At 40.5% G+C, this 144,179-nt stretch overlaps 2 long non-coding RNA genes and 1 other non-coding gene across 3 annotated transcripts; all 3 read left to right on the top strand.

Moving 5' to 3' along the window:
- The first annotated feature begins 17,467 nt into the window (after positions 1-17,467).
- On the top strand, positions 17,468-21,197 carry LOC137850227 (uncharacterized). The gene is made up of 3 exons (XR_011092385.1): positions 17,468-19,211; positions 19,580-19,998; positions 21,098-21,197. It is a non-coding gene; the product is annotated as an uncharacterized lncRNA (long non-coding RNA).
- Positions 21,198-81,934: 60,737 nt separating this feature from the next.
- Positions 81,935-142,635, top strand: LOC137862543 (uncharacterized). Its single transcript, XR_011100388.1, has 3 exons — positions 81,935-82,947; positions 124,595-124,667; positions 141,448-142,635. It is a non-coding gene; the product is annotated as an uncharacterized lncRNA (long non-coding RNA).
- Positions 110,702-110,775, top strand: TRNAI-AAU (transfer RNA isoleucine (anticodon AAU)). Its single transcript has one exon. It is a non-coding gene; the product is annotated as a tRNA-Ile (tRNA).
- Positions 142,636-144,179: the final 1,544 nt, after the last annotated feature.

Here is a 144,179-nt window from a genome sequence, read left to right as displayed (position 1 = left end):
TTCTCAAACCTACCAAGAAGTCACATAGAAATAGGTGGAGATCTCAACTCAAAGCTCTTTTTTTTTTTTCCTGGCATACAATTAGGATGCAGCATATCAGATGACATTTCATTTTTATTTGTAAATTATTTCTTTTACAGCCAGGAGTGGTAAAGCAATTAATTAAAAATGATGAGTAATTGAATGACTGGAATCTGCAGCAAGTTGTGCATCCAACAAAAAAGTCACAAAATATGTAGTTCTCATATAAATTAAAAAGAAATAACTATGAAACCTGTTTAAAGTGTCAATATTTTGAAAAAAAATGGAATGACCTGTTAAAAATATTTTTTTCAGCAAATTGGTAATGTGAAAAAATGTCTCATTTGTAACATTTTATTGTAAAAATATCAAAAGATTTCTTTTCAGTGTTGAACTTTTTCATTTTAAAAGGGAAGTATCACTTCAAAGTTGAAAGCCATTCCAAACATAAAACTGAAATGTTCTATGAAAAATGTCATTACTCTAAATGTTTCTAAATGTGCTCTAAACAAAAATTTTGTAAAGCTCGTGACTTCATAGAATGTTTTATTGTGCTCAGTCCTTCAGTGCAAGGCAAGTTAATAGAGAAAATGAAATGTATAATAGAACAGCTTCCTACCTAAAATCTTCAGTAACCCATGATGATGGTCATTGTTGTTTTGACACTTTTCAACCAATGCCCCTCACATTTTATGCACTTTGGAGTTTCTTCCTTACCTTGTGAGGTTTTGCTTTGGCAAAAGGATTTCTTACTACACAGTAATGCCAGATCACAGTTTCATGCCTGGTTAAGGAGGCACTTTTGGGTTTCTGGCATACATGGGCTTGTTTCCGCTCTGTTCTGGTCACAAGGAGAGGGTGCTGCTTCTAGCCCCAACTGCCCTTCCCCGCCTGGTGGTCCCTCAAGGCAACCCCACCTTTGTGTCCCGCAGGGATTCCCATCTGCCCCAGTGAGCTCAGGGTCTCTAGTGTCTCTGATCATCCTGCCCCCCCTCTGACTGCCCCGCATCTCCCAGCAGGGCCCCAGTTTATCCCACGTCTGGTGCCTCTAGGCCTCGGTGGAGGAGGACAGCTGACAGAGGCAAACAGCCGCTATGTGCCCTCATCTGTTGGGCAGACAGGGCCACAGGTAATGGAATCTGTGCAGGCCTAATGTGGCCTCAGAGCATGTTGAGGGCTCTATTTCTCCTTCCGAGATGAAGGAAGAATGGTTGCAGGCAATTTGGCAGGAACTAGATGGCGATTAATTGAGCAGCTATGTCAACCATTATGAGACTGGCCTGTGGGTGTATTGATGGCTGAGTGAGTGATGCCTCCCGGGCTGCAGGTAAATGTGGTTCCTGGAGCTAGGGTCAGGCTGGCCGAAAGAGTCAGTGATTGCAGGGGCTTCTGCTAGAAAAAGAGTTTTTTTTTTTTTTTTTTTTTTTTTTTTTTTTTTAATGGAAGTAACAGTGATATATAGGTATATGTAATATTACCTATAGCTTGGTGTGCTTCTCAATTTTAATAGGAAACAGGCCAGTTCAGACCTAGGCAAGCAGAAGCGGCAGAGCTAACTTAGAGCTATCTGGCTGTTGATTTTGCTTACGTTGCTAAAGGCAGCCTATATTGGAAACGTATGACTTTCCCCTTTCCATGCTGTAGTTACCGAATCTGGAAATGGCTGTCAATGAGGATGACATGCGAATTGAGACTTCTGGGGAGGACCAAAGAGGGCAGCATCTCCTTTTGCTATGTTGGGCATCCCTGCACCTCAGGGCTCCTTTGCTGCCTTGCTTCTGAAGTGGGGGTGGGTCCTCCAGAAAGAGAAAGACCCCCAGGCATGGAAAAGCAGGCTGCAGCATTTGAGAAGGCTGCCAGGGTACGCTGCTGTGCTTGTCCTCTGAGGCAGTGTGGGATTTGTTCAGCTGTCAGTGCTTGTGCCTCTCCAGTCGTGTTGCAAGCCTGAGGGGGGGGAAACATACACCGAAGCAGACGATGAACATTATTCATTATCCTGATTTTGTGGGAGGGCTTAGCAGTTCAAGTGCTGTGAGGGAGTAATTGAAGTCCTAAAAACAAAGAGCTTGCTTGTCACGGTGCTTGAGAGAGGAACGAGAAAAAAAAAAAAAAAAAGAGGTGGAGAAGGGAGTTCAAGTGTGTGGGAGAATGATGGTGGCTGAAATTTCAACCAGCTTGAGAAATCGCCTCTCTTCTTGTATTGCCATCTTAGCCGTAGCTTTGTGGGGGTGCTGCAGCTAACTTTCAAGCTGGATGAAGTCAACAGAAGCAGAAGAAAGAGTTTTGCTTGCTGCTGCCCCAATGTCTGAAGGGAGGGAACGTGGGAGGTGTTGCTTGTACAGGACACGCAAGGTTTCCTACTGCCTCTGGGAGCACTTGTACTCCTCCCTCAGCATGCAGTGACAGAAGCTGTTCATTGTAGCCTCATAATCCCTGGAATTCATCTCAGTCCTTTCTTCACCAGGTCAAGATACAGTGATTTTGGCATCAATCGGTAAAACCCACTTGTTCTCCAGCCCTCTCTGACGATGAGAGTTCACAGGGCACCACAATGTATGGTACTTGGGTTAACGTTCCCACTGGTGGAAAACATAAAATGGTATGTTATTCATCTCTCACATGAGATTTAAATCCTAAATCCTTGATAATCCTTGTATCTACAGCACAAACCCATACAAATAACAAGACATGCAGAGCTGCAGCTCATTAAGAAGAGGCGGTTATCTAGCCAACTGCAGCACTGTTGTGGGCACTGTTGGGTAAAACTCAGATGTTTAATTTGGTGTGGGAAAAATGAGGTTCACAACTTGTATTGTCTAATTCCCAAATTTACAAGCATGCCAAATGTATCAGAGTACAGCTAGAATGAATGAGTTCTGTTTCTAGCCAGAATAGATGGTCTCTGTGTTAGTGTAGCCCTTTCACTTCCACTCCTGGGTAGGTTTCAGGTGAGGCAAAAGAGTATCTTAAGATCAGCTGGAAAAACGATAGCAGGAAGAGGAGGAAATTGCATCATCTGTTCTGGTTTCATAAAATAGCCAGTTCCAGATATGGCTATGGGCATAATCTAATTCCCATATTGCTGTTTCCTCCTAATTTCTCAATGTCACAAAACATTTCAGTAAGGCAAATGGCCGTACAGGATTGGATGTGAAAGATTAAGCACAGTAGGAGAGCAAAGAAAGCTTGATACATTCAAAGTATTCAGAGTATCTTTCATGGTTTCAGAAGCCTAAATCTATCCCTCTTCCTCCTGTTACTGATGGCTGCAGCCTCTCTGGTAAATGGACACATACTAGTACACAGAGCGTGTTTTGAGTGAATCCTGAAAGATTTTAACTCATCCATCAATTGATTAGATTGTCATTGCTACATAAGATTATTCAGCATGGAACGTCTATTACTGGGGCTCTGACTGAAACATCGCCCTTGTTGTGAACAACTATTTAACTTTGTCTGTTTCAAATGAAAAGTGAAATGTTTCTTATCTTGCAAAAAGACAGATTTATTCCCAGCCTCTTGAAAAATGGGTACATGAGCCTGGAAAAAATTAATTTAGCAGATACACCTACAGGTGTTGCATTTTGCACCAGCGAGGATTCATTCAGCTCTGGTGAAAACATTGTGCTACGGAGTCAGGTGCAACAGCGAGAAGTGAACACGTGCGTCCTTCCCCCGTGAAACTTCCCACCTCGGGGCTTGCACGAGCGTGCCTGAGGGCTATATGGAATAAGGCTGAGTGTGTGTACAGACCTGTATGTGTACCTGCATATACACGATCCTCTCCAGCTGACAGTGACCGTGGGCGCGGTGGCAGCACAACCTGTGCGCGCCGGGGCTGGCGTTCGGCGGCGCGCCGCTGGGTGACAGTGCAGTCCCGGCGTACACGAGCAGCTGCTCCTCTCCCTCGCTCTCTGCAGCTTATCCCCAGTTGCTTTTCCCCCTTTTCCTGCTGCTTTTCTTTCCCCACTCTTCTCCTTTCCTCTTTTTTTTTTTTTCCCTCTTTTATTTTATTTTTTATTTTTTTGATTTTTTCTTCCCCTCCCTTGCCCCATTTAAATGCCAGCAACTTCTGGGCAAGCCCTACGGCTCCCTGCCCAGCCTCTGTGGCAGGGGCTGAAGGCTTTCACCTGTGTGTTCAGGTTAAAGCAAGGATGAGGCAGAGCAAGCAGGAAAGATACTAAGCCTGTGTATCTGCTTCCGCGGATGGATGCCTTGGCAGTCTCCAAATCTGGCTCTTTGCTTTGGCTTTGACCTGGAAAGAGGGGAAAGGGAAAGTAGGACTGGCACCCGGAAGGGAAAACTGTGCCCCTGTGGGTCTCAGTGAAGCAGCTGCTCTTCTCCAAGCCAGGGTGCATTACTAACGCCCTAGCAAAAAGCAGCCAGTGCTGAGGGAAGTTTAGCTGTCCTGCATGGGGGCTCCTCGCTTCCCGCTGCAAAGCTCCCGCAGCTGGAGGCAGTGGAGGCTGGGGACATGCCTGAAAGGCATGAATTTGGTGAGGAGGAAGGGATTTAAGCTTTCCAAGCAACTTGGAGCTGTGGCTGTGGGACTGCGCTGTTACTCTTTGGCAGTGCTAAGTGCTTGTGGCTGATTTAGTCCAACACCTTTGGTTTCAGCAGAGGGAGGGTGAGGAAACGCCTTCCTGAGAACCAGCTCCCTTTAGGTTGTTTCGGGTTGGACAGTTCAAAATCAATTGTATATATCAAAAGACAAAATTAGGCTGGGAGACTGCAGATAAGTGTTCCTAGAGAGACTGTGAATCTAGTAAGGGCAATTTATTACTTCTGCAGCACTTTTCACCCAGAAACTTCACAGCCACTGCATCTGTCTGAGGCAGAAAAGTAGTCTTCAACTCCAAAATAAAAGTAAATGAGCTACTGATGAATAAACTGTCCTTCTCAAGAAACACCAGGAAGTGAAAGCAGAACAGGAAAGAGGGCAGAACCCCCAAATCCTGCATGCCACTGTCTCCGTGGAGCAAACATAAACTTAATTGTTACCACATCCATGTCAAGGTCTTCAGTCTGGTGTTTAATGTGAGGTGGTCTTCAGAAAGTTATTGCCTCTAGCCATTGCTCTGATACACCCACAGAAAGGGATCATGGAACATTTTCCTCCATCAGATACCATATTTATTATTTTGTTTTAACCAAATCATGCAGACAGAACAGAGAACAGCACTGTTGCCTTTCTTCTGCAGACTCAGAGCTGTGAGCGATGGGTACCAGTTGGACGTAGATTTAAGAAACGACTGGAAATTCCTCTTAGTGGTGCCTGTGTGACAGAAAGAGGAGAAATCATGCACATGCCTGACAGTGTGAAGTCATCTCCTCTGTCTCATGGATATCCTGCTCTAATGAGTGAAGGCAAGTGGTGGAAGGGGAAAGGGTGAGTGGGCAAAACTGAAGCTTAGGCACAGCTCCCCAGGTGGTGTCCTTTCCATAAGGCCACAGGGGAGGGTGTGTGCGGACAAAGGGCATTGTTGCAGACCTGGTCTGTCAAGCCTCAAGTTTTGGCCCTTTTCTGGAATAAACAAACCGTGTTCAGTCACCTTGGTCTAATGAGATGCTCTCCATTTTCCTTGCTCCGCTGTTAAGCCTTTGCACTGACAGCAGTGCTCTCTTTGCCTCTCTGAGGCTTGAGCCTGTTTTAAGCTCTCCCTTTTCTAGTCCTGCCCCAGTCTGTTCCTCATATCCTTTTCCAAGAAAAGCCATGCTTGCTTAGTGTTTAAAAGCATTGCTTTTCTTCTAGTTAGTGTCCAAACAGCCTACTTCTATTTCCCTGCATCACCTCTGTTGGCCCTGTTGATTACGAAGACTCGTGTAAATGCAGACATTCTTCCCTTTTTATCATCCCAGGTCCCTCAGCGATGCTGCAATCCAGTGACCTCACCATTCACCACCAGTGATGGTGTTGCCAATATTAAAGCAGGAGGTAGTGGCTGCCTGATTCAGGAGCAGAAAGTAGAGACTTGTACCCTCCCTCTGGCAGACAGGGGCTTGCCACCCCTATTTCCTACTAAAAAATCTAGTCTGAATGCCTGCCTGGAGCCCTGTGTCCATATCCTTGAGGCCCAGAGGCTGTGCTGGGCCTGGGGCAGCGTTTATTATATTTGATAATAGTTCTGATTATGAGCACTAACCCCAGGAGCATTTGATGCCTTTTAGCAAAGCTTAGAGTCAAAATCAACCTTTTTGTTTTAAGTGGCAGTTCATAGTAAATCAGCCTTTAGTGTTTGTGAAGAGGGAACAACTGAAAAAGTTTTTTTTGCTGGTGCTTGCCGCATCACACCTTGCATTCTGCTTATCCACTGTGTCAGATCCTGCCTGCTCCTGGACCATAGCGCAGAGGGGATGGACAAACAGAGGGGACAGACAAAAGCCAGAGTAAGGGCATTCTTGCAATGTCAGGTTTCCAATAGAGATGTGAAGATATTAGCTATATTTGTGGATATGAAAGACATTATTGCCTAGTGCCTCTTAAAACCAGACTATTTATTTATATTCTTTGTGGGTTAGATATCTATTGCTGAGATTTATGGCAAACATCTGATCTAAAGGTACTTGTAGGCTTGACAACAAAAGTGATAAAGAAGCTGTGGAGGGCAATGAAAATTGATGGGGAAAGAGAGTGATGAACAGCGAAAGTGCCATTACGGTCAAGTGATGGGGTAGAAGGTGGAAGGGAAAGAGAAATGGGCTGTTTGCAGTAATTTGGGTACCTTCACACTGCCGTGTTCAGCTGCCTGTGAACATCGCTTACTTTATTTACTGTTGCACTTGGTAATGTCACCATAGTTGAACAAAACATCTTCCATATACGTACTCATGTTTTTTTTTGTTGTTTGTTTGGGAGATTGAATTTCTATTTTTTTTTCTGATTTTCCCAAGGAGAAGAGAAAAACAACCCCACTGTAAACAAAGCAGGACTGCTAGGGTAGCAGGACCATAACTGCTAAGGTAAAGAGCTAACAATGCAGGTTTTTTTTTTTTTTTTTTTTTTTTTTGAACTGCAGAAATACTCTTGCTTTATTGAGCAGGGACGGCCAATGTGCAAAAAAGGGATCTTGTTTTTACTTGTTTTTATGGACAGGAGGGGGGAACAGTTTTTTGAGTGTATGTGGATGGTTCAATGGGTGCAGTTTTTCTACTGGGAGCAAAGTTCACAGGCAGGGCATTTTTTTTTTTTTTTACACCAGAAGCGTGTAGGTGAATGGCTTTGCCATGAAGTTTACAGAAAAGCAGTAGATGTTGTAGTTGTTTTACATACATAGTGCTTTTACCTGTGGCTGCTCTGATGATGAGGCACTTACTTTATTTATGGCGGCAGCTGGTCTTCGTCAGGCATAATGAAATCAAAATCCAGCCACTAATGAAAATGAAAGAAATAGGGAAGAAAATAAAATTTAGCAGCTTGTCGTTATTACTAGAAAAGTTTTGATGACTTAAAATGTCAGAAATATTGGTGGAGCATTTAGGGAGCTTTTTAAAGGACATTTTTTAAAAGCTTTTTGTTCGCTGTAGTTTCTGTGATCCTGACGCTGCTGTCTAGTGTTGGTGGTTATAATAAAAATTCCAAGTGTGTTCTGTTTGCTTTAACCAGGTTAAAATATGGAAAGGACGTTAAAATACACTATGCTGGAAAGCAAATTAGAGAAATCTCAAAACAGGAAAGGAAAAATAGAACTAAGGTATGCTATTAAATTTGGGAAATTCTGCTAGCCTAAATTCTGTTAAGTTCAGAGCTCTGGGTAGCACTAGAAGAAAACTCTCCTTTTTTTGCTCCTTTCCCATTTTATCTTCTTTGATTTAAAAATTGCCAGAGAGGTAGGAGGTGGACAGATGCGCTCTGTCAGACGTAGCAGGAGTGGGTTATGAAACCTATGCGAGTGCTCCTTGTCTGCCTCAGCGTAAAGTCAGCCAGCAAATTGAAATCTCCTCCAACAAGGATTTAAATTAAATTGACTGCCTTTGTATTGGGGCAAACCAGGAGCATTCATATAATCAATTAATGTGGCTCAGCTTTGGGGACAGCAGTCTCCAGTTGAGACAATAATGAGCAGATGGGGCTCATAGCTTATTAAATTGCTACAGTGGCATCTGTGCCATGGACTAAAATGCAGGTGGGGTCAAGTTTTGCATAAATGTGTTGACTAACCTTGGGAAAGTCTTTCAGTTGCTCTATGCCTCAGTTTCCCTTCTCCAAGAATGTTTTTAAAGCAGCACCTCTTCAGAGTGTATTTAAGATTGTTTCTCTCCCAGTGGCTCAGACTTACATTTGGAGTTGCTGACAGTAAAATAATGTTGTTTAGATGAGCTATTTTAATAAAGCTTTCATGCTGATATATAGCCCTACTTTAGATGCACCTATATAGGCAGAAAAGTGCAGTTTTCTGCTGGTTATCTGAACTCTTTTTTTGGAAAGCAGCATTTTTCTGTGGCAATGAGGGAGAGGTATTGCCTACATGATGTGCTTGCTTGAGACCAAATGTCAACTTGCTCTGCCTTAAGTTCTGAAATGGCCCAAATTGAAGCAGGTATTATACATGTGTGTATATATATATATATATATATATATATATATATATATGAGCACCTCAGGAAGCCTGAGGCAATGGGTATTGCCAAGAGAAAGGGTGCACCAGCTGAAGTTTGGCTCTGGGGCCATTTGGTTTATAGACAGGTGGCTGGCTGGCTGAGCTGCTGTCTGTGCCATCTACCACTGGGAGATGTACCTCAGGTCCCGGGCATAAGGGTTTGCCCATATAATCATGCTTTCCTAGCACAGAGTGGTCCTAAGCTGCTCTCCAGCCGTGGCTGCAATTCTTTCCCAATCTCACTTGTCTTTTAACCGCTATAACGTAATTGCTGTTATTCATAAGAAATTGATAGGCTCTTTAAATATTTGCTGGGCTGACGGACTGGTAAAGGCTGGAAGCCTCAAAGTGTGCCCAGCAGCAGGAGGGAGGAGAGGGGCTGCATTCCTGTGTCTCAGACGGGGTATCACTGGAGGGCTGGCAGCCCTGGTTGGCCTGAGCCCAGCCTGGTTTGCCCCAGCTCCCAGGGACTCTGGTGCCCTTCTCTGCTAATGCTTCTCCATTTATGAAGTATCTGGAGGCATGAGAAGGTAGGGAAAAGCTTGTCTTCTGGTACGCGATTGTGAAGGGATAAGCAGGGATGTCCCCACTGGCTGTGGGCTGATGATGGAAGGATCCAACTCAATGTCCCAAATGTTGCACGTCCACAGCTGCCCTTCAAGGCAAGGGCCTTTGTTATGTGTTTGTGTTGGTTACGCCTATTTTCTCCCTCTGGGAGCATCTGGAAAGGGGACAAAAACAGAAGAGTCAGCAAAGACACAGGTAGGAGCAGAATGGGAAGGTAAGGGCACCCATGCTTTAACACACTGCAGGTCTCTCTTGGGCAAATCCTACCCACTCAAGAAGACTATCACATTGGAGAAAAACAAATAAATAAATATAGATGAGACATTGTCTCCAAGGTTGGGACCTACAGTCCCACTTTCAAGGCTTCAGTGGAGGCTAGTCATTCTCCCCCCACCATTGCGAGATGTAACCTGCTTCTGCAGACAGAGTTTTGTCATAGGAAGAGCGGCAGCACCAGCATGTAGGTGTAGCTCTCTGATGCTCCCCTGCCAAATGAGGGTGGGAGAATGAGAGCACAAGCCAAGGAGAGGTGCCTGGCAGGGATATAAGCCATAAAACAAATCAAGCATTATCTGTGTGTTTTTGAACCAAGAAGTTGAATTATTTTTTGGATGGTCTGGCATGTTTATGCGAGAACAAAATGAGTTTCTAGCCAGTGTGGACATTCGGAGGCATTTCTGAATCCCTTTGAAAGCTTCATTAATATCTGCAATTACAGTCAGCTACAGTGCACTTGACCCAGCATGTGAGTGTCAGCAGGCTAAGCAGAATGAATCAAAAAACTTTTTATCACGGAGTCTGCTGCTGCTTTGGTTACAGATGCAGGAGATGAGGAGAAAAATCACCCACCTGCAACAGTCAGCCCAACCCAGGCAGCAGCACTCTGTGTGTTCTTAAAACCCTTCCTGTTTGCTTATAAACGTCTTTAATATTTAAATGTGATTATGGCATTTCTGCCTTATTTAAAGCGTTAAATAAAATGATGGTTTCCAGTGACGAAGACAATTAAGCGTGCGGGATATAATGAGGCTTGATAGAGCCTCGGCTGCCATCCTCCCCATTAGCATGCGCGGCTGCGCATGTGTGTCGGCTGCCGCAGATTAAAGCAGCAATTAATCCGAGCAGGGTGAACGTGAAACTATTACTTAAGCATGCTGACAGCTCGGCAGCCTCAGTCCCCGACTTTTTTGTTAAGGTCACAACTCCGGTTGCAGCCAGCTATGTAAGTCCGTTCCCTCAAATCCCATGTTTCTAATCAAATCAAAGAGCTGATACTGGTGAGTTACGTCCTGGTGTCATAAATCCACGTTGCCAGAGATTTATGCACCTTGTGTTAACTGACACAGTGATTCATATCTGCTACGATTAAGAGCTGAATGGCTTTATAGATTTTGATGTGGTTTCCAAGGGCTTAGATGACTAAAACAACAAAATGTCAAGTAGTAACATTCAATACTTTTGCTCAAGAACAAGCCTGGTGCATTTGTGCAAGCTCGCTTGCCAGAGTTTGGCACGATCAGTGCTAACAGCTACTGTAGCTGGTGCCAGATGCACTAGCAGAGCTACAGGCTTGCAGGAGCCATGCCTCTTGCAATGCAGACAGAGACTGAGAGGTCCTTTAAACACCCTTGTGCGAGGTCAGGAGGGAACAGGATGTGGAGTTGCCTGCTTATTTTTTTTTTCTTTTTGGAAAATTATATGTTAAAGATGGTGCTATTGATGATCTACAAAATGTACTGACACTCAGAAAGAATGGAGAAAGGCGGTTTATAAATCACCCAATATCCACTTTAGCCTGCTTTTCAATTTTCATTTCTCAGAAACACAAATTGCAGCTGTTCCTTAAGGTGTCTGATCTATCCTCTCGAGAAGCCAATTTCTTTTTTAATTTCCTCTGATGAGCCTCAGAAGATGCTGGATAAAATATGAGGCAAGCTCCTTTATTTATTTATTTCTGAGGCAGGGCTCTGCCTGAAAGGCATTGTGCTTTGTTTGGTTGCTGCCAAGGGAAGTGCTTGTCTCTGAAAGTATTCTTGATGGAAGTGCTGTCACTAAGAGGTGCAAAAGAAAGCAGGCCCTGGCTCTAGCTTGGCTGGAAAAAATATCATCAGTAAGATAGGGTGTGTGTGGGGGAAGGTAATCAAAGGAAGTGCATAACTTGAAGTTAACCAAAAAATCTGAGACAGAAAGGAACAGTAAAAATAAATAAATAAAAAATACGCAGAGCTACAAAGATTCCTGCCAGTGTGCTTATTGTGCTGTGCTAACCTACAGTTAGAGAAGTTCTGTGTCTGGTTCCCAGTGCACTCCATGATAATAAAGGTGTGTTATCAAAGTGTTAGTAACAGGGAAGGAATTTTGCAAAATGTTGTCTAAAAAAAGAAAAAAGCCTTTCTGCATAAATAGGATTACATGGAAGTTTTCAGCATGGTGATTTCATTGGGCTTTTTAATATATATATATATATTTATTATTTTTTTTAATTATTATTTTTTTTTCTTTCCAGTTTCTATGGGACTTTAAAGTCAGGGATGTAAACAAAGGAATCATATTTTTGGAACCAACCACTCCACTGCACACCACCAGCCACTGCTGTCATGCATAACCATCCTGTCCCCAGGAACTAGAAATGCAAAATGAGAAGTCCGTTAGATGGCAAAAAAGGGACATTTCCTAATAGCATAACACAAATAGTAAGGGGGGATCAGAGAAGAATCTGACAGTAGTCTGTATTATTTCCTCCTTTTCTGTGCAGAACTTAATGTATGGTGCTTGGTGTTGATGTTGTCTTATAGGTTAGGAACAGAACTGAATTTACAGAAAGCATGTGTTTGATTTGTGTGTGTATTTTTAATTATCTATACAAATGCTCCTTATTACATACATGTTTACTGAGCAGGTTATGAGGATGCAGTTCTGTTGATGGGCTACCCAGCAACTGTTTGTGCAGACTTGTTGCTGTCCATGTACATTCCTGCTTTTGGCCTAGTGTTCATTGATGAAGCAACCTGCTGCTGTTTCCTCTCTCTGATGAAGTGTTCAGTGTTTCCTTTAACAAAAAGGGTGTTTAAAATGGCAACTCAGACCCTTCCTGGGTAACCCCTTAAAGCATGTTCATGGACTAAGTTGACTCCCTTCCTCCTGTCAGGGACTGCCTTGTGAGTACAGGATAATTCTTTTTGCCTGGAAAAGATGCATAAAGGGTTATGTTAATGCAGAAAGATTGGCTTTGTAGTTGGCCAAATTCAAAACTGCAGAGCTGTGACTTTGTTTTTTCTGAAAGTCTTGTCCTCTCCTAGCTCTGGGTGGAGGGAGAGCCTGTCACAGCCCAGGGTGCAATTATTGTCAGTGAGCCTCTGTAATTTGCACTCTGTGAATTGTTGTTACTGGTCTGTGGTGTCATTTTTTCCATATACAGCATGGTTTTGGCAGCCCGACCAAAGCTTTCTGACTCATTTTCAGAGATGAGTGACCAGTCTTGTTGCACTCAGGCTGAAACACAAAATTTGTTGCTTTGACCTAGTTACCGCACTGACCACAGTCGAGCACAGAGCAGGGGGCAAAAGCGAGGACAAAAATATAAAAGGTGAGGGAAAAGAGCAAAGAGTAAAGGGGGATGAGGAAAAAGCCTCAACTACCAGCCCAGCAGAAGTATACTTCTGAACATCTTTGGTGACGAAAATGAGCCTGTTGTGATTTTTTTTTTTTTTTGTTTTGTTACTACTTCTGGGAAGGCTCCAGAAACTTTATAACGATGGATTCTGTAACACAAGTTATTCCTTCCTGTAAGCTCTTGGAGGGAAACATGTTCTACTTGTTTTAGCACAGATATACATTTTACAGGGCAGCATACATTCACAGAGAGTTGTAGATAACCACAGGAAATAAAGTACTGTTTTATCTAGCTGCTGGTGGTACCTAATCATCCACCCTCATTGCTGTTGTATCTCAACACAATATCTTTTAGAAAGGTTTGCCCTCTGAAGTGCTTGGATTTGACGTATTCTGCAAATGGAGCCTGGAAAGAAAGGGACAAAAGTGAGATGCTTGTTTCCTTGCAATAAGTGGGAATTGTCCATCTTTCCAGAGGAAGTCTGTGGTGTAGCACTTATCCAAAACTGGATTTCCTAGGCTAGCAACTTGACTACAGGACTAGCTACAGCAATACTTATGCCTTTTGGGCTAGCTTGACATAACTCTTCGGTGTTGGCTGTGCCACAAATTCACACAAAGATTCTGAACAAACCTAGCCAGGCCAAATAATTTGATTTTATGGACATGCTATGCAGCCAGCCTTCTAGGGCTTTGGGTTTCCTTTTGTGTTGGTTTTGAGGTGGCAGTAAGTGAAAGTTGTGGAGGTGAGGTTTTGGCTGCAGAATAGATGAAGTTTGACCCTATAAGTCTGTGCTCTATTGAACCGTATGCTTTGGTACATAGTGAAAACAATAAATATATTAAAATACTGCCATGGCAGACTTTAGGCCAGAATGGTCATGAGTTCAGCATGAGTTCAAGCATCTAAAGTTGCAGATAATCAGCCCAGAATATATTTCTGTAGAGTGACTTTCATCCAACATCAATGCTTCGCTGGCTGTAAAACTGGGGGAGAAAAAGAGAGAATGTATTTCAGTGGAGAGTCTGGTTTGCCATACTGAGGTGTGGGGATTTCGATGTGTGTGAGAAGCAAATGAGTTTCAGTGCCCCAAAAGTTGGAGACGCTGCTGCAGAAAGTTTAGTAACAAGTACCACAGGAGACAGGGTACTGCGTCTCCCCGCCTCTCTATTTCCTCGCTTCCCTGCTGGGGCTGCCAATTACATCCAGCTCTGATGGTGGCTTTTTGACACTTCTGCTCACTGGGAAATGGACTTAGACTAGTATTTCATTGCATTTAGGCTTTTAAACAACATCAGAGAGAAATGACTTTCAGCTACTCCGTCTGAACTGGAAGTGAGCCAGCACTCCACACAGAGATGGAGAGATGGTCCTGGTTTGACATGGCCATTCCCTTGTGTGACAGGCTTTCTGCAAACATAGTGGGCACCCTTATTTGCCTATATCAAGTGGGAATGTGTGCACTTTGGATTATTTTAGGTACTGTCTGCACATTTCCAGCATTCACAGAAAAAAACACTAGTAGAGGCCAAAAGGGCAATGAGAGGTGGAAAGGATGGGAAATTTTAAAAGCAAAAAGAGTTTGGCATCCAATTCTTCCTGAAAATCAATTGAGTTCAAAACAATGCCCTTTGCACCTTGTAAATTTGACCTTTGGTCTTCACAAAGATAATGCTGCAATTGAGAGTTTGGGCTCAGTGCCTTTTTCAGACATCAGTTGATTCTTTATGTGCATATACATGTGTAACTATCTATTTGTATCTGCTACAGAGGTTTATGTTTGTTTTACATTGTCTGAACTTTTTGACTGTGGTCGTTGTGAAGCAAACTGTAACCAGACCCAGGGTGGGATGCCCCTTAGGAGGGGTTGTCTCAAAATGACACATTTAGGGTTTTCCATTCATTTACCTTGCTATTTTCCTTGCACACTTCATTTCCACTTGTCTGATCTCCTGTGAGCATAGAGAACAGGTTGTTCCCTTTCTCTTGGCAGCCTTTATGAACTCGAGGACTGCTGTGACCCTGCCTTCCTCTCTCGCCAAGTCTTTTCTTCCTCTGGGAAAGCAGCCCCAGTTCACTCAGCTGGCAACCTGCCATCAGAGGTGGTGACTTTTAGGCCACCCATGGTGCTCTCCTACACTGTGGCAATCTCCTCTGTATTTCTGGATTGCGCTTATAGACCTTGGCGTAACATGTAGCTTTCTCATGCCAGCCAGACACAGTGGACTTGTACTCTGCTTGCGAATGGCATGCGCCCCAGCCTGCACTCTTCTGAGCTGCCTCCCCTAGCTCCTCAGCCAATGTGCTCCTGCCTGATTGTACTGCTTTGCATGGTTGTCCCTGCTGTACCATTCTCTGATTTGGGCTTCTATCTCTCTCTCTTATTCCAGGAGAAAAAAAATAAATAAATTCTGAGTTCAGAGTTCCATGGCTGATTTTTACTTTTTTTTTTTTTTTTTTTTTTTTTTTTTTTTTTTTTTTCAGATGATACATACCTGTGCATGCTCACATCAGTCCTGTAATGTAAAACTTTTGCACTGATATGGAGGCTTGCTAGCTGAGTTTCTGCCAAACTAGGAACCTCTTCTGTTGACAGTGAGTTTCCCTTACTGCCTGGCTTTGTTTCATTGACTAGGATGGTATATTAGTGATTTTTTTTTTTTTTTTTCAAGCTTTCCTTTTTAAATTTACCAGTAGCTAGGATGGAGAAGGTAAACTAAGTGCCAAGAGCACAAGAGGAGTTGAAGGTGTGTGTGAGGAGAAAGGGCTTGGATACAGCTGTCTGTGTGCTGATTAGCAGGGTGTTTGGGACATGGGGAGTGTACCGCTATTTGCTTGGCTTATAAACCAACTTGGTTTACATTTTAATTCCGGGAACTTTTATCACCCTGTTATATAATTTTTGAGTCATTCATCTGTAGCAAATGAAATAAAATGATGCCTGTCATCAAATGGACTTGGTTCCAGCCTAGGCTGAGGTGGGGATGAGCTGGATTTGTTGAAGCATTGCACTTATTGCCTTGATGTATTTAGGGACTAGGTAATCTTCCAAAAGCTTCAGTCTAGATCTGTGTTAGGAATTTTGCTCTATGCCTGTTAAACAAATCTCTGTGCTCTCTGAAGCTGCATATTTTGTGGTTGGCTTAGGAGGTAGCATATTCTTCATGAGTGTATCTATCCTCAGGCATGGGCCATCCAAACCTCCCCACAGCGCTATGGTTCTGGGCCAGGGCTGGCCATTCACCTTTTACAGGTTGGTAAATAGTGTGAAGAAGCTATAGATGCATTATCAGTAGGGCAATTCTTCCAGCTCCCCCATCTCCTGATTGCAGCAACGTCTGAAAACAAGACGTGCACATTCCTAAGGCTCAATTTGGCTCTCACGAGGCTTGGAATAGAATGACAAAGAGCATGCTGCTTTCTTTATTGTTTCAGTTCAAGGACTGTCTACAAAGAGTCATAACCCTGTGCTTAGCATTACATAAAAGTTATTCATTTTCTAGCTCTACAGAAAAGTGGTTGAATCGCAGATGATTTGCATTTGCTGTGTTTTCTTTTCTAATGCTTTCCTGTCCTTTTGTGGCATACCTTGGTAAGTGGCCTCAGAACACTTTGCTTTCAAGGGGACATCTCCCTCGGAAACCTATTATCAAGGCTATTTCAGAAAAGTTGCTCTTGTTTGGTACATCTGGCAGACTGTCTCTGGAAGCCAAACACATCGCTGTGGCAGTGGCTTGACCTCCACTAGTCAATTTATTCCACCTCCCAGCTATATTCAAAGGACTTTTTAAGGAATCCTCTCCAGAGTAAATACAAAGCTCTGCTCTCTGAACAGTTTGTTAGGATAAAGAATCCCCCAACACTTTTCCTTTGGAGCTGCTTTAGTTTCTTATAATCAAGCCTGGCTGCTGCTCTTGATATGCAGCAGTGCAGAAGTTCTAGTACCCATGTTTGGCATTCGGGTACTGTTGCTGGTTATCACCAAAGTGAGATAGACTAGACACACCTAATTGTCATTTAAGCTACTAAATTCTGCTTTGTCTTGTTCTTGGCTTGTTTTAGAGACAGGTATGGAAGTGATTTTGTGTTCAGAGTTTCATTTGGAGCTTGAGGCAAAGACTAACTCAAGGCGTTCAGCTTTGCTGAATTTTAGGAATTTTCTGGTATTTTGCAAATGTTAATTGACTAATCATTGCAGCAGCGAATGTCATCTCATATAAAAGAATAGATTATAGAGCCAGAAGGGACTGTTGTGATCATTTTGTCTGACTTACTGCATGACACAGGCCCTAGGACTTTTTATATGAACTGAAACAGTACTTCAAAGAAGACCAAAAATTCGATCTTGATTTAATCACCAGCTACAGAGAATCAACCAGAACACGGTAAATTTTCCAGTAGCTAATTGCTGCCAGTGTTTAACAAATAATTGCACAGCACTTCATTTCTCTCCTGTCCCCTTTCAAATTGGATTCTTGGGTCCTGTTAGGCTTTAGTCTGATGATTGACAAGCACTTTAATAATGTTGCACTCACTATCTTGGTATCTAAAAACTGTGATCAAGCTTCTCGTTTACTTTCTCTTTCATAGGCTAAACAGTAGACTCCTAAAGTCACAAATCTAAGGTAGGTTATTTTGTCTCTCATTATGGCTTTTTTTCCTCAGCTGTTTGTAGGTGTTCATCCAGACCTGGGCTCCTCAATAAAAGACTGAGACAAAGCTACTGGAAATAATCCAACAAAGGGCTAAGAAGATGATTTGGAACCGGAGCACCTCTACTATGAGAAAAGGCTGAGAGATGTGGGGCTGCTCAGCCTGGAGAAGAGGAGGCTCAAGGGGTATCTCATCAATGTGTACAAATACCTGAAGTGCGGGTGCAAAGAGGATGGAGCCAGGCTCTTTTCAGTGGTGCTCAGTGACAGGACAAATTGATTTAGTTCCTTCTTGAAAGGTGAAAAATAAGTGGCTTTTCATTGCTGAACCTCAAAGCTCAGCTGTGGTTGATGGTTATAGTGTCCATGGATTACCTTTAGAAAAAGTAAGGGAAAAAATATTGCTGTCAGATACGCCTATCCATTCTTGTTAGTCAAGTTTTTCAAGATTACTTCAAGAAGAGAAATGTGCTTTTAGAAAAAGAAAAGGCAAGGTTCATCCATCCTTCCCCACCCATGCAGTAGCAGACTTGCTGAAGAACAAACTCCATTTGTAGAAGTACTTTTGAGTTGGGTCAAAACCAAACTCGATGTGGAAAATTTCTTTCAAACTCCATAGGCAGTGATGGGGAATGAGAGAAAAAAAACAGAAATAATCTTTCATAGGCTTAGGGTTTGCATTTAATTGAGATTATTTTGCTGTGCCTGTCATTTTATTGCACTGCAGGTTACTTTTTAGCTAGGTTGGTGGTTTGTTAGTGTCTAGTCAAATGAGTGGTAAACTTTTGCTCTGAATGCAGTGCTTTAACACAGTTCCCTGGATTTACACTGATATAAACCTCCTGGAAGTTGTGCTTTCTCTGCAGACCTAACAGAGGTTATGAACAGTACTTCTGAAATCAGCATTTAAATAACCTTTCAAAACCACTAGAAACCTCATTATCCTGAATATATATTTTTAGTAGTCATACAAACAGTGAAAATGCGGTGAACCAAAAGTGCAACTTGTAACTGGACAAAAGCAACACCACTGCGTAAATACTGTGCTGATAAACATCTGATTAACCACTAGGTACCCTGACATATCAGTGTGTTTGCTGAAGCTTGGTAAGGTAAGAGCAATTTGGAGGTAAGTATCCTTCTAATGGTATGGGGATTTGCTTTTGAATATGCCACATGTCATGATAAATAGAGCCTTTAACAATACAAGTGAAGTCTCCTTGCAGTTATCCAGGATTATCTAGGAATGTAGAGCAAAATTGGTGACCATCATTAAACGGAATCGCATGCTGTATTTTTCCATTTAAATCTGAAAATGCAGTTCTCAGTCCTTGTAAGACTGGAGTACATGTACTCATGCCCATACTGTTTTCCCAAATTCCCCCTGACCAAAGATATGCCAATCTTCTGGAAAAATAAAAAATAAAAAATTAGGCAAGTGTTTTAAATCACTGCTGTCAAACATTGTTTCCTTATGAAGAAAAGCAGTTTTGAGGGGCTGTAGCCAGATCTGGGGCAGGGAAGGGACTCATAACATCTCTAACCAAAAGCCTTGTTCTTTTCCCAATGTGGGGACGCCCTGAACCATACAATGGAGGTGTGTCTATGCCCTTGCAGAGCCACAGCCTTTTTTTCATCTTCACCATATGATGACATTGTACCAAGACATCTGCAGTCTATGTAACCTGTTTCTGGAAACACAGAGTTTGACTTGGTGGACTCTAATGATGGTGTTTTAAAAAGCACCCTCGCAGCTGCCAGGTACAGATTAAGTGTGGTGGCATAAGATGTGACAAGGCCTGGACTTTGCATGGAGGTTGATAAGGTGTGGGCACATCTACCCTTCTCCCCAGAATGTCTTGAGTAGGTACCAAGTGTCTGGCAGGGGTCATACTTTCTGCAGTGTTCTTGGTCACTGGAAGTACTTTAACTCCAGAGACATCCTGCCCAGCGAGGTGGGGCTCCTCACCTGGGTGAAACCACACCTGCCCGTGTGTAATCACAAACCCTCTGTTTTAGTGAGGTCTCTCTCATATGCACTCCCTATTTCTATGGTAAGGGTTTTGCTCTTTTTATTTACTTATTTATTTGGTAACTGATGTTTTGTTTTCTGTTCTTTTCTTTTTCAGGGCCAGATGGCAACCCATGACTTATCCCTCCTACTTATCCCAGTGACTCTTTGGCATCAGAGGAAAAAACTTCTGCAAGAAGCCTGTCTCTACAGTCACTAAGCTCCCAGAGACTTGGTAGCAGTTTTCATATCTTCTTTGCTGTAGTTTATTTCTTTACCCTCCCTCCTAGGTGTTTTACTAATTCTTTGTTTTTCCTATCTCCTTTACCAGCACTTTCTGTAGGCTGCATTTTTTTTCCTTCTGTGTAAAGCAGTGTGATTCACGGGATATGGCTTTGTAGCTCCTGCTTAGTGACCTCTCCTGGTTCCTCACCTCGTGTTCTCCACTGATCAGAGCCATTGGTGTTTAGATGCTCAGCAGAGGTGATTGCACAGCCTTTGACACCTCACATCCCCTGCTGCCTGGATTTGAAAGAGGTAATCATTTCCAGAGACCTGCCAGTGACCCTTTCCTCGAGCTTTTGTCGTTCACCTTTTACTATCTCTTTTTTTTTAAAGAGCTTGAAGTATCTGGATTCTTCTGCTAGGCATGAAAAGGACACATGCACTGAAATCTTAATGACTTCACCATTCTTTCAGAGTACTTTCACCTGAAACAATATTGCATGGTTACCTCTGTGTCAAATCTTTAATGCCTTTTGGAGTGGAATCTCCAGCTTCTATTCTGGTTCCTTTTCTATTCACTCAAAAACAAGGGGACACTGTGAGATGGAAAGGTTCAATACCTCTCCTTTTTAACTCAGTACATACTCATGCTGCTTGGCAATGATGCCTGCATTGTTACTCCTTCCAGAAGTTGAGCAGAATGTCAAAAGGACCTATGTGCAGGCAAGGAAACTGCTCACAGATTTAGCTGTGAATATTTGAAACAACCAAGAAGTTGAGAAGACCTGAGACAACTTTGGACATCAGGAGAAGACTTTTTTTTCCTCGGGTTTACTATACGGTTTCTTCAACAGAAATGCCTGATGCTCGATGTGATCACTAGACTGCTGTTTGGAGTGGGTCGAACTATTTCTTGCCATGTATTACAGGTGACATCCAGTGCCATAGAGAGTGAGAAAATATTTCTCCACGTTTTTCACGTTTTATGTGAATTCTTATGAGCCATAAAAAAAAAGAAACTAAGACTAAAGAAACAGATTAGTCTTATTTAGATTATTTAAATGACCCTGTTTTGTCCAGAGAGTTAAAATTGTACATCAAAAATCCTAAAGGCTATGTTAAATCAATTGCAAACACAGAGAAAATTGACTTTTAATAGTATAAAAGCAAAAAGTCCTATAACTCCCCTCCAAAGCCCCTTGATATGTCTTTGATGAATCCATCTGAGAAAAGAGCTGAAAATTGATTTCCAAAAGCATAATGTACTTTTTTTTTTTTTTTTTTTTTTTTTCATTTTTGCTTCAATAAATGATACATTTGAAATATTTCCTTTGGGTTCACAGTAAATAGATGAAGTAATGATTTTGTGTTTTTTCTTTCCTTTTTTTTTTTTTTTTATAATGTCTTGCAGTAAAGCAACTTCTGGATTGCTTCAAATGCACTGGCAACATAAATAGCAACAGTTTTCCAGATGAAGAAATCTATGTGGGATATGTTAAATGATAAGCTAAACCTGAGTGATGAGTCTCATGAAAGGTATAAGAAAAGGAAATTCTGCTGCATTGGTGACAATGTAGATGCTTACATTTTAAGTCCAAGGCTGGTTGTGCTATTTTGAATGGATTTAGCCTCTGTTTTTTCTTCTCCTTTTCAAAGTGATTCACAAATTGTGGTATTCATGCCTTCATTCATTACTTGTAATTGTGCAGGGAATCATTTGTCTAAACTGCAGCTGTTAGATTTGCTATAAATCAAATTCAGTGTCCGTTTTCTTTTTTTTTCTTTTTTTCTTTTCTTTTCCCCTTCCTGGTCACCTGAGTTTATGTGGTGCTATTCTTCTCCAGTCAGAAAAAAATGAAAAAAAATAAAAAACTGTGACTAAGTTTAAATACAGATAAATGCTAATATTTGGGGTACAAACTCACATAGATCAGAACAGGTCTAGGGGCAGCTATAAACATGCAGTAGTCTTTGGTCTGTGAAAGAAAATGGGAGTGAGAGTTTCTACAGACATGGTTTTATGTTAAGGTTCCTCCACCTACATTAAGAGCTTCTTGCAACAAGAAGCTTTTCATTATCTAAAAAAATTTTTATCAAATGTGTATATGTAGAGTTCTACTCAGTGTGTGCTGTAAGATAACTCTGCACTTATTAATTAACCACTTAACTCCTTAACTATGTTCTCTTATAAAAATTGCTTTCCGTATTCTAGTAATCATCTGAAATTTAGGCTGGAGGAAGCCAAATTTTGTTTCTCAGAGCTCAGCAGACCAATGCTGTTGTCCTTCCTGGCAGGGAACTAGTGGATGGGCTGAGAGTCCCATGGGAGCAGTATGCCTGCTCAAGACTTCAAGCCAGCTTTTTATTTTCAGCCTGTCTGTATCCTGGGTTTGACTGGTGCAGTGACTCGAAAGTGGGTTATACAAGCTAGCATAATGTTATGCGCAGTGTTGAGAGGAACACTGCTGTGAAATCTCTCTTTTGTAATATCTTGGCACCACCAGTCCTTGGTGAAAAATTGAATAATTGTGTTCAAGTCTAAGGATGGGCAAGAAGAGCCGGTAATAGCCCGGTTCACATATCACAGAGATGCATGCATCCATCTCTGTAACTGGACTACTTTTTGTCTGCTGTAACATTCCTCACCTTGTGGGAAGGTGTCTGCACCCACTGAAGTCTCTCATGGCAGGCTCAGTGATGCTCATAGTGCTGCTGTGAAATCAGATGCAGTTAAGAGGAAGATGCACGCTATGGATGGGTCCATACTCTAGTGATTTATGTACCTAAACTCCATCCTTTTTCTGTTACAAACATTTTGCACAGCTTTTAGCAAGTTGTTTAATCTTTCCACCTGCAGGCTGGGTGTGTGAGCATTTGTGGTCTTCACAGGGGTGTTGTGAAGAAGCATCTCATCAAAAAACAAGTGAAGGCTTTGCGATATTGAGAATGTAGAGATGGTAAAGCCTCCAGCCAAGAAGCAGCAGTGGGATGTAAGAGAGAATAAGGACTTTAATTCTGAGTTGTTTTGTACTCATGGGAAAGTTGGTCTGTAAAATGTCAAGAACAGCTTTTGCTTCTCATGCCCCAGGGTTCATGCTGTTCTCAAATTCAGATAATGTGTGTTGATGGAAAGGGAGAAATGACACTTTTTGTTTAGAGGAAAGGCATGTAATAGTTTCCTCCTTTTGGATTCACAAGTATTTGTTTAGATACTGTGCACCACGTTGTGCTTGCACATAGAAGACCCTTCAACACCTCATTGGTACAATGGACTAGTGGTCTCAGTTTATGCCAGGCTTTTGTAGCTAGTGGTGCAATGAGTACTGAAATCACCAACCAAGTGGTCATTTCTGAGCCACGCAGGAGGCTTTGCAGTCAGGTCCTGCACAACCTCCCTGTCACACAGTACAAGAACCCAGGCAAGATGTGTGTCCTGTTCATTTGACAGCTATCCCAAAAGGAGGAGCAAACCATGTACATCTGTATGGAGCAGCAACAAATTTTGGTGCAAAAGCAGGGCAGAAATTCATATCCACACATCTGAAGACATGGAAAGATGTTCTAATTGCTTTGTCTCATGTTACACAGCATCTGGTTTGTTTTAAGCATGTTGCATGCACACGAAGATGCTGGAGAATAGAGTGGGTACTTTTACACTGAGCTGTTTCCCAGGGGGCTGGAGACCTCACTGGTGTGCTCACGTAGGGGTGCAGAGCTTGGTGTCACCTCATCCTGAGCTGGAGGTGCAAGTGGAGCTGTGTGAGCAGGGTGGGAGGCGTAGCCCACAGCTGGGAGTCACACAACATGGGGTGGTGCTGGGACAGGCGCCCAGTGATGTGTTGTCACAGGAGCTGGGTGATCTGATAATTTGCATGCAACAGAGCACAGACTGAAACAGGGAATTTAAAAAAACAAACAACATGCAATCCTTTCCTTATACAAAGCTTGACTCAGGGTAGATGTGGTGTAGGCCCTCTAGCCAGCTTCAATTAAGGGTTCCTGGACAGTCCCTCACTTCCAAATCATGTAGTGTTATAATAACTGTCTGCTAGCTCACAGAAAGAATATAAAACTACTGCTGTCTTTGAAGTTCACAGCCAGGGAATCATGGTTCCTAAAGACTATTAATTATCTCAGCAGCCAAACTATGCTAGGCAAAACTCCAGTCTAAATGGCAGGCAGCAAGGCTGGTGTTATATTGCAGCTCTTCCTCAGAATAATGTCTGCAAACCAGGAACAGAAATGGTGTGCACACTCTAATCTCATTGAAACAGCCTGCAGAGGTACATGTATAAATCAGGGGTTAAGCAGAAATGTGTTTTTCTGAAGAAAGTGAAGGCACTTTCAGTGTTTAATTAACAGAATGCTAATTGGGTAAATGAGGGAGAATTAAAAGGGAAGCACAAATTGTCTGTAAGAGATTGGCGGTGAAGCTCTTATAGCTGAATATTTGACCTGTGAATAGAAATCATAAGTCAAGAACAAACTCTTAATTTGAGAGTTGTGGTATTGAGCTAAAGATGTTCAGAAAATCTAGATTCTGGAGAGTGAAAATACTTGTAAAAAAGTGCTGTGTTAGCCAAGAATATGTGCATGCTGTATACAGATGGACTTCCTTGCAGTGGTTGCAGTTTTACCTCACAATCCTGTGAGCATTTTTTTTTTCATCATTTGTCCTCCCACATGGCTCTGATACATCAGAGCTGGGAGCAGGGAGGGAGGGAAAGGAGGTCAAAGAATAAGGTTTTGCTCATGGGCACTCATATTATAAGATGCTCAGGAAGGGCTTTATTCATAAGAAATGGGACCACATGATTCACCGTGGTTACAAGGAGTGTAATTTAAAAGCACGCAGCCCTAGGGCACAGCAGGCAGAGGTGTGATAAGTCTGAGCATCCAGCCTGCAGAGAAGGAAAAAGCAGAACCTCTGAGCCTGGGCTCACTTTTGGCACTCTGCTTGTCAGGTGATGCTCCTTGGTGGTTTAAGCCCACTTTTGGGGCAGCAGTGAGAGCATTTTGACGCCTTGTCGCCGTGCTGGGCTCTGAGCACTGCATGCTCAGCGCACCTGCTTTGAGCAAGGCTCATTTGGTAGTGGTGGTAGCGCCGTGCTGGGGGAGAGGCTTTGCAGCCAGAGAAATCTGTCCTGTGGTTGTGTACTGCTCAGTGGCCATAAAACCCAGAAGACCACATCTCTTTTTGTGACGGTGCAGATACAAATGGCTTGAGGCGGTCCAAGCAGGAAAAAAAAAGCCAGTGTTACGAGAGGTCTTCCAAAGCACTCGCAAAGTTAAATAAGCAGTAAATGATTCCATTCATGTGCAAAACTCATTTAGGTTGTAGCTGGAAACAAGGCTCTGTGAAGCACTCCAGTCAGTCTCCTCTTTTACGAGTACGTTATTTTAAGAACTGGAAAGGGGGCAATCTGATAAACACTGAATATAGGTCCTCTTGGTTCTTTAGAAGCAGAAAACAAACCATACATCACAGCTGTGCTTCATCCTAAGATACTGACAGCAGGCTTGAGGTGTGTTTATAGCAGTGCTCTGTGTTTGATATAGACATATATATATGAAAATATATGTCTTTAAAAATATATTCTTCAAAATTAATCTCTCAGCCTATAATTTAGTTTTGGACCATGTATGTTTTATTTTTGTATTCTAGACACTTCTCTGAGTGCTCTGATTCAGTGGGTCTCCAGCATCACAAAACTGATCAGAAACTTCAGGACTGAGCTAATGCCTCCAAAATTAGTGGGCCTTATTTTGAGGGTGGCCCTGGTCAAAATGTGTGCCCTGTGAAGACCAGCAGGCTGAGGAGCACTGGGCTGTAGCCCACGTTTACTTATCTGAGTTTCATTGCTTCAGCCAGCCCCATGACAAAAACAGGTATTGTTTTGTGTAATAATACATTGCTTCTTTTCCTACTACCAGTGACAGTAATTTCTTTTGTTCCCGTGTCAGTCATGACTCTTGGACTAAAAGTGAGCATGTTCCTCAGGTTACAACGAGTGGTCAGAACTGATTAATTGCATTGGCACCTGGTTCATTTGATGAGTCTCAGGGACTTGGATTCATGTATTGTTTTTTTTTCTGAGGCTGAAATTGGTGTTTAGCATATTATTGACCAAATTTTCTCTGATGTGACTTGGGACAAATTAATGTCACCATTTCATTTAGGAGCTTCAAGGGCATGAATAAATAACAAGTTTTGCACGAGAAAACTAAATAGGGTGTGAAACTTCGTTGTGCTTGTGAGCAAGTAATTGTATGTTAGGTTTGGATATGATTGATTGCGGCACCTGTTATGTATCTGTGCTTATCTTGAAAATCTTCACGGAGATTTTATTCTATTGAAAAAAAATTAGTAAGGGATTTTATTTTGAGGTGAATTAAGATTATGAGTTGGTTGAGTTGGCATATTACTGTTTTCACTCTGGAGGTGACTATGATCTTCTTCAGTTGCGGAGGAAAAAGAAGTAACACTATGCTCTTCTCCCTACCTACCCCAAACTCCAAAAGACCTAGATGTGGCATGGTGATATTTTAAAAAGGGATGCAACCAGCCAGTTGTAAATGGAAAAATAATGTTTATCTGAATCAGATATCATGCTTGGTTACTGTGTCCTGCCTTCCACAGTTGACATAATGCTGGTGGGGTGTTTGTGCCTACAGAGAGCTATGTTTCCAAGCACTGTGTGCCACTGTAGTATCCAGATGCTTCTTCAGCAGGCTTGTCTACCCTTAGGGTGAGAGACATCTAAGCTGGCCTTGGCTGAACCCCAGATGGCTCTGTTTGTCACAGCAAAGAAGATCCCCCAAAGTCCCATGAACCATTGTGCAGAGTCACCCAAGAGAGTCTGCAGCCACCAGCCAGGAGCCAAAGCTAATAAGCCTGACTGGGCACAAGCTGATGCCAAGGGAACCTAGAGAGATACTGCTGCACTTTCTTTGGTCCCCATCATTTCCCATTCCAGTTCAGCACGTAAGAAATAGACACTTGGGCTGGCTTTTCCTGGAGCAGCTCCAATTGGGCAAGGTTTCCTGAAACGTTTTCTATGCTTTCTGAGAGTGGGCAGGCTGATTCCAGGGCTGGAGCTTGTCCTCATAAGCATGGTATTAGGCACAAGTTAATGAGCCTTGCTGGGCTCACTCTGGCTTGCACAAGTTAGTCTCTGCATGTATAGCATGGTCCATCCCCATATAGAGATTAAAGGTAGGACTGTGTTATAGTTCCCCCTCATAAAGGAGGGGGAAGGAGAGGGGGACGGGGAGTTGAGGTACAGTGAGAGAAGGCAGGTCCATGCTGGATAGAGGTATGGACAGCACTGCATTCAAGAGGCTTTCACCAGTGTTCAGTGTGGAGAGGAAACATATTTTATGTGGAGCCATTGGGCTCAAGAAAACCACAAATCCATTCATTTTGAAGCAGACTCCTTTCTGCCTTCTGAGCGTCCTTGCTTCTGGAGCTCAGTGAGAACCAGTGGCAGAGCAATCGCATGACCCAGCTCCAGCATGCCTGGTCCGCTGCTGATAACAGCAAAGCCCAGCATTCACACTCAACCATACACAAACACAGCTTTTTGGCTACTTCAGTATTAACAATAGCTATTTAGGACAGTAACTAATAGTTTGGTTTAGATAGAAGAGCTGCTCTTCTGGGTTCACTCCTCAATGTCAGGAGCATTGACAGTATACTGCTAATTACAGCCCTTTTATTAGTAATAATAATAAAAACCTGGGATGAATGTTTTAAAGTATAGCTATAAAAACCTTGCTGGAAAGATTTTTGGTAATCCCTTATGAGTTGGCTTCGGTTTTTGGTTTCTTGCTGTTTTCCCTAAGGTCTAGATTTTCTCGGTAAGTTTCTGACATGTGACAAGCAAATCCTTGCAGACAAATTCAAAAAAATACAGTGCATTTTGAGAAATCTCCTGTGCAGGAGGCCAAGTCATCCAGTTACAAAACACAACTTTGCCTGATATACTGTGGGTGTGAGGAAGCAATGCCCTTGAGCTGAAGTACCAGACCCATTTATTTTGGCTCAGTTTAGATCCGACCTGGGTGAAAGGCATGGGCAAAATTGAGATGCACTGGCTTGCTCTGAAATCAGAGAGATTTGGCATCAGAGTTTTGACTTTCCTTGAATATAGATGCTGTGGAGAAGCTCACATGGCTCTAATTTAAATTAAAATGAAATCTAAAACAACAGCAAGAAGAATCCGAGGATGAGTCAGGTCTACCAGGGCACTTTCCATCTCCCTGAAGTTTTTCCTTTGGGACTGCCACGCTCTTTAGCTGACAGCCCTGGCACTTCTTTAATGTGAAATCTTCCAGGAAAATAATTAGAAAATGGGTCAGAACAGAACTCAAAGAAACCTGAGCAATTACAGAAAAATGTTCAACTTCCTGCAACCCTGACCTTGAATTCGTCAAACCTATGAACGCAGGTCAGGCAGAATAAGCGAGCCACATGAGACCAATTCAATATGCCTTTTGCCAGCATGCTGATTTACCAAAGTCACCAGAAATCCTCCCGGAATGTTTTCCTTCATGGTGATGAGGAGGATCTTGAAATCCAGTGACTGCATTAACACTGCTCTTTCCCTTCCCTTGACTTAGGGAAGTTTCACCTGGGTACAGGCTCACTCAGTTAATGAGATGTGACACTTGCCTTACCGCTAATAAGAAGCAGAAATTGGAAGAAATGTATACACTTCTGAAATATTGCTGCAGGCCCCCTTTCTGTACATCTGGTACATATTTCTAATCTTTTGTTTTTCAGGGTAAGGTGGTGGAAATGTGGAAGTCATCAGCAGTTAGTTCTTTTCATAAAGGAGAAGATGCTGAAAATCTATGTAATTACAGACCCATTTCAATTTTATTCTCTGCAGTTAAATTATTTCCATGTCTTTTTTATAGTCAAAATGAACAAGTTTAGTTTACAAATATTTTACTACCATTAGAGTAACTTGATTTCCATTATCATCATTTTACAACTGTAGTATTATTAAAAGTGACAAATGACTCTGTAGTCAATTGCTCTACTGTGTGTTTGTGCGGTGGTTTATCTCTACTGCCAACCTTTGATCTAATGAGAGGCAGCAGATTTTATTTGGCCTTTTTGTTTTTTTGGCAGGCGACAGCTTTGCCTAAGTGACAGGAAACAATTCATTTTTCAAGTGCGGCAGCTGGAAATTTTTCTGTAATGAAAGATTTGGCATGGCAGCATTTGGGGATCCTGCAACGGTCATCGACAATGGCCTTATCTGCACGTTTATACATTTATAGTAGCCCTTAGCAACAACACAGAGATGCTACAACTTTTGCCTGTTTTCTCCTACAGGTCTGCCAAGCGCTGGCCTGAATGCCTGGGGATTTCTGCACTCCAGTTTTATGGACTCCTGGCTACACACAGGCAGTGACCAAGACTTCCACAGCAGTGCCATCCAGCGAAGGGACCACAGTGACTCCCGTCTTACGTACTCGCCTCCCTGTGTATATCCTGGTTGCCACCTCTGTGGTGTTTTGGGCAGCTCACAATGCTGAAAGCATGCACCCACTGCTCTCCCACATGGGGTGGTGGTGGGACTGGTGATGGTGGCTTCCCTTGCCAGCAGCTCATCTTGCCCCAAGGTTGGCCACATCGGTGCGAGTCAGCCAGGAGTATCCCTCCATAGGGATGAATGTCTCACCCCCGTCTTGTGTCACAGAAGAGAAAGTGTGGACTCTGGCGCTTCTGGCATCTCATTGTTAATATCATCACTCTGTTAATTGTATGGGGCTGACAATTATCTGTGTCCCTGTTGCAAACCCAGCAGGAACGTCCTGAGTCAGGGCTCAAGGGGGTAAAAAGAAACTTAATGGTTTTCTTCATTTTAGTCTTAATCGAAACTGAGTTGAAACTGGACTTGAGGTGGCTGAGTTTGTTTATTTGTGTTGAATGTTTCCCTCAGTTTAAGGACTCGCATGTGCTGGTGACATCTGGGGTTTTTCCGCTCAGTGGGAGCGAGCCTTACCCTGAAGTCACTCCCTGGAGGGTGACACAGCTTAGTTGTCCTCAGTAGGGACATCACTGCATGAACTTGGCATGCCTGAATTGGTGGGACTCGTGTTGCATGCTGTACCTGCCACTTTTTAATATAAACAGAATAAGAGCAAAGCCCAGGGATAACTGTTGTTGTATGTCAGTGTCAGCCAGCACTTAGGCTTTAAGATCATGAGGCCTATGCAGATCTGAAATACCAACAATCATTTTTGGGGGAGAAGTGGTAACGCTTTAATATCTGTTCCTCCAAATAGCTGGAATTGATTACAAGCCTAGCTGAAGGTTGTGTCCTTGTATTGGACAGTTTACAGTTCAGGCTCTTTCCTTATTTATTCCTATAGAAAGGCAGCTATGTTTGCTCATTTCCCCCTTTTCTGAACATTAAGTAGAAAGGGTTAGAACTTTTTTAGTGAAAAGTGTAGGCATTAATTTTCTGAAAATGAACTTATTTGCAGAAATATTTGTTTCTCTTTTTAAAATTTGCCTTTCTTTAAAATATACTGTAAAGGCCACTCAGAAATTTTTGGAGTCAGCAAATATATATTTTTAAATGTTTTAGTTACTGAGCTTGATCTATTCTTGAATTAGTTCATATCATTTGAGATGATGTATTTTTTAAATTTTTGTCTGAAAATTATGTGGCTTAAAAAGAGCTTAAAAAAAAAGCAGAAACACAGTCTTTAGTGGAAAGGGAAAACAGCAGGGTTTGGTGAAGTAGTCCCAGCTATCTGGCCACCATGTGCCATTCATAAAATCATAGAAGGGTTTGGTTTGGAAGAGACCTTAAAGGCCACCTTGTTCCACCCTCCTGCCATGGGCAGGGACACCTTCCACCAGACCATGTTGCCCAAAGCCCCATCCAACTTGGCCTTCAACACCTCCATGGATGGGGCATCCACAGCTTCTCTTGGCAGCCTGTGCCAGGGCCTCACTGCCCTCTGAGTGAAGAATTTCTTCCTAATGTCTAATCTAAATCTACCCTGTTTTAGTTTAAAGCTGTTACCTCTTGTCCTATGTATGGATCAAACTGGAGACAGACATGGCTATGGTGAACTTGCAGTGAGGGCATTTGGGGATACTGCAAAGCCATTCAACATTCCCAATGTGTGTTGTTGGCCCTTGGTGAGCATTTGTGCGGTAGCTGCAGTGGTGGCCAGCTTCAGAGTTGCTGAAATCCCAGGGCAGATGCTTTACAGGGAGAGGTAACGTAAGGAAAGGGGTGGAGGTGGCTGATTTGTGCCTGTCTGGCAGTTGTAGGAGCAGTGCTGCCTCATGAGAGACATTGGTGGCATTAAGAAAGGCAGAAGCAGAGCATCACCAGCCAGAGTTGCATCCTGTGGTACCCAGACATATAGAGCAAGGACAGTCCAGTGGCAGCAATCAAGATCAGCCAAGAGTCCAGACCACTAGATAATTCCACGGTGAGGAGGCAGGCCTGAGGTCAGGCCAGGATGGATGAACATGGTGCATGGCCAGGCATGGGCACAGCTGTGACACGGCTCCAGTGAGGAGCTGTGACAAGCGCCTGAGCTTAAATGAGGTACATAAGCACTGTGAGGAGAAATGCTTACATGTGAGATATTGTGCTTTGAACCAAGCATGAGCAATGTGTGGGTGTCTCTTTTTGATTGAGGATAACAATTTGGGAGTTTGGGCCATTATATCATCATTGCATTATTATTATTTTTTTCAGTAGTACTTTCAGTGAAGTAGTGTTGTTTTTTTTTTTTTTTTTTCTCCTACCTTCCTGAGAACCTCTTGTGAAGGAAATGCTTCATAACAGAGGTTAATTCCTTTGCCTCCTCCTGCCCTCTGCAAACCAAAAGTCATTTTAAAAATGTTTAGAATGGAAATGTGTCTGTTAATATTTACTATTCTGCTGGCATTTCTTTTTCAGTTTCTTGAGGTAAAGATTTTTCTGATTCAGCCTGTAAACCCCTTTGGTATTATGGACGTTTCTCCCCTGTGCTGTGCACTGTGGTTGTATGGCTTCACAGCCACCTTCTGAGTCAGGGCTCCATTCAACCCTCTGCATATCACCGTGGCAATAGACATTGCTGGATGAATAAGGGTTAAAACATTCCATGATAACTTGGGCAGCTTACCTGCTGGGAGAGTGATTTGTGAGTCTAACCACCTTGGTGCCATCCACTCTTGACCCTGTAAACACTGCTCATGTCTCTGCTCCCACAGAGCCTGGTGGGTGTTATGACAATGATTGCACTTCTGCAAGAGCTTGGCTTTGGAGCTGGTTAATTGTATTGCGTTTAAGCATTGACATTTTGGCAGCATTTCCTTTTCTGCCACCAAACAATCGTTCACAAATGTTTCCGTTATTCAGCCATCTGTAATGCATGCCTATCAAAGGAGGAGCAGTCCTAATAATAATTACTGTCAGCCGCGTGCAGTGATGCAGTCACTTTGCAGCATTTACTCTTGGTGTAGTTCCAGTCAAATGGCATATTTCCAATGCCAGCTTGATGCTCCTGTTGTAAAGGGGAATGTTTTACAGGAGAAGAGAGGCTTCTCATAATCCAGGCCTGTGGTCTGATATGATGCAGGGTGGCTGGGAGTTTCAGTTCCACTTTGGTGTTTGCTGGACTTACTATACATTTGTTGTTGTTTTGTTTCAGGTTCCCTGCATGGGTTGGGGTGGTTTTCCCATTTAGGGGGTGAAGGGCGGCCTCCTGGCCAGGGACAAAGCAAGATGCTTCCTCATTGCCATGGCTGGCAGGGAGATCCCTCCTCTGACTGGCATGCTGGAGAAAACGTTTTTCTAGTCCTTGTGGCAGTGAACAGGAAGTCACTCCATAATGAGACACGGTGAGCTGATCCCCTCGATTTTAGGGAGTTGTTCCCATATGCCTGGCAGCACTGAACCTGGCAAAAACTTGTATTTTAGGCGTAGTGATGCTCAAACTTTATGCAAGGTTTTCCATTACCCTGAGCCTCACAGCCCCCCTGAGGAGAGCTGTTACAGCTCAGGGAAGGAGACCTGCTCAGGAAAGATTAAGTGCCATTCTTTGTGCTCCATAGGGGGGCTGTTTTGAGCTGGGATTAGCTCGTACAGACTTCTGAGCCACTTGTCCCATGCTTGGGTTTCCTGTGCTGCATAATTAATGGTGGTTTTGGGGCAGCGCCTGCGGACACCTGTGTTGTTGGTACAGGCAGACACAAGGACCTGTGTGTGCTAAAATAATAGTGATCACAGCTCAGATGTTTGAATGCCAGAGCACTGCTACAATAACTTTTACTTAGGGTATTTTTGGGGTCTGGGATCATCTTTGTGTTTTTCATTTGTTGATTTATATACCTGGTAAATATCCTCCTGTTATATTTCATATCACCCATTTTTTGGTTAACAAAATTTACCTGGTTTTGGATTTGTTTCCCTGAAAATCCTTGATAAAACTCCCTGGCAGAAGGTGTCCTGGCTGCTGTGGAATGAGCCTGAATAACTTTGACAGACCTTGAAATGCATCTGTATGGATCAGATTACCTCAGAAGTAAGAGGAAATTTATATTTATTGGAAGGTACTGGTCCTTTCTCAGTACTTCTGCTAGCTCTGAGAAAAATGTTAAGGGTAGCACTTTGGAAAGTGTATAATTAATATTACAGGGACAGTCTCAGGGCTGAGAGATCACAAAACTGGCATGCTGTAACTTACAGTAAAATCCCACTTTGAGAAATCACCATTAAAAAATGTTCCTACTCAACAGATCTGCTGCTGCTGTGCAGAGCTGTATCTGCTGACTACAGTCACAAAACAAGTTCTTTGATTTTTATTCTCATCAGTCCTGCAGAGCCAACGCATCCATGGGACTGGGGGCTGGCTCTGGGGGACCAGCAGCTGAACTAAATTGTACCTGCAGCTGCTCTGAAGTGAACTCACCAGACAGAGGAGTGAGTCAAACTGGTAAGCAGCAGCTGAGAGCAGACCTGGTCTGCAGTAAGGATGCAAAGGAGGAGAGATGAAAACCACCACTTCAAGTCTGAGGTTCCAGACTATGGTTAAAGAACAAACCAAAAAAAATAACAGTTTTGAAGGGGGGAGATTTTTTTTTTCCCCTCCTTACAGGGAAAGACCATTTGTGTCTTGAAGTTCAATAGCTGCAAGTGTGTTTTTTTTTTTTTTTTTTCCCCTCTATGTAAATGCTGTGGGGGTGTTATACGTGGACAGAGTCATTGTTAAATGATGTAGGTGCTGATTCCTTGCACCGAAATGATTCCTCACACCAAATCACTTAAGAAGTCTACTCATCATAAATGTTGATGTTTGCGGTGCTTGTTAAAACTCCAATGTTCTGGTACCGTTTCCTATTTTTGATGCTGAAGCATATGTATTGTTTCTTGCTTTTATTTCTCTTATGAGTATTTGTGAAATGTTGACATCGGCATTGTAGTTTTGTGTAATATTTTCAACCTGAGATGCTCAAAAATCACGACCTGGACCTCCCCAAACCTGCTGAGACTTGCTTAAAACCCTGTCCCCTTTTTTTTTTTTTTTTTTTTTTTTCTTTTCCCTCCACATTGGTTTCTGAAATTTTGGGACATACTTATGTATTGTCCTTTACTTTCAAACCTGTCCTTTACTTTAAAACAGTAAGTTTGTTTTTGTTTTTTTTTTGTTCCTTTGTTTTTAATTGATATTTGTCTTACCAGTAATCACCATTTTTAGCTTGAAGATTCAAATTATATTAAAAAAAAAAAAAAAAAAGGAAAATTTCAATGGCTGGCCATGGTGAAAGGAGACATCAGATGTTTAGGCTGGTGGATGTGCTCAGGACAGAGGGACTTGGCTTAGCACTGGCAAGGCCCCTGGGTGGCAGCCCCTTGACTGTAGTCATTGACACTTGTCTGCTGGCTTCAGTAATCCAGTTCATTTGTGGAGTCTGGAGGTTTGCCTTCCGGCCAGCATTTAGGGGCTGTGCATTAGTTAAATGAGTTCATGTCCACATGGAGTGCAGCATCTCATGAAGGCTCCACTTTTCCCAAAGTGGAGGATTAAAGAGGGCTGGGCTGACCAGAAAGCAAAACAGAGGCTTTGGCAGCAAATATTTGAAATCCTTCTTTCTGCCTTTTTTTTTTTTTTTTTTTTCTTTTTCCTTTTTACCTCCTCATTCACAAATCACCTTGGAAAGAATGGTACAAGACAGTGACATCAGGGTCCTTTCAAACTGAGTTAACAGTACTGCTGAAAAAAGAGGAGGAGAATCCCTCTCCCACCACAGGGTGGTTCCTGTCTTCCACCTGGGTGTCCCCATCGACTTCATCTCCTCTTCCCTAGCCCTGTTGGGAGACTTCCCTAACTAGAGAGGCTTCCCACTAGAGAAGGGACAACATCCTGGTCAGTGTAACAGTAGCCCAGGACTCAGGACACAAATTTCTATCCTGACATCCCATGGTCCAGGATTTGTCCTTTATTGCTGAAATTGTGTGACTCTCCTGTGAGGGTCAGGACCAAGAAACTTGTGCATAAACGATCAGTAAAGCATATTAGATTCCTGTATTCACAGATGCATATATATGTGTGTGTGTTTATATATATATATATTTATATGTATGTATTTTTTCTCAAGTGTTTTGGTTTTCCAAACATCCCTGGTAAGTCTCTGCAGATGGCTGTGGGCAAGGCTGGACTTTCTGTTCCTAAGATTAGCCTCTCTGCATACCCAGCTCTCCTGCCACCATTTCCAGGGCTGCTGTGGCAGCAGCCCCTCCTAAAGGCATTCGCTTTTGGAAGCCAGCTGATAAAAACGCGCACACGCTGAGCTCCGATGCAAAGTAATTCCTAGATATGATGAGCCTATTATATATGTGAATAGACCTTCAAGGGATGTGTGAACGAAACCTTTTTTGATCTCCTATCTCTTCAGAACACTTCCTGCCATTGCCTCTGTCTCCTCACTCAAATTCTATTTTTTCATTCACCTGCCACGTGCGTGGCATGTTTAAAAAAAAAAAAAAAAAAAAAAGTTTGAAGACCAGTGTTCCAGAACGGATTAGCGATTGGGAGAGAGCAAAGGAGGAAGAAACTGCTGTGAAAGGCACACGTATGAGTGTGAGGCAATGTGCAGGGTCGCTTAGTACCCAATTTTTTACCCGTCACTCCAGATGTTGGAGGCAAGTGCAAATGTAAGACTCTCAGTGCTGTTACAGAGGAAATATGGTCAAGCTACACTCTAAAAACAGAAGGCAAATTAAAAGAAGAGATTCCCATATGTATTGCTTAGAAAATGAGCCAATAGCAAACTTATGATTTCACAGGCCACCACCTGCTTCCACCTGTTATTTTTTTTCCCTTTGTTTTTAATTCTTCCATGAAGGTGATGTTAGTAAGAGTTGGTGTTCCTTCATAGCTCAGCAATAAAATGACATTGCGATCTTTCATGTGTCTCCAGGCAGGAATAGAAATCCCCCCAAGAGAGGGCTTGGCAGGACCAACTCCTCTGAGATGCCTCTGTGGGGCTCTTGTTTCCATATTTACTCTGATTAGGTTGACACTTAGTCCTGCAACATGCATAAGCTGCAAAGCTGTAAGGCTCCCATGTGTCCCAGCATAATTTGTGACCCTGATATTCAGTAGATCTGGGTAAAAGACCATTGTGCTTCAGGAGGGTCTATTTTGATGAGCTGGAGGGAGAGGGACTGACCCTGACTTGTACTGTTTTTATAGTAGAGAGCAAAAATTAGGATGAAACCCAGTCAATGCTAAGTAATTGCCATTAACTCTTCTTGATATTTTGTTATGAATAAACTATTATTTAATGTGCTGTGGCAGTGATCCACTTTGTAAGGTAAAGCTGGTAAACTTGATAGAAGTGAGGCAAAATTACAGAAAGCTGTGTAAAAGCACTTCTGCTTTGGCACTCTACAGAGCAGTAGGCTGTGAGCATGGGAACTAATGAAGCCTGGCTCCCTATGGATGTGCTTCTCATGGCTGACAGACTTTTTAATTGAATTTTATCCTAAACAGCAGCATGAGGTCACCCCTTTCGGACACCGGAGAGTCTACCCAGGAGAACACTGTGATGAGTGATGTTCAGACAGATGCCCTTTTGGGAGCATCTCACTGGGGCTGCACAGCGGGTGTTTCAGTACGTATTAAGGCACAAGCTGAAGCTGTTTGCAGAGGTGAGACATTGCTGCAGTTTTCTCTGTGGTGTGAAATGTGGGATTGAGGTCCCACTTCAGACTGCCCCTCGAGAGACACAAATTGTGGCTCTCCTTTATTTCCACAACATATTAAGGAGCTGAGTTTCTATGAGACTTTGACCATCACATCAAGTTTGGTAGCCATTACCTTCTGGGATCCAAATTATCCATAGTGGGACACTGGCTTCCTATTCTAGAAGTTCCCCAAAGCCAGGAGTACTGCTTGGGTACCCTGTGATTCTGTCTTCTCCCCTCTGCAGCATCTACTACTACCTCTCGTCTAAAAGACAGGGGTAGTAATAAAAGCCTCCAAGCTCTGCAGCGTGGTACTTAGCACTGAGGAACACCATGAGATGGTATCACTTGTGCCTCTTGTGGTGTGCCATGGCTCTTCCCAGCTGGAGCATGTGATGCTTAGGATGCCAGTGGACTGTGGTCTGCTAGGAGATGTGGGATCAAAAGTGTGCCAGGCTGGCACTGCTCAAGAAGACAGTGCAGTCCCCTCTGGTCCCTGCAAAATTACTTGTTTTGGAAGCCTTTCCTGGCCATTTGGATCTCTGCTCTGTCCCCAGCCATTAGATAGAAATAATACCACACAGCATGGCTGCAAAGCACTTCAGCCCCAGAAGGGTGATCTAAGGGTTTAGAGGAGGGAGCGGGAACCTTCACCCTGGGCTTCCATGCTCTTGTCAGCTTAACTCTAAGTTATTTTTTGGTCATTTTTACGTACTTTATTATTAGCAGTAGTGTTCATTTTAATGTAGGGTGACCAGATGCCCCAGCGTGACTCCAACAATCTTTATTCTTAATTAAATGTCCTCTATGTGTCCCTTTATTCTTGCTGGTTTCTGAAGCCCCAGGAATTCAATACAGTTTTAGCTTTCCTGTTATTAGCAAACGTTGTTTCATATCTGGCTTTACAGTTTTATTATACAGTCAGCTGTAGAGCTTAAAATTGCATTGTAAGGCTCCCTTGAATACTCTGGCTTTCAATATACACTCCCTTTTGTAGCACAATGTTTCTAAAGCTTGTGCTATTACACAGTGATAATGCACAATTTTATATTTTACAATCATCAACTGTAAAAATAAGACAGTAAAAGTTTGTAATTTACAATGCTATAAATGACATCTGCAGATCTTATGGGTTTAGAGATGTATTGGTTCAGTTTCACATATATATCAGTCTGAGACGGAATCTATTAGGTTCTGCATATACACAGCATATTGCTTCCATTTACACTCGATGCTGTCATGTCTTTGAGGGAGAACATAAAAAAGAAAGAGGGGAAAAATAGGAGTATGGACTCTGTTAACTACAGCAGATGTTTTCTAAATATGCCAAGTCATAGGGGCTCAATAGACATGAAATGGCAGTAGAAACAGGCCAAAATCTTGCAAGCACATATGGGTGTGCTTTAAATTTATGCATCTGAATAGTAGTGTTGATTTTAATGGAAGTATTCATAGATGTCATGCTAAGAATGTGTGTGAGGGTTTGCAGGACTGGATGATAAAGAATGGTTTATGTTAGGTGCAGAAATTAATTGCATGTATAGGTGGGCTACCATGACCTGGTCTCTGAATTGCTTGCATGACCAGTTAGGCAGTCTTGCAAATTGGGTGTGTAACCAGAGAAGCAGGTTACCCTCAAAAACTTACTTCTAACCAGCCAGGGTAGGCAGTGGGGGGAAGGAAAAAACACAGCAGTGTGTGTAGCTGCAGATGCATGTGGTTGATCCATCTTCTAGGCTCAGCTGTGCCATTGGAGAAGGTTATCGCTCCCACACACTTTAGCCCAGATCACCAGTTTAAATGGATTGTGTCCAGCCAGCTGGTGCAGCTGCAGAGAACAGGGAGGACCTGAGCTGTGCTGCCACTGGGGGTAAGCTGCTTGTCTGAAGGGAGTCTGTGGAGGCTGGGCTTGGGCAGAGGATGAGGAGTGCCCCTGTTTGCACTAAGCTGTGAACAGCATAAAAGCAGGTGAGAAAACGTAGTGTTTGCTCAGTGAGTAAGGTCATCATAAGACAACTACTTAGCAATAGCCTGCAGGGGATGACATGGTCTTTGTCACACAGAGATGGGTTTTCTGACAAGGAGGAAAGGAAGTATCCTATGGTGTAGCTATCACAGTGCCTGTCCGCTGAGCCTTGAGCAGAAAAGCAATTCTAAACACTTCAAGGATAATAGTATACATAAATGGAACTAAATTTCCAAATTCAAGAATATCATTTGAAGTTGATTTTTTAAATATTTCTTTAATGATGCCAACAGTGTGTGTATATATATATATATATATAAATATATATAAACACAAAAAAACAACTATTATGCATGAGACATCTGACTGTTGTGGATGAAAGAAATCTTGTGTTAAGATTGACATTACTTTAGATGAATTGTGATTGATAGAAAAAACAACAACTCGTTGTAAACCAGAGATGATTTCAGAAAGGTGAATCTTAGTATAAAACAGCAAAAGAAAAAGAAAGTTGTGTTGGTTGGAGCAAGTTTGGGGAGATAAGCAGGAAAGTCTTGGGTTGTAAAATTAGTGAAGAACTGTGATTTTACCCACATTGTTTTGCAGTCAGTCCTAAATGCACATTTTCAGACTGAAAAAGGTCTGACATCTGATCAGCAAAGGTTGGGGAGTATTATTGATTTTCAAACATTCTTGGAAGAAATACCTTCTTCCAAATACCTACAGCAATTCAAATAAGAATATTCTGGACAGAACAACTGTGTATTCATTTGATTAAAAAGGCATCAATTTTTCATTATTCCAGTTTTGGAAATCACCATATTTCCACTACGAAGTATCTCTGTATACCAGGACAGTGTAATTGATTGGACACATGTTCATCTAAGCCAGAGTAGTTCATTTCAAACCTATTTATTGGCCTGTAAAGCAAGTGCATCGCAACATATATTTTTTCTTCTCTCCTGTGCTCTCCCAGGCTGTGGGACACAGTGCTGTTCAAACAATAGACCCATTCATTTAACTGAGTAGGTTTTAGCAACTAAATGTATGGCATCATTATCATTAGCTTCAGTTCCATCAACAGGGTGTCATTATCGCATTTAACTTAATTAGTATGGAAGCTCTCTTAAAAGAATGCTTCATAGAGAGGGATGTTGTAAATGCATTCTTGACTTCTAATAAATAAACCAATAGGCTAATGCACATTGAAGAATTTATAAAATAGCTCCTGGAGGGGAAGGCAGGCAAAGTAACGCATGCATTCATGCTTATGGCAAGAAGCTAGCAGGAGAGTGGCAGAGACAAGCTCACCTAACAGCTGCTTATCATGAATGTATTATGGCATGACATTATCTTTTCAGGTGTGCTCGGGTAGAGATGTATAGCTTCGGGGGGGTGGGCAGGCTAGGCGATTGTATGTGCAGCCATGAAATTTGGGCACCTCTGCTCGTGAGAGCACCTGTCCTTTTTCACTTCTCAGCATGCAAAGGCAGTAGCTGTTTCTGAATTGCTGCAGTGCATGCAAAGGAGTTGCTTGCACTGTTTACTCTTATTGGGTTTTTGTAATCTAAATGTCTCATCTACAGCTATGGAAAACATAAAAGGATCTCCTTCAGCATATTGGACTCCCCGGTCGATCAATACTCCCTCCTCCCTCCCTCGCTCCACTCCTGAGATCATTTTGCAGAGCTCCGTGAGGAGTTACTGCTGCGCGGCACACACATCTGCTTGTGACATACTTTGGATGTTTTTTTCCATTGCAAGTATACACAGATGAGCTGTCTAATGAGCAATTAAAAAGATAGCCGAAGACTAGAAGTTAATTGTTTCTCTTTCCCAGCTGAACAGGCATGCATCCCCTTTCACCCAGTATCCTCCTTTCTTACTCGGAGACAATAGGAGCGCCTTTGAATTTTGACTTGCGTTTTTCAAAATGCTGCATTTGAATGCCAGCCTCATCCACTCTGGAATCACAAGTTAGAGACAATCATAAGGCTCAAAGCAAATGAAGCAGCTCTTTTTTTTTTAGCTTGCTTTTCATAGGAGATGAAAGTAGTATGGTCACGCTCTGGGTGAGCAGGAATTTGTGTGGCTGTTTGTCCCTTCCTCCATAATAAACTATTGATCAGCTTTCACAGAGATGTTGGGGTATTTAACTTCCTGCAACTTGCAAGGGAATAAGGAGATGGAAAAGCTCCTTCTGAGCTCAACCCTAATTAGACTCTAGAGAGTGTATGGACCAGGGGAAAAAACAAGAAGGAGTGCAAATGTCACAAAGGTGGGAAAAACTTCAACTGGAGCTTGTATGATAATGAATCTGTAAGAAACCAGTTTGTTTATTTATTTGTTTATTTATTTATTTATTTATTTATGTATTTATTATTTTTTATTTTCACAACTGAACTGTCTTCTGTTTTTTGTGTCATTACAACAATGTACCTGAGTACCAGTTTTCCATCTTTTCCTTATAAAACTGTGGGCTTAAATTCTCTCTCTCTTTTTTTTTTTTTTTAATTTGTCAGAGATCAGCTTTTGTTTCTTAATCATGCAAAGAAAGCAAACAAGAGACCCATGATAAAAATGTGAGTTGACATCTATATTAGTGAGCAGTTGTGAAATGACAAAGTTCCCTGAAGGCCTCCTCAGCCATGGGTCCCTCTCAAATTTCTCCTTCCTTCCCTCATGTTGTTGAGTATCAACAGTGAAACATCTCCTAAACAGACCTTGAAATTGCTTCAAAATAAAAAAGACTGCAGGCTGTCTTTCTTCCAGCAGAGGAAGTTTTGCAGTGTGTGCCCTTGCTGCTAATGGCTCTTTGTAGTGGGATCCACGCCTTTGAGCTAGCTTTGGGTGTGCATCTGGGCACCTGCATCACCGGTGCAGGCAGAGCAGCTATGGATGCACCCTGAGAGGGGGTCAGCAGTTCCAGGAATGACAACAGCCTATTAGTTAGGATATGCTAAAGGTTTTCTGAAAGAGGTGAGCTCAAAGACAACTGGAGCTGGAGGACAGGTAATTAAAATGAATCTGGATCCATTAAAGATTATTATTATTATTATTATTTTTAAGTGCGTTTCACATTCTCCAGATGGCGGAATATAAGTTGTTGGCTTTCAGAGCAGCAGGAGGTCCAGGATGCGCTGGATTTAACAGCAAAACTATAAGCAAGCATTGGACACAGTTCATGTCTGGTTGAGTATAATGGACAATATGTCAGAACACTTTTGCTTGAGATTGCAAGAAGATGGGAGAAAAATTGAGTACATTAGGTCAAACCATTGCTAGAATAAAAGTCCATCAAGCAGTAGAAGAAACATCACAAACACTTGAAACTAATTACATTAAACTTTTAAGACATCATGAAATGTATCAAAAGATGCTGAAGTTTTTCGTTAGCATTTTGATCAGGAGTTACAAGAAGTAGTTTTGATCAGGAGTTACATCATGCTCATAGCTGGCTAAATTCACAGGTATCAAGATGACTTTTTTTAATGTTAAGTTGTATTTTACAGGTTCTGTACTCATGGAAAGCAAATTGTCAAAGTAGGTATTGAACAAAAGTACAGTTCCATGGGTAAACAGACTTGAACATTTAGCATAGAGGAAATAAGTACACTGGAAGTATTTGATGTAGTAAGCCATTAATGAAGCACATGTGGAATATAGAAGGCCAAATATCTGGGGAACTACAACAGTTATTGGAAGAGTCTGAGGTTAAACTACCTTCATCGCAATGCTTCTGTGAGACCAGTGTGGATTTATTGTATTGAGACCGATCCTGAATTTTTAATCCTGAATTATTTTCTCAAAGCTCTTACGTCCACAGAAACCATGGGAATGTAGCTTAAGCAAACCTGAAAAAAGAAGGCGCATGCTGCTACTGATGTGAAAATTGACAAATTTATTTTGAATACAACATGAGCAAGTCAGTGTTTATTTTTTTCTGATTAAATTTAGTGCCCTACAACTTGTGGAGGAATATGCAGTCAGCATGCCAGGGGAATAAGTAGCGAGTGTATGTTTTTGAACTCATATCCAAATGCACTACTGGAATTTGGTTTGGAGTAGGCATTTTATCCATTGTACAGCAGTACATTGCAAAATCATGGAGTCTACATGTGTAAAATTAGCCAAGGTAGGATATTTCCTTTTTTCTTAAATTCTAAAGAAATGCCATGAATGCTGTGAGGAGAAACAGTTTCTTTCCAAATTGTGTAAAAGATGGCCGTGGTGTTCCAAGAAGTTCTCCTCCCTGTTTTCTGGTGAGATGTGCAGGTGTGATCCTGGCAGATCAGACTTAATCTGCTGCTTGGTTTTGCTGCTTTGAGAACCAGAATCAACCTGGGTTTTTTAGCTCTCAGTCACTCTGCAAACGGACCACTGGCTGGATGGCAACTCTGTGAATGTGCTGGAGTGTGTGTGTTCAATGCAAAGTGAGATTAAACAGTAATGGTGGGCCCTGCCAGGAGGTGTGGATCTAAAGGTGCTCTCTAATGCAAAGTGTCCATTTCTTGTCTTTTTACATAATTGTCTATTGATACAAATGTGAACCTTGTAAAGGAGCATAAGCATTTTTCAACTCACTGCCATTGTATCTATGACATATTGTGAGATATCTTACTAGGCTCAGAATAGCAAAATAACTGCAGAGAGGTGCAATTTGATAAGTGTTTAATGCTGATTTTTCTCCTTATTTCTACAAAAGCTAAAGGTTCGTCTAGCTTTTCTTGCTATTCCAGTATGTATGTCTTGCTAGGTCAGCTGGATCAGACTGGCATGCATTTGGACCAGACTGTATTAAAGCAATTTTTCTCGTTACTTGAAGTCACTCATTCACAGCTTGGTACTGTGCTGCATGCTGTTCTGGATACATATTATTGGGGTCATCTGCCTCTCAGCCCTCTGAGTAAGAAGAGAAGAGTTTTATATTTACAATTCAGTATTAGATTTACAGTTTTACAATCTCAGAAATCAAATTAAAGGGAGAATATAGGATTAGCCCGGAGCCATGCCTAAAGACAAAACCAACCAACCCCCAAAAAACACAAAACCAAAACAACAACAACAACAACATAAACTTATCTGTGGAAGGAATTAACAGCATTTTTTCCTGTCTACCATGCATAGTTCTATGCATCCTCCCTCTCTTTCACTGGCAAAGAAGAAAACGTCTTTTGTCTCCACAGCCTAATAGGAAGGGTTCCTCAGACATGTTTACACTGAAATTGGTGGTTTCTGAAGTGATTATAGAAACAGCAAATGCTGCATCAACTAAAATTATGCAAATTGTGTGTGACACCTAGAACCTCATTGCCAGTGAGCTAGCAAAATATCTAAGTTAGATCCACAGTACATCCATTTTACAAACACGCAGAATTCAAGATGTACCAAACCATACAATAATAAATCAGGGCCTTGCACATGTTGGCCTGTGTGGCTTAAAATATCTGTCACAGAATCATAGAATGGCTTGGGTTGGAAGGGCCTTTAGAGATCACCTAGTTCCAACCCCCCTGCATGGGCAGGGATGCCATCCCCTAGATCAGGTTGCCCACTGCCTCATCCAGCCTGGTCTTGACCAACTCTGAGGATGGGGTGTCTGAGCAATTTCAATAACTAATTCTACCAAGGAAACGTTCAGGCCTGAAGGGAAAATGTATTAGCAAATTAATTCATTGTGGTGGAGTAACTACCTTGTGCAAAGAAAAAATTAAAATGAGCATGATGTTTTTACTTACACATGTGCTATTTTTATACAGTTCGATTTACAGAATGCATGCAGATTATGGAGAAAAATGTACATGGCAGCAGCGTGCAAAGTGGCTGGTCACCCAGCGTTGCTGAGAGGCTTTTTCCTCCCAGGTAGGAACACATGGTAGGCTCCTCTGTATGCCTTCTGACCTAAAGAACCTGCTCAAACGCTGAAAGTTTTGTCAGAGAAAGCTCCAAACTGAGCTCTTCCAGTAAGACTCCCCCCCATGAGCATCTTCCAGGTTTTCACGTCTGATGGAGAGCTCTGGTACAAAGGAGAGCTCACAAGCAAATGGCTGAGAGCTTTACAAAGTGGCTACATCCTGAGATGACTTCTGAGTTGAATAGAGGGCTAATGAAGCATTTGGAGGAGCAATGTAGTATGCTCTTTGCAGCTCCGGCCTATCAGGAGGGGAGTGTGTGCTGCACCTGCCTGAGCCCTGGAGCTGGCTGTAAGCTTTGCTGTATGTGTGCTGTACAACAGCACTACACCTGATGGCAAATGTATGAGTAGTTACTCCTACCAGTGTGGCAAGCTCGTGTTAAATGTAAAAAGAGCTCCTCTTGCCTGCAATCTTAATGCTATACTGAAGAAATGAAATGATACAAGTAGGCAAGGTATGGCCTCAGTATGATGTTTGTTTTCTGCAATTTCCTTTTGTTCCTATTGCAAAACCTTGGTGAAACATCATCTGTTTTTATACAGTAGAAAAGATTCTCCTTTATCTAGAAAACTCTTGCATGTAGTTTGTGCTTGTTTCTTTTAGGGAGGAAAAAACATTTCCTGCTGGGAATGAATAATACTGGTGACTGCAGAAACATATGGACACATCTTATGTCTATATTTGTTACTAACCTTTATGGAGTGACAAAGCAGTGACTTCACTGAATTGTTTTAGAGGTATAAGAAAGCTTTGTGCAACAAAAGTTAGGATTAGCTGGTCAAGTCAGGTAGAGAATTTCGGAATAAATATTTTTTTAAGCATAGGAAAGCAACAGTCACTTGTGTGAACCTACTGTAGGTTAATTTTATTGTTTCTAGATACAAAATTCCTTGGAGCAAAGAGTTACTGTGATATACTGTAGATCAAGAACTACATTTTTAGGCTTGTCTGTGAAGCATGGTGCTGTCCCATGAAACACTGTTGGTATCTGGTTTTGCATATGGAGGTGGGTGTGTGGAAAATACATTGTATAGTGGAATATATGGAACATTTGTGGAAGTCCTGAATCAAAGGTGAAATAGGTCTTTCAGTTTGTCTTTGAGCTTTCTTCTGGTCAAAACTGTTTGCCAGTGGATTACTCAAAAACGATGAGCAAGGACTGTTCCTTGTCTGACACGAGCTCAAATTTGTAACCTTACTGGAAAGTAAACATTACAGTTTGCTGCAATGGCTGGAGCATAGATTTCAGGTTATGCCACTGAATGTTTCCACCATGCCTGAAATCAGAAATGACTGGGTGGGATTTGTTACTGCCTCTATGGAGGCATCAGACTTTGAGGAAAGGTGCAGTGCTGAGAGTGTGGGACCGGGGTGAGCATTGGCCTCTATTGCAGGCAAAGACCTCTTGGTTCACCTCTGTAAGGCTCTCTGGTGACCAATGGGGAAGTCAAGGCACCATCACTCCCACAGACTTTTTCAGCCCTTGTGTTGCTGGGCCTTGTAGTGGTGAGTCAAAGACTTAGATTAAGGGCTGGGGCTTTGTGTTTTCCCTCCTCCTTTTCCCTTCCTCCTGTCAGCTGCTTTGTTTCCTAAAACCAGGCAGATTCAAGCCTTCCCTCTGCCTCTTCTTGGGCAATTTATTTCCCAGAAAAGAGGGGAGAGGCTCTGGTGTTTCAGGTAGCTGCATTTTAACATGTCTCATACCCGTACAAGGGTGAGACGATGGCTTTCCATGCTGCAGCGGGCCCTCGGTTCCTGGCTCTACGAGACCTTCATTTGACATGGGCCGTCTTGCTAGAAATCTGTTTCTTTTTCCTTCGTGGTTGTAGCTAAAGAGAAGAGGATGGCAATTAAGTGCTTACAGTTGTCACAGCTCCTGCGATGTCCTTGAATCCACACTGGAGAGACTGGAGACCCAGCTGACTTTGTTAGCCTAAGGTATAGGTCGTTTTGGAGCTAGAGACAGCCTACCATGGTGCTGATGATGATCTTCTGTTCATGCGATGATGGTAGGCCTTGATTTTTTATTTTTTTATTAATTTATTTATTTATTTATTTTCTGTCAAGGATATTTGCTGTAGGATGTAGTTGGACAAAATACATGTCCTTCTTGGAAGTAAAACCACAGGTTTTACTCCCCTTTTCAGAAACTAGCTGGAGTCCTTGTAGGAAGCAGTGAGGGAATATGGTGAGCAAGCCTGTGGCCCACAAAGGATCTATGGTCTTGAGTTGAGAAGGAGCAAAACCTAAAAGCAAGGTGTTGTTGTACTTGGTACAAATAGCAATCTCTAACTGGAAATATTCACTAGCAGGCTGGTCCAGCGGAAAAATACTAAACTGAACAGGTTGCTCTGCTTTCTGACAGAAGTATTACACTCACCTCCTCTACAAATACCTCTATTCCTATAGCACCCCGAGGAAAGTTAAGGGAACCTGTAAAGAGAAGAGAGCAATCAAAGCCCCCATTCTTTACTGTAAGGAGGGTAAAAAGATCCTGTAGTGCTGTCTCTGCTCTTACGAGCCTGACAGTAGCTTTTCTGTTCTGTATGACTTTGTCCTCTTTCTGTCAGGATATCAGTCCTCACCCCATGCCATTTCTCTGCTTTATTGCGGAGCACAAAGTGATGTGGCTGCTTTTGGTTTTTGTATCAACAGCACTCCTGCTGTAAACCTAAGCACTGAACTAACAGTATTTAATTGACTAGTGCTGGATTTTCATGGCAGACCGCCTGGGGCATACCAGCTCTGCTCCTGATGGCAGCCTTTTGTGCCATTGATTTTAAGTGTAGGATGGTGGCACAGCATGCGTGATATTGGAACAGCATCGACAGAGTTAATTTACACACCGGTTGGTCTTGATCTCTTGCAACTGAATAGCAGAATCATCATGAGGCCATGGATGAGTATGGGGAGGGGGGCTATCTAAAATACTTTTTGTTGGAGGGCTTTAAAAAGTATTTGAGCTGGTAGTATATCTTGGTAGTATATCTATGGCTTTCCAATAAACACATGGGCTTCACTTTCCAACTAGGAAGCTTTAGACTGATAAAATCACTTGACACAGAAGATTTTAGTAGGAGAAGTGAAGGTTTCCTCTTGTTTCTGCTTACATAAAGCTGGAATATCTCCTGTGGCTGTGCTGGATTTACCCTTATGTTACTGTGCAGGCTGAGAACCTGTATAAAAGCAGCTTGACTTTAGGGAAGAAATAGAAGAATGGGGCAAAAATGCTGTTTTGGAGTATTGGGAGGGGTGTGAAGTGACAGAACCAAGATCTATAGATGTTCCTAAGCTCATTATGATCTTATTACAATGCATGGTGGAACCTGGGACTTAGTTGTCCCAGGTTTTATGCGCCATATGATCAGCCTGTAGCAGTGAAGAAGTGGCTTAGATGGTCCTGCTCTTAGGTGCCTTAGGCTTTATGCTTGTTGCAGTGGGTCGCCTGAAGTCTCTTCTGTGATTTCCATCCCACCTTCCCTGCTCTGCCCTATTTTGGGGAGCAGCTGAGGACCCCCACAATTTTCCTGCTGGTTAACGTGTGCAGCTTCACATCTCTGTCCAAAGATGTCTTCTTTCATGCTTTCAGTAGGTTGTATTTGCATCCCCATGGTAATCTCCTGTGACTGGTAAAAGTGCAGGCCTAGTATGTTTTGAGAGAAATAAATCAAGGAAAAGAGGATAAATAAAGAAAATACTCACCCTGAGACAAACGGGTGAGATTAACTTACGTAAAGGGACTGACTAAGGTAATAGAAACAGGAGCCAAGCAAGGTGTTCTTCATGTGGTGCAGAAACACATTAATCAGACTAAAATGCTGTTTATGTAACATTCTGTGCCCTACACAGAACATGAGCCCTGTAAATCTATCCTATCTGTATAGAAAATTTGTTGGTCTGCATAAGTAGAAAATGCGGCATCAAATATAAGAAAGCAACTGCCAGGAAAATCAATGATTAAGAAATATTGAAACAAACACCCCAAAACTACTGGAAATGATGTTTTTGAAATGCTTGCACAGTGGGCCTCTTTTTGAGGTACCCAGTCACAGAATAAAATGTTTCCTTTCCAAAGCTTTATAGCTGATCAGCTTAGATAAGTATAGATTGCAAGTTATTGTCTGTTTCTCAGGCTAGCTTCTTATTAGCTATGGAAGACCCCAAGTTAGAGGATAATTAAACGAAAGGACCATTTCAAGGAATTATCTGGATAATTAGTTGTGATAAATATGATTTTGCTTTAGAGCACTGAACAAATAGAAGTCACTGAGTTGAGACGGAAAATCATATGGGATGCCTTTCATGTGAACATATTTATTATCCATTTTAATTAGCAAACTAAGTCACAAATGTATAATGTAGAAGTACTTATCTGGGCTTTCTTTTTGTTAAATGGCTTAATTTCTGGAAGTTCATTATGCTGCACTTCATATCTACATCTTTTTATGGATATGTCAGTGGCAGTGTTTTACAGAAGGACAACAAAGTGTGGATTATGGAGAAAGATTAACATTTTGAACTGAGTAGGATTTATATATATACATATATATGTATATATATATATATATGTATATATATATATAGGTCTGTTGAGTTCTGGATTTCAAAGGTTTTGTGTGTATTTGACCTTATTCTGATGGCTGGAGCCCTTAGACTCTTACAGTACGCAAAAGCTACTATAAACAACACTAATTCTGTGATTGAAACTCACCAAAGCAAGGAAAGTCTGAATGAAGTTGAAATGCTTTACTTAAATTACTCCCTTACTCCAGTCCCTGGATGCATGTGCAGAATTTGAGCATGCACACTGTACTGTGATACCAAAAAGTTTCACAGCAGGAAATTCTGAACACCTTTCATGAGCAAGAGATAACCACAGAAGCTGAACAATGTTGGTCTTCATATTGGAATGTTGTAGGTTTTGCATTTCCTTCATAGCTCACCTTTTAGTTTTAGGAATCACAACGGAAGGAAAAAAAATAATCTATCTTGCAGTAAAATATCCCCAACCCATAACATTCCATTTGCACATGGAAATCAGTCATGAAACTGATGACTGTTGCATTCTGTGTACATCAAGCTAGTCTGCTTTGCTGCTGTTGGAAAAGATTTTTGGAGGTTTTGTATAGCTTGCTTCATTTGATCAAGGTTATATGGGAAATCAGGATCCAAGGGAAGATCAGAGTTGAAGAATTTTTCAGAAATGCTGATTTTGAACATATATACTTAATATTAGTCACAAGCACTAGGCATTAGTTTTAGTACTGAGGCACAAGTGAAGTTTGAAGTACCATAAATAATTTAACACTTTTTTAGACAGGTCACCCTGTACTGAGTAAATAGTTCAAAATAGAAAACAACAAAAAAACAATTCCTAATTGTAATCTTCAAAATAGACATATTATCCCTCTCAGGACTTTTAAATACAAACCTGTCATGGTGTTAAAAGCTCTTTGGTATATAAACCAGGTATCTCCCTTCTGACTAGTAGGGGCATCAGTTGTTGAATCCGTTTGATTCTTTCTATTATAGGCATTCTCAGATCTTCCGATTCTTGCTTCAGTCCTTTAAATAAAAGGGTTCCTTTCTTTGTGCATGCATTAGCTGTAACACACTGGAGAATGGTTGTTTGACGGCTTAATTTTATTTTTTTTTTTTATGATAGCATTTAAAGGTAACAACATGTTGTTAACAAGTAATATAACATTAAAGCTCCCTTAAATCCAGGGTCCAAGCACTGGTCTGTTGAGATTTATTTTTGTCATGTCAGTGGCAATTAAAAAAAAAATATCATAATGTTTATTTAGTGCTTTTTTTTTTTTTTTTTTTTTTTTTTTTAGTATTGTGGATTTAAGTTCAATTATAAACCTTGAATTCAGATAAGGCTTTCTGACACTTTGATATCTTCTAGCAGGTTAGAAGGAGGTTTCAGACATCTCAGCTTATTTCAGTGGAAAGCTATGTGATGTATGCTGACTTCTGCCTGAAACCAAGCAAAATGTGGTTGAACGTCACTTTCAGTTCACCCCAGTATAGAGGACCCACCCAGCATTGTGAAAGTCATTATAGTAGCTGTCTCCCCCAGGCAGGAAGCCAGAAGTAAGCTTTTGCAACATTTAAGACTTAGGCTATATTTTGAGAACCAAAGTGATTCATTGACCATATGCCATCCTTCTGCCCAGGAGGAAATTTTATGTTTTAACACGGCACTTGACCAGAATTCTCATAATTTCTGGAGTCTTGTACAAATCTGCTCTGCAGAGATGATGTCTACTGTGAATTTTTGGGTTTGATAGAGTCATATCCTGAAGTGAAACTTAATTTCACAGCATTTCTCACAGTCATAACACCCGTGTCACTCCTAAGGAAATAGAATTTATTCTTTGGTAAGGAAAACTGTCGAAAGCTCCATAATTTGAAGAAATATATACAACACTTTTTTATGCAGCCACAAAATAATTTTTACGATTTTTCATATATTTGTATGTGTACTTTCAGAAATAAATTGTTCTCCATTTGTGAAACAGAGATGGTGTTTGGAGAATGGCAGCTTGAGATCCAATATTTTGATGATGCACTGTTTTTCCTTTGGGCAAATTATCTTCTTGTTCTCACTCCCCTGTTCCTAACATAATAAAGGACTTATAGCTGTTCTCCTTGGCGAAGTGCTGTGAGATAGCACTTTCGAGTAGATAATGTGTGTCAGGTCTTGGTAAATTCTAACTAAAATATAATTTTTATCAAAAAAATCATTTGACAGCTAATAAATTATCAGCTTTTACAAATTTATTTTTCTCAATTAATGTATTACTTCTCAATCATTTGACTGTAATTTTAATGGAATATTTCATCAAACTTCACGAATTCTATTACTCAAATAAAAATACTTTATAAAAAGAGACTTTAGTAGATGAAATGTTTATAGCATTTTATATATAGTGAGATTTTTTCATAAGATTTCATTACAAGCAATGCATTTTATGTAGTAGCTTTATAAACATAAATTGGTCCAAAACACACCTTAAGATACAGAAAAATCTTCAGAATGATTTTATATTTTCTTTCATTTTATTTTTTATTTGATCAGTTCTAATTGTTGCAATGTGCCTTTGTATGTGCTATGTGCTTCTTCTGGAAGAACTTATGCATGTAAAAGGTCTGCATTGCAAAAGATTTTATTTTATTTTACAGGTTTTGTTTAAGTAGTAATTATGGAATAGAAATGGTAAGATTCAACCTGAACAGATCATCAAAATCCTTTTTTTTTTTTTTTTTTTTTTTTTTTTGTAATGTTTACAGTGCAGGGGTCTTCATACTTTTTAGAGGAAAGTTCCCTGTTAGAGTTTTCTCCTACAAGTCTTATCACAGCAGAGTCCTGGAGGCCCTCTCAATATGGTTGTTAGTAACACGCAATATGTGTATGTTAAAAGATACTCTTCTGTGATGAGCATATCTGATTTATACATGCATGTTCAATCTATTCTGGAGAGACCTCTCTAGTTCTTATGACATACAAGATTGAAAGGATCTCTGCTATTGAAGTCCTTCTGCAGTCCCAGGTAGCCCCCTTACGTGTTATCTCTGCAAACCAATAAAACATCACTGTAAGATAGTTAGATTTCCTGCTCCTTACTACTTCTCCAGAATTTCATTCCTCTCATGGTTAGAAATTATGCTGCCAGTCTAACATTATTTATGTCCAGTTTCTACCTGTTTGTTCTTGTGCCAGTGCTGGCCTATAGCTTAAATAACTCTTCTCCTTCCCTGGTGTTTACCTCTTTGATATGTTTATAGAGAACAATTATATTCTCTCTTAGCCTTCATTTGTTAAACAGTTGTTCTTCTTTTCAGATAAGCTTTCTATTTCCCTGATCATTCTAGAATCCATTTTGTGCACCTGCTTCAGTTTAAGTAGCACAAATTAATCTTTTATTTATTTATATATATATTTATTTATTTATTTTTAAGAACATGGATCACTGGGAATGCCTGGTGGGGCTGCAAAGGATATTTCAGGTGTGCCCAATGGCATGTTTTTAGTGGTTCTCTTTGCTTTCTGCAATTACTATTGATTAATATCAGTTGTGGTCAGATATTTCACTTGTCCTCTTCCTCCTCAAACTGATGCCCTCCCATCTACTACCTGCATTTCTCAAATACTGCTAACTTCCTTATACTGCAGTATTTCATCCCTTCTCTTCTACCTAATTCTTTGCTATTTTCCATGGTTTTTGCATGACAATGCTCATAAGGCTATTACTTAACTGCTTTCATACTTTTTTTTTTTCTTTTTTTCTTCTCTGAGTCCACTAACAAAAATATTGCTGAATAAGACTGGCTACAAAATTGGTCTTGGAGAATACCCATATTTACCTCCTGTAAGTCCCATGCTAGTAGCCATACTAATTTTTGTTGTGCTCATGTTGTGATATAAAAGATGTGCTTCTAGAGCTCAAATATACTGTAGTGAAAGTAATTCTTAGGTTAGTCCAAGCCATTCAGGTTAATCTATTTTGATTTTTTTTTTTTCACTGTTTTCCCTTACTTCTGTATCTTTGATTATTGTTTCTTTCAAAATTGATTCGGGTATGTCACTGGAATTTATTATTTTTTACTCTTCCTTAAGTGCAGTTAGTATATTAGCTACTGCTACCACAATATATTTCATGACAGTTCTCCTAGAGTTTTTGGATAGTTGTGACTTGGACCCATCAGTTGTGTGAGTTAGGGTCTTTCAACTTTGTCTTCTACCTCACTTCAGCCTCTGTTTTATAGTAACCCATTTTTTGTGCCTATATTCTACAACATTTGAGTATTCTGTCCTGTTGTCTATAGTGAAAACATGCTAAAGTGCTTGTTTAGTTTATGGATCCTACCAAGGTTATGCTTAATATCGATCCCATCCTCAGTGTCTAATGACCTTGCTCTTTTCTGCTTCTCTTTACCATTTATGTATCAAGCATAATAATATATATAAAAAAAAGTACTGTGCACTTTTTCTTTGAACACTTTCCTTATGACAGTTCTTGATTTATCCTTTATATATCCCTTCAGTAACTGTCATCATGTCTTCTCTCTCTCTCTTTTTTTTTTTTTTTTTTCAGGTCATACATTTTAGACCTTTGACCATTCCAATTGTTTCTCCTTGCATTGTGGTCTAGCCTCTCCTGAAGTACCCATGTTACACACAGTACTTAAAGACTTTACACAGCACCAAGAGTGCCCTACTTCATGTATTTCACAGACTATTGTTCTGCTTATATGTTGTGGTACTTCCTGCGTCTTTGTGTCTTTTGTTAGTCTCACATTACTGAAATGCATGCAGTTTATAATCCCCTATAATCATCATACCCTTTTATGTTGAATTGCTACTTGATCTGTTGTTTCCATCTTGTATTAGTGCAAACTGATTGCTCCTGCCTGTGTTGTGCCTCACACTTGTTCTCCCAGTTGAATCAAAGAACATTTTTACAAACTCTTTTATCCAATTTGCCAGTGCAATTTGAATTTCAGTCCTGTCCTGCATGTCCTCACGGCTTTAATGGTTGTCTATAAATTTAATAAGCATATGCTATATTCCATCATCCACATCATTAATGAAAATATTGAATGGTCTCATACTGAGGACAGAGCTGCGGAACTGCACTCAATACATTTTTCCATTTTGATAGCAAACTATTGATTACTGTTGTCTTAGGATAAAGTTAAGAGGCGGTTTTCTTTGCTGGTCAGTCTTCATCTCTGTAGGCATCCTCACTATGCTGATAATGCAGATGTCTGTCCAGCAGGGTTATGAAGTTTTTCTCCTCATTTAGAATGCATATATCAGATAGGATTTTGTCAGCTTGAATTGGAAAATTTGTATTGCATTTAGGTCCCTGCAACCTTCAGTTCAGTTGGCTTTAATAGGCAGATCTGAAAGCTGACCTGCTCAAAATGACAGGCTGTAATTAGAAACCAAGATTGTCCCACCCTTAATTTAAACCTATTTACATCATGCGGTCATTTTCTACTGTTTGTTGTTTGATAATGTCCTTATCATTTAACAGAATAAACTCTATTGTCTTTTGTTAGTTTGATGAAGAGTGAGTGAAGAAGTTTCCTTACTACAAGTCTGGTATATCTAGGTACTTCTGTGGTCAACAGGACTTACTTTTTGACCTGTTTCTGGAATTTTCTTGGCTGGGCTTGCAGAAGAGCCTGCTAGCTAGTACAACATGTATTCGGCTAACTGCTGATTTGTCACACCTTCTCTGGTATTCTTGGTGAAAATGACAACATGCTTTAGGTACAGTCATAGGCTTGGCATATGGGTTGCTTTTTGTAATTAACAGGTGTAAGGAAGCCTAGAGAAGTATCAGGCCTGGCCGTAGGGCTTGACTCTGGGATGCTTCAGGGTCTAGGGAAAAAAATAGGGTGGTAGACAACATTGCTGGCCACGTTTGTTTTTGACACACAGATAGGTTTAAAAGCCATTACTGTGTTTTGGCCTTAAGGAGTCCCTTCTGAGCTCACTTGTAATTACTAGTGCTTGCTGCCTTGGTGGGGCTTGGGAAGAGTTGCAGCACTGCTTGCTGCCATGATTTTGTTTTACAGTTTTGAAGATGGGTGCTGGAAGCAGTAGCTGGAACTCCTGCTGCAACTTGAGAGTAGTTGTGGCTACTGAGGAAGTTGAGTTATTGCCTACCTCTTAAATCTCAAGTGAGACAGTGATTTATCTGGTCTTCCTTACTTTTAAAATGATGCTGTAATTCATATAAGGTACATTGCATCTTATCCAATTTAGAACCCTTCTTTCCTCCCCCACTGACTTTCATCACTAGAAAAAGATGGAGAACACATTAAAACACATACAGTAATGGTGATCAACGTTTCTGTTGACATAGTCAGGTTTTTGTGTTGTTTTGCAGTTTTCATGAGAAGGCAATGAAACCTGCCTACTGGAAATCATCTAGAGCGTAAAATGGGACTTTGTTAGAAGGGTGATACTTATCCATTGATTTAATTTGTCTTTTTTTTTTTTTTTTTTTTTTTTAATCAGATATGAGGATATCCAGATATTTGAAATTCCCTTTTACAGAGCAATTGATGTGTAACACTTTGATTTTGCTTGGACTCTTATTGAATGAAAATTCACTGGGTTGTGTTTACATGAATTGGATAACTTTTGAAACAGAAAGCTCAGCTTTTGTCTTTTGTCTCTATAAGATCTGATTCCTTGCTTTCTTTTTTTCAGCTCTTTGAGCACTGAAGATTTACATATTCCCTGTTTTGTATTTGTAAATGAGCCAAAGATTCTGCTAGATTTTCATGTTTGTAAGATTTTCTTGGAAGACTTGGACATATTTCTTCTTTACTTTTAAATATATATTCTTCCAATATCACCAGGTATATTCTTCTATTTTTCAAGATGCTAGGCTATTATTATCACATTTAAAAAATGTCTAAATATCAGATCCTCCAAGATTTTCAGAACATTGCATGCTCAGCTGTGACCCTTGGATTGGTGAACAATAGTCCATCCAGAGTGTTGAAATATCATACAAAAATAAAGTATTTTTTCTTGTATATGTTACTAGCAAATTTAATAACTTTGTTCCTACTAATATATCACTTATTTAATAGGTCAGATTATGGATTATTAAAAAAAAACACTAGTTTTAGGAAAAGTGGAAAACTGATGCAAAGCAAAATGAGCCTGAAACAAGCTTCAGTCCAGGCTGTTGTCTGGATGGTGTTTGGTGCTTGAGAATTCTGACTCTTCTCCTGGCTGTAATGTGATGCTTCTCTGCAGTGTGAAAGCTTCAGCTTTCTGCCTGAATGATCTCATCACACATGTGCACAGAGAGCCCAAAATGAAAACACTCATATTGCTTATCTGTCTATCTTCTTGGTAAGAAGAAACTCATAACTTCTCTGCAGAACTTCAGACATAAAAAATGCTATATAAATGCTTAGTATTATTATGACGAACGGAGAGAAGGCTGAGAATAGGATATGATTGCTATCTATAAATGCATTAGGGAGGTAAACTCTACAAAGGAAAAGAGAGATTTAAGGTAGAGGACAATGCTGATGCAAGAGGAAACAGCTGTAAGAGGGTCATGAATAAATATAGGCTGAAAAGTGGAAGAAGGTTTCTGTTAGAGCAATGGAGCAGCCTTCTAAACAGAGGTGCAAGGTCAATATTCTTGGTTTTAAGATTGAGTTTGAGATATTAGAATCATATGTTGTGCTTACTTGCCCAGAAGGAAACTAAAGGTTTGGGGAAGCTTTTCTGTTCCTCACCTGGCTGACCAGAAAACGCTTTGGCTACAACCAGAAATCCTTCAGAAGGTCTCACCCCTCCCAGCATGGTCATAGTCTGAACCTTTCCTCCCTCTGAGAGAAAAGAAAGAAATAGAATGTGAACTGGTTTTGTTCCCCAAATAAAAGGTGTTCATCCTTGCTTTAATTCATACTCTATATATTAGGATAGTACCTTGTTATAACATATATATATATAAATATATATATATATCACTTATATATATAAGAGCAAAGTATAACTTTCTGGAGGTGCAATAATGGAGTAGTAGGGAAGTATAATTTACATACCAATGCAATTTGTTGCTGGAGTTACTAACATTCATTCCTATGATCCTAAAACTCCTTGTATGCGCAGGCAGGGAAACAGGGAAGGTGAGATATGCAAAGAATGGAGAAATGTAGGTAACATTTAGCTAAATGTTTAAGTGAAAGCTGTTGCTCAGCCTCCACATGCAAAGAGTGAGGTTCTCATTTCTGTGTGAACCTGCTCAGGTGACTTGAATGAGTGGCTGGCTGCATGGAAGCTCTGGCTTCTGAAGACCTGTAAGACCTATGTATAAAACAGTGAACAAAAAGAGTCAAATAGCAGTCAGCAGGGTATTTCAGATGGCCAACTTGAGTTATCTAGAGGAAGTAGCAGAGTGAGAGCTATCTTTAATCAATGAAAAGAAAAACTTCTCCAGGGCATTTCCCAGCAGGAGCTTAGCTGCAAGAATAGCAGCTGTGGACCTATCTAGCCAGGCCATGAATACAATAGGGTGGGGATAAAAATTTGTCTTAGAATTTGCCATTTGGAAATCTACAACTTTGATGAAACCCAACTAAAAATAATTTCAGTGTGTGTAAGTCTTTTCTGTCTATCTTTAGGGAGAGTCTTGAACATCGAAATTGTGACTCATCTGCTACAAACTTCACAGGTAAACCCCATTCTGGACAGTTGGATTAGGTTGTGTGCTGCATAATATTTGTGCAGAAAGGAACCAGAACTTCTATTTGTGGAAGCATAAACTTACTGATAATTGCACTCACTCTATGCTATTAATTAGAAGCTAGACAATGATATTGCTGTTGCCATTGACAACTGAGCCTACAACCTTGTTTTTTTGGATACTAGCATTAGGAGATAAAAGTCGGTTCCCCTTTTGCTGTGGTATAGCAATGGCAGAAAGGCTGGCAGCACACACACACACACACACACACACACACAAAGTTATTTTTTTCAAATTGGCCAATAAATTTGCATTCACATATGAAGAATATTTTATATGTCCTGCTGGGTAACATGACCCCAAAAGGCAGTTGATGCTGCCTCCTGAACATGAGAAGAATCAAAGCAGTACTGCACCATTCTAGTAGCTGTTGGTTTGGTTTTGAGGCAAAAGCAATTCTAAGATTCAAGTTCAAGGGTGATGAATTTCAACCATGACAACAGATCTTGTGAGGCACATACCATAACTCAAAGGAAATCCTTCTTGCTGCAACCCCCATTCTTTGACCATAAAAATGGCAGCCTATGTCTGTTCCTCAGGTGATAAACCCAGCTTGATGCTTCGTATTACTAACTTGGTGCAAAGCAGCTACAGTGCTCCATGGATTTAGGCCAGCATTTCTTGATGGGAATGGGGCCATCTGGGGCCTCACAAACGATTTAAAAGGAGGATAGCAGATTATCTATTATCTACAAACCTGCTCATGTATGTTTCAGCATTTCCCTGCCAGAAGCAGCTGCTAAAGGTGATTTTGAATTAACATGAGTGGGTTAAGGGGAGTATAGATTTTTATTTTTATTTTTTAATGATGTATGAGGAACTTCATATTATGAAGTTAGAAGTATCATTGTATTTCGACATCCTGAAGGAGGCTAGTCACTATGAAACAGAACCATCTCGCACAAAATTATTTAATTCTGCAAAAGAAGTGTTGTTGATTTTGTTCTCATATTCTGTCTTGATACTGAAAGCTTAACCTTTTTCATTTATAGCCTATTTCATGTGTGTTTTGTCAAATTTCAAATCATATCTGCGTTACCACTGCCTGCATCAATAACAGTGATGATTTTTGTGAAATACTACTTCCCAGATCTGTTAAACTTCCCTGAAGGACGTTTGCTGAAATGGTTTTCCATGTTTATATAACCAGTTGGGTCATTAAAGAATTGAGAGAGGATTAGAAAACATATTGGGAAAAAAAATACTCTTTCTGCATCTAGAATTACTGCAGTGTTTTGACCAGGAAGCACTTAAACACTGTCTCAGTTGGGCCATCATAAACAGTCTTTATCTAATATATCACTCCTGCCAGTTTCACATATGTGAATAACGGAGACCATCAGTGGACTGAGAAAGACCCTGATAAGTTGGATAAAAGTAATGAAATGTGTCTATATTAGGATATAGAAACCCAGAGAGGCTAGCACTCAGCTCCCTGCTTGTTTTCATTCAGTATCTAGTACAAATTAAACTGTGGTGTATAACTAGATGAGGAATCCTCTGGATAGAAAGGATTATTAGCTTTGGAGGATATGTGTATTATAAAAATGGCAGCGTGGGAAGCACGCTTTGCTGGCGTTGATTAAACTGGAGTACATGTACCCCCGATCCCTGTCAAGATTGCCGCAGTCCCACTGGAGTCTATGCTGCTACATCTTCACACTTCCTCTGATTTACACAAGCTAGATTAAGTCTATCACAAGATATGTTTGTAGCCTGTGCCTCAAGCCTGCCTTTGCCAGCTGCACAGAGATGTTGTGAATGTAAAACAGGAGAAAACCTATTACCAGAGGCAAATGCACATCCAACCCCATCGCTGTGCTCATAGGTTTTCTCCTTCCTGGAAGATTTAAGGGTATGTGTACCGAGGCGGGTGACGGTCACAGGTCACAGCCAACCATGGACCTGCACAGGATGGCATTGCTTCCTATTTTCTACACTTCTTGGACAAGGGGTGGCCAATGCAAGAGAAAGTCATGGGCATCTCCTGATTGTCAAGCCTGTGTCAGATTAAATTTTTGTGGCTAAAATTAAAACAAAAAAACTTCCAGGGAATGAGCTTCTGCACTGGAGAAATTTGTCCTCTAACCGCTCTTTTTAAGTTGCAAATTTGGATCACAGCCTCTTCTAAAGGTGTAACATACAGGACTGGAAGGAAGATTTCATAGTTAAGTAAGTGCAATTCCCAGCTAGTGCAAACACTGTGTTACATGATCCCCTTCACTTTAAGACTGTATGTTAAAATCAGTTTTCATGTGCCTCTTACTCCCATCAAAAAATCATCTATTCCTTGAGTTCATTGAACTCAAGTGTCCTCATTTAAAACTTCTACCATTTGTTCTTGGGTAAACTTTGATTTTAGTCTGAGTAATTTAGTGTATAAAAATAATTCTCCTTTCAGTCTTCCTACTCCAAGTCTCTTCTACACTTCTCACCAAAAATTTATTCTTTGGTTATATCTGTAATTCTTCTTTGTACCTCTTCCATCTGAATATTTCTTTCTCTGAATAGCAAGAATTGTTCCCTATTTCTTTCTCTCAAGAGAAACGGCTCTTGTTTAAAATGACATTTGCTTTTTTCACAACCTCCTCGTGTTCCTGACACATAGCTCTCCTACAAATGAACAAGTGGAAGCAAGTTCTTCTGCTCCTTAGGCATTTTCAACATAGTAGCATTCAGTCTGTAAGGGATTTTTTTTTCTTCTCTTTGTTCCAAAGATTGTGATCCCTTAGTTTATACTTCTAGATTTCCCATTTTGTTATCCAAGACTTCAATGTTCTCTTTTTTGTGTGTGTTTACTGTAGTCCATTTTTTCCCTGCAGTGAAAACAGTTTGAGTCATTCTTTCATCAGCATTTTACTAATATTTCTTCCCTGATCATTAGTGACTTTCATAAAGTTATATAAAATTATACAAAATGGGGCATAGCTGATTCTTGAGGAACTCATTTATAATCTCCTTTCAGCCATAAAACTTCCCTTTCAAAAAGTGCACTTTGTGTCTGACTTGAGACAGCTTCTCATCCTCAGAATTTCTCTGCTAATCCCCATCTCTTCCCGTTGTACTAATAATTCCCTGTGTGTTATCACAGACTTTGCTAAAGTTAAGACAGATGAGATCAATCACATGTCCTTTGTCTAGAATGTAGGTTATCTCGTCAAAGAAATGTATGAGATTAATCTGGTACAATCTACTTTCGGTAAGCCCGTGCTGTATTTTATGCCATTTTCAGTTGACCTTCGCGTCTTTAATTATGTTTTGACTTAGAAGTTGCTCAGAAGCTTTGCATACCTCTGAAGTCAGAATTTAAGGACTGTAGTTATCCATATTCCTTCTCTCCTCCTGGCTAACCTCTTCTTACACACAAGCACTGTATTTTCTAGGTATCGCCCTTATGGTACTTGATAGAGCTATTAAAAAGTAATGCTTGACAATCAAGAAGTTGCAGGCCTACAAAGCAACTCCATTTCAAGCCTTTTATACACTGGCTTTAGCATGTGATGACATTTATTGGGGATTCTTGCACAAATGAAAGCAACCCACAGAAGTTAGACTTGCAAACACTTAAGTGTAGTGAACAGGGGACCGCAGATAGGAAAGTTTTCTTGGCGCTTTGGCTGAGAAAGGCGTGTGTATGTGTGAAATAGAACCATTCCTTAGAGAGTGAGTTAGACTGATATATCTCATCTAGGCCAGATCTTACTGTGCTGCTAACAATCTTAACAAGGTTAAGAGGCACATAACAGATTACCTGGCTGCCCATCCAAGAGAGAAGCCAACTAATATAAACTTCTCTCTGTGCCACTGTGGAGGATGTCCTTTGGCAAGAGATGTCACTGGGCTGCTGATACAGTTAATCAAAGCCACAGATATATTTAAACTAGAATGCAGAGAAGATCCCAGAGGTGCGTGACTAATACAACACCCGGTTCTTCTCCAAAAATGCCAGTAAAATTGCAAGGAATAGGGAAGGCAAATCAGGCTGCTCAGACTTCAGTTGACTGACAAGAGAATGAGCACTGACATCTCCATGTCTGGCAATGATACTGAGATTTTTTGGTTAGTCAAATTCTGTGCTGGGGGTGAGGAACTCCAGAAAGTGTTTCCCACAGAGCTGAATTTAAAAAACAAAACCAAACCAAAACAACAACAACAACAACAAAAAAGAGCGGCAGATGAGCTTCACTGTAGATCAGTGTAGGTGATGGAGATAAGTAATCTAAATTACATTTGCATGATGCTGATCTTGAAATTGGCATTCTCAACTCAGGAAAGAGATCTTGGATTTGTCCTTGACAGTCCTCTAAAATCATTGCTTAGATGTGGAGGCAGACAAAAAAGGTCGGCACAGTGTTAGGCATCATTAGGAATGTATCTAGAGCAAAATAGAAAGGATTGTTTTGCTCCTATTTTAAACCTTGATGCATTTCTGAGTGCTTTTCTCCACAATTTAGGAATGACATGGTGGATATAGAAAAGATACTGGGAAGGGCAGACTAAGAAGATGAAGAAACTGCTTGATGAAGAGAAACTAAAAAGGCCAAGATTTCTCAGGTTGCCGAAAGTGCTGAGGGGAATATGATGGTTGTTTCTGACATCAAGAATTGGTGGATAAAGTATCATAAAACTTAGTTATGAAGAGCAGACCTAGATGGTCAAGACTGAGATCTAGGTCTCTGTTTCTAGACTGCTAACCTAGACTAGACCTTGCCAAGTGCAAGTCCAGAACAGGGAGTATGCATTGAAACTAGCTGAAGTTGATTTAAATCTGATAAAAGAAGGTGCTTTTCACACAGCAGAGAAGTAATTTCTGAATCTCTAGCAAAAGGATGATGTGGAGGCAAACTGCTTTAGGAGGCTCAAGAGGGAATTAGATAAATTCATGGACATTTAGTTGGGTCCACAAACTGATCCTAATTGAAATAGGCATTGATGTGTCCCTCTGATGTCTTCAGTCCAAGATTTGTGGATGTTTCAGGAGTGCGAGGAGACAAATAGCTAAGTAGTGGCTTCTTTGCTGCTGTTGGAGAGTACTGGGCTTGAAGATCTGGCCCAACAGGGCATTTCCTATGCTCCTTGTGTTTCAGGTGCCTCTAATAGTATAAGATTTACTGCTGTAAGCAGATTCCACAATGGGAAAAGACTGCCTCTCAAAAGGGTCCACAGAATCCCAGGGTGGAGTCATTCCTATTCCCATGGGGATCCCCAGGTACTTCTCAGTGTCCCACGGCCATGTTTTCCTTGACTGATTATCAGCTAAGGTTGTGCATTTGTTTCTGATCAGAGCTACCCTTAATCCAGTTTTTCAGTCTATATGGGCTATCCCTCTCACTAAGAATACAAATTAAATATATATATATATGCACATATGTGCACACATTTATTCAAGGTAAACATTTTAAAGGTGAGTGTGGTTGAAGGTATAGATGAAGGCAGTCACTTATTTGATTGAAATCCTCATTAACTTTTTATAAGCCTTTACCTTTAGTAAGTCCCTCACCTTATAAACTCCATTAGGTTTGTGTGTTTTGGTTGGTGTGGAATGTTTGCAGGAACAGAGGAATTATAGGTCATTTTCCATTTTCTTTCAATTTGTTTTCACCTGAGGGGGAATCTACCATTATGTGGCCAAGTAGGAAAGGATATGACTGTACCATGCAAGCCCTTTTCAAGATAACAAGATATTTTGTTTCCTACATTTGTCTGACCTCACCACTGGCCTTTTCTGGTTTTGTCCTTTTAAAATATCTGTACATGTGAGTGCAGAGGGCTGATGCACTGTCAGTTATGAGACAGCACACTTGCAGGGTCCTCCAGGGATTTCAGCTTTGCACTTGGAAGCATTGTTTCTGAAAAAGGCAGTGCTGGGAGGGAGACTGAGAGAGGCTGGATGTGCTTATGCATCCAGACTGCAAGATTTTAGGGTTAGGTACCCTCAATTTGTATGCTTGTGTTTATATATATTAAAAAAAAAAAAAAAAGTATGCAAATATTTGGTCTTGCAAGAGATGAGGCCTATAAGGAAAAAGACCAAACCAAACAAGGAGGGAGAAGGATGACTTTGAAGCTGGAACTCAGGAAAAGTGCAAAAACAGAAGGGGAATTCTAATAGACTTAGATAAATAAGATTTGGATCCAATTTAAATAACCCCAAACAGTAAATACCAGCTAAGACATTCCCAGCGGTAAGAAGCAGAGGAATGCAAATGTAGTAAATTGAGCAAGACTGTAAGGGATGTTGTACTGCTCCCACGTAGAATGAGTCAACATACGCTTTTCCAGGAAGAAGGTGGCTTCCAGTAGAACTTCCTGCTGAGATCTGTGCTCCTGCCTAGGTGGGATCTTGCAGTGGTCACTCAACTCCTCCAGGCTTTGTTGGCAGTCTAATGAACTGAGGGAGCTGAGGCAAGAGAAAACACACCCTGCTCCGGAAGGTGGTATTAATTAAGTCATCTTCTTAAAGTCATCTGTTTCATGAAACTCAGAATAGGGAAGGCATGTAAAGAGAATTGGGCAAGAAGTGTTTTCAGCTCAGCTGATGTCTGAATCTGGCCTTTGCCATTCAAAACAGACAACAAAGTGCCCCTGCTCTGTCTTGCAGTTGGTGACCTGGAACTGACTGCCTCTCTGTCCATTATTCAGTGCCTGGGCCAATACAGTCTGCAAAGTACATAACAGTTCAAATTCAAGGATTTATATCCATAACTGTATTTGTGGTTTACATACAGTATCTCACTTCAACTAAAGCACTTATTAAGACACTTTATTCAACACTTTGTAGTTATAAAATATCCACAGCACCTTTATAAACCTAAGCAGAACCTTTTGTTTTTCTAAAATACTCATCTCCTTTACCAATATGTATCGATGTATAAGATTTAATGTTAAATTACAATCTAGTTTCACTAACATTGGAAATTGCAGTATTTGGCACAATTATTTCAGTGCTGTGTTAAAATGATGAAAGGCTTAGAAGATCAGAACATAGTGATTGATATGGAATTCAGCTTATCTGCCTTATAAGATGTGATGAAATGAAGATTTATATGTGTACAACTTATGATTTATCTCTGAAATTAGAGGCTCTACTATGTGCATCAGGGTTATGTGACAGGCTGGTTTGAATGCAGCATTCTTATTTTCACTATTGGTCCAGTTGTTTTCTATGTCTGTTGAATTAGACTGTAAAAGCTGATATGCGTGCATAAATCTTGCAGTAAAATGGATTTGCTCTGGGGAAACAGGCTTCCCATTTTCTCTCCCCTCACCTTGAGGCATATTTTAACAGATCCCTAAAAATATTGCTAAATGATTTGGACTCCTAGTAAGGATATGTGATTCCACAGTTCCAACTGATAAGTCTTTGAGGAGGGGAGTAGAAGATGATTAAAAGAAAAAAGATGAGAGTGATGCTATTCTGGGGACTTTCTTTTATACTGGGACAAGACGTATGCATTACATTTTGTGGTGGAAGCAGGAAAGACAGGAATATGAATACAATTGTGTGTACCTCCATAAAGAAGTGAGCTACAGAGAAGCATTTATGACTTTACCATTTCCCTCAATCAGTCAGAGAGAGCTCAGCCTGATCTGTGACACAAACCTTTGCCCTCTCAGGATTTTAGGGTGGTTTTCCAGGACTTTGTGACTTTGCACCTGCAGTTTAAACCGTAGAATCGAATGGACCCTGTTGATCATATTTCTGTTTATTATTAAAGTTTGGAAAAAAGATTACATGAAAATATGCCTGCATCAGAAGCTATTGTGGTACAATGGGAGCAGATGTGTAGAGTTTAACACTTGCTTTTGTGTACCCAAGACCCCCACTACATGCCTGTTTGTGGCTGTGACCTCAGGCTAGCTCTAGACTGTCCATCAACCCAATCCCCACTCATAGCTATGCAAGGCCAGGTGCATCCCAGGGGTGCATCATTCAGTTTGACCTCGTTTGAAGGTTTGACCTCAGTTTGCAGAGTTTGCAGCCCAGTGTGAATTCAAATGGAAGACGTGGGAACATTATGAAAAGTGGCTTTCTGTGCTGAACTAAAATGGTCACCAAGCCAGCTTTGAGCAGAAAGCCCAGTGCTCATTCTGATTTTTTCTGGGGGGTATGCATGCTCTTTGAACCATGTTGTATGGCCAGGACATTTCAAAAGAAGTGGGGGATGGTGTAGAGGCAAAGCAACTGCTAATTAAATGATTGCAATATAGAAAACATATGAATAAGCTCCTGTATTTAAATCTAGACTGATGTATGCTTCCTGTTAGGAATGTGGAAAGAACTCTGCCAAAATATTAGGATTTCTGACTGACTTGTCACTCCCCCTCAGCCATCTTTAAAGTGGGTCAAAATGTAAATGCAGTGCCTTGTACATGTAATGAAACCTTCCTGCTGCAGCTGATTCACTGATGGGAACAGTCTATTGCCTAGTTACAGCTGAGAGAATATTTTTGAGTTTTCAAGGTATAAATCTGTGCATTTTGGTGCTGAAGACCCTGAGTTTGACTCCTGATCTTTGTGACTCTACAAGAGTACATATTGCAAAATAATATTTTCACCTGTATAGACTGGATAACAATGATAACTGGTTGGCACCTTCTGAGAATTGGGGTCATTGGCTGGTATCATCTTTTTGCAAGTCAGGGTGTGGGGCTAACGTTTGTAGCAATGGTGAACCAACAGGTTCAGCAGCTTGAAGAGAGTGTCTTCCTCCTCACCTGTACAGACTAGCATCTGTTAAGAGTCAGATCCATATATATTAAATAGGTCCCCATTGGAGCCAGCTGGAGCTGGCTCTGGCCTGACATGGGGCAGCTGCTGGGCTCTGCTCAAAGAAGCCACCCCTGTAGCCCCCTACTACCAGAACTTCGGTAAACCCCATACAGTTGTCACTGTTCATCTAGCCATGATACCATTCGGACTTGTGAATCTCTCGGGAAGAAATCTGCAGTGATTTGGCCAATCAGGTAGAGTCCTCTGCTACTTGTTGTGCTAACCTTATAGCATCTTTGTGGAAACTTTTTTGATCATGAGGCTATGGTTAGTTAGTGCGTACAGAAAATACAAGGAATATACTTTGGAGAGTTCAGTGTGCTCAGCTTGTTTTTCAGCACAGTAGACAAACTCTTGGCAGAAGCTTAATACTCAGTACCGGTTTGATTCCAAAACTGAGCAGCTCAAGAATATTAGAGACAAAAGCTTGCAATTCAAACTTTTTTTTTTTTTTTAAGTTAAAATGTATTTGAAAGTGAATCTTTGAAGACACATCTTTGGTGGGTGCAAATGAATGCACTACCACTGAATTGAACAGAAATATCTTTGAGTACCACATCAAGGTTATCATTTATATCACCTGAAGTGGATGCCTCAAATGCAGCTGGGAATGTACCACTATACATTAAATCATCCTTAAGGCATTTATACTTTAGCATAAAAACTTTAGCAAATACTGTAGCATTTTACACAACATACTAAGCAACCAAATAGATTTAAACATCTTCTAGAAATTGGGGCTCCTGATTTATAGCCACTGATAACAAGATCTCTTTTCTTCTCTAATCTACAAATGACAGGATTTCCTCCTCTTCTCTCCCTTCCCCTTCCTCTTTTGAGTCATTTTACACACTAGGCAGCACCACAGTCCTTTGCAGCCCCTTTAGCATAGTCAGGTAAGTTAACTCTCTGTCCAAGTTCTTCTTCATCCAGTTTAAGATTGACAAGGTCATGTCCTTGATTTAACGAGGACTCAATAGTGCATCTGGGAAACGCAGAGCTGGTATCAATCCTACCTTGCCTTCAAAATTAATTGAAAAAGCACTTTACCAGTAGCTCAATGACTACCTCAGAACATGCAGACTAAATTAAAAGAGCCTGGTTTTCACTCTGGATATTCTCCACCCATAGCTTTGATGAAATTTATAGGCAGTAGTCTCAAAAAAGCCACTCTTCCTGAAGCGATATTCACCTGTCCCTTGACGTAATTTTAGCACATCTTTCTCTCAAAATATGTTTACACTTTGAAGTTTGCATATACACTGATGACAATCTTTCTATATGCATGCAGGCTGGGAACAGCTTTTGAGAAAGTATTATCGAAGGGTATGTTAAAAATTGCTCAGTGGCCAGAAAGCAGTCACCTCACTGAATTCTGAGTGAAACATAAACAGCCATTCATAGACTACAGGAGATAATAGTCTGTTTGGATTATTTTAAAAGATTCACTAAGCAATGGCCCCTTCTCCATAAATGCTAACTGTGCTAAATTCCAAAATGTCTTCTGAATAAAATACTGTATATGGCCACCCAATTAGGTTCGCTTTAGGGAAGCAGCATACCTAATGGACCTAATTGCTCAAGAAGCATTATAAAGTTACATTTTTTTTTTTTTGTAAAATATGTTATACCATGTTCAAGCAAAATAGTTTAGTGATTAATATTCTCTCTTTCTAATTCCAGAGATGAAATCTGAAGTGAGCATTGAAATGGTCCACTGAAATTGTAAATAGCATGCATGTGGGGAAAAGATAGCAGGTTTGTGCTAAATGGTACTTCTAAAACATTACAAAAATAATGTTCTGGGCATAATTGTGTTCCATTAGAGTGGATAGGTGCCTGGCAACAAAACTGAACAAATGTATATAGACTGAGAAAAGAGTATCTTGATGGAAAAGGCTCTTGTCATTTAGCTCAATCTGTGTATGCACAGATTTTGCTGGTGAACACAATAGAAGATTCTGAAGCTGAAACAAATTGAACTAGTTTACAAGGAATGCATTTATGGGAAATGGGGGCAAGATGTACTCTTTTGCTTTTTGTAAGGTCCCAATGCTCCCTTTAGCAAGAAAGCTGAACACATGTTTTTTATGAGGGCATTACATGAAAACCAGCGAATAAAAGAATTATGCTTTGATATTTTGAAACTGGAAACATGTAGTTTCTAGGGGGGAAGAGTAGAGTTTTGTTTTGTTTTTTAGTTTTGTTTTTCTGAGGTATTACTTTCTCCTTCCTTCAAAGCATGAACTAAATCTGGCAGTGTTCAACATGACTGGAAAAACAGGCACAAGGTGTTTCATTTTGCGATCTGAGAAAATGAAGTACTCCTAAAAGAGTCAACACTACATAAAACATTACACACTGTGGCATGAGCCTGGGTGTTTTGGCACACATACCTTGAAATAGCCACAAGGGCAAAGCTGTGAGCCACGCAGATGCAGACAAAATGTCTGGCAGCATCGGGCCAGGTTATGTGCCAAGTTCATGGTGCTGACTGTTAGAGCAACACATTGTTCTGGGGTGTGGGTTGTGGGTGTCCTATGCCAGTCTGCCATCCTGTGTCTGTCTGTCCTGCCAACAGTTTCTGTTTACACTGCAGTTGATACTGACTTCACTTCAGTGCAAACTGGGGCTTGCTGAGGAGACGGGCGCTGGGCTGTAAGGGACTCATGGGGACTGAAATCGGCCCTTTGCTTCAAGCAGATGGGTAACTGTTAATTTCCATACCTACATCTTTAAGTTACAGATGTGCTTAATTTTGTGTTTAGTTAGGGGTTTGAAAGTGCAGCTGTCTGTCTGGATCAAGGGTGCGTGCATGGAGCACCTTTCTCAGTTGCTTACGCTGCAGAGCCTGTAGCATGCTGGCCTGAACGGCATGGTGTTATGCTTTGAGGCTGTCAGACAGCTGAGCCTGGGCCTGGGGCTGCGTTCCCACGGGCACACAAGTACAAACTCTCTTGGAGAAACGTATTGTCACCTTCAGTTCTTTGGCAGTAAGACCCTGGATCCTTGTGAGTCTCGTCCAGTTTTGACAAGAGGAACCAGAAAGTTTAAAACACATTGGTTACGTCTCCTTGGAGAGAGGCTTTTGTGTCTGCACTGAGTAGAGAGGCAGTGTTCTCAAGAAAACATGTTCAGTGCCTGGCTGTGTTTCCTCTCACGATTGTACAACATATTTCTTCCTTAGGGGCTTTTCTGTCTATGTTTGAAAAGTCATTTTACCTGTCACTGCCATGAGTTACCTTAGGATCAAAAGGAAATGCACAGCTTGCTGCTGAACATTAGCCTCTTTTCATGCAATTATAATTTTGCTATCACTGGATGGTAAAAGACATATAGGATCAATTCAGTGAATTACCTACCTACCTTGTCTGAGGTAGACCATGGGAAGAAGGAAAAAAAAATCCCAAAGCCCATCCTTCTGGAAACAGAAATCCAGCAGAGTCTAAGCCTAATCAAGTGTTACAGCAGCAAATGCCACTGATGTGAATTTAGCATCCATCACAGAAGCATAGCATACTGTACAGCATTTCAAAGCTCTTGTCTGTGGCTTGGTAACCTCCAGAAATGTTTCACACAGAATCACAGAATGTTAGGGATTGGAAGGGACCTTGAAAGATCATCTAATCCAGTCCCCTGCCGGAGCAGAAACACCTAGATCAGGTCCCACAGGAACGTGTTCAGCTGGGTTTTGAATGTCTCCAGAGAAGGAGACTCCACACCCTGCCAGGCAGCCTGTTCCAGTGTTCTGTCACCCTCCCCATGAAAAAGTTTCTTCTCATATTTAAGTAGAACCTCCTATGTTCCAGCTTGCACCCATTGCCCCCTGTCCTGTCATTGGGTGTCACTGAGAAGAGCCAGGCTCCATCCTCCTGACACTCACCCTTTACATATTTATAAACATTAATGGGGTCACCCCTCAACCTCCTCTTCTCTGAGCTAGAGACCCAGCTCCCTCAGCGTTTCCTCATAAGGGAGATGCTCCACTCCCTTAATCATCCTCGTGGCTCTGCACTGGACTCTATCAAGCAGTTCCCTGCCCTTTTTGAACTGAGGTGCCCAGAACTGGATGCAATACTCCAGATGCAGTCCCACCAGGGCATAGTAGAGGGGGAGGAGAGCTTCTCTAGACCTACTAACCACACCCTTTCTAATGCACCCTAGGATTCCATTGGCTAATGTTTTATTTCCCTTCTGTTCATGAGATGCCCACAGATGTCTCTTGTCAGCTTCCTAGCCTTAAGTTGCTTTTCATATTTGTGGCTGGTGACTGCAGACTAACATGAGTCCAAGGCTTTCCAGAGCAATGTTGCAGCTCTGTCATGTGTAGAGCCTGGTGCTTCAGTAATTTCAGTAATTCAGTACATTTTTGGTCTGTTCTCCCATGTGCCTGGTGACAGGATGAAGGGGAATGGGCTAAAGTTGTGCCAGGGGAGTTTTAGGTTGGACATTAGGAAGAACTTCTTTCCTGAAAGGGTTGTTAGACATTGGAATGGGCTGCCAAGGGAAGTGGTAGAGTCACCATCCCTGGAAGTCTTTAAAAGACGTTTAGATGTAGAGCTTAGGGATATGGTTTAGTGGAGGACTTGTTAGTCTTAGGTCAGAGGTTGGGCTTGATGATCTTGAGTTCTCTTCCAACCTAGAAATTCTGTGATTCTATGGTGATTATTGCCATTTTATATCTTGCTTAGCTAACTTCTGTTTTTAAGCATCGTTTTCATTTTTTTCTCAGTGATTTTTTTTTTTCCTGTAATGTGGGAATCTGTCTGAATGGCAGAGCTCTGTGAGGTAAAGCAAAGGTCTTAATGCTTCTTAAAACCAGTAGGAAGAGGAGCAACTCTTACACAGCAAAAAGGAGAGGAGAGATCATGTGTATGTATTATGTGGACAATTCCAAACAGCTGGGTTTTGGAGCTTTTCCCCACACATTTATAACCGTTCACACAGGTTTTGTCTTCTGCAAATGGTTGGAGCATTCCTTTTTCTTGCAAGCAAAATTATTTATGGATTGATTCAGTGTTTGTACCTTAGTATCTGTCATGCAACCAGTTGCACACCAGCAAGAACAAATAATACATATTCAAAGCAAGGAGGTTGCAGATGTTTCTAAAACTGGAATAGGTTTCTGGAAATGGTGGTAAATAAGATATACAGTCACAGCATTTGCATTGGTTCACAGATGATTTGCAAGCAGAGAGAAAAAAAAAGGATACATATCATCACACAGTTTATTTGCAAAATAAATAAATAAATAAAATAAATCATTTGACCAGCTCTGTTTCTCAAAATTAAAACTCAACTGAAATGAAAGAGGACTCTGTAGTTTTTATTGCTGAATTACAACAATTTTTGAGCTTGACTGTAAAGGAAAATATGAATGCTTAGATGTTGTTTGACCAGCAGCTTATGAATGTACTCTTTAGAATGTAAATAGTATTTTTCCAACAACCAGAACTATGTAAAATGCGAATAGACTCTATTTTCAAATTGATTAGACTCCTACTTGGTCTTGTAGGGTGTGGGGAGTCACAATTAAACTAATATAGTAATTGGATTTCCGCCACACATTTCACAGTTTGCATAAGGCTTATTTCATGGTGATACCTTCTGAAACTACAAAGACAAGAGAGAAATCATATTTGCTCATTAAGAAACTGATGATGATTTGAAAGACCAGAAAGGCAGCAAAAAAAAATCACCCAGATCTACATGAAATATGTAGTAAGTGAGTTTTTTATTTCCCTGTGAAAGTAGATGTTTTAAAAAATAATTTCATTTTAAAAATCCTTTTATCACAAATGTAATCTAGAATAAAGGTCAACTACAGACTAAATCTCCTGGAAAGATTTAGGCATTTGATAACTCTCTAGTGTGCCCTGTCAAGCAGTCATTGATTGTGCGCATTAGCCAGAGGTATATAAACACTTATAAATATTATATGCAGAAGACTAGCTGCACTTAGATTAATGATTAATAGGTCTGCTGTTGGTAATCCAAGGCATCTCTTTTGCATGAAGAAAGCAATTAGAAACACACTTCCGAATATCTCAGACAGACCTGAGATGGTACACAGCATAAAATTGAAATCTTGAAGAACCTACATACAAGAGCCTAAATTAAATGTACAGATACAACCCTATCACCTAACATTTCCTGTTGTAGCTAAGAAGAAATTACTAAAGCTGTTAGGTTGAAAATGCAATATTTTTTTTCTTTGTCTAGAATCCCTAAATTGTTGTTATTGTTTTGTTGTTGTTTTTCCTTTTTTTTTTTTTTAGCTTTGTTTTGCTTTGTTTCCTTTTAATACGTTACACTGTGTTAAAAATTAGAACAAAGTCTGTGATACCTGTCTAGCATTGGTAATCAACAATACAGTTAAGAAGTACTTATTACGTGGAACTAATGAGAACAGCATCATTTAGGAAATGAACAGGGATTAAAGCAGAGCCCTTTAAAGTGTTGCAACTCTTATTTTCATCACTGTATATGGTTTTCCCAATGTCTCCACTGGTGTGGTCTGTAGCACTGGGCAGTTTTCCACAGTTTACCCTGAGGGGACTATGTGGGAAACAAAGGTACTTCACCTAGTGAGATGTGCAGCTTATTGCACATGTAGGTGTGGGATAGTGTCAGGCCTGGGAGAGATGGAAGGCCCCCAGGTGTGAACACACTTTTAAAGAGAAGGTGGCACCTGCTGAGTACTCATATGGCTTGGTAAGTAATGTAGAGTTAAGTAATGCAGAGCAAAGTAGTGTGGAGCTCAAGTCAGGGTGTGATTTCCTCTTTCAGAAACCTTAAATATCTGGTTTGCTAAGGAAGAGAAGATTGGTGGATCACTGTGTATGTATCAGTCAGCCATCCTCCCACTCTCAATCTGTCACCTCTTGTTAAATTTCAATCAAATTTGTCATATAGGCAGAGGCCACAAAGGCCTGCAAGATGCATTGGCTAGGGGACATACAGAGCCTGTGGGACCCTTGGGTCCCACAGCCAGGAGGTGGCCCATGAAGCTCACCAAGGACACATGCACTCATCACCCCACGCTCTGTCCCTTGGCCTCTGGAGACACCCATGCAGAAGGGTGAGGATCAGCGGGAGCTGAGCGCAGCGTGGTGGGAGCTCAAGCAGTGCTGAAAGACTGAATGAAACAGAGGTGCCTGTGGTAGAAGGAATTAGAGTGTGAGGAACACGAAGGTATTGGGAATACAGAGTCATAGGAAATAAAGTGTTATTCTCCCACTCATACAGCTTGCTGAATATGCTGTTATCCTATGTTGCTCTGCATTGCTTTCTATTTTAGGAAATAGCTGCTCAAGGTGTTTTTCTTCTTTTTCATTTATAATTTAAAATTTTACTTAGCATAAACATAATTTTGTAAAAGAAATTATGTATGCACTGTAATGGCATGCTTAGCAATAGCATTTTGAATTACATTCTTAAATGAAGGATAATAATTATTATTGTCTTTTTTTTTGTTTTGTTTTGTTTGTAAATTATGAAATTAACTCCTTCATAATCCCCCTCCAATGAAGTGTTGGAAGGAAAATATATCTAATTGAGACTTTTTCAATTTAGTTCATTAGGGAATAATGGAACGGTTGATTAAACCATGATTTTATATTAAACCCCAGTTTTGGAATCTTTTGCAACCTAAGGAAAAATCCCTTCTTGTGTCCTGAAATTTCTCCTGCTGATTCTCAGGCAAGAGGAGACTTTTTCAATCTTCATACAGCTTGGTTATAAAGACTTTGTATTTCTACATTAACCACCACAGCATGCTGTCGATCAGGGGTCTTTCTTTGCTTTGTCTTGAAGCCTTTAAAACACAGGAACATTTGAACTCAAAAAGTCTCCAAACTTGGCTAAAGATCTGAATTCAACCTTGAAGCACAAGGTAACTCATGTCCAGTTTAAAGTCATATCCTTAATCTATTGTGCCTACAAATTGTGAAAGGGTCACCAAACCACCAGGAGATCTTTCGTAGCTATAGTAGGTGCCATAAGCCCTCAATGCAAACAGTAGGCAAAAGTCTGATGTTAGATACAGAGAGAGGTTCAAACTTTCCTCTGAATTTCCTTACTTTTGTGCATCCAAGGTCAGAACCTTAATGTTATCTGAATATATCGTTTTGTGATTTAATAAAGCAATGTTAGAGGCTAAAGGTCTGCCTACTGTGTGAGTTATTTTTAAAATGTCCTTCAACTTTACTAGACTCCTGAGAATAGAGCAACTTTTTTTTTTTTTTTTTTTGAGTAAAGTCATCAGGGAGAGTTCTTGGGTGGGAGAGTCAGAGGATGATTAAACTTAAGACAAAAAATATTCACCCATTTTAATTTCACTGTTTTTCACAACTGGTGACCCTCCTATGCAAGTGGATGTAAATTAAACCTTGCATGCATTGTTTAACAGCTACTCAGAGCCTACAGAGACCCGTCTTACTGGAATCTTCCTAGTCAGCAGAGTGTAGTGGAAACATCTGTGCAATCTGTACTTGGCTCTGGTGAGGCTACACCTTGAACACTGTTCATTCCTGGGAACCTCAGTACACGAAGGACTTTGAGGTGCTAGAGCATGTCCAAAGAAGGGCAATGAAGCTGGAGAAGGGTCAAGAACAAGTCTTACATGGAGCAGTTGAGGGAACTGGGTTTATTTAATCTAGAGAAAAGGAGGCTCAGGGGAAACCTTATCACTCTACAACTACCTCAAAGGAGGTTTGTAGTGGCTTGGGAGTTGCTCTCCTCTCCGAAGCAACAAGTGATAGGACAAGAGGAAATGGTTCACATTGCACCAGGGGAGGTTTAGGTTGGATATTAGGAGAAATTTCTTCACTGACAGGGTTGTGAAGTGTTGGAACAGGCTGCCCAGGGAAGTGGTTGAGTCACCATCCCTGGTGGTATTCAAAAGACGTGCAGAAGTAGGACTTATTGACATGGTTTAGTGGTAGGTTTGACAGTGCTAGGTTAATGGTTGGACTTAATGATCTTAGAGGTCTTTTCAAACCTAAATGATACTGTGATTTTATATAGCATCTGGGCTTTCTAGAGCCTCTAACAAGCAGTGTTCCTTCCTTTTTCCTTTTCCATTCTAGTATTAAAAATCACTTCAAGTAGCAATTTCCCTTAATTTAACAGGATTTTGAACACACATGATAATTAATGCAATCTAATTAGCTTCTTAATGACCCAGGGCCTTAAGAGGATCCTTGAGTTCTCATTTGACTCAATACATCACCATTTGTGAGGTTGTAAGTCCATTTAATTTTGTCCTGTCCTGCCTTGGGAACGCAACTTTTAGTTTTAGGTGTCCCACTCCATAAGAAGACTAACTGAATTCTCTTTATCTCCATTTTAAGTTGTACTGTTATACTTTATTCTACTTTATTTCAGTATTTATTTCAAGTCTCACATATTCCTTCTGGTGTAGCTAGGGATGGAACCTCTTAAAACTACAGGGTTGTTACCTGTGCCATCCTTAGTTATGACCACACTGATTTCTTGGTACATTGGTGCATTTTTCTCAGAGAAGTCCTGTTTACAGTTCCTTGTCAAAAGGAAGCTGATCCAAGCTGCTAGTTGCTGCTCTGTGCTCATTGGTGCCATCCTGAAGTTAAATAGTGCTAGAGAGACATCAGAATCTGAATCTGCATTCCCTATCTAACATGTGCTTCAGTATTTTAATGTTTTTCAACATACTCTTGAGGATAATAAGAATGGCAGGGAGAAGGGGACAAAGGTGCTACTTTTTAACGTACACTGCACTGAAAATTCCTAAAATTCCCACCTATTAAACTGGGGCTCATGTTCAAAGATTACTTTCTCAGGCATAACAAGTGGGAGTTTTCCTATCCAATTTTAACCATCAAAAATGAAGCATCTCATTAAACGTAAATGTTTAGACTTTGTCTGTGGTCAATAGAGATAAAATGAAGATCAATTGCTCCAGAGAGCAATTAATTCTATCTTAGCTAACTATCCTGGAACAATGTGAAAAAGAAAAATCCTCTCAGAGTACCTCATTTTCTTCACTTACTGTAGAGGGAACCTAAATAACTAGTTATGACCAGATACTCACTTTGAATAGCTGAAATTAGATTGTATGAGTAGCACAACTGTGTCTAATGAAAATAGGAATTGATAAGCAACTCTTTATATGCAGAATCTTTTAGAGGGGCTGAATTGGAAATGACAATTGTCTAGGACAGTTGTTCTCCTGTTCTTCAAGCTTTCATATATCTGTGTCTGCTTTGCTCTAGGACATCAGTTATTCCCCAGACACCTTGCTCCATGTATCCTTCCCCTTCCCTTTTCCTCTTCCTCTTCCTTTTCATTGGTATTGAAATCAACAATCATAATAATAATAACAATCTTGAGTTAGATTGTTATTATTATTATTTGATCAGAATATGATAATGTTGGTAACTTTTTCTGTAGGCATCTTCAGCTTTGAAAGTTGACCTCACAGGTACAATTCACACTCCTTTTGAGATTAAACTGAAAGAAAAGAATGCCCAGTGATGTGTATGTACTGCAGGTCTAAACTCAGCTCCATAGATTTTTGTCAACAAGTGTGTGCATGTAGCTATTAAATCTTTTTCAACTTTGCATTAATTTTATAATTCATACATTGTAGATTAGAAACCCCTCCAAAAGAAAGAAACAAACAAAATCACATCTTCCTGCTTTAGGGAAGGAGACTATTTGTCAGACCCATTTTGAGAAAGTCGTATATCATTTATGGCTGTTTCACCTCATCCGGGCATCATATAATGACTTAAATTTTTACATGTGGACAGAGTCCTAGTCACCTTCTATACCTTGAGTGATGGTCTATTCTTCAACCTGTGAGATATAATGCAGTGGTATCCAGGTTTGGCTTCATCAATTTAGAAGGACTGTAACACTTCCTTGCTTGACAGCATTTATGGGAAACTGAGTTTTATTTTCCCAGTCTTAAGGGACTTAGGACTCGCTATCTTATGAGTGTATTTAATGCAGCTCTTTGTGTTAAGTTTCTGAGTTCTTTCTTGGAGACTTTCAAGCTGTTCTGTTTATGTCATTATGTTATTTTACGTTTTCTGTAGTGGCGTTGGCATCAAACACTTTAGACAGTCCCCTGTATCAACTTAGAGTAGACAAATTCCTTTGTTTGATATATTCTGTATTTATTTATTTATTTATTTAGTTTAATTATTAATCCCAAACTTCTAGAAATCAGTCTCACTGGATGTTTTTTTGCAAGTTGTAATCACCATCTGGTCTCTTATCAAGAGCTCAATTACTGTGATTGCTAACTGCAATTGCAAGATTAGCTCTTTAACCTTAAATCAGTCACAAACTCTTCTGGATTTTCACCTTCTGTTTGCTTAAAACTTCTGTCTGAACTATTTCACTTTTATGACTAGTATTATCCTTCCCAAATTAGCCTCATTTGCTTCAGTTAACTGAAAACTATTACAATTTATTATTTTATTTATTTATTTAGAACCAGCTATTACCATATTTTCTCTTCTGGCTGTTGTCTTTTTGAATGATGCAGTCTGTTTGCATGTAGAGGGGGAATAGTGGATTAATATATTCCTATACCTCAGGAAGATATTTAATTGCTTTCTTTTCCAATTGCAGACCACTACAACTGTGAGTCACTGTCTACACGTTGCTTAGTGGCCCTTGCTGGGAGCCATATCAAAGCAGTCTCCTCATAGACTTATAGCCTTTTCTCAGACAATTGAATAGGATTTTTCAGTGAAAAAAGAGGTGATTCCTAGCTGGTCGCCTCCACTGGTGCATGCATGAGAAACACATTGCTGTTTCTCCCTTAAATAGAGAAGTGTCACAGTGCCAGAGGGTTTTGTAAATAAGGCAGAAGGCCAAAGAACACTGCCAAACCTGCTACCTGAAAACCAGATAAAAAAAAAAAAAAAAGCATATTGGCTTCAGCTACCAGCTACACTCTATGTGTATGAGTTCCCTTTCTTTTAGCACCTTAAGAGACCTGTTTTTGTCTGTCCTTTCTTTATTAAGTGGCCTTGGTCTCTTAACCTTCCTTCTTGGCTATCCAGCAAGTAATTAGTGCAATTAGCTTTTGCATCACTATGCTAATTGCTCATATTGTCCAGTTGATTTCCCCAAAAGATATCTGAAGAACCTGCACAGGGAAAAAAAAAAAAAAAAATGCAAAGCTCACAGTGACAGTGGGTTAGAAAAAATGGGACTACTGAAAGACAGGATGGGACATTTGTCACCACCTGATTAACCATCTGTGTGCAACATGTAACTCCTTTCTGCCAGTGATGGATCATACTAGCACAGAGCACATGGTTAAACTGAAGCTTTAACCATGGTGGGACAGACTCAAAACCCTGGTGAAGGATTTTGGAGAAGAGGAGGCTCAGGGGCGACCTTATTGCTCTCTACAGGTACCTTAAAGGAGGCTGTAGCGAGGTGGGGGTTGGCCTGTTCTCCCACGTGCCTGGTGACAGGATGAGGGGGAATGGGATAAAGTTGCGCCAGGGGTGTTTTAGGTTGGATGTTAGGAAGAACTTCTTTACCGAAAGGGTTGTTAGACATTGGAACAGGCTGCCCAGGGAAGTGGTTGAGTCACGATCCCTGAAGGTCTTTAAAAGATGTTTAGATGTAGAGCTTAGGGATATGGTTTAGTGGAGGACTTGTTAGTGTTAAGTCAGAGGTTGGACTCAATGATCTTGAGTTCTCTTCCAACCTAGAAATTCTGTGATTCTGTGATTTTTATCTGGCTGAGGTTTATTAAAGCTGAGGTTCTTAATGCCTTCTTTGCATCTGTGTTTACTAGCTAGACCACTTATCCTTGGCGTACTCAGCCTCCTGACCTGAAAGTCTGGGATGAGGAGCAGAAGAACGCCTCTACAGTTCAGGTGGAAACAGTTAGAGACCTGCTGCTCCACCTGGACTGTCACGCTTCCATGGGGCCAGATGGGTCACCTGAGGGTGCTGAGGTAGTTGGTGGATGTGATTGCTGGGCTGCCTTCTATCATCCATCAGCAGTTATGGTCATCCAGAGAGGTCCTGTATGACTGGAGACTTGCTAATGTGATGCCCATCTGTAAGAAGGGCAGTAAGCAGGACCTGGGGAACTACAGGCCTGTCAGCCTGACCTTGGTGCCAGGAAATGTGGTGGAACAGGTCATCTTGAATGCAGTCACACAGTATATGTAGGGCCACTGGGGGATCAGGGCCAGCCAGCACGGCTTCATGAAGGGCAAGTCCTGCCTGACCAACCTCATCTCCTTCTATGACAGGGTGACCCGCCTGGAGGATGAGGAAAAGGCCATTGACATAGTCTGCCTAGAGATCAGCAAGGGCTTTGACACAGTCTCCCACTGTATCCTCCTGGAGAGGCTGGCAGCCCACGGCTTGGACAGGTACACGCTTTGCTGGGTTAAAAACTGGCTGGACGACCAGACCCAGAGAGCAAGGGTGAATGGAGTGACATACAGCTGGCCACCGGTCACCTGTGGTGTTCCCCGGGAGGCGGCGTTGGGGCCCATCCACTTTAATATCTTTACTGATGATTTGGATGAGGGAATTGAGTGCACCCACAGCAAGTTTGCAGATGATACTAAGCTGGGGGGGAATTGTTGATCTGCTGGAGGGCAGGAAGGCCCTGCAGAGGGACTTTGACGGGATGGGTCGATGGGCAGAAGCCAGCGGGATGAGCTTCAGCATGGCTGAGTGCCAAGCACTGCACTTTGCCCACAACAGCCTTATGCAATGCTGCAGTCTTGGGGAAGAGTGGCTTGAAAGCTGTGCAGAAGAAAAGGATCTGGGGTTCCTGATTGATGTTCACCTGAGCAGGAGCCAGCAGTGTGCCCCGATGGCTAAGAAGGCCAACAGCATCCTGGCCTATATCAGGAATAGTGCAGCCAGCAGGACCAGGGAGGTGACCGTCCTCCTGTACTCTGCTCTTGTGAGGTCACACCTAGAGTACTGCATTCAGTTTTGGGCCCCTCACTACAAGAAGGACATTGGGGCCCTGGAGCATATCCAGAGAAGGGCTACGAAGCTGATGAAGGGCCTGGAGCACAAGTACTGTGAGGAGCGGCTGAGGGAACTGGGGGTGTTTGGTCTGGAGAAGAGGAGGCTCAGAGGAGACCTTATTGCTCTCTGCAACTACCTGAAAGGAAGGTGTGGGGAGTTGGGGGTCAGCCTCTTCTCACAGATGACTAGTGATAGGACTAGAGGGAATGGCCTCCAGTTGTGCCACTGGAGGTTTATCTTAGAAGTTAGGACACATTTCTTCCCAGAAAGAGCAGTCAGGCACTGGAACGGGTCACCCAGGGAGGTGGTGGAGTCACCATCCATGGGGGTGTTCAAGGAGAGGTTGGACCTAGTACTTAAGGACATGGTTTAGTGGGTGACATTGGTGGTAGGGGGATGGTTGGACCAGATGGTCTTGGGGGTCTTTTCCAACTTTAATGATTCAACACCTTTCTATTATTACTTTCACAATTTTAAGTAATGTAATAGCAAAGTTTTCTTTCTAAAAAGACTTTGCAATGTCATATAAGTTTCACACAGACCTGGGTGGCAATTTGATGCTTAATTTCCTTGTAGAGTAAAATTAATAGAAAAATAAAAATACTACAGGACCTACTATGACCTCCACAGCCATTGAGCATGGTGTATGTATCACTGGGAGCAGTATTTACGTAGTTAGTTTTCAGAAGGTCTCTGAGAATGGAGATAGAATAATAAAGTCACCAAAGCAACATACCAGAGCATATAAAAATAAAGTATTTCATTGATTTTATCTTATTCTGATATGTAGATGAGGCAGGTCTTGGTTGGGGATAGGTGAGGAAGGAAACCACCCAGCTAAGAGAAGAAATTAAAAACCATCTTGATGTAATCACAACTCACTTTGTGTTAATATGCTCTATGAGAGAAACTGCATAATTTGCAATTGCTCTCAGGTACATGTTGTTAAGGCCCTGACAGAGCTAATAAGCACTAATGAGCCTAAACAGTCTCACCTGGTTCTCCATCCACATATACGGGCCTAGAAGCTTTATTTAAGCCGACCTCTGGGCTCTTTCTATTCTTTGAGCTTCCTGCCAAGGGGGTTGATTACTACGTTTCTATGGATGTAGAGTTTTTTGATCTTAACCTGAAAACTGTTCTCCTGTCTTGACCTTTACCTTTGCTATAGATCTGCCTAGTAAATGCTGGTCCTGATCGTAATGTTGATCTGTGGATTGATTTCGTAGCTTGGCCTCAGACCTGCTCATCACTAGGAGTCTGCCTGATGAGCTAGGTTATAAGTTGGAGCTGGTCACCTCTAGACCCTTATTTCTTAGATGCTATGGGACTGGACCTTGGCTGGTGAGCCTCCTTCCTTTCTTGCTCTGGGATTTCCTTGGTGCTACTATCTCGCCTGTTCTTGCTTGTACCTTGATGTGCACAGAGATCCCTGCAAGGCCTTCAAGCAGCACAGAAGATATCTTATCAAGGGCAAGCCTGTGATGCCCTGCCAGAAGGGGTATGCAGCCAGGGAGCAGTGAGAGAATGAACAAAAAAATATCTCCTTTAACGAGAATGGTGAAGATCTCCTATGGCTCTTCATGTATATGTTAGCTTTCCATAAAGTCTGTGGCTGCTGAACTCATGGAAAAAATCCTACACCTGTTTGAAGTACTAAAACGAAGAGCTGGATCAGCTGGGTATAATTGCCTAATGTTCTAGGAGCAAATAATGGCTCTTTTTCCAACTGTTATGAAGTGCTGCTACAGAAGCACCACCAATGGACAAGATGTGAAGCTGGCGTGGGCTGCTTTCTGCCAAATAAGTGACTTTGTTTGGAAGCAGCACTGGAATTGTAATTTGAATCCAGCTCAAGATTGAGGAGAGCCCTGCGAAGGCAAAGATAACTCCCCATATGATGATAAGTTAACCAGTGTGCAGGAGAGCAACTCCTAGCCTATTTCAGGCACAAGATGTATGTTGAAACAGGATGAAAGGCTTAAAGAGGAGGTGGAGAAAATGCACTCCATTCAAATTCCATTAACAGAAGCTTCAGTCAACCACAAACAGTTACTTCTAATACAACTTAAGGAAGGTAAGAGTGCTGAGCTTTATTGCTTCTAAAAGTACGGTTCTATTAGTAAAAGCAATATGCTGCACATGCTTAAATGCTTCCATATATTTTTACAGTAATTACTTCTATTGGCACCTTTCAAATGTATTTGGAAAACACTGAGTATCTGTTTGCTGCAGTATTGTTGGAGGTTGCTACAACTTCAAGGTGCTGAAAATCATCTTAGCCCTCAGAATAAGGTTTAGGAGGAATGGAAAGAATGTTAAAGGCAAAAGTTCAGATGCTAATCAAGCATTCTGTCATTCTGTGTGTCTTAATAAAAGAAAATATTACTCTGTTTACTCATCTACAAATTATTGCAAACACTTTCTGGGCTTGGCATGCAAGAGATATCTTATGGATGGTCTTGGTTGTCTCAGCTAAGCTGTTCATCTGCTAAAGCTGTGTGAACTTGTGGTGCACTTATTACTCCCTCTCTTTCAAGCTGATGAGGTTTCTGATACCTCACTTTGAGGGAAAGAACAGTCCATCTTCTGTCTGAAAGTTAGTGCTCTTTCTAATGTTGTTTCCATGCTGGTTGGGATAGATGCGCTTTCAGAAAAGCCAGGATATCAGTGTGGTGGTAGTGGTTATACTACTAAAAGAGTATGCTTGATAACATAGTAATGACGTTGGATTTTTTTTTTATAGTAAGTCTCCTTGCTAATATGTATATTGGATATTAAAAAAAAAAAAAGGTTTTGTGGCTAGCTCTATTTTCACAGATGTACGTAAAGTTAGGCCTTGTTAGACTAGGCTATGTTGCGTTCCTGCATGATTTAGGTCACTTGAGTCATTTGTTGACAAATGGGTGTCACAAACCCAGAGATGGGTTGTTTTTCTTTCTTCCTCCTTCCACATTATGTTACACAATTACTGATTTCTAGGTACAGTTCTAACTGATTATATCAGAATAATGAGCAATCTAATGAGTTTATTGTCCTGTAAGTCATAAAATAGCTAGAAGTAGGCTGTGCTTTTCTCAGATTTATTTGTTCAGAACTTGCACAATTATTTTATCTCTCTTAAACCTGTGGATGGGAATTGAGTGGTTTCTTTGACATTCAGCTTCTGAGGTGCATTTCTCCTATTGGTAATTCTTATCAGGAGCAAGTCCTTAAATCACTTACAGACTAGTAGAAGATAAAGCACACTTCTTTTTTTTTTTTTTTTTTTTTTTTTTACCTTGAACTGTTCCACAAACACTTTATGTGCATGTGTATCTTGCATTCTTAGGGGACTTGCTCATCTGTGTGGTGGGTAGCCATTTTCTTCACTGCATGAAGAGGCTACCTTGGGGTGGAAACTGGGAAAATCCAAATGTGTGATGAGCTCTCTAAATTCTATATGTTTACTACAAGTATGTGGTATCTAGTAGAGATGTGAATCTTATTTTCTTCATGTGATGCTTGTGGTCTTATCTCAAACTAGTGAGACTGAGAGAACTGTCATGCTAACTTTTGTCTGCTCATCTTCCATAGACAGGTCTGTATGAGTTAGCAGACTGTCTAGTGGTTTTGTAGTTCTTTCCAGAGGGCAGTAGATGCATGTGCTGAAACTGTATGTGTAAGACACATCTTTGGCTGTTGCTAGAGTGAAGTATTTGTTGCTACCATGGAACATGTTGCTGAGAACTCACAAGTAACCTCACAAGTAACACTTGTGAAATCTGTGCTGGACCCAGGTCAGGATAGTATGATGGCCAGGGCTTCTATGAATGAGATTTTCAGGATATAGCAGTTAAACAGAAGCCATTACCCTTTCTTGCTAGTCTTCCCTCTCAATTCCTACAATGTTACAGCCACATCACTACTACTACTCTTCTTCCTCTTCTCTCATGCCAACCGTATGTTGGAAGAAGTACTGTCCTGGAGCCTGTATTAAATCTATTCTGGTGCACAAAGCACTGAACTACTCAGACTAGTCACAGAAACTGAAGTCAGGAGTGCTCTCCAGTGATGCTTTATCAAATCTGTCTCAAGGAAACTAGTTAGAAAACTAATGGCAGTGACAGCAGAGTCTTTTTTTTTTTTTTTTCCCTAAGGCTGAAAGCATATTGTGCTACGTAATGCTTTTGCCCATATCAGTCTTAGGGTTATCTAATGTGTGGGAGGGACTGAAATGGGGGAGCTCCTAAGTTCCCAGGTGTGCTGACACAAAGTAGACCCCTGCTTATTATACTGGCATGCATCCTGACGTTTCTGCCTTGTCTTTTGTCTTGTATGCTTGATTTCCTCTTAATGTCACTTCTGTTGTCACTAACAGCTTGCTTGAGAGGAAAATTGTACTATGCTGGGATTTGAGATGTACAGATAGCTTTAAGTTTGGGTTACTGTCAAATGCATTTTCAAAAACTTTGTGATCATCTCTTTCTGAGCAGTGTGTAGTTATATGCTTGCCTATTTACATTAAGTCCTTGTGTGCTAAGGCTCTAGTGAGAAAGGAGGAGGTGGGGAGGAGAGGGAAGGGAAATGTTCTAACTGTATGTCAAGCAGTGGCCTTTAACATAAAACCTGCTATTTTGGTATGAATATTGGAGGAGGCAATCTTCAAATTTGCTTTCAGATGACATGAGTGAAACTCAATCACATTTGTGGAAAGCCGACATTGAAAGAACTTGTCTTTAAACTAGTGTGAATACTTGGAAAACTTTTTTTTTTTTTTACACCAGAATAACTTTATTCATAAGGTGGACTGAGATGGGGAGGATGGCATGCTGCCCCAACTGTACAAATTGTTGCAACTTTTTTGGTCCTTCTGTGTATATCTTATCAATTCAATATCATGTGTACGAGATATTCTGTAGTAGAAGCCCTGGCTGTGAATAAATGTTTAGCTAAATGGTGGGGCAGCTTATTTTCTTAATTGAAGAAGCAAAGCATAGAAAGTTATTCTGATGTATGTATAATTATTCATGCCACCAAATCTTGGTATGAAGTAGTGAAAAATCTTTTTGAACTTTTTAGTCCTTATATTCAAACTTTTAATTAACGTTGTCTGTAATTCTCATGCTTTTATTGTAGCTCTCAATGTTTTGATAGCATTCAGAGAGCAAAAACTAAGGCTTAACATTGCTAATTAAACACCTGTAAATTCCTGCAGATGAGAAAATAAGGATTATGTAGCCTTTGGGGAGGGAAAGGGGGAAAAATGTAAGCCTTATATTGTAAAAACAGTAGTACAAGTGTTGTTTAGACTGCTTCATTAATTAGAACTTGTCTTTCATATGTGCTGTTATGGACAGATTAAATTTTGTGTTTTTATGTGGGTAAAATATACAATCCAAAGTAGTCCAAATTGATCAAAGCATTTTTAAAATGCAAAACAGTCTCTTAGGATTGTTTCTATACTTTTGCCATGTTCTTGCCCCCATATTTTATTTGAGGGATGTGGGAATTGTAAGTTGAAGTCCATGATATTTATAGCCTTAAAAGAATCATGTATAGGAGCCAAGTTCATTGTGGAGCTTCAGCTGATACATAACATTAAATTTATGTACCACTTCAGTATCTTATGCTGAAGTCCCATTCCACACAATATGGTGTATGAACTTTAAGTTAGTCAACTGAAAACTGAATTAAATGGAACTTATGAAGAAACCAGCTTTTGCACAATGCAGTTTGATTTTTCTTCACTTCTTCCTTGAAGCTGATATAAGGATGCTTTGGATAAAAAATTAGCTAGTTTATTTTTGAGATTCTAAATTCTCAAGAGAAGAAACTCAGGTTAAATTCTGGTATGTGCAGGTTGCTTTTGCTGTGAGGAACAGACTCTGGAAGGCTTGGAGGGATTCCTTAAGGATGTCTCTGTGCTCAGAGATGGTTAAATAATGCAAAACCTCAAAGGTTAAATGACACTGACTTTCTTCTTTGTTCACGACAAGAATTTCTCTAGAGAACTTTCTGTAAGCATAGGTGAATAAGCTGAGCATCAAGAGATGTAACAATGAAATAAAATGGCTTGAAAATGAGTTCAGGAATTTCTTGTGAGGGTGATGTATGAACAGAGCTGGATCAAGTTTGTTCCATTCATGCCCAAAGTCACATGTAATTGATACATATTTGATGATGAATGTGCACATTTTTTTTCTCTTTACTTTTAAGATATAAATTTATTGGCTGTGATTTTTTTTTTTTTTTTTTTTCCTTAAACTAAATGACACTTTGCGTTGTGAAATCTGTCTGGTCACTAACTCATGCTTTTGCAGTCTCAGATTGAGAAGACAATTGCTGATGCTGTGCTGAGGTGTGACCTGCTAGTTCTACCAGCAGGAAATTGCTTTGGGATTATAGCTTTTCTAATCCTGATTTTAGGAAAAGAGCCTAGACCTAGCACAGTAATGAGAGGTGCTAGAACTGAGAGAGTTCTGGAGCACCACGAGGGTTTCTGATGAGTGATTAACTCCCAGACTTGATTTTTTTTTTTTTTTTTTTTTTGTCGTGGGTCTTGGAGTGAAGTTGTGCTGTATCAAGATGAAACAATCTGTTTCTCCTGAGTTGTGAAGTGTTCCAATACTTGTTTTTTTTTTTTCTTGATGAAGTTTAAATGTAAGTAATTATGTATGTATCATTGAAACCAATTAAAGACTTGCACTTTGTGGAAGTGTCTGGCGTTTGCTATTTTGTTTTCTTGCTGCTATTCATATACTTGCTTTAAAAACAGAAGGTAAATCAGTCTACTCTCAAGTCAGGATATATTGCCTTAAAATGTGTTAAAAATACTGTCTCAGTATTCCTTCTTAATTGTAACTTGGATTCAATGATGCTCCAAGCTCCTGCTTTTAACTCCATGCCTTCGTCTGACTTGCATTAACTTTCCTGAGTAGCTAAGCTATTAAGGTATGTTTGGCTGGGTTCTTGGTACAGGCATCTTCGTCGATATGTATGGGCAGAGCCACAGTCCTCTGTGCACATCAGGAAGGTCAGCAGTAAGCCAGCTCCAGCTGCATTACTGTGAATAAGTAACCCCTATTTGCTCTTCCTTAATGTTAACCTTATTTTTGAGTGGTGTCTTCAAAGTAGATATTCTTCCACATTCAGGTGTTAAATAATTGTATGGTTAAAGGTGTTTATGTAGAGTGCAAAAAAGCATTTGAGTTTATAAAATAAAAAATAAAAATAGCCTCTAAGTCAGACTAAATGTCATTTTAAAAAGTCAAGCACAAAATGAACTGTCAAAATATTTTTGGTTGACAACAACAATTTTGTTCCTTATTACTTTTATCACCTTATATCTATGATAAACTCAAAAAATGTTTCCAGAATTCTTGCCCTGAATAATGCACTTTCATAATGAAGGTGGTATGGAGTAGAAAATTGTCCATTGATGCAGGCATTATTTTTCAAAATTATTCTGACAGATTTACAGCTTGTTAAATGCGGGAAGTAGAGGAGGAAGTGGAAAGCTCAGTGCTTGTGTGTGCATGCACAAGTCTGACCAGAATTAGGTTTTTAAGAGTCTCCAGAAATTTTAGGTCTTATTTTGAAAAAAAGGCTTAGGTCTGTTCATATTTCTTCTGAAATTTGTTTAAATCATTCACTTAACCTTTTTTTAACTAACAAGAGGGGCCCCACAGTGTCTAAATCAGAAGACTGTACGTTGTTTCTGCAAATTACTTGCATATGATTTGGTGATGTGTATTTTCATTTTTGTTTTGCTGTAACAGGAGCAAGCAGTACCAGGCTTCTTTGCCAGAACATGCAAATAATTCTGACTAACGTGGGATAAGTACCTTTTAATATTTACTTTTTTAAAAAAAAAAAAAAGACTTCAAAGGCAAATAGAATTTCAAATCATGGTACAAATAATGGACAGTGGAAAAATTGTAACTTTTCAGTGTATTATTTCTATTCAATCGTGTTTCTCAAAGTCACACTGAACTACTTGAAAAAGGTCAAAAGTACCCTGCTCTATTGTTTGTACTGTATATGTTTAAAGTAAGGATCCTTTGTGGTTCGTGACCTGTAGGTCTAGCAGTCCTGGAGTGGACTGTGATGGCTCAGAAGAAAATGCCTTCTGCTTTCCTGCCCTGTGAGCACTGTGCTCCAGCAGTTGCTGTAAGGTGGGGAGTAGGGCTCTTTGTGGGGAGGGTCACATACTTTAGGGCTGTTGGTACCAGACAAGGCAACTACCGCCTGAAATGGACACCACAATCCTGTAAAACCAGCCACCTTTGAGAGCAATGCCTGACTCATTTCTGTTGAAAAGAAAAGCATCCATTTGGAATAAATTGTGTGAAAATCAAAGCTTTGCAAACCTAGCTCCTGAGCTGAGGATGCAGACTGCGAAGAAATGCTCTGTTTTCTTTGTCACAAGTTCTCCACATCAAGCATGTGCTTTTCCTTTTGCCAAAACTTCCACGGCCTCCCTGGAGGCAGATCTTGCATAGATGTTTGTCCAGACAAGTTGGGATGTGCTCCAGCCATGCCTGCAGCATGTTTGCTGGCAACACTGCTGGCATGTCCCCTCACCTTGGGGCGGTACCCAATACCTGCAGGGTGAGGCTGACCTCCTTTGCAGGCTGCAGCTAATGCTGTGAATTTGGGTTGGGGTGGCCATGGGCCTTCCACCCTGATGGCTTGGAAACGGTGGAAGTGAAACCCTTCTCTATTTTTGTCTGAACCCAGATAATTCCCCATTTGCTGCCCTGTTACCTCCAGATAGGTCAGGGAAAGGTTTTAGGACTAAGCAATATGCAATGTTCAGTTTCTTTTATTTTTTTTTCTCATCATAATATATATAGCTTTAATTTGAATTACTGAACAGTCCCAATGTGCTCATGCTCACTCATTAGTGCCATAAAAACCTTGAGATTTATTTAGCAAGCCTTGATATGCAGAATATTTTACTTACATTTTAAATGCTATTGTGCCAAGGCCTTTCAGAAATTATCTGTCTAAAACTGACTAGCTATCAGCCTTAGAACTGTGTTTAAAATAACTTTGCCAAGGCATATTTGAGTTTTTATTGCTGCATTAAACCACTTTTTATTATGTCATAAAATGCACAGGCAGTATTTACACTTCCAAATACTTTAAATATGTAGCCTAGCCTTTTAGAAAAGATGAGATATTAGCATCACTCACTTCAGTGGGGTCTTGCTTTGCAAGAATGACGCAGCCATCTTCTCACTACTGTGTGGATGTGTTTGCTGGAGTGTATATAAGATCTGGGTTAACATATCTTCTGTGGGGGAAGCAGCCCTCAGTGGACAGGCTACTGTGTGCTGTCATGGCAGAGAGGTGCTGCTGGCCCTCTTGCTGGGATGGGGAATTGCAAGTCAGAGGAGCAGAAGTCTGTTCACGCTACTGGTGCTGAGCTGTTCTTGCTTAACCTTGAGTATTCTTGAGCAAATTGCCCAACTCCTTTGTGGTACTGTGGTGTTTTTGTTTCTTTTGGTGAAACTGGAAAACAACTTGAAATAAGTACTCATTGTAAAGTGTTTGGGTACTTGCAACTGGAAAAGACACTGGCAATGTGTGATACTACTACTTCTCAGTATGATTTAAAATGTCCTTTGCATCTAAGAGTATGTTTTTGACCATTGTTATTCCATTAGATGTTACTCTGTGAGAATAGTCATGGGGATGTTTCTTAGCAGTTCATAGAAACCTTCTGCATGCGAAGAAGTGTGATTGGTTTGCTTGAGTGCCTGCGAATTGCTTTGGCAGAAATACAACTTCATATTTTAATAATATTTATTCCACATTGCCCTATTAATGTACTTCAGCACTATTCTTGAGAGCCATACTAGCACTGATGGGTAGCAGTCAAATTGCAGTGCTGGTGCAATCTTTTGCATCAGCTGAGGCTGCTGACAAGTGTACTATTTCAGCAACAGGCACTTGACCTTTAAAAACTGGCCTTGGATCACTTAGCTGCTTCACATTCATCCTGAAATTGCTATGACACTTTAATGGGGATGAGCCTGATGTTCAGGTTTAATTGTCAAGACTACTTAGAGTTGGGATGCAAAGTACTTATTGTCCACAACTAAATATTGGATTGCATAAACTTTTGTTTGGATTTGTCTGTTCTATTGTTCAATTTATCCATTTATCAGATGTTTTTATATTTTTTTTAAAGACTCTGCTGGGTATCAGAACTGTCATCTAGATAATTTTTTTGGGTCAGAGTTTGAGGATGTTTTAGCTTTTCATGATGCTGTTGGAAAGTTGATCTGAATTTTGAAACATGAAGTTATCATTTCTCCCTTCAAATTTCAGTCTGAGATCACAAAAACATTTCTGTTGGTGGAGTCAAAACTAAGTTATGCCTTTTGACTTCTGTTTTAATTTTTCTTGTGCACAACTAAAATTGTGAAAGCTGAAATACACTTCCTTGATATTAAGGTAAAAAAATATTTAAATGCTGTCCAAGTTGGTTCAATTTTTCTCATATGAAAGACATACCTTATTTTAGAAATGTTTTGGCACTTAAAATGTTTTGTGACAAAATGTTTTCTCAAGTTTTTTTGAATGTTCTCAGGATAACTGTGGGATTGACACTGCAGGAGAATGACTATTGATTTGGATAGAGGATAATCTGAACTATGTTACAGCTCAGCAGTTCTTCTTGCATACCATAATCTAATGGTTTTCTGTAAGGGGGAATTGTCTTTCTTCCAAAAACAGAAAGGGAGTTGGGAGATTTCTCGAGTTCCTAATATAAAAACCAAAGGCTTTTCTGAACTAGGATCCTGCATACAAATTAATTTCTAAGTCTTCCTTTGGAGATTACTGACAGCAGATTGAAAACACCACATCTGGAGATAAAGTTTTAAGAAGTGCAGACCATATGCTTGACAAGAATGTTTTTGTGTAAATGAGAGAAGTAAGTATCTGACTAAACAGTGGAGAACTTTAACAGAAAAAAGCCTCAAAGCATAAAAATGAGATTTTTTTTCAAGAGTTTACTAACATCTGTTGTACTGCAGTGTTAGAAACAGTGTTGTGACCATCCTCTGGACTGTCCAATCCTCTGCACAGGTAATCTAGACTTTTATTCAAAGTCTACTTTATTCTTACAAGGGCAGAGGAGTTTTATGGAACAATATATTTGCTAGGAGGAAGAAAAACTGAAGATTTCATATTAATATGGCACTAAACTTTAATGAATGCTCACAGTTTCGGAACTACTTCCTTGCATGGGTTTAATAATACCTGGACCCTTTACAGCACCACTTGTCATTTGCTGTTAGTGGGCTTTGAGCAAGCTCTTTACTGCTCTTTTTGATGCAAGCTCTACTTCAGCATTGAGAGGTGATCACCTGCTTTGGCCAGCAGCCAGTGACTCTGCCTAGAGCTCTGTCAATATGGCTTGCACTGATAGTATGAATGTTTCCTGCTTGCAAGGAAATAATCTACCACATTCACAAAAACAGTCCACTGAATCAGTTGTGAGATTGCGTGAATTCCAGTCACGAATTTTATAGAGCTACTCATGCTCAGGGAGGAGCAGAGATGTGCTGTGAGCTACATGCCAGTCAATACAGCTGGAATTTCCAACACAGAATAAGAGTAACTCTGTCTTCAAATAAGAGCAACAATGTCTTCAGGCATAATGTACAAGTAAATGGTAATTCACCAAAAAGGTTTCATAGATCTAGAGAACACACATGTCCAGCATACAGATAGATAAAAACATCATACTATGGGTGAACAATTGTCTGACAGGTAGGGCTCAAAGGGTTATGGTAAATGGGGTTACATCAGGCTGGTGGCTTGTCACCAGTGGGGTCCCCCAAGGCTTCGTTTTAGGGCAAGTTCTTTTCAATGTTTTCAAAAATGATTTGGATGTAGGACTAGAAGGTGTTTTGAGTAAATTTGCTGATGATACTAAACTTGGAGGATCTGTTGACTCTGTCAAGGGTGGAAAGGCCTTGCAGAGAGATCTGGATAGATTGGAGAGCTGGGTGATTACAATCTGCATGAAGTTTAACAAGAGCAAGTGCCAGGTCCTGCACCTGGGATGGGGGATGAGATACAGGACAGCAGCCCTTCAGAGAGGGATCTGGGGGTTGTGGTTGATAGCAAGCTGAATATGAGCCCACAGTGTGCCCTGGCAGCCAGGAGGGCCAACTGTACGTACCCTGTGGTACAGTTGCTAGTTGGTCGAGGGAAGAGGTTGTTCCACTCTACTCTGTGCTGGTGCAGCCTCACCTTGAGTGCAGTTCTGGGCACCACAGTATAAAATACATTAAAGTATTGGAGTGTGCAAAGAAGGGATTTAAAGATGGTGAAGATGTATGAGGAGCAGCTGAGGTCACTTGGCCTGTTCAGCCTGGAGGAGAGGAGGCTGAGGGGAGACCTCATCGCAGCCTACAGACCCTTCAGGAGGGGGAACAGAGGGGCAGGTGCTGAGCTCTTTTCTATGGTGAGCAGCGATAGAACCTGAGAAAATGGTGTCAAGCTGTGATGGGGAGGTTCAGGTTGGATATCAGGAAACGGCTCTTCACTGAGAGGGAGGTAGTGCGCTGGAACAGGCTGCCCAGGGAAGCAGTCACAGCACTAAGCCTGTCGGAGTTTACGAAGCATTTGGATTGTGCACTTGGTCATATGGACTGAATTTTTGGGTAGACCTGTGTGGTGCTGGGAGTTGGACTCAGTAATTCTTGTGGGTCCCTTCCAATTCAGGATATTCTATGGTTGAGTTTTTTTTTTCCACAAATAAATTTGGAGATCTTGAAGAAAACAGGTTTTGTTAAAGCAACTGATTAGAGATGTTTCTCCAATACTGTTCTGGTAGTAGTGGCCTCTGTTTTTTTTTTTTTTTCTTTGAGGAACAAATTCATAACTGCTGCTGTTCATCCTTATGGGGGCTGGAGATGCTGTGAAAGAGATGGGTTAAGTCAGAAAAGTTTAAGGAGTGGTAGCTGTGTTCTTGGCAATGATCTTTTTCATTCTGCAGTCATTCCAGCTATCTCTGGTAGCCAGGTGCATGTTGACTCTGGAATGGAGTGGTTGACTCTGTAATGGAAGTGGTTGGCTATACAAGCTGTGTATGTGCTAGGATTTCTATGACTTCGTAGATGTGTATAATCTTATTTTAATTTATTCCCAGTTGTATGTATAGTCCACTGAGACACTTACCGTGTAATAGAATGCCAACTTTGTGGCTTTGACTTGTTAGAGGTGATTTTATTGTAGGTAGTATAATGTGGATTTTGTGATTCATTTAAAGCTCTCCTTGCTGTTGTTCACCTAGGTCTTCATGTTGCAGTGTGATGTTTACCCCTTTTTTCTTCAGCTGTGTCTTCCTACTTTTTTTTTTTTTTCTTTAAAGAGTTGCTTAAGGTTTTACCTAAAAGATGGGTCTGGAATTCCTGGCTCAGAATCTTTGGGTTTGTCTTCACGTAGGAAATATAAATACTTAACAAAATATATTTACAGAATTATTTAATTTATGGCAGCTTTTTGTGGTGGGGAAGGGGTTCAGGTTCCTCTTTTTTCCCCTGTGACCTGTATGCTTAATGCTGATGACAGTAGCTATTGGTAGTTTTACAGTTGCCTCTACTGTGACACATTGCAGTTACTCTTAGACTATCCCAGGCATGTGAGTCCCATACTTCCACATGTTAGTCCTGATACTAGTTGGAAAAGCTGTAAATAACAAAATTATATAAATGGCTGTTGATAACTTTTTAAAAGTCACGTGTTTTTGCTTCAGATATTTTCGTGGGGTACTCATTTTTAATGGATTTCTTGAGTGTAGACATAATTGTATTTTTCTTCAATTGTGCTCTTTTTCTTTAATATTTCTCCTGATTATCATTCAGAGTGACAAGTCTTTGTAATTCCTGTGGTTAATGTAAGGAAAGCTTTTTGGGTCTGTAAGTTTTTTTTTTTTTTTTTTCCTTTCTTTCTTTAAGACTTTCACATTATCTTGCATTCTTTTTCAATCCACTACATGGGTGAGTTACTTTTGACTATTTTTACTTTTTTCTTTAAGTGTTTATGATCAAGTTCCCTAAGAAATGATTTGAGAAACTCTGGGCACAGAATATTATGGTTAAGTCTACTGGAACTTCAGGATAAGGATGCTGTTGGGGCAAAGACCGTAAGTTGAAAGAAGTCTTAGAAGACTCAATAGGAGTTATGATCCTGAGGCCTTTAGAAGATGTATAGGAGCAAAGGTGGATAGCACAAAAAAACAAAGCAGGATCAGAATGAGGAGAAGTTTGAGATTATCAGATGTTTTTACTGAGGGCATGCCTAATGAATGCAGTTAGTATCTTCAGAGAAATTCTGTTACTTCTTACACATAGACCCTTCTCAACAGCTTTACCATGATGCATGGAAGGTAGGTCTGCTATGTAATTCACTTGAATGTTTCACGTTTTGTATATCACCCTGAACACACAGCTCTTGTTTAGTAACCACATAAGGAAAAAGTTGGTAAAAAATAAACCCAGCTGTGAACAGCCAGAACAAATCCATCCAGGAATAGTAAATGTCCTCTGCTGTTGGCGTGGTCAGTTCTAAGCTGAAAGCTGGTAAGCAAGTGTGTGGCTAATGCAGTAGGTTCCACATCCAACCAACTCCACCTTGCTTTAGTGGGGGAAACAGGTTACCTGGATTTCTCTCCACATAATGAAATATCAAAACTAGGTGTTTTGTTTTGCAGGTTAGTGCATATTACGGTTCTTCAGAAATCTTTCCAGCTAACACCTTTTATGTCAGATTATGATCAGCTCAGTATACTTGAGCCTATTTCTATTCAAAAGGCTAAAATAGCAATGGAAATTCTAGTGTTTTGTTGCTTGAATGCAACAATTCTTTCAAGGGTTGTTTTCAAAGCCAGCAACTATATTCCTTTTGCTTGTGATGATGCAAAATGAATATATTAAAATTAATTTTCACAATGATCATTAGTTGAACTCTGGAGCAGTTTTTGACAATCCTCTATGCTTATATCTATTATCAGCATGTGCATATGTGGATTGAATAAAAGCAGGAATTTGCATGTCAAGTCACTGCTGTGCAGCTGTTGCTCTTCTCATGATGCATATGATTATTTTAAACACAGGTTCTTTCGCAAGTGCATCCAGGTTCTCTGCCAGGAAGTGGTCACTCTTCTCCCTCTGCAATTAAATCAAGTCTGTATCTCTGCCTTGAATTTTTTTCTTCACAAAATGATCCATGCCCATTATGTTCACACACACTACTTTTTTCAAGATGCCTGTTTTTTTTTTTTCTGTTTTAAATCAAATATTGGACTGAATTATAAGTAAATAGTAGATTAATAAGCCTGTGATCAATTGATCAATCATTGGATTCCCGGAGAGGAATCATTTGCAGTTCTCATTTCACTAGAGCTTGTGATTTTTATCTGCATCTCCTGTTGTTAGTAGATCTTAGAATTGAAATTCTTTGATTGTTTTTTCTGCTCTAACTTTTGCTTCCTGCAAATGTCAGAATGTCTTGTCTTTTTTGTTCTGTTTTTAACTCAAATCTTGCTGTGATAACGCTAGCCTTTAAAAGTTGCCACTCCTACTTGTTCAATATAATTTGCTTTTGAGAATGTTCAGGCACCACTCATTATGACCCATGCTTTTTAGAGATTTTATTTGAAGTTCTTAAGCTTAAGTGGGGGTGGGGATGTTTTGTATTTTGATGGTTTTCTAGGCAAAACCTGAAGCTCTAAATAGGAAAAAGCAGAGAAATAATGAGAAGGATGCCAGCAGAGAGAAGCTCAACTTCAAGTTTTGTGGGCGTATACCCCTGGGAGCAAGGTGTTTCCAATGTGAGTTTAGATGGAAATTAGGCAGCTGACCTAATTTTAAATCTTTTTAAAATCACTTTTAAATCCAACACTCTTAATCTTAAGTGCCATCCCTCTGTAGCTGTGTGATTCATGTTAATATCTGAGTAACTCCCAGTGTTCCAGTACTCATTCTCATGTCCTTGCAGATGGGGATGAGACACTAGGAAGGTAAATTACCTTAAATAAGGTCACACAGGATATGGTGGTGGATTCCTTGCAACATAGCCTTATGCTCTTATTGTATTATCTTTGATTCCATTTTTCTCGGTAATCCTTCAACTGTGTCATTGGAGGTGGTTACTTCAGCCACGACTTCCCTCCCTGTGGTTATGAAGTCTGAGGTAAATCTGGTGGTGTGGGAATAAGCTCTGACTAAATGTCAGGGAACAAAATGTGTAAGACTATCTACTGTAGTGTCTTAGATTGGAGAAGTATGGCACTTCTGGAGGAGTATCCTAATTGTCCATGTTGGAGAGTCAGTTTGGAATGAGTGAACCATACTCCTGCAAGATGAAATTATGCAAAAAGGTGCCAGAGATCAACCTGAAGCGCTTCAAAGGTGAATGGTTGCTCACTTTGTAGGACTACAATAGACCTAGCATATATTAAAGCTCCAGCAGCAGGTATAGAGTGAACACTACCCTCAACACCTGCTGCTTGACCCGCAGATACACCCATGCTGAGCTGCAGTATTTGCCAATGTGAGTGTAGGTTAAGTCTGTTAAATCCTATAGGAGGCCTGCTCCAAAAGTGTTCTTGTTCTATTTTGCTGATGCTTCTGTAATGTTTTTTTAATGAACCTGGATACATGCATGTGTTTATGTTGTTTGTGAGCCCTAAGGTGAGCATCGCACTTTGGCTGATTTGCATAAGGTCCTCACTCCAGAATGTGCAACAAATGCTTGTACTACACGGATAACCATTCTTTAGTGCATTTTATTTTGTTTGATTTAAGTCCTTACTATTTGGAGGAAGGTCTAGTGCACAACAGCTTTTTGTGACATTTGTGTGGTCACCCAAGCTGTGTGGTATTGTTTAAATGTTGTTCTCCCCATTTGTCTCTGCAATTCCAGCTGGGTAACTAAAATACTCTGAGCAAGCAAATAATTATGACTACAAAAAATTGTTTGGGGTTCTGTTAAAATTCATAGGATCTGGGGCTTCCAGACACTACCCAGGATGTCTGGTGCATATATGAATAATAAATCACTGTCTGAATTGTAGTGAATGAATTCTTGTTAATAAGCTGGCTTGTTTTGTTTTTGTAATAAAAATCAGCTTTGAAGACAGAATTTTGCTAGAATGTAGGCAATAGGGGGGTAAACACTTCCAAAATAAACTTTAGTGCTGTCCCTGCAGGATGCTTCTAAGTACTGTGAAGGCTTAAAATCCCTCCTATTACCTCTCTCCTTCAAATCACTTTCAAATCTTCTTTTAAAAGAGAAATACTTCCAAATAACAGCCCCACAGAATAAAGCAAGAGGTTAGCTATTGTTGTGTTATTATTTGGAGGAAAGGGGGGTTATTTTTCTCTTATCCTTGTCTGATATTGCATATCATTAATTTCTGCTGGAGGAAGAAACCAGCAGGTACCCCGCTCACACATCTCTTCTGCTTTAAATTCAGTTGGTTTCTAATTTCACTAGTTTATTCTCTCTCTTCCTGTCCTTTCTACTAGGATTCTCTAATATTATTGGGAGTGAGCAGGATACCCAGAGTACTATGGATTTAAGAGGAAAAATAATCCACAAAAACACTGGTGTAGCAGAGCAGCATCAGTGTTTTGCTTGCTGGCAGTAAAGGAGATGGTAGGATGCTCAGAACTGGCAGCTAGATTTATAACAGGAAAATATTTTGTGCAAAGAATCCCTTGGGTGCTGTTATTGGGAATGACACTTGCATGTGGAATCTCTTTCTTGTGCTCACCTGTCTGAGGGTAAAGAGTGCTAAGTCTTGTGCGCTCCAATTCTACAGTAATACTGCAATTAGAAAAAGATGTATGCATCAAGATGTGAGCTTCTGGTATCAGGCTTTCATTTTTTTCCCCCTACAAACTAACCATACTAAAATATCAAGTATTTTAAAACTTCAGACTCTACCTTGATTCTGTACCTAGTAGATATTCACCTACAGTGTCTGGCAACTTATCTGGTCAATCTCAGTGAACAGATTGCCTCTTGGCATGTGAAAGACCAAGTTAAACAGAATACTGCCTGATGAAACAGGATAGCAGGTGGCAGACTCTTGCCCCTGGAGTAGGGCTGTCTTTCTGGGGGAAACAGAAATTTTGAGAACAAGAATATAGAGAAACTTCCTCATTGGCAGGGGTATTAATCGTTCCTGGAAATCGGTTCAGGATAGAGGTCAACAAAAATGGCTTATTTCATACGCTGATGATTTTATAAAAGCCTAAGCACCTGTCAAGATGTGCTCAGTCTATGCCTCGGGGGCATTCTGAATCAGATGCCTTGGAGGATGGGGAAGGCAGAAATCCCTGCCTGTGCTGGGGGGTTGGAACTAGATCTTTGAGATCCCTTCCAACCCAAGCTGTGGTGTGAAATAAACCCCCAAAATGATGCCAAACCTTTGGAGAGGACTTCGTTGTCTGGAACTTCGTTCATGTAACACTTTTTTGCATCATGCTTTGCTTTACACTTGTGCTGATGTAGCTTTCTGGATCTGGGCGTAGTTAAGAGGCTTTAACTTAAGGGGTTTTAACTTGTGTTCAGCTCTAGGCAGGTGGTAGAGGTAAGGATTATCAACAAAAGCAGACCACTTGTTTTTCTAGAGCTTCAAAATGGAATCAAATACAATTGTCCTTAATACTGATTTTTTTTTTCTTAAAACAACACAAAACTTTGCATGTGTCTCAGTCCCATTCTTCATTGGTTGTCACGGTATTCAGCAACTGAAGTTGAGCCTAGGGCTGGAAGTAAGCGCACCAATGTGCAGAGCTCTATAATGCTGGTTGCTGAGGCTGGAGAGCAATGTAGCTCTTCTTACGTGGCAAGAAATCATGTAAGTAATCAGCAGGGTTCCAGAAGGTCATCCTCCTCCGAGTGTTGCCTAAAAGGCTTTTTGCTCTTTTTCCTTTCCTCTGTTTGAATTGATCCTGTCCAACAGGGTCCGGCTTTGTACATAAATCCTTGCTAAGCTTTCAGCCTGCTCTCTGGCTGTGCCGTCTTGCCTCATACTTCTTGGTGTGCACGAATCAAAGAGATCCCTGGTTTGATAATGCTGATATCTGTTAAAACCATGCCCTGAAAACAGCCTGCTCCAACGTGGTAACAACCATCTCATCGGTAACGGCAGGTCCAAGCTCCTGTCTTGCTGTGCTGCGTTGCTCTGAACATGAGCTTTTTGTACCAAAGTGACTTGACAGCATGGAGGGCACTGAAAGTCATGCTTCTCAATTCCTTGGTCAGGACTGAGAGCTCTGTTCCCATTGTCAAGCAAGGGAAGAGCTAGCCCAAGAAAAATGAGGCTTCTATGAGCTTGTGCTAGTTAAACCCTTTTCTTCCGTGTATCAAAGATGTTTTAAAAGTGAAGGATACTAGTTTTGTCTTCACTTATCACCAAAGTAACCTTCACAAAATTAACCTCTTTGGCCAGATCTTGGACCTTCCTATTGTGGAAGACAGCATCTAGGAAGCTGGATTAATTTTAATTTTTCAGCTTCTCAGATCTGTATGATTTGATATGCAATGAGTTGTTCTGTAGTGAGTGAAACACAGGAATCCTTTCTTTCCCTTTCTCTGCCCTTTGAAGAAATCTTATGGTTGTTTTTTGTTTGATTTTTAGACTTCTTTCTACCAAGATATCCCTTATCTAAATACTGCTTTTCCTAATTCTTGTAAAAAATGAGTGACTGTCAGTTATTTACTCCTTTGTCAAAGCTTCTAGGAAGAAACTTAACTCTGTCCTAACTAAAACCAGGACAGTATGGTCATTTTCCCTCCCTAACAGAAAATCAGAATAACTTTTAGTCAAGTTTCTATTATTTCCTTCCTTCGCCTACTTCAGTCACAAACACCCAAATACAGAGTTTCCACAGAAGATTACACTAAAAGGAGAAATTCTATTACATTAAAGCAAAAACCATCTTCAGCTCAATGATGTTTTACACAGAACTTTTTTCTCCCAATATGCCAGGCACTCCATGCCCTTTACATACTTAGTATTATTAAATGTTTTCAGTATGTTTGCAATATTTTCATGTGGAAAGACTGATTTGTGATCAAGCAGACATCAGTTAGACTTTGATTAAACCCACTGCCATTAGGATCATTCTTGTCAGACCTGTTAAACCTGCAGTTTCTAGCACTCCTATTTCTTCAGTCCATGCAGGCAGCCCTCTCTTTGCTTGGTTTTGTAACATAACCAGTGTCATTAAGGTTCCATTTGAGAAGAATTAAAGATGACTATAATTTTTATGTGATTAAATTGCACCAATTATTTCTCGAAGCCACAAGCATATAATTTCCTATAAGCACTGAAAAAAAATCAATATCCCAAGTTCATAAATTATTTATGACTCCACCAGACTGCTGTTTGTTAATGCAACAGAAGGACACCTTTCTGGACCTGGACAAGAATGTCAGCTTTCATTCATATAGATGACGATGCACTCAAACCCACTAACGCCAGACTAAATAACAGAAGTTCCCTCAAATTTCTATGTCTATGGTTGCTGAAGACAACTCTCTCCAAATTAGAACCACTGGCATGCAAAGTGAATATGTTACTAAAACAATGAAAGTTCTTGCCATAGTTGACATTTGAATCTTTTGGTGAGTTTCTTACAAGCTTTAGAATGTTCCACACAAGACCTAAAATTGGATATAGTGATTATGAAAACAAGTTTCTGAATGTTAGCAGCAGCTTACATGCTACTTTCATGTGTTTCAAGAGAACTGCCATAATACATGTATTTCTATACTTTTCTTAGTATTCATAACATTATGCTCTAGCCATGAAAGACGTAGCGGTACACAGTTTATCCTCAGATATTTTTTAAACGTGACATCCATTCTCTACGTGTTCTCCACTTACTTCACAACGTGTACATAGTCGTCGTTGAGTACTCATATAGCTTTCTTACCTTCATATGTATTAGCAATTAATTTTTGCAAAAACCTTACGTGAATGTGTCCTGTTTTCATTTACACAGAGGAATTGGTTAAGTATTCACAGAATCAAGGATTCAACCAGGGACAAGTGTTATCACTCCACAGTTCACATCCTGATACAGGTCTGTCAAACAATTACATCTCTTCAAAGAAGCATTTGAGTCAAGTGAAAGAAGAAACAATGACACCTGTTATCCCCAAAAGCACAGGGGTCTCATTGCCAGAACAGCAGCACCTGGGCATGAAAACACAACTGGATCAAGTTTCAGCAGGGTCAACTCCCTTTTCTGTCCTCCTGACATAGATTAATTGAACACCACAGTTTATTCTGTATATACCTTTGTGACAACCTTGAAATAAGAGTGCCTGTCTGATCTGAGTAGATAGGGAAGTTGCCATGTCACTTCTCAAATAAAAGAAGTTTTGGTCCAATGCTATTAGGTCAAATGTTAATTCACCATGTGAAAGCCTACCCTGACCAGAGTCAACAGCAAGTTTTGATCACACAGAGCTGCACCTAGCTCTCTGGTTGGTTTCAGGGTTAGAAACCAGCATTCTCAGAGGGGACATAAGGCTTTAAGTTAGTTATTTGAAATACTGTTCCTTGCAGCCTGAGAAATTATTTCTTTACTCTATGTGCACCTGTGCATGTATACACCATTTCATCCAGTCCATCAACTGGGAACACAAGCTGTAGAATGATGTTCTGTACTTTATTTTGCATGTCTACATGTTGCCCAAAGCTGTTTAGATCAGCCAGTCAAAAATTATACATCTCCTCAGAGAGCTTTAATTTCCTTTCAAAAAAAAAAAAAAAAAAAAAGATTTCTTCATAGGGCAGAGAAAGGGAAAGAAAGGATTCCTAGATGCTGTCTTCCACAATAGGAAGGTCCAAGATCTGGCCAAAGAGGTTAATTTTGTGAAGGTTACTTTGGTGATAAGTGAAGACAAAACTAGTATCCTTCACTTTTAAAACATCTTTGATACACGGAAGAAAAGGGTTTAACTAGCACAAGCTCATAGAAGCCTCATTTTTCTTGGGCTAGCTCTTCCCTTGCTTGACAATGGGAACAGAGCTCTCAGTCCTGACCAAGGAATTGAGAAGCATGACTTTCAGTGCCCTCCATGCTGTCAAGTCACTTTGGTACAAAAAGCTCATGTTCAGAGCAACGCAGCACAGCAAGACAGGAGCTTGGACCTGCCGTTACCGATGAGATGGTTGTTACCACGTTGGAGCAGGCTGTTTTCAGGGCATGGTTTTAACAGATATCAGCATTATCAAACCAGGGATCTCTTTGATTCGTGCACACCAAGAAGTATGAGGCAAGACGGCACAGCCAGAGAGCAGGCTGAAAGCTTAGCAAGGATTTATGTACAAAGCCGGACCCTGTTGGACAGGATCAATTCAAACAGAGGAAAGGAAAAAGAGCAAAAAGCCTTTTAGGCAACACTCGGAGGAGGATGACCTTCTGGAACCCTGCTGATTACTTACATGATTTCTTGCCACGTAAGAAGAGCTACATTGCTCTCCAGCCTCAGCAACCAGCATTATAGAGCTCTGCACATTGGTGCGCTTACTTCCAGCCCTAGGCTCAACTTCAGTTGCTGAATACCGTGACAACCAATGAAGAATGGGACTGAGACACATGCAAAGTTTTGTGTTGTTTTAAGAAAAAAAAAATCAGTATTAAGGACAATTGTATTTGATTCCATTTTGAAGCTCTAGAAAAACAAGTGGTCTGCTTTTGTTGATAATCCTTACCTCTACCACCTGCCTAGAGCTGAACACAAGTTAAAACCCCTTAAGTTAAAGCCTCTTAACTACGCCCAGATCCAGAAAGCTACATCAGCACAAGTGTAAAGCAAAGCATGATGCAAAAAAGTGTTACATGAACGAAGTTCCAGACAACGAAGTCCTCTCCAAAGGTTTGGCATCATTTTGGGGGTTTATTTCACACCACAGCTTGGGTTGGAAGGGATCTCAAAGATCTAGTTCCAACCCCCCAGCACAGGCAGGGATTTCTGCCTTCCCCATCCTCCAAGGCATCTGATTCAGAATGCCCCCGAGGCATAGACTGAGCACATCTTGACAGGTGCTTAGGCTTTTATAAAATCATCAGCGTATGAAATAAGCCATTTTTGTTGACCTCTATCCTGAACCGATTTCCAGGAACGATTAATACCCCTGCCAATGAGGAAGTTTCTCTATATTCTTGTTCTCAAAATTTCTGTTTCCCCCAGAAAGACAGCCCTACTCCAGGGGCAAGAGTCTGCCACCTGCTATCCTGTTTCATCAGGCAGTATTCTGTTTAACTTGGTCTTTCACATGCCAAGAGGCAATCTGTTCATCTGGGTGTCAGTCTCTGGGGGGGAAAGGGGAAGATATTTTTTCTTACTCTTTCACTCTTCCTTTGTCCTTCACCACTCCCTTATCCTCCAAGCTTGTTGCAATAGTTCTCCAAGATACTGAATATCCCTGGGATACTCAGACCAGCATGTTCGTGTAGTTACGTCTCCTGAATGTAGAGGAGAAAGGGAGAGTGAACGAGTAAGAAAAAGTATCTTCCCCTCTCCCCTCCTCAGACTGGCCCCCTGATGAAAAAAGGCAATAGGTGTAACTGCTAATAGTTTCCGAGATACGGTTTCCAAAGTATAGAGTCGACAACGTTGCTGAGTGCAAATAACAAGTTAGAGTCATGACCAGAAGTTTCATCGTCTCATAAGCCACTGTTACAATGCACAGTACCAAATCTTGAACAAAAATCTTGAAGTACTTGAACCAGGGCCCGGAGAGAATAAACAACATGACAGAGCACATACGGAAAGTAATGTGCTATAATACTTAATTTGGAAAACAGTTACAGCCGATTTGAGAATAAAACAATCAGCATTATGATGAGCAACTATTAAGCAGGTCTAATACTCATACCAATTTTAATTTAACATATTCTGGTCAGTTCTGTCGTTATCGCAACCCTTTGCGCCCCACGTTGGGCGCCAAAAGGACTGTCAAGGTTTAACCCGGCCAGTAGCTAAACACCACGCAGCCGTTCGCTCACCCTCCTCCCTCCCTCTCTGGGATGGGGGAGAGAAATGGGAAAGTGAATCCTGTGAGTTGAGATAAAGACAGTTTATTAAGACAGGAAAATAATAATAACAACAACAATGACGACAGTAGTAATAACGTGTACAAACCAAGTGATGCACAATGCAATTTCTCACCACACGCTGACCGATGCCCAGCCTAACCCTGAGCAGTCCGGCCACACTCCCCCAGCTAGCCCCCCCTATCTATTGTTTAGCATGACCCCAGATCGTGTGGAATACCCCTTTGGCCAGTTTGGGTCAGCTGTCCTGGGTCTGTCCCCTGCACCCCCAGCCTTCCCGTTGGCAGGACAGAGCAAGAAGCTGAAATGTCCTTGGCTTGGTGTAAGCACTGCTCTGCAACAATTAAAACATCGACATGTTATCAGCACTCTTCTCATCCTAAGCCAAAACGTAGTATTCTACCAGCTACTAGGAAGAAAACTAACTCTGTCCTAACTGAAACCAGGACACCACATCTAGCTACAATATTTCATGACATTTGATTCTACTTGGAATGATACACCTTGTGAAATATAGTCATCTGAATAGTCAAGTTTGAAAACTGCATTGAGTAACTTCCAAGAGAATAGAATGTTGTAGGGCTCTTCTGCACTTTTTGATTAAACAAAACAGAAATGCTCATCTGCAAGTGGATTTTAGCGAAATCACATGGTACTTTGCCTGTTGACAAATTCCATTTTTTGAAAGCCTTTAGGAAACAAGCTTTATAAAACAATTTCTACACTGAGGTTTCAAACCACTCTGGGGCAACATTTAAATAGTCTTCAAGCTCACTCTCAAAATGTTAAGGGATGAATTTTGTTTGGCCTGGGTTAAACTTACATTTTTTTTATTGAGTAAAAATAGGGAGAAATTGCATGCAATTTTTGTGTGAAAGAGCATCACTTGAATTTGCTGTGAAGCTTATGTCAACTAATCTATTGTATTCATCCATAGCAGGAATAAAATATTCAGTACTTAAAAATGGAAAAAGCTGCCAACAATTTTGGTGCTAATAATGAAATGGTATTTATGTGACTCAGTGGTGATCACTGTAATGCTAACTGTAGGCTTAATGTGGAATGTTAAATGACAGACTGATGCCTGGAGTTAGCTTGAGGCTGAGAGTTACAGAGCATCTCAATTTTTTTTTTTCCAGGGGAACAGACTAGATCCAGGAAGTATGACAGGCAAAGTAGCAAAGTGTCTTTGTTTTATCTTCTACTACAGTGGAAGTGCCTGGGCACTACAACATCATCAAGATTTTAATGCAAACTTCTGCCTGGTTGCAAACTGTCCACAGTTGGGTTTTCACTTTTAGATGGCTGAATGGAAGGGGTTTTTCCTCTTCCTTGGACCCTGGGATTGTCCCAGTTGCTGGCTAGCACAAAGAAGCTGTGAAATGAATAATTGTGCTGCTATTGGTTGTACTATTACGTCTCATTCCTCCTTCCAGTCCTTGAACCTGCAGGTTTGTAGTTCAAAACACTGAAAATAGCTAAACAACAATGGTCCTCTTGACTGCTTTGAAAACTCACAGTAGCTATTGTTAAAATGTTGTAAATGAGGGATGCACATTTATGCTCCGCTTCAACACGCATTTAATGACTTCCAAACATTTACTTTAGGCAATAACAATCTTATTAAATGTAACTTTGTGTCTCTGTTCCATTTTGTTTGATGCACGGACATATGCAAATAACTTGCATTAGTAGTTTTGAGTGAGATTTCATTGGCAAGCTTAACAAATCCCTTGGTAGTACTCACACTGATAGCGTTAGTTCCATGTACCCTTCTACCCTTCTATTCAGGCAGCTAACCTTTTTTTTTTTTCCACAGTTGTTAATCCTGGATTGATAAAAGTTTAGGAACAAACAGGACGTGGGTGCGGAATGCCCAAAGCTGTGCTTTGCTGTTAAATTGCTGGTTCAGATCCGTTTTGTATTGAGTAGTAAGCAGTGACTGAAAATCACCTTGTTAGGTGACTCACTGGTCTACATGAAGTAAGAACTTAATGTGTCCTGCAAGTGCAGGCCCTCAGGAAGGGGCTGAGGTGAGAAACCCTTGAGTATGCTGTGTTCTAGTTTCTGCCTAAATGTCTTGTCTTCTCTGGAAGGTGGCTTTGTTTCTATGTACAGCCAGGACTCAAAATGACAGGTCCTGCTGCAGCACGTGGTTGGTTTGGAGCATGGGCTGTGGGAAGTCCACAGAGATCTGCATTCCACGATGACAGACTGCACCACTTGGCAATCTATTGCCATTAAAAAGGAGGAAGAATGATTTGATTGGGCAAAGAAGTAGGATTATCTTCGTAATTCTGAACAAAGCTAGGTCTGAGGAAAAGTAGCTTTTGCCTGTAGACAATGTACTGAGGCATAAGTGAAAGCTGTGTTGGGAATAGCCAAGGGCACCAAGCAGAGCCTGTGCCCAGCGAAGCATGCTGCTTGCTGCAGGTGTTGGTAATATGGCTCTTGATTTTTCGGGGGGGGAAAGTGGGGGAAGCAAGAGAGGTCAGGGGAACTGGTGCAGAGTGAATGGGATGCTAGGCAATTTGTGGGAGGAAGGCTATGGGAAACTGGAGACAAGATCTGGGCTCAGGCATCTGAACTTTGTTCCTTCTTCATTTTTGTCTTCTGTCTGCCCTCTGTTTAAAAATACAGAGGGCAGACAGCCCTCAAACAAAGTCCAAAATACAAACTCTTCAGTCTTCAGAAATACTCTCCTATATTAAGGTTAGGAGGGGAAGCGAATGTTATGGAAGGTCTCCTTAAATGTGCCATTGAAGTCTCAAGTTGTTGAGTTGTCTATCTGAAGCTCTGAATTAGCAAAACCCTTGGAGCTTGGTTTCTGCCAACCAAACCACTAGTGAATGTAATTCACTAACATCAGTGCTGTTGAAAGATACTTGCAAGCACTCTGCATGTACAACCTGTAAATTCCATCATGTTACAGATATTGGCTATGTATAGACTATTTTTTTTCCCTTAAGGGAATGGATCCCACTCACTGTAGGGAAACCAACATTTACTGTTCAATTAGAAAGCCTTGTTTTCTTGGAGACAGCATTGATCTCATGGACTGCTAAGTTATCTGTCACTGTCTAAGCACAATCTGTTGCTTGCATGGAGAAAGCTGTAAAGCAGAGCCCAAATGAGACTCTGGAGGGGAAGAAGAAGAAGAAAAAAAACACCAGGATGTTATTTCTGTGTGGAAAAGGGCTTCAGAGTGATCGTGGTTGGCATATGGGATGTGACTGATTGAACTTTGAGGAAGAAGGCATGCTTAGCCTAGCTCGGGAGTGGAAAGAATAGATCCAAAGGGCATATGGTTGTTCTGCCTTAATGTGGAAGATTGGACTAGATTTGATTATGAACTAATGATGGGCAGTTGTGAATTGGTAGGCAATATATTACTGCTTTGAGCTACTTCTGGTGATATTTTGGACAGAAAAGCTGGAGAGATCATTAATATCCCCTTGCCCCCTCTCCCTTGCTCTCTGTGTAGCAACTGACCAAAAAGATTAGGTGACTGCTTCTTACTGAAAAGCAGATTGAAGATCTGTGTGCCAGATGCACACAAATGAAAGCCTGTTGTTCTGGTATCTGCCACTCTTCTTCTGGCTATCAGTCAGGAGAATGGCCAGGATCCATACACAGCCCCATGCTGCAGCTTGTCTGGAAGTATCGTTCCTTTCCGCCCTTTCATTTTTCACTTTGGTATTTAGATTCCACATGTGGCCTTGCTGTTGAATGTTTGAATGTGTTTAGCCTAACACAAAGTGACGTGTTCCAGAAAATACAGGTAGCTTTCAAGATACCACAAAGTACGTGCTTCCTGGCAGTTGCCTGGCTGCTGCTTCATGGAGGTGGGATAGGAAGGGTAAAGAAATGAGTGTTTGAAGTCTCTCCCTTCCCAGTCTCCCCACATGTTCCCTCATCTGCTTGTCTGAAAGCCCCAGGCAGCCTGCAGGAGAGTTTCCTGGGCTGATAAAACAATATCCTGAAGATGAAAGTGATGGCATATACTCCACGGGAGTCTCTGAAGGTCTGTCTTGGACAGCAACATCTAGTTAGACTACTGCTGCCTATGTCCTGTAATCTGGGCCCCTCTTAATTTATTTTTGTTTCATAAAATTGACTGCTGTTGTCCTGGAGGGCTGATGAGTTGTACAAGTTGGATGAGAGATGATGGTTTAAACAGGAGATTCAATTATACAAGGAGCAGCAGAATGCAAAACATGAAGGGCTGGTGCACAGGTGTGGTAATAAGACTGCTGTTGCAAAAAGCAAATATAGCTACAGTTGAAGAAGGATGCAGATATAGAAGAGCAGACGCTTTTCCATACACATGAAGAAGCAACTAAGTATGAATTGATGGTGCTGAGGAGGAAGATGGCAAGACTGGGAGGCAGAGATGTGAGGGCTAGAATGGAAATGGTTTCATTTTGCTCCTAGGGACAAAGGACAGCATCATAAGGCAGGGCAAAAATGAAGCTGAGGGAATTCGAAGGAAGTGCTGGTGGTGGCTAACTGGTGAATCACAGAATGGCTTGGGTTGGAAAGGACCTACAAGATCATCTAACGCCAACCCCCTATCATAAGCAGGGATGCTACCCACTAGATCAGGTTGGCCAAGGCCCCGTCCAGCCTGGCCTTGAATACCTTCAGGGATGGGGCATCCACAGCTTCTCTGGGCAGCCTCACCACCCTCTGAGTAAAGAACTTATTTCTAAAGTCTAATCTAAAATCTATCCTCTTCTAGTTTAAGACTGTTTCCCCTTGTCCTATTATTATCTACCTGAGTAAAGAGTCTTTCTCCACCCCTTTTATAAGACCCCTTTAAACATTGAAAGGCTGTGAACTGGTGGTGCAAGTGAAGCAAAGGAACTGTGTGTGGAGGAGCTGACCACAAGGATGTGTATGAGCTAGAAGAGTGTTGTCATTCCTGTTACTTTCAGCCATTATTTTGTCCATAGCTGTGGTGTAGGTATTAACTTGGTCTTTTCCTCTGTAATAAAATCTGCTGGGAAGACCAAATGCTTGAAAAACTTTCTTTTTTTTTTTTTTTTAATTACAGTGCAGGCCAAGAAAATTAACTAAGTCAAAGGTTTCTGTTTTTAAAATGTGTGAAGAAAATAAGGATAAAAACGAATTTTAAGTGACTCTTTCCTGTGCCACTGTATCCTTCTAGGGAAGCTTTTTGCTTTCAGGTGGTTTCATTCCAGTCTACTGCTGGATGAATTTCAGCTGGTGCTGGTCAATGCTGCCCAGGCCCTGGGAAGCTTTTCTCCCTCATCAGAGGCTCAACCATGTGTCTGCTCTGTTTCATTGAAGCCTGCCCTGAGCTTTGCTAGGTCTTTAGGGTAACTTTGGGGCCCTGGGAGAGACATCCCTCGCAAATCTCTCTCCAAGCACTATCTGCAGTGAGGGCAGGCCAGGGGGCTGCTCAGGGCTTGATCCAGGTGCCTGGACAGCCTCTGAGGAGGACAGAACCGTGGTGGCCCTGCTGTCCCCAGGGCAAGGGCAGGCTGTGTGCTTGTCCCTGCCCCAGCTATTGTGTAGGGCTGGGTGGATGTCTGTGGGTGCGGTGGGGGCGGCCCCGCGGGGTTCTCAGCCTGGGACCAGGGGTGCTCGCCCCGTAGGAGGCTGCTACGAGGGCGCTGGGCTCGGGGGAGCACCCAGGCCGGTGGCAGGGCAGGAGGGACGCGCCGCCATTAGCGCTGACAGGGCACTTCCGGCCATGTTGGTTCGCAGCGCGGCCGGTTAGCTCAGTTGGTTAGAGCGTGGTGCTAATAACGCCAAGGTCGCGGGTTCGATCCCCGTACGGGCCAGCTCCGTTTTGGCCACTCAACGCTGTGCTCTACCCCGTGCACCCCACTGGGTTTCTTCTCGCCTCTCCTCTGCCTCTTGGGGAGACGCGGCTGTGCTGGGTCAGCCGGAACGGAGTGGCCGCCCCTCCGATAGGGAGAAGCTGAGGTGGCAGCCCCAGAGCCCCCAGCCCGAGGGAGGGGGCAAATCCAGGTGTACAAAGTAGTTCCTAAAAGTTCAGAGAACATCTGTTTTCTCTGATGGTGGTCACAGGAACAAGCTGCCCAGACATCAGGGAGCTGCCACAGTTGGAAATCCTCAAAACGTGACTGTCCTCATGGTCCTGGGTGGCCTGCTCTGCTGAGGCAATGCCAGCACCTTCCTTCTGCCATGGCTCTGAAGAGGATGGGGGCTAGAGAAGAAGTGCCTGAGGGGTGGGCTGCAGAGGAGAGGGGGTGACAATAAAAGGCAATCGTGACAGTGTGGTAGGGGCTCGTGTCTTGAGGAGCTTGGCCTGGCCTGGCCCATCTGGGGTTTTAGGGATGGGCCTGCATAAGGAACTGCAGGAGGTGATGAAAGCAAAAGCAGGGCACCAGAGTGTAGAGAACAAGGGGAAAGGGTCTTTCAAGGAGAGGGAAATAATCTAAAATGCAAGAGGAAGAGAAACATGTAGGCAGGAAGGACAGTCAGCAAAACTTATAAACTTTTTCATGGAACATTAAATATCTTCTGCCTCAGAGCACTTTCTTATGTAGTACTTTTAATTGGCATTGAACCTGAAGTATTGCAGTGTTACAGATGGTCCTCACCCTCCCTTTATAATTGTAGGTAACTGAAATTTCCTACCAAATATTCAGTTCATTATATTAATGTAAGTCTTTGATACTTCTCTATTGTCAGAAACTAGAACTAGTGATGCCCAGCTGAGGCTATTTTTTCCTATGCTCCTTTTTTTTGGAGCAAGAGGACAAGTTAGTCTGAGATCTCTGTCCACAGCCTGTTTTTTTTTCTGAACTCTTGTTGAAAGCAGTCCCTCTGCAGTACTGAAACCTAGACATCCATACAGAATGGAAGTGCCAAATCTCGCTAGACATTTAGCATTCTGTTTAGTCTTAATTTTAATTTATTTTCTGCTTATTGCTTAAGGAAAAAATCCAGGCCAAACAGTTTCTGAGAGTGTTTGCAACAATAGCTCAGGTCCCTGCTGGCTCAATTGGCATGTTGAGGGTGTTTTCTCTTCTCTTACAACTTCAAGACAGATACTACTTTTTTTTCCTTTGTAAGAACTGGAATGTGATTCTTCCAGAGGAAGGAAACTTTGATGTAAATGTTCTTTATAGAAACTCAGGGGTTTGCTACTGGAGCTGTAGAAACTGGAGTGTCTGATACTGGAGCTGTATACTGCAAGACCACAGTTTCTTTAGGAAAATGTTGGGGGTTAGTAGCATTCTTTTGATTTCCATAATAAATTTGCTGATATACTTCAGTATCCCAGTCTGCTGCTGCTTATTGTCTTTTCCGACAGCAAGGTTTGATTCAAAAAAAAAAAAAAAAAAAAAAAAAAAAAAGTGGTGGTAATAAAAGAAAAGCAGGTGACACTCATTTGGAAGTCAGTGTTTTGACATTGCATCTTCACTACAGTGCCACCAAGGTACAACAAGGGTACATGAGAAGTATCATTCCAATGTCATAATGTAATTTTAAAATCATACAGATGAATATTCATGCCATCTAGCATCCAAACTGCTGTCATGACTCCATCAGATGTCAAGGGAGAGTAATGTGGTGCTGGTTTGACCTTCTGTCTTGCTACTTCCCTCAATGATTCTCTGCAATTCCCTTGGGTGCAGTTACGGTGGTCAGGACTTGACTGATTCTAATGACATCCATTTTAAATGAAATGATAGCAGAAACATCATGGTGTTTCATTTTAGAATGAAAATCTGGGAATAATATTGCTTTGTTTTATGTTTCCCACATTAGAAATCAGAATTTTATTGCAGTTATGTTGTGTAGTGAAGTCCTTGCTATAAAGCAAGGTGATGCAATGGCTCCTTGGTCAATATTTCAGTTTGGTTTGAACCACTTATATTCAGAATATTTTTTTTTTGGCAGTCAGGATTTCATGGGCATTTTTTTTTTCTGAAATTTCATTTCAGCAGATGGTTGTCAGATTGTGAGGGTCAGCCATTGTCCCTAGGGGAGTAATTCCAGAGCCCATTCTTCAACCTCAAAACTAGTTGGAGAATAAAAGAACAGATTAAACAAACAAACCAATATAGTGGAATAATGCTCTCATGAGGACAGAAGAGGAATTTTCCATTTTGAAATGTAGTGGCAGATGCTGGGGCATATTCTGGGGTTACTACTCAGTATTTCGATTAACCTGCAATCAGTTTGCAGAACGTCAAGGCTGGAGAACATATCAGTTGCTGTGTGTTTAAAAAAAAAAAAAAAAAAAAAAAAAAAAGGTGAGAGCACACCTCCTCTGTGCACAGAGAACAACGTGGGACAAGATTGACTTTTCTTATTGCTGGTGACAACTCTGAACGTTGACAGATGAGGAGGAAATTTCTAATCAATCTAGCTAAACCTCTACCTTTTATTAGAGTTTCAGATAGCTGTTGCATTTTAAGTTACATAAACCAAATAAGCCAACTTGTTTCATACTCTTCCCTGAAGTGACTGTTTTCTTTGCTGTATGAAACACTGCTGCAAGGGCTCTTGTATTCAAAAAGTTAAAGCTAGCCAGAAAGTGGGTTCATGCTGCACTAAATTCAGTAGATATGTACTAATTGCTCAGCGGTGTTTTGAAGCACTTAATTTTCTGGCCACATCAGAGATTAACATTTACATATATGGTACGCATTATTTAAAAATCTAAGCATCTTTCCATCAAGTTGCTTTATTCTTTATTAATTCTATCTTCTATTAGGGGTATTAATTATGGAGAAAATCTGAGTGGCAAGGATTCATCTGGTATCAACAATATTATAAATATGCAATACAGAAACAACATTACTGAAATCAAAGGCAGTATGTGGTAGAAGGCTTTTTCTTTATATTAATTTGTGTGCAATTAAGTCTAAGTAATTTTGTTATTGTTGGTGAAGTTTAACCTTTTGCTTAAACTGAGTGTAGTGTTTATCTGCTATGGACAAATGTAAGGTAGAAAAATGGTGTCTCCATCAAAAACTGCAAGCTTGTCATCCCCAAACAAAGGTTTCCATGAATATTGGCTTGAGTGGATGCAGATGGGAAATGAGGACATGTCATAGAACAGATCCAGGAAGGAGCAGGAAGCAAGAATGTGGGCTGAATGAGCCCTGGCAGCCCAACGCTGCAGAGTCGAGGAGCTTGGAGCTGTAAGCAAAAGCCCAACAGCCACTCTCCTATTCATATCCTCTAGCATTTCAGAAGTGCTTTTTTCAGCAAAAGGTACTTCATGGGAGGGGATGCTGGCATTTGTTTTCTTTTTGCAACTGAAATAAGGATGCCTCTCACTTTGTTTTGCAGTTTGTGTCAAAGGAGTGACAATACCCTCAAACCTGAGGAAATACCTGCTTCAAACTTGTACGTTCTTAGAACAAGTATTTACTCAGGTATGAGCAAATCTGAGTAATGTCCTAAAAAAAACTTTTGGCAGGCAGGTACTAGTTCAAAACAGTGGGAGAAATTGCTAGACACTTTGCAAAGTTGTTTAATCTTCTTATACGGCGTCTCAAGAGCATCAAGAGAATCAAGAGTTGATTCATGTTAAAGTCTGCCTCTTCATGCTTTCTTGGGTTTTAACTTAAATAGACAAAGAGTCCTTTTCTTTGTAGTGGAAGAATTCACAAGCCATATTCATAGAGTAGCATGGCTATGTAGAGGTTATTGAATTCTCATTTAAACACGCACCATGTACAGCCAAGTGGAAGATGGGGGGAAATGACTGTAGGTGTGCATTTGCTCATTTTACAAAGAATACAACTTTGGTTACTAGGCATGTAGGAGTAGCTATAACTATACACAGATTCCATGTGTATTGTGTATATCATTCTGGTGAGATATTCAAAACAGTTCAGTTTAATCTATATCTTGTCCTTATTTCACAGGGAAAATAAGCTAGCGGTAACATAACCTTTGACAAACTGTCTTTTTGAGCTTTGAGGGAATATTGACTAAGTCTGACTGAATTATCTTATTTCTGGAGAAGAATGCAGCCTTAAAGACATGTTAAGTAATCTTTCTCCTAAACTAGAATGTAAAGAATAGTGGAGGACATTGGGGGTAGTCTACATTTTGATGTCCTCTGACTTTAGTGTGGGGGAAAAAAATGTTGACTTGCTCCAGAGGGGAACACCAAATGACAAGTCTTCAGTATGTGGTAGGACCAAGACTGATCGTGCCTCCTCATGTTCTTGCATAGATGGTGTAGCTCTTGAATTTGTTGTCTGAGGCTTACCTGAATCACAGCTAGCTAATAACCATCACTTCCTTTTGGAAGCAAGCTTTCTGCTTTTCTGCTAAATGGTTAAAATGCTACATGGGGATATGGGCAGGTTCACACACCATCTGATGTTACTTCCTAATGCTTTCAGTGGGAGAAATTCTGTCTTGTTCTAGGCCAACATATAAACCAGGAAGGGCAAGACAAAGTTGAAAATAAAATCCTTTGGTCTTGAGATTAGTTCACTGGTGCTTCTCAGCAGCTCCTATTTTTCTTGTCTAGTCTGTTAGAGCAACCTTGAAAGTGCAGAGCAGGCAGGTAAAGCAGGACAGCACATCTACCATATGATGCTCTTTAACTTGCCAAAACCATTGAAGCAGGCTTCATGAAAAGTAGCTCCAGCACTGAGCTGAGGTTTGCAATTCATGCATTCAAGATACGGGACAACTGTCAAGGTTGGCTTGTTTCAAGAAATGAGCACCTAACATCACACCCTTAAAACACTGCTCACCACAATGGCCTTCAGCTATAGGTTTTGTTACGTGAACTGTGCTGCTGAGAAGTGGTTCTGTCTGCCAAGCACAGCTTCTCGCAGGGCTTTCACAAAGCATCTGAAACTAAACATAAAACTCCTAAGTCTCTGGCTTTCCTCATGCAGAGAGGGTTAAAATAGCAAGTCAGTCAGAGTTCAGAGGAAGATAGGTATCCTGTGTTGTGTCTTTGCAGTTGTGCTTGAAAGCCGCTTTCTTTTTGGTTAAAATGAGTTTTTCTTCTTCTGATGTGATGGTGTTGTGGACAATTTGCCTGAAGGTCAGGGAATAGGAAAGCCTCGGTGGAAGAGCTTCAGAAGATCAAGTTCAAGGAGCAATTTATTTGTTGTGTAGAAGAAAAGAACAGAATTTTAATATGCCCAATAAACCTTCACTAATTCATGTGCTATCATTACTTTCAGTAAAAACATTTTTTGATAAAAGTGGATCTGTTTGCTCAATCTGAGAAGTCTTCCTGCATTCCACTTAAGCATGAGTTATCTGTTTTTACCCTAATAAACAGAAGCTGGAAACCTGAATGGAAAACAAACAAACCATAATTCCTTATTTTGCCACAAAGTATTTAATTTCAGCAAAACCAAGGCAGCATAGACTCAGTGTCTAGGAATTAAAGGTCAAATATTCTTGTGACCGATGCTACTGTTGACTCCATGCCTAGGCTTTCAATTCATGTCTGTTTTCTTCCATCTGTACAAAATGAAAATCCTTATCTCATTTAGAAAGTGCTCTTGAAATTCACAGAGAAAAGCCAGAAAATATTTATCTTTATATAAAGATAATTTTTAAATAAGGTGGTTTCCTTGTGGTATCATAGCTGCCAAACAGCAACCTGCTGGCTCATCTTCACACTTTCTAGAGTCAGACATACACCATTAAGAAAACTAGTTGGTTGGATATTGAATTAAAAAAAAAAAAGGAATAATTGGAGATCAGAATCTGTTTCAAGTATGAATTTACTTATGCTAGACAGAGCATGCTGAGACTTACCTATGGTGACAGAACTTTTTAAAGTGATAATTTCTGCCTAATATGGGTTTTAATGAGGAAATTGGTTTTTTACTTTCGTGTGTATATACTTCGGCTCTTCTTCATCTGTTTTCTTGTAAGGATAGATTTGCAATAACCCTACCTGCAATGTAAAGGGCAGGTTTTCCTTTAAGTGACAGTTTCTGAGCAACTGATGCAGCAAGGAGAATACAACTTATAGTATGTTTTGGCAAAGGCACAGACTAGGGTGTGTCTTCAAGAATGTTTCTGAGAAGACTTCCTTTTTTAAGGAATGAAGCTGAGGTACTGGAACTGTCTCTTTCTGGGCAACAAGGATGAAGTGGTTCCACTGTCTGCATACATCTTATTTGTTTTGCCTTTAGATAGCTGTTTTAGATTATTTTCGTGGAACAAATTGCTGAAGTTAAGCTAACTGGTTTGAGGTTTATTTTTTTCAATCAGTTAAGATCAGCTCTGCGTAGATGAGTAACTAGAAAACCACCGTGGGTAGTTCTCTTCATCTCTTGTATCAGTTTCTGTTTCTAGCTCCTATTATGCATTTTCTATTCCTTCCTGCCACCCTGCTGGTATCACCTGGTTCTAAAAAAAAGCTAAGCTATGTTAGTGCTTAAATCACCAATGCAAATGATTCTCTAGTTACTTGTTGTCATATCTGGCAATCTTGCTAATGCTAGGTGTAGGAGCAGTCTTCCTTGCTATCTGGTGGAGGGTGTGGGTCTGCAAGGGAAAAAAGAGCTGCACTTCAGTTTTGTCTGAAGCTCCATGAGACCGGCAAATCTACAGGGATTCACTCTGGGGAATGAGAACGTGCCTCTTTTTTTTTTTTTTTTTTTTTTTTTTTGAGAAATTTCTGGTTGGTTCTTTTCTCCAACAGCAAGTAACATTTGAATACAAGTCTCTTGTGTTATATTTGCAAAATTGAAAGACATCTAAAGATTACAAGATTTCTGGGCTGCATCTAGGTGTTGATGGAAGAAGCCCTCCTGTACAACAAGGTGTTTTTCATGATCCCTAATATGACTTTAATTCTTCCTCAAAATATTGACTTTGAGTCTAATCATTTTAGAATAGGTTTTAACTGCACTTGAGTTTTAGCTGCGCATTCTACAATTGCTTAACCTCATTCTATTTCTCAGGGATTTTTTGTATCATCTTAATGATTTTCTCCTGCTTTATGGTTTTGGAGTACTTCATCTCCTGTACCTAGGCAGAAAAAGAACATTAGTGATTGAAACACAGCAATCTTCAACCCCAAAATTGTACTTGTTGCCTACGTTTACAGCTGATGTAATAGGCATATTGTGCCTCTTCCAGCACATGTACTGTCACTGTAATATACTTAATGACATTGTCTTAAGTTGCTAGATGCTACCTGAATTGCAGTGTTGTAAGGTGTACGTTTGAGAGATGAGATCATTCTCTTATCAGTATTGATCCCTCCAGTCCATTAGAAACTCTCAATAGACTTCAGTTTTAATTTGTAAACCCTTCCTTGACATTGAGATCTAGGTCAGTAGTGTCAAACTACTTCTGTTTGGTGACCTAAGTAGGTACAAGTGGCCATGGGCTACAATACTTATGAAAAAGTGTCCTATGCTGAGAAGATGCATCTCACTCATACAGGAAAGGAATTATTCTCTTTTTTTTTTTTTTTTTTTAATTTTTATTTACTCTATGTAAATAGATGTGACGTGAAAACTCTCTTGAGTTCTAGCTATTCAATTTTAATCACTAGGAGGCTTAATTCTCTAACAATACTTCCTTTTTTTTTTTTTTTTTTTTTTCCTTTTCTGAGCTCCTATTGTATGAAACAACCCCCCTTCAATGTCTAAGGACAAAATTACTTACTTCCATCATTCCAGTCAGATGAGGGACTAGACGGTGCTGCTTTATGCACACCCCTTGCATTGAGAAACCTTTACCACTCAGAACATTTGATTTGGAGAAGCCTCTGATTCCCATTGGATTCTGGGCTATTCAAGTGAACAGCAGTGGTTCAGTCATCATGTTTTTCTTAAGTTTTGGGTCTGGAGTACACTGCTGTACACTGTGCTAGCTTTGTTTCTCTCTGAAGCACGGTGATCTTCAGCCCAGGATTGTCCTCTTTGCTTACAGTTGCTATTCAGTGTGTATTCCAACGCATTTACTATTTTGATGATACTAATCTTTGATTCATTGACACTTCAGAAAGGCAGTTATCTATGCATGCATTTTTGTTATAATCTGTACTGTGTTCCTCTTACTCTTTTCCTCCTGAATCTAAATCAGCCTGGGCTACAAGGACATTACATCTCTTGGAATTCTTACCAGAGCAGTTTATCCTCCTTATCACCTGGCCCTCCTGACTTGCTCCTTAATACCCAGGCTTCCCTTAAGTGCTCACATGTGGCCCTTTACTGTTGGAGGTACGTTAGTTTTCAAAGATGAATATTTGAATTCCAAATAAAACTTGATTTCTTTCTATTAAACGCTTAAATTTTGACGTTGGTTCTGTCCAGATATTCAGGCTTTGAGTCTGATGCTTCTGTGTAGACAAACTGTGTTTTTTTTTTTCCCTATCTTTTCTTCCTTGTTAAATGTATCGCAACACTTCTGTTTCACTGAAGTGTATCCTGTACCTAGGGCAGGTTCAAACCTGAGGGACTCTGAAGTGGAAAGTCATGTATTATTAGTCTCCCAAGGCAGTTGCTAGCCATGGTATGCTTTGTCTGTGGCTGGTTTGCAGTTCTTTCCATCTAACATCAGTCCTGAAAGCTTTTATGTTAGAAGTAGTAGGAGAGAATTATTTTCTATTTATAACTCCTCAAGAGGGGAAAAATGCATTTATATCTGAGAGGTTTTTGGAAATTCCTCATGCACTTGTAGGTGTAGTTCAAATGATAATGATGCCTATGTATTTTAGCACTGAATTAGAGAAAAGAATGAACTCTTTATTTTCAAGACTGGAGTTTTCTCCCAAAGTGAGAAAATAACTATTATGGAAGAGTGAATATAAAACATTAATCTTTCTTATATTTGTAATTTTTCAAGGAGCAGAATATTAATGGGACATCCAAAGATCCATGTTTGGGAGGGGTGAGAATGGGCAAAGAAAATTCTGAGAAATTCCATTTTTCTGCACCGTTTGTCAGTGCAACTCCTCATTGTAATTCTGTATACAATGTTCACACCTAAAAGCTTGTGTTCTGAGGCTATGCAGTTTTCATCAAATGCCTGGGCAAAGCACTGTAACCCTCCGCATACTTGCACTTGATAGGCTGGCTGTGGTCCAAATGCTGGCAGAAGCACTTGCACAAACACAATGTTAGCTTTCTTTTCTTTATTTTCAGCCAGACACAATTCAACAGCATTCCAGATTATGTGCCTTCTGTTAAGTAAGGGGAAAAGAGTGATAAATCTTCTCAGAGGAGAAAATTTGACTCAGTGGCATCAGTTTAGCATAGTCTTCTCTGGTTAGCTCTAACCCCACCTAGTTCTGCTTACCTTTCTGATTTGGATGGCCAAAGATGATTTAGTCTACCCAGTTTACTCACAGCTGTAAGGCCTTGCAAAATGAATCCAAAATGCCTCTAGTGGTCTGAGAGGGTAGAAGGGAGAGGGGGAAAAATGGTGATGACAGTAGAAGTGAAGAACAAGTGGAGAAAGTCATTATAGCTGAGATGAAGGATGATGTGCTGCTGTAGGTACCATCTCTTCAAGCTGCATCACATTACACTGAAGGATGCTTCTTGTTTACACTGGCTGGTAGCGTGAGATTTTTAGTCCTCTGTAAGGACAGGCAAGTCATCTGAAGATGAGTTGTGTGAGGCTGACATGAAGTTATGGAGACTTCTGGCTATCCGTGTAGACAACGGGTACTTACATGTAGGAAGATCTTAACTTCTTCTAGAAGCAGCTTTAGCAAGACTACAACCCAGGAATCTGATTTAGCTGTAGGAAAGAAGTAGACAGACTTCTGAAGTTTTGAATTCAAATCCCATCTTTGAAAGCATAGAAATGATGTTTGCTCTTCAGTATTACTCATTGGAGCTTTTTTATACCTCCTACTCTTCTCCTGTCCTTTGTCCAGAAGGAGTAAGGTGCTGAAGAACACTGGTGTTGTGGGAACTCCTGACTTGTCTCTGGAAATGATTAACAGTAGAAACTACTCATGGTGATCCTGTATTTCAAGGGATACATGATGGTTTCACTACAGCAAAACAAAGCGGAGATGTACTTCAGTCTGTTTATTTTTCTCATTCCTCTGTGAATGGGTTGTCTCTAGTGCAAAAAAGGCTAGTGGCACTCTAATCAAAACTTCTGGTTCAAAAAATACCACATAAACAAAACCTTAATTGATTTTGCTGTAGCCAAGGTTGTTGCACTTCTGGCTGAGCTAAGAACTTAGACCATGGATGCCAATGAGAATGAAATATTGTGCACCAATTGTCTGTGGGTGAGGGGGGGCTACGCAAAGCCAGGACCCTTCCATGGACAGTGTCCTTCCTGCTGTCATGGGCACAGATCCTGTCTGTTCTCCTCTAGTGCCCCTTGCCCCCTGTACCAATGCTGAGAGCAGATAACCCAAATGCCTCCACCTTGCATGTGTTTTTTTGCTTTGGTGAAGAGGAAGCAGCAGAGACTTCTGCATTCTGTGGTCAAATTCTGGCCCTTTATCTGCTCATTGATTTTTTGTTTGTGTTTTTAGAGACTTAAAGAATAGATTTGTGATATTCTTTGTTTTGTAAGTAGATTTTTTTTTTTTTTTTTTTTTTACCTTATGTAGATCATGGTACACTTGTTATTAAAAAAAAAAAAGTCCTTCAATTTACACAAATGTGTTGACTATCTTGCATGTGAGTGTCTATACATTTGTCAACTTCAAAAAATAAAACACTTGAACTACTCTGCTTTAGGTCTAGCAATATCAGGTACATTGGCTTGTGAGAACTTGTTTTCCTTAAAATATAGTAATTACATATACTGAAGGGTGGCAATTTAAGACCTTGTGTCACAATGTCATCCTTATTTTTCTCAGATAAGTTGTTCTGTGAATTCTGGGAATAGCACAATATGCACCACTCTGGCTTTGCATGAGCTACTCCTGTGTTTGTAAAGGCAAAGCAAATATAAGTGTAGCTACCCTATGAAGGCAGGTTAATAGTGTTTGTGAAGGAAGTAGGGATGAAAAAATGAAGCTATTGAAAGAATCAACATGATGGATGGTCTTGGGTAAGCTTTCTGCAGTTCTGTGGTTTTATAGTGAATTTGGTCATCCATATGCTAACTTCAGGCTGTAGGAACAAAGAACTGGAAAAGACTGGGATAATTAAGTCCATTCTTCCAATGCAGGGAAATAATCATATAAATGTATTAAAACCATATTTTCTCTGGCTTCACGCTATCTAGCAAAACTGATTTATGCTCTCTTGAGTAGCCAAGCTGCATTTGTTACCTGCCAGTTGCCCAAATTTGTTTAGATTGAGTTCATAGCAAGTGATAGAGGAGTTTTTTTTTTTTTATCATAACTAAAGAATAAAAGCCCAATCCAATATGAAAACAACAAGGAAAACAGCTGAGGTGTGTTAAAATGTAGGCAGTAAATACTGAGATGAGCACTTCAGACTTTTGTTCCTCTGACTAAGGAGGCTTATTTTCTAAAGACAATTGAGTAAAGAGTAGATACTTCTTGGTCATGTGATGCAATTCATGCTTAAGTGGTATGTACATGTGGATTTTGGTGCCTGATTGTGTGTAGTCATGTTTGAAGACTGCACCCTGTTTGTTCCTAAGCTTATTTGTATTAAGAGCTAAGACTAGGAAGTTAAATTATTTTTTTAGTTCTTCATTAGGTGGAAAAGGTTAAAATACCTGGGTGAAAACAGAGTTTTCTATTTACAATAGTAACCTGTTTTATCTGTATAATCACTGTATAATGAAATAAAAAGATGAGAAGTGGTGTGAATAGATCATAAAAACAGAAATAATCTTTATCATCTTGGACTTGTCACTCTTGCAATTATTAAGTATTTGTGTTGTCCAATATATTGTAAATAGCTGGTATGCTTCCAAAAGGAATTAATGAATTAGATGTTTTGAGAGGGAGTCTCTCTAAAAAATATCTACTTGCATAAATTTGCATGACCCAAAAGCTATTGGAGTCTTTCTATTCCTCACTTTTTCCACTCATATCAATAGATTTTCTTGACCAAAGCTTTAGTACAACTCTATGGCATTTCTTCTTGTAATTAGGTTATGCTTTTCCCTTTTACTGGGTAGTCAGTGTTAACAGGCAAGGCATGTCCTCTGTCATACTCTGTCCTTTATACTGCCTTTCTTCATTCCTGACTCTTTGTACTGCTAAGAGGAGTGATAATAATCAAAATGGATGAGATGTTGCTTTGAGATTGATAATTCAGCTCCCTGTGTTATTTGAGTATGAATCTCTTTGATAACATTGTTTTTTCTGTTAGTAACAAATCATCAATGCTGGATGCTGTCGTAGAGAGCCAGGGTTGTATGTGCTGATGTCACTGTGCTTTAACCCGTTTGTAACTACTCCAGACCCATGAACCAAGCAGTCCGTGCTCTCACACTAGTGATCCTACCAGATCAGACAGACCACGTAGTCTAGTATTTCCTTTCTGATAATGGCCAATAATGTTTTGTTTGAGGCATGGGAACTGGTCTAGCACTTGGCAATATTTTTCCAGAACGCTCTCCTGGACAGAACAATTTGTGACAGAGGCACCCCAAAACAGTGGTTTGTATTTAACAACCCTTAGTAGACTTTCCTTTCCATTACTTCATCCAGTCTATTTCTGATCTATGAAAATTTATCTGCAGTATTCTGGAGCAAGATGCTCTGTAGCTTAATTTCTTGTTACCTCAGGAAATGCCTCCTTAGGCTTGGTAGTTGTACCTCTGAGTTTCTCTTGATGCTGTATTCCCCACTTCCTTACTTCTTTACTTGGAAGCTGTTAATCATTTCTCTTTCTGTGGTATACATAGTTGTATGTATTTCTATTGTACGTGCCCTTAGTTGCCTCTTTCCCAATTCTGCCCTCACTTTAAACCTTTCTGGCTGAACTCTGAGATCATTGGTCTTAGTGAAACACATCTGACAGTTCTACAAAGGGGTGAAAAATAAACGGACTCCTGTTAAATACTGCAAGGTTGTTTCAGGGGTTTGTGTAGTGTCACTGTGCATGTTCCAGCAGCAGATCATGCAGCTGATGCTCCTCAGGCACCATACTGGTATTTGCAGGACTGACTGGAATTTATATTTGCTTTGGACCTGACTTTTTTTTTTTTTTTATTAGACCAATTTAGCACCCAGGGTCTTTAGCAGGGTGAAGAGAGGGCTTCAGACTAGTAAGAATTAGACCATTGATATCTGGCTACCAGAGGCTCTAAGCTTCCATCTTTGTTTCTCTGTCCTGCTTTTGTGAGACACATTTCATGGAGTTGCTTTCTCATGGCTTGGTAGATACGTTTTTCTGACCTGCATGGAATCAAGATGCTTTTGTTTTGCCTATGCACTAGCTGCTGTAACTTCCAAACAGATGAACTGAGTGTTAAACCTTAGGTATAGAAATAAGACGTTAAGAACTAAGTCACACTTTTCCTAGAGAGAGAAAAAAAAAAAAAAAAGACTATTTCCCTTTGAACAAATCAACTGATCATTGAGCAGATATGCTTGTCTGAGTCTGTGGCAAGTTAAGGTTATGCACGTTTTTAATTGAGTTGTTTTGATGCAGAAAGCATTAAAAGAATGAAACTTTCTGTGGTTTGCTCTTATTAGTATCTTGTTAAGACAATGAAAGGTGATGGTCTTTGTTTAACCACTCTCCTACTCTTCATGTTTGCCAGAGAACAGGGTAGATGAAGAGAACCTGCCCTTAGAAAGGGAAGATGGTAACCAGCTGCTTTCCTTCACCAGAAGGTATGAGTTACCCTTCAGTGATCTCTGTTTGTATTGTGTGGAACTGATTTCAGCTTTGCCCTTGAAACACGGATGAAGCACTGAATGCTCCAAATTTGTGTTGTCACTTCTAAGGAGTTCACTGATCACGAATTAAAGTTGCTTTTGCACAGGAAACGTAAGGGAATATCACTGCTGTATTTCTCTGTAGCCCATGTTAAAATGGGCCAGTAGATCCTTTGGAGTCACAAACTCGAAAGCTGTGGAGCAGCAGACCTTGCTGTTCTGATGATCACCTGTGCAGGATTTCTATCAAGACAGAATGCTATTTAATAAAACCTAAGAATGACTACTGAAGCATTGGTGGCTGTAGTAAAACTTGCTGGTAGCTTTCACAGGTAGAATTTCCTACGGATGGTGGTAAAATATCTGCTGGTGTAGATTCCTGAGAGAAACTGCTGGGTTTAGATTTTTTTTTTTTTTTTTAATTGTAATAGTTTAACCACCATCTCAAGAAGGAGGGAATGGTTTTGAGGGGATATAGATCTTATATGCCCAATTCTATATAGGTTAAGGACAGAGCTTTTTGGAGGAGAAGCATGGAGCTTTCTGGAAACCAAGAGTATTGCTGAAACTACATTTCTAAAACAAAAATAAACGGAGACACAGAGTCAAAAAAAGTCTCTTAACTTACAAAACCTTGTAGAAAACTAAGTTATTTAGGTGTTATATTCTGTTATAGTTTGGATGGAAATCCTATTTTGAGGAAAAAATGAAGCAATAAGGTTTTTCTAGGATTTAAATCTGTACAAGGTGAATTAACATGTCTCTTAATATCTGTAGGAAACTAGGATATAGATGAATCTTCTTTTCTAGCTGTTCACTCATGAAGAAGCATCCTTCTTGCTTGTGCCATATGTATGCACAATTGGCACCTTGTCAAGTCTTAAGATAAAAACGTGGGAAACATCTGCGTCTGCCCATCCAGTAAAAACACTCATTTTAGAAATAGAAAGCAGACCCAAAATAAAATGAAAACAGGAAACTAATTTATGATGATGTTCTTCACGTTATCTTCTCCCTCCCTCTCTATTTGGTTAATCTGTGTTGCAAAAACATTTTTTTTTCCTGTTGAATGGTTTGCATTACGCATGTGAGCTATCCCTGTGACTGACCACAGAACTATATCCTTTCTAACTGGCAGTACTTGATAATACTGCATGCAGTGGGTGGATTCCTTTCCTTGAGTGCAAGAGGAGAATCAAACAATCAGGTAGTGGTAATTTCACACAGAATTTGCATTGCGGCTGTTTATACTGTAAAAACAAAAACAAAAAAAACAAAAACAAACAACAACAACAACAAAAAACACAGGAGATGGATGCTGGGGGAGAGCTAATAGTGTCATTCTGCAGGATTTATTTCAGGGTGCATTGGATCTCATAGGATTAAATTCTCAAGGCATGTGGGAGAAATGAGTCCTTGGTGTGATTGCTTCTCTGTAGTGAAGTGAGCACCTGGCCAGGGCTTTGGCTGTTTTGTGGGTAGACTTCCTGTAGGATTCAACCCAGCATAGTGGGATTGATGTGAAAGTGAAGCTTCCCTTGTAAAGGCTTCGGTGTGCTGAACCTGAGATCAGCAGGGATATCGAGTTACTTTCACTGGTGATGGACTCTAGGTATGCTGAGCGGGGTGCAGACCCAGAATGAAGCATGGAGCAGGGCATTGGTGACTTGAAACCAATGTAGTTGTTCAGCAGTATTGTGGTTCTAGTATTTTTTGTTTGTTTGTTTGTTTGTTTTTAAATCGGTGTAAATCTTGTGCTTGCAAAACTCAAGTCTTGTGTAGCCTTTCACCTCTCAGGAGACTTAATTTTCAGTCAATTCAGATTTAATCTTCAGTGGGTTGGTTTAATTGCAGGGTTGACTGAGGTAACATTGACTGAAAGTCTCTTTTGAAATTTTTTCCAAGTGTTAGATAATGGAAGGACCATCTCTAGCTGTATCTAACAACCAAACAAGCAAGGCTTTTGCTTTCTTGTTGATAAATTCTGATATAAATATGTGATCTGTATACATACATTTACTTAATTGACCTCATTATGGAAGTAATCCAGACAACTTATTGTTAAACTGGCAGCTGGAGGTGGTAGATATCTCTAAAGTGCCTGAAAATAATCTTTTAATGATTCCAGAAAAGTAAGAAAGCTGTTCTAGCTGTAATGAAATCAGCTGTGGATAACAACATGCCTACTTAAGGTGACAGCTACATCCAAGGTATATGCACTGAGGAGTAGCCTTGGTTGCAAAAAAAAAAAAAAAAAAAAAAGTGTTTCTTGCATTCAGGCTGTGCATATGGAAGAAGCAAGAAACTTATGCCCTGACAGCAGCTGAAGAGGTAGCTCCTCTAGAGTTTGAGACACTTGAAGTTTCTGAAGTAGGAAACTGCCAGTTCTTTGCTCCTGCTGTTTGAAAGATGGGTAGATTTTTCTGAGTATGTTTACAGGTAATAAACCAATTTGCAGCTGTTAATTTGATTTCGGTGACTGAATTGTGTTCTAATATGTGTAGAGCTCTGAATATTAGCCAACTGCTTGGGCTAAAGAGCCACAGACATCACAGATTTCTTGGATTATCTTGATGCTGATAAGTGGAAATCCAGGTTTTAGGTCAATTGGTAGAGGGAATTTACCAACTATTTTTGGTGGGAGTGCTAAACCTACAGCAGGATGTGCCTCCCCAGGCATGTGGCAGGCAGTGTGCTGGGGTCCTGTGCCTGTGCTCCATCAGAGGCTTGGTGGGTGTCAGGACCTCAGTTAGCAGCACAGCTTTTGCTGTGGTTGGCCTTCCTTCTCTCTCCAGCAGCAAGCGTGACCCAGAATACAGCTGCAGACAGCTGATAAGTGAGCAGGAGGTGTCCTGCAGCATCAGACTTGGTGAGTTCAATAAGTACTTTTTCACAGGCAAACAAAGCAAGCTCCTGTTTAAACTTTTGCCAGGCATAACCTTGCTAGTGCTAAACAGCCTATAATGCTATCTGACTTGTTAAACAACTTCATTAAGCTGCTGTAGCTTCATTACCATTAATCTTTGAGGTGTTCCTTGGACAGACCTTTATGACACCTTTGACATTTTTTTTAGAGTTGAGAAAATCAAGCTTGGAGAGATAGTGAAGCAAATTTAGACATTTCTCACTTTAATGAAATAAGCTGCAGTGAGAGAGTAATGTATAGCAGGTCAGAGATACTGAAGTGAGAAATAGCAAAGGTTTCTCTGAAGGATCAGGTAGTAAAGTCTCAGTAATTTAGGAAGAGAGGTGGTGAATAGCTTAAAAGTATGAGGAGAGCCTCCCCAAACCTTGGGTCAGAAAAAGGAAGTGTGACTTTTGGCTCCTGAGACCCCAATTCTCAGTTGCTCTCTTTGAACGAGAATACAAGTTAACAAGAAAGAAGGATAGCTGCAATCTGCCTTTGTATTCTGGAACAACTGACAGCTCTTAGATATAATATTAGAGCAGCTTCAGAGCATTTTGAAATTGCACCGAGCTTTGCAATCTGTGCCAGTTGTAGATGGGCTATAGCGTAGGGTCCTTGTAGCTTGTATGCTCTGTTTGGCCTGCTTCCACTCCATCTTGTTCTCAGGAAGGCTGCTCTAGCTCCTTGAAAAGCCTTTTTTTTTTTTTTTTTTTTCTTTTTTTTTTGTTATTTTTTTTTCCCTAAACCTCCACCAAGAAGAAAACGGACTCAAGAAGCTCAGGAGCAGTCTATCCTAGTGAGCAGCAAACTGATCACAGGCAGCAGCAGGTCTGCATAGCCGAGCAGAGACTTCCTGACAAAACTCAAGCAGAAAAAGGTGGAAACAGGGTCAGATGCCCCATAGAGAAACTGTCCAAGTTTGCAGGGAGAGGGCTAGATAAGAAAGCTGTAGTCTAGAGTTGAGTCTGGGGAGGGATTTGAAGGGTGACACAAAGGGCTTCTACCAGTATATCTTGGCAGTAAGAGGAAGCCAAGTAAGAATGTGGACCTGTTGTTTAGATGGGAAGGGGCTCTGGTGGCAAGGAACATGGAAAAAGCCAAAGATGCTTTATGTCATCTTCAGCTTTGTCTTCACTGGTAAGTTACCTTCAGGAATTCCAGGCCTTTAAGAACAGAAAAAAAGTCTGTAGCAGGAAAAACTTAACCTTGGTGGGAGAAGATTGTCTTAAGTTCAATGAAGGGAAGCACAGAACCCTGCACACAGGGAACTTCATGTGCAAGTATGGGCTAGAGCTGACCAGCTGGAAAGCAGCCTTGCAGAAAGGAACTTATGGGCCTTGGTGGTCAACATGCAGCAATGTGTCCTCATGGCCAAGAAGGCTAACAAAATCCTTGTTTGCTTTTAGAAAAAAAGTCCAGAGCTGTGCCTAGACAGAGTTGTGTGTGTGTTTTTTTTTTTTTTTTTTTCTGCTCAGCTGTATAATACTGCTCTTAAAATTGCTGCAGTTTGATTTGTGTTTATGAGGTCTACCAGGCTGTAAATAAGATTAATATGGAGATACACTTACAGCTATGGAGTTGCCTAACTCAGATTGAACTTCCTTTAATGGGTTTAGTGATCCATAATTGCATTCTTTAGTAATTGTATTAAAGTATATTCTTTGCATTGATCATTTTAGTTGTGCTTCAATTGTTTTTGAATTGATCATAAAGAAATTGACTGTTTTGCCTGGTTATCTTTAGAGCTGAACATAAAATGATCAAACTTGGTTTGTAAAAATGTCAGAATAATTTTTAATTTTCTGACAATGTTTGTAAAACTGAACACTTGTACACCTGAACTTCAAAGCAGGCAATTCCAGCTAGCTGAGAAAGAGTATATTGGTCTCTGGTGGGTGGGGAAAAGTGAAAATATCTCAGGAAAGAAAGAGGTGATCTCTTTAAATTTCAAGACTGCATTTTACAGGAGGTAAAGTATTGATCTCAGGTTAAGTGAATTTAGGGTTGTAACCTTGTTTTACTTAATGTGGCCTGTGGAAACTCCATGGGTTTTAGGATCATCAGTTTTGTAAGTGGTAAGAATTAAACTGCTTTTGCTTAAATTAAAAAAGTAAATTAAGCTTTATTTACTTATTTCTTATCCTAGCTCCTTCGAACCTCTTTGACCTAATAAAGCAACAGAGCAATGTCAGGAAATATTGAAGGAAAGAAAAATTCTGATCACTTTTAATTCTTCCTTCTCTCCCAATTCTTCCTTCTCTCACGAGTGTTTAAACTTAAAAGCAAAAGAACAAAAAATTCTACATGTCTGCCTACCTTCCTCCCCTACAACATTTTTTGAAACCGTTAGTTAGCTGCAGAGAACGTGGCCCTGTCGAAGTGCTGAGCTTGCCAGGAGGGAAAGTGAGTTGCTGTTTGGTGACTATCACCAGGTTACTCTTTCCCTCTCTCCATCCTTTTTCTACTTCTTCTGAGCTGATAAAATGAAATTTATTGCTGTAATTGGAAAAGGAAGGTTAAACATGATGGTGGTTTAGATGTATGAAATACATGCAGTGTATTACGTGTACTTTCACTACCAAAAGCATCAAGACTACAGGAATTAAAAAAAAATGAGACTCTTGCAGAATTAGAAGACTTTTTAGTTTGAAACTAGTGTGACCTGTAATGTAGGACAAGCCTAATGATTTCACAGAATCATAGAATCACAGAATTTCTAGGTTGGAAGAGACCTCAAGATCATCAAGTCCAACCTCTGACCTAACGCTAACAGTCCCCACTAAACCATATCCCTAAGCTCTACATCTAAACGTCTTTTGAAGACTTCCAGGGATGGTGCCTCCACCACCTCCCTGGGCAGCCCGTTCCAGTACCTAACAACCCTTTCAGTAAAGAAATTCTTCCTAACATCTAACCTAAAACTCCCCTGGCGTAACTTTAGCCCATTCCCCCTCGTCCTGTCACCAGGCACATGGGAGAACAGGCCAACCCCCACCTCGCTACAGCCTCCTTTAATGTACTTATACAGAGCAATAAGGTCACCCCTGAGCCTCCTCTTCTCTAGGCTGAACAAGCCCAGCTCCTTCAGCCGCTCCTCATAGGACTTGCTCTCCAGGCCCCTCACCAGCTTCGTCGCCCTTCTTTGGACCCGCTCAAGCACCTCGATGTCCTTCTTGTAGCGAGGGGCCCAAAACTGAACACAGTACTCGAGGTGCGGCCTCACCAGAGCCGAGTACAGGGGGACGATCACCTCAAACACATATCTAATTTCACAAACTCACTTCTGCTTCACAGTCATAATTTCTGCTTGGGTTGGTGTTTCTCTCTTAGAAAGATATGGGCATGTCAGCTGGAGAAAATACACCAGATCTGAGGTCAGGGGCAGGCCTCTCAAATGGCTTAATGCGGGATGTATGTGGTGGTATGTGATGAAGCTGCTGACTTAGGGACAGAGCTGGTTAGTGGACGTGCTTTGAGGATGGGGCTCTGCTAGGTGAAAACATACCCTGAGGTGCTACCTCTCTTCTTAAAACCCTTTGCAGTAGCTTCTGGTCAGCAAGTCAGCCCTGCAATTATGGTGGCAAATGGAACCACAAACTACTGCAAGAAGTCTGGTCAGAGAGGACTGGGACAGTATTGTGTTCTGCCTTGCTGTTGGTATATAACATTCAACTGATGTTGCTACTCTGATGGAATTGTGAAAGTTGTGGAGAAGAAGGCCCAAGGCCAAGAGATTTGAACTACCCATACCTGTTGTTCTCCAAAGAATTTGCTTTATTTTTCATCTCTAAAGCTTTTCCTGTGTCAGCTCCATTCAGAACAGTATGGTTATTGTTTCAGAGTATACAAACAAGATGCTGCAAGCAGATTTTTGTTCTGTATTTTTGTTCTGAGTGGTAATGTATGGGTGTCTTCTAGCTTGTTGCTCAGGTTTGTAGCATCTGAGTTCATTTCTCTTTAAGGGATGAAATGAAACAATTAGATATGTGTTTGGGTGCTTATTCCTGCTCCCTTGAGGGTGCAGCAGAAAGGCAGGCTTAACAAATTTCACTTGTTATTTGGAACACTTTTCCCTGTCACTTCTAATACTGTGCTTCACACATAGCTAAGGGCCTAATGTTGCTGACGCAACTCTACTTGTTTAATTTTATCCAACTGACTGTGCCACTTAGTGTGCTTAGTCATCTGCTAAAATCCTTTTGTTAAGACTGAAAACCAAGCACAACAATGAGTATTTGATCCCACCTACTTAAGGCATCTCTTGCTTTTATGTTTAGCTTGCTGCTACAAAAATAATTCAGTATTTATTCAGCAGTTGAGGATCAGATCTCCTCGTGATTAGACGATCTGTAGAGGATGCTCCTTGGAAGGGGAAATGCTCTGTTGTCTAGTATCAGTGTCAGGAGAGACGCTGTATACTCCTGTGGGGCGTTGTTCTAAGAGTTCAGGCTTATTTACTTTTGTTGAAAGGAACTGTGGTCAAACTCCTTGAATTTCAGTGTCTCTTGATGTCACAGAAGGCTTGCTGACTTTTGGTCATCTGTTAAATGCTGTAGTGCTTAAACATGGGGTGTTCTGCAGCCTGTGTCAGGTTTTTGCATGATTTAAACAAATGTTACAGATAATAGAATGAGCTGTATCACTATAAAATCAATGAGGAATGAATTGCAATCAGACTTCTAGGACTGACCAGGAAGGAGAATTTCCATTAAGGAAAATCTTATCCCACTTTCTGGGGTATGAGGTACTTTTTGCCTGGGGGTTTTACCCTGTTGATTTGAATGCTGGGTATTCTGATCAGCTCACCTGAGGGGTATGTTCCTGTGTAAATGAAACCAGCTGAGAAAATCTTCAGTATATGTTTTCAGAAAATGTCTCACCATATGTTTTCAGAAAATTCTCCTGGAATGAAGGTTCTTAAAAACAAGAATACTGAAAGGCTAGCATCTGTTTCTGTAGTTGTCAAGATCTAGAGTGAGATTACACGAGAGACAATAAATGGTAGAGATGAGGGGAGGGATACAATATAATTAAATGACCTTTGCTTTTCTCCTCAAACGTTCATAGAACTACACACTGTAAAGATGCACTCTGAAGAATCACCAGTTTCTTGATGCAGTATGACTTTGATTTCCATTAAGCTAAACATTTACTGCAAGGGTGGGTAAATCCCAGACTGAACTTCAGGTTGAAATCTAGCTTTTGTATCACTTGAGAGTCTCAGCCAAATTGATCAGTTTAAGAATGATTCTAGTAGGAAAAATAAAACAATCTTCAGCTTTGTTCTCTAGTATGTTCAGGCCTTGAAGAAGGGACTTGATATTTAAAAGAAGGTGACTTTTGTTAGTGTTCTGCCTCTGCCATCCTATGAAACTCTGAAGTGTTGTTTGGCAAGAAGCTCATGAAAAATGTCACAGTTTTTTTGTAACCTGTCAAAATGTTATAATTTTTGGATAATATTTTTAAGTGTTCTGTGTGCTGTTTATAACCTCCATCCTTTCACTGCTTCCATGTGGGATGATGCTTTCCAGTAACAGAGCGTCCTGGTCTCCCATGGAATCACTGAAAAGAAGAGCATCATAACTTTACTTTTCTTGAGTTTTTGTATACGAGCAGGGTATTGGTATCTGAAGGTGGGCTGATCTTGTCTCAGAAGAATCAGGCACAGCCTAGTGTGCAGAGGAATGAGCAGTAAGCATTCTTTTCCATAATAAGTTAAATAAGTGTAAAACCAAGCCTCACTGTTCTTCTAGCAACAGCAGCAATTGAAGCTACTGCAAATCTTTTTGGTCCTGTGCAAGAAAGATGGGATTGAATTTCAGGTCTGTCAAGGTTTAACTCTGACATCAGACTGAAGTTATGAAATTATGATGGCCAGCATTAAATATTCCCTGTTAGCATTTGGTTAGTATCTTGGATGCTTTATGGAAGCTCACTGATACTCATTTTAGGGATGGGGATAGGAATTGTATATTCTCCAGAGGTAATAAAATTCAGCGCCTGTGTGCCAAGTGAAAGAATGTAGGTGCTCTTCCTTTGGAAAGGGTGGAAAAGGGGGAGGGAACCAGGCCTCGAGGTCCTCACAAGAGAAAGTTCAGCTGATCATCCAACAGGTTGCTAAAACACCCTGCTTTTGTTGCTTGTAGGCCATGGAGTCTGAACTGTTATTTTAGAAGAGAAACCTCATTTTAAGGGAAAAATAGGGAAGCAGAAGGGAGATTAGTATTGTACTCTAACTCATCTTTGAGTTTAAGGCAGCCGCTGACATTCTGCCCTGCTTAGTAACTTCACAGAAGACTTAAAAACCTGTAAAAATATCTCAAGTAACGGATGAGAGGTCCCAGACTTGCTTCTGAAAGGGTTACAGAACACAGAAGACATCCCAAACAATTTCAACTAATGCTTCCTCTAGGCACCGAAGATCAGAAGTTTCAAATGCAGGATGTGACTAATGGCTTCCATAAAAATTGAAGGGAGTTGGAGCATGATATCAGGATGAAGCATGGGGAAACAGGATCTTTCCCTAGAGGTGCTGGAGTGAAGGTAGAGCCTGCTCAGACTGTGGGGTTGGTTTGAGGGAATGGATTTCTCTTGAGTAGTGTGGGAGTCTGAGTCTGTGCTGTTTTATTTAGAGTTCTGAGAATGCTAAAAATGCCCCACAATATGCTCCAGGTATTTTTGACAAAATTCAGAACTACATGACAAAAATACCATTAGTGCAAAAGTACAAATGAATATTTCAAGGAAAACGACAGTAAAATGAATTTAGGGTTGAGAGTTCATATTAATAATGCAGGCTGATCTACAGCACCTTCATTTTTCATCTGTAAAATGGGGATAATGATGCTGACCTGGTTTGTAAATGAGCCCTGAGATCTTCTGATGAAAAGTATCACCAACAGAAGTAGTGGGTAATGGTAGAAATTTGTGTTACAGATGTAGTATAGTTGTCTCAAGCCAGAATTTTATAGGTACCAGGAAATCCAGGACAGAATTTGAAGAAGCACAGCTATTTTAAAGCGTGGAACAGTTCTCACAAGGTATATGAATACTTCTGCTGAGGAGTTGATGCCATATGGTAACCATGCTATTACAAGCAATATGTTTTGGTTTTTATAATTGTGGTTCAAACTGATCTTTTTAAAGATACATGAATTTGGCTCTTTCTGCTGTCTGTCACTGTCATTTGATTCCCCATCATAGGCTGTTTCTCACTATGTTCCTCTTTCACTGCTTCCTATTTCTGTGGCCATTTGGCCAGTGATACAATACTGTTGTGCTAACACGTTCTTTCTGCTGTCTTTGGTTCATGTACTCAGGCAGTCTCCATCTTCTTTTTGGGTTCTGACCATGTATATCAATCCTCTACTATCAACTCTACCCAAACTTCTTATGCCGGCTCTGGTACCCTGACAGAGCCCCTTTGTCCTAGTTTCTTTGCATACAGATCCTGGTTCTGTCTGCTGTCATACACATCTGCGTTTGGCTCCCACACCCATTTTGCCTCCACACACAAGTCTTTGTGATAACTTTCTTGCCCTTCTCCTGATGTGGTAAGCTCTATTTTTTTCCTTGCTCTTTGCTCCTTCAGGTCTTGCAACAGCAACCACAAAGAAAAATCTATGCAAATCTCAACCAAACAAATAATGATTAGAAAGATATCACTTAAAAATAAATCTAGGTTCTCTGAGCATAATCACTTATCTAGGAAAAGACATTGTACTTCAACTTACTAATGTGTTTTATTGACCTTGCTTGTATTTAACATACAAAACCAACCACCTTGGCTTCTTATCTTAGCTGTACATATTTAATTTTGTGTGCAGTATATTCCTTTAGACTAAGACAAGCTGGTGAATAAGCCTTTAAGAGATCAGTGTAAAAAGGCAAGGTGTGAAGCTGTGGAAGCAAGACCATGCAAGATGTTGAAATAAGTGCAGTGGGCCTGTATTCACATACTTTTTTAGTCATTCTCCAAGGCCTCTTTTTTGTCTTTGTTTCTGATGTGTAACATGATTATAAAGGAAGTAAATAGAACATCCTTTTCTCCACTATGTTTTAACTTTGGACTGCTAAAACTTCTGGTGCTAGAGGAGGTGTCAGAAACTTTGACTTTTATTCTTTGTGTGTCTGAGACTGGAATAGGACTTGACCCTATACTAAAGGAAAGATGGGGTTGATTGAAAATTCAGCTAATAATGGAAAACTACTTTCTACTTTAGCTATGTAGCAGTCATTCTGTAATAATAAATCTTAGGGTTTCTCCCTTCTCAGTGTTATAAATGTTTGCAGACTTTTTAGCAGAGGGAACATTTTTATAGGAGTAAGTTTATATGATTTCTATCTGATATGTAAGTTCAGAAAAATGTTGAATGTAGCTTTTGTAATCTTGAATCTATGGGGGTTTGAGGAGTATGTGTACTCCCTGTTTTTTGACAATGCTGTTTGACAGATTAAGAAATAAAATGCTCAAGTAATCTTGCGTCTGAAAACAAAGATGGAAATAAAGCAGATGTCATTTTGCAAATGTGAAGTAAAAAGGTTTTTGTGTTTGCCAGCACGCATAGTTGAGAATAATTTCAGTGCATCAGGAAATGAGCTTTAAATTATTCTAAAGTGGTTGATAAGTGGGAGAAACAGTTAAATTTATTAAAGCTTTTTTGGTAAATAATTGATATAATGTTGCAGTAAGAGTACATTATATATTATAAAATGATACATTATGTAAATAAATGCAGCACGCTTTTCCTTCTGCTTGATACCACATTCTACGTTCTAGCTAATAATTCTGAAGGATTTCAGTTTTTCTTCAAGAGCACAGGTATTTTAGCTGTGGAAAATTGGCAGGTGTTATTTAAATTACTTTCTCCATCTCCATACAGCTTTCAGCCTGATTTAGAAATGAAGTAATAAAATAAAAAAAAAAAAAAATACCCTTAGAGAAGGAGATAGGCCAACCTGCTTACCATGTGTGGCTGGAGGAAAACACTGGGAATTTGTTTTCCCCAGTGTCACTTAAATAATGTTCAGAGACCTATTGCTCTGGGTGATTTGCTGCTGTTGAACTCGTACTGGTCTATGCCTAATCCAAATGCTGGTTCCAATATTGTATATTTGATTCTCTGACTGTGGAGGGTAGAATATTTGTGCTTTATGAAGGCAATGATACTATTAATAGTAACACTTTCAGAGTTTCTTGAAGCCAGGTTTAAGGTAGAGCATCTCCTGAGAATTTTTATCTCGTTAACACAATATTCTCATTTGACAGGGCATGTCTTATGCCTCAGCAAGACTTCTGTAATAATTACAACTTAAGGATCTGTTCTTTTTGCTGTTAACTGATTGCAGAAATTTCTCTACTTTTACTGTCAGAACTGGAACTGAGTCTGTAACTTGTTGTGCGTACTTCATATACAGAAGCTTTTTAAAATTACTTAGGAAAGCTTTAGAAAATGTTGAACAAAGGTATGAAGTGTAAGCATACAAAACAGTTACGTCTTCAGCTAGGAAAGCAAATGAGACTGTGCTCTAATATTCATTAACGACTTCTCCATTTAACCCTTTATCAATGAGTTGCTGATGAAACTTTTTATTTGGAATAGGCCCTGAGCCTCCTTTCTGAGGGACAGAACTAGGAATGTTTTAGGGAAAACACTACCTTGTGACCAGAATAAGGCTCAGCATCTAATGTAGTGGAGGAGGCATTAAATTTCCATGATGCCATTCTTATAGGCCACTTTAAATGTCATCCCAATACCTATGGCCCTATGCATAATCCATGTAGAGAGTTATCAGAAAAAGCTATGCAGGAATTATAATTTTCATTTCTTTTTTCATTATTTTGCGTGGCATTGGACTATCACAGCATTACTTCATGATGTCTCCATTCTTTTAGATTTTAAACGTGTTTTTTTTTCACAATAGGGTCTAATTTGTCTGAGTAGGAGTACTAGCAATGTCTAGTGAACTTACATGTCTGATTTCCATCTCTTCAATCTCCACATTCTTCATGATCTATATTTACTAAGTCCTTGTAGGTGGTGTGTGAATAATTAAACAGGTGATAATGGATAATGTCTCCCGTCACCCTGTTTGTCATCAAGACATTGCGAGAAGCTGTGGAAGGGACATCAAGAAATTCATTTATTATGGCGATGCACTGGTGTTGTGGACAGCACTATGGTAGCTCTGAACTTAGAGAATTGCTGGAAAACTAGAAATCTGGTATTTTTACATCTCTACATTTTCCAGTGAGATGAGGAGTGTACAATATGAGCCAGAGGTACAGCAGGGTTTGCTGTTACGCAGACCGGATAGGGAAGCACTTGCTCTTCCCTACTACTTTCCTCCTCTTTCCTCTTTTGCCTTTCTTTCTGATAGAGATTTGTCCTGTGGCTATAGTGGTATCAGCCCATAGAAACATCACTTGAAGTAAATGGATTTTCCGCTGGTGTTTCTCAGAACAAGTTTTTTCCTTTCTTCAGAGTTTTTATGTAAGCCTGCCAGCATTAGTAAAAGAAGACAAATAGTTATACAACAATAGTATGGAAAAATTGCTGCAATTTTCTTAAATGCATCAAGATATTTGTTACAACCAGTTTAAATAAAAATATGCAAGAAGAGACTGTGGAGTTTAAATATGGAGCAGAACTTGCTGTTCTATTTCCATCTTTTCTTCCAGTGACATCTGCTCACTTGTTTCATTTTCCTTCTGTTTTTTTCAAGGTACAAGCTCCTACCTTGAGGAGTACAACAGTCACAGTATAGTTACACCAGTGTCTGCTCTGGTTAAATTGATCTAAAGAATTAATGTAAATTGTGCTCGTTGCATTGGTATCACAGGTTAATTCTTCTTAGAGCTGTACCTTTGCTCAGCTCTGATGTGCCCAATTACCCCTTCCTGTCAGTTCTCCTCAACACCTACACCTACCAGCCGTGTCACATGGCAATATTTTGCACCCTCCTTTCCTTGCTTGCCTTTCTCTAAAGGCACTGGTGAACCAGTTAAACTTGATGACTGTGATGTTTTCAGATAATTTGAGTGGAAGGCATTTAGGAGGAAAGCACTTTTCTTGTGCATGCTGAGAGGGAGGACATGCTGGGGGAGGTGGCCTGATAACTCTTGTATGTATCAGTGGCCCTTTCTAGGGGATGTGACCCACAGGAGCTCATGGCATGTGGGGTAGCGGGAGGGTACCCAGAATTACAGTGTTGGGGTGGAAGAGCTCAGTAGAGGATGCAACAAATCCATCACAGGACAGAACAGGAGTGCCTGGTACTGCAAGTAACTAAAAAGGATGTAATAAGGAGCAAAGAACCGAGGTGTTAAAAAGCACTTCCTCTGGAGTGTTCATTGAATCTTTTCCTCACTAATAAAGAAGGAATACAACCTTTTCACAGCACAGTACTTAAATTGAACCAGATAAAGGGTGACCCTTTTGGCCAGGTTTTTGTCTGGGGTTTCCAAATCCAGATACTACATTTAATCAAAGTCTTCTCTGAGCTCTGTCGGTGCCTTCCTCTTTGGTGTTGTTTTCTTTTCCCTCCTGCTTTCTCTGACACATTTCTCCCTGAATCTGCGGTTTCAGTTGTGGTTTCATTCCTTCTGCTGCCTGACTACCTGGAGACTTTGAAGTGGGAGGCAAAGTGGAAGAGAGGAAGCAGTAAGTGCACCCTGCCATGTCTGGTGTGCAAGAGGGGGGAGTGACCCCTGAAGCATCAGCTTACTGCCTGGGCTTGTGAAGAAAAGGGAAAAAGACAGAATTAATGAGGCAGACTGTAAAAATAATGCTGCTTCTTTCCAGGAGCTGTGCCCCTCCAGTTCATATTGACAATTTAAGAATCCACGTGGGGTGAGAGGGGTGTATTTGAAGGCATAGAGGGTGTTGAAAACATTAAAATGACTCTCCTGGTTTTGACTAGGAGGAGCTCTTCCCCGTAAGCTGTTCTACCCTCAGTGTTGGATTTCAGTTTCTTCTTGTTAGCTGCTGGCATTTCTAGCCACTGTTTGTAATTTCATAGTGAGCTTGGTTGGCATTTGGAAAGGGTTGCTGTGTGATGATGTTTGTCCAGGTTATTCTGTTGGTCAGGTACAATGCCCATCAGGTTTTATTCCATCTTACTTAACTCTGACACAATTTGGTTTCTTGGCAAAAGTTATCTTAATGTCTGTTATAATATCACTCATAAGAAAGGAGTGGATCAGTGTACTGAAATTGTATGCAGCTAGAAAGGTTTTGGGGAGAAATCAGGTGTTTGACAGTATTATGATAGGAATTTTATGGGAAGTTAGAAGGAAAAACATTTGTTAGTAACCCTGATACTCTGTCCCCAGCCTGGAACCCTGGTAGAAGTCATGGGACACTTATGTTTTTCTTCCCTGCTTTTTCCAAATTGTTAGCCCAACACTGAAAAATATTCTGAATAAATCCCCATAGCAGCTTTAAGAAATACATGTTTACTGTTGGCTAAGTTTGATGGAGTTGGAATTATGCTGGGGGAGAGAGCTATGCAGGCTATTCAGAGAGGGAAATCCAGTCATCTTGGGAGGACAGGCAAAAGGGAGGCAGATGCCCCATTTCTAGCTCTGACAGCTGATTTCCAGCACAAGGGTTAAAGCAAGAGCTGCATGTCACAATACTCTTAACTTACCTTTTTTTTTTTTTTTTTTTTTTTCCAAATTCTTTCTTCTCTTCTGTTATCCAGAATTGGACTGAGAGTGCAATTCTCTGAGTTTGGTGTGTGAGGTGAGGTGGGGTGGGGTGGGGTGGGGGCTGGGTGCAAAGGGAGCAATCAGCAGAAAACAGGTTGCAGATGGGCTGGAAATAAGGAGGTAGGTCAGGCTGAGTGATGGGATGCCAAGGGTTTTGCTTCACAGTGCCTGGTGGTTTGTTACAGGCACTCTCTTCCCAGCTGGTGGTCTGAGCCTGTTTGTACTCCTGATGCTTATCTGTGATAGCCCACTCTGATCTAACTCTCTCTTACGTGGGAGAGACAGGCCGACAGGTAGACGTGAGAGAGAACAGAGGAAACATGCTGAAGCGTAAACAGCAAGTGAGAGCAAAATTTATTCATTGTGGTACACAGCATAAGTGAAATGCTCGTATGAAATGACGAACAGTAAAGACAGCAACAGTTGTGATCATTTTTTTTTTTTGTGTGTGTGTTTGGAAGCATCCTTAAGAATGACTTAAGAAAGCTTTTCCTTGGAGTTTTCAATGTAATGGAGCAGCATAATAAGGGAAGCAGGAAAAGTCTTGATCAAGGATATCCAGCTTTGGTTCTCCGTTACCCTTTATTTTAAAAATTGCAATACAATTTTCCACCACTGGTCACCTCTGTCTCTTACTGTATGAAAAACGTTTAGTTAATAGCATATAGTGTTTAATAGAATAATATTTCCCATCTATCCCCACTCTGCACCTTTTCTGGGACTTACACCACATGAGTTTCCTGATCCATACATTTATTGACTGTTTTTTTGGGGACTGGATTGATCCAAGTTCAACTGTCAACTGAAGGCATTTAGTACCCTTTTTTTTTTTTTTTTTTTTTAAGGTGGTCATCTTAAGAGCTGCAAGCATTGAATGTTGTTTAAAAAAAAAAAAAATTCCAAATGCTTGGTCTAGTCATCAATAGGTCACTTGCATTTTTGAGACCTAACACTTCTCGGTTTCTTACTAGTTACAGCATCACAGCATCAGCTGCATCATATTTCTATTGGAGGTGCAACAAAGTCTGTGGGTACCCATTGGTGGTAGGATGCTTGGTGCCTAGTAGATTTCTAACCTTTAAACTGGGCAGTTATTTTTCCTCTGTGCTTTACAGAGCTAATCTCAGGACCAAGAGAATGGCAAGATCCCTGTGACAGTTCTGTTTATAGCACTTCACTTCTAGCAGTTTGTGTGCCATGGCAAGTCTTCACTGAGAGCCTCATGAGTTCACAGATTCCAGCAGAAGTGAACCAGACACTAACTTCCCCAGGATAATAACTGCAGGAGGAAAACAGAAATTCTCTATTAGGGTCTATGACTTCTCCTTCAGAAGCGGATGAATGTTAGCTGATACTTAGAGGGTGAAATTTAAGTCACTGATAAAATCTTACTTCAGTGGGACCGAGTTGTTCCTCAGGGTTTTTAAAGATGGTTATTAACTAAGTCACCCAACAGAGAGGTTGGTTTTTATCACTTAAAAAGGAACTTCTGTCCAAGCCATTGAGCTTACTAAAGGCTACTTAAATAAGCTGTTTGTAGTTGCTGCTGATTGTTTCCTGCTGTTTATGTAATGGACTAAATATATTTATAAAACTAGTTTCTGTTCACCTGTGACTAGCATTAATGCATTTGGTTATTTTGCTTCCCTTACCACTGTCTTGTAACTCTGAACAGACTAATATGTGTTGTAGTCTGCTTTCCAACTTCACTACACGTTCAGTTTTGCCTTCTTTTAGCAGGCTCCCCCCAAATCATGTAACCCACAGCTTGTCTTACATTTTCCATTTCCAGCAAGTTTGTAGATATTTGTAAAGATTTGCAACACAACACACACACACACACACACACACACACACAAACACATTTTCCTTGCTGGCAATCCTTGTACTTTATTCTGCATTTCTAATTTTTCTTTAGTGTTTGTACATAACTGTACAATAAAATATAGAAGGATAAGGAGGAACGCTTAGAGGTTATTGAAGAAGGTTGTTATCGAATAAGAAGGTTATTGCCTACGCTATTTGATATTCTGTATAATTTGATCAGGATGAGCATATTCATTGCTCAGTTTTAGATGCTGCAAGTATTGCTACTCGCATCATGTATTAGCTCTCTTTATAGAAGATTGCATCTTCTCTCTCCAGAAAGCCAGAATTTCATGGACGTTTTGACTGTTTATATGATAATGCAGCAAATAAACTGGACAACTACAGAAATAAACAAGGATTCATGGATATTTATGAATAAATCTGTGCTATTTTTAATTGACCAGCTCTAGTAGCTTGCATTTGGATATTGTTCCTTCCTGTATCATTTTTGACATAAAACACTTCAGTGAGTTGCTTAACACTATGTTGTATGCTGTGTAGGAAAATCTGAATATTGAAACGCTGTTTCTAATTCAGCCAGTCTTCAAAACCTTTTGTGTTTGTGCTTTCATAGCAGTGTGAAGGGATGCCCATAGAGCTATGGGGCAGACTCAACAGGAATCAGCTGCAATCTGCTGGTCTCTAGTTCTGAATAAAGTTCCTGTGTTTTGTCTTTTTTTTCTTTCCTTTTGAATCAGGGGTTGTGGGAGCTTCCTGAGCCCCTTCAAGGAAAATATTCTCCCCTTTTACTCTTTGGGACACTGTTGTACTGAGGAACAGCTTGGCCATATTAGCTTCCAGTTACTTAAATTTAAAATTTTATTCTAAGTGCTTGCTGGGAAAAAAAAAGTGACCAAACCCAATATTTACATATCTCCCCTTCTCCTCCTTGCCCCCCTTCTCCAACTTCATTTCAAATTACCAGCTCCAGTCCTGTACTGTAGTTTTTGCATGAATTCTAAGGATAGTCCTCTTTGAATAAATAAATAATTTTTCTGCCTTACTCACAGGCTCTATTTCCAAGTTAAAACTTTCTACATTCATGCTCAGATGAACTGAATCTTCCTCCTGTTGAACAACAGACCACCACTGGCATGAACCTTTTAGAAGAGCTGGAGAGACAGAATCCTAGAATCATTAAGGTGGGAAAAGACCTCTAAGACCATCTAGTCCAACCATCCCTCTACCACCACTGTTACCCACTGAACCATGTCTCTAAGCACTAGGTCCAACCTCTCCTTGAACTCCCCCAGGGATGGTGACTCTACCACCTCCATGGGGAACCTGTTCCAATACCTGACCACTCTTTCTGAGAAGAAATGTTTCCTCATTTGAATCTCCCCAGCACAACTTGAGGCCATTCCCTCTAGTCCTATCACCAGTTACCTGAGAGAAGAGGCTGACCCCCAGCTCCCCCACGCCTTCCTTTCAGGTAGTTGTAGAGAGCAATAAGGTCTCCCCTGAGCCTTCTCTTCTCCAGACTAAACAACCCCAGTTCTATATTAACCTGTTCTTGGTTCATAAGAAAACCTAGCTTTATTACAGTAAAAGTAACACCTACGGAAGGTACGTCTTCCAAAAAATGATGGAAAAGATTTGCTGAAGATCTCTATCCACATTTGTGCAGACCTAGGCCGATTATGTTCATACTGGAAGTGAAATTTTGTAAAGTTAAGGATAACAATGATATATCAATTTACTAGCCAATGACTATAGCTCCAATCTTGTCTGGTACTTCCCAAGATCATAAACATTGTTTGTCCTGTTACTGTATAATTGTATTGTGAAAATGTTTTCTGGGATTGTTTTCCTATATTAGTTGTACAAGAGAGGTATCCTTAGCTGCAAAACAAGATTTGAGTGGTGCAGGGCTCACCCTCAAGCATACATGGATTTGTTGAGTATGAAAATACATTGAAACTGTCTCCACTTGGGCCCTTTTCACATTTTCATAGAATGGCTCCGATTGGAAGAGACC

This window comes from Anas acuta, chromosome 1, assembly GCF_963932015.1.
Source record: "Anas acuta chromosome 1, bAnaAcu1.1, whole genome shotgun sequence".
Lineage (NCBI taxonomy): Eukaryota > Metazoa > Chordata > Aves > Anseriformes > Anatidae > Anas > Anas acuta.
The sequence above is the reverse complement of the archived record's forward strand: the minus strand, read 5'-3'. Positions and strand labels throughout refer to the sequence as shown.